This window comes from Hemiscyllium ocellatum, chromosome 2 (assembly GCF_020745735.1).
Source record: "Hemiscyllium ocellatum isolate sHemOce1 chromosome 2, sHemOce1.pat.X.cur, whole genome shotgun sequence".
NCBI lineage: Eukaryota > Metazoa > Chordata > Chondrichthyes > Orectolobiformes > Hemiscylliidae > Hemiscyllium > Hemiscyllium ocellatum.
In genome coordinates, this window is record NC_083402.1 from 92167981 (window position 1) to 92312159 (window position 144179).

At 40.6% G+C, this 144179-nt stretch overlaps 1 protein-coding gene across 2 annotated transcripts; it reads left to right on the top strand.

The window, feature by feature from the left end:
• The first annotated feature begins 38198 nt into the window (after positions 1-38198).
• On the top strand, positions 38199-118047 carry ercc6l2 (excision repair cross-complementation group 6-like 2). Of its 2 annotated transcripts, none has more exons than XM_060838461.1 (20): positions 38199-38234; positions 44989-45068; positions 45194-45621; positions 47889-48008; positions 50429-50622; positions 51835-51996; positions 52998-53205; positions 53798-53938; positions 56242-56358; positions 59944-60063; positions 70514-70585; positions 80158-80303; positions 80438-80533; positions 81710-81809; positions 86487-86639; positions 88582-88662; positions 91690-92902; positions 97732-97886; positions 104528-104712; positions 113379-118047. In XM_060838461.1, the coding sequence occupies exons 2-20, from the start codon at positions 45020-45022 to the stop codon at positions 114322-114324; spliced, it is 4686 nt and encodes a 1561-aa protein (XP_060694444.1). In that variant the 5' UTR covers positions 38199-38234; positions 44989-45019; the 3' UTR covers positions 114325-118047. The 2 variants fall into 2 exon arrangements, with proteins under 2 accessions (XP_060694444.1, XP_060694453.1); XM_060838470.1 differs by having other exon boundaries at positions 104567-104712.
• Positions 118048-144179: the final 26132 nt, after the last annotated feature.

The window sequence follows — 144179 nt, forward strand, 5'->3', positions numbered from 1 at the left end:
TGTTAACTGAGTAAGTGAGGAGTTCTGACATGCAGCCTGAACCAATCTGGGTGCCGCTTTGCAAAACGTTTGGCATCAGCCTTTCAGTGCTACTTGTCTGTGTACTGTACAATGTAAGTCTGTGGTTACTAAGCAGCCTGCAAGTGGATGAGAGAAGTACCATGATGGTCATGAGGGGTTGGCAAATGTTGGATTCCAATGTCTATTGAGAAGTCCATGCAGCTGATGCCTGTGGATATACTTTTTGATATAGAGCAATATGAGACTCCTTGCAGCTAGTAGCGAGCTGAATTCACTAGGTAACCATTCTGACTTCTACATTGAGAATTCTGAATACCTAGGTGCGTTTGGTAAGACAGGAAGTTGAGTATTTTTATGATTTGGAGAAGCTGGTGTTGGACTGGGGTGTACAAAGTTAAAAAATCACTCAACACCAGGTTATAGTCCAACAGGTTTAATTGGGAACACACTAGCTTTCGGAGCGACGCTCCTTTATCAGGTGGTAGTGGAGGGCTCAATCCTAATACAGAATTTATCGCAAAAATTTGCAGTGTGATATAACTGAAATTATACATTGAAAAATTGATTGTCTGTTAAGCTTTTCATCTGTTAGAATACAGTGATAGTTTCACTTCTTTCATGTGTAAATCACAAAACCTTTTTTAAAAAATGTTGCATTCTCGGGTTAGCTGTTAACAATGGTGATAGCTAGACAATATGTTGAAGGTGTTGGCCCCCTGCATTCTCTGTCTATGCTATGATGTTTAGATTGATTCTAATCTAAAAAGTGAGATAATGGAGTTTTACATAAATACATGCAGTTTTTTAGTTCAGAGTTCTACATGAATGCATGAAGTTTTTGAGCAAAGTACAATGTAACCCTGCAAGTTCACCCCACAAAATATATGTGTGCATGTGGGTCTTTGTGTGTGTGTCTGGGTTGGGGGTTGTGAGTGTGAGAAAGTGTACGTGTGTGTGTAGTAGTGCAGAGTGTCTTAAGTCTGTGAGGGGGTGCATATGTGAGTATGGGAATGTGTGTGTGGGTGTCTGTGTGCGCGTCTATGTGTCCGTGTGTATAGGTGTGTGTGTGTGTGTGTGTGTGTGTGTGTATAGGAGTATCTGGGTGTGTGTATAATGCAATGGTGGTCACCTGTAATGTGAAATGAACCCAACATCCCGGTTGAGGCCCTCCCTATGAGGTGAATTACAGTGAAATCCCCATTATTTAGCAAATCGTCACTGCTTAACAAGGAATTTGCCTCACTGCTTGGCAAATGCATAAAATGTAGCAAGACGTATCATGCTACCTTCATCAGCATTTCATACAGTGTAGTGAGCTGACATGCCCATAATATAAGTGGTGTAGATTTGATTTGACAACTCATACTTATTACATGATGAGCAATACTGTGACATCTTCAGACTCAGCTTTATACCACTTGTTTGTTCAGCAGTCAGCAGAGGAGAGCTGAAGATTTAAGAATCTGACAGAGAGAACCCTTGTAATGTTCAACAAGGAAAACCGCTACAGTGAGTGGGAAAAGCATTTCAGACCTTCTAAGAGACATGCTGAAACAACAGAGTGAGTGAAGGAGAATTAGTCACTCCAGAGCAAATATAGGATACATCAAGAGGCTGTGGTGAATGGGAGCAGGCCCAATTCACAGTTCAATAGTGAGCAGATGTCTGAAAAAAGCTCAAAATCACAGATGGCTTACGGGAAACTTTAAAACAACCTGACTAGGTTGACTAGTTTCAGTACTTTTTGTTAAAATGTTAATTTCATTTCAGGTGATTTTGTTTATTCAGCATTGATTTCATACAACTTGGCTAAATTGTATGGTCTGTGGCCATTTCATGCTCGTGTGTTGTTCCTTTTAAAAACCAGTCCATGAACATCCCAAATATTAAAATCAGATGATGGAATTTAAAAATCATTAGTACATATATATTTAATCGTCATCATGACCTTCATTAAAATACAGGTGTAAATATTAAACAGATAAAAGATTCTTATGGAAAATAAAATAAGGTTAGCCTGCTATTGTTACCAGCCTGTTATTTGCTTGAATGTTCTCTTTCAAAAGTGAAGGAATTAAAAAATTTAAATTGAAAATTCAGAAGCTGCAATGGCATCGGCATAAATTCACCAAAGATCCTTAGACAGCACCTTCCAAACACATGACCACTTCCATCTAGAAGGACAAGACAGTTGATATGTGGGAACACCACCTTCTGCAAGTCGCTTACCATCTTGACATGGAAATATATAACCACTCCTTCACTGTTGCGGGGTCAATGTCCTGGAATTCAATCCCTAGTGTATTGTGAATCAACACACAGCACATGGAGTCCAGCAGTTTAAGAAAGCAGCTCACCACCACCTTCTCAAGGGCAACTAAAGACAATCAATAAATGCTGGCCAGCTAGTGAAGTCCACATCTCATGAATGAATAAAAAACAATGCTAACAGATCAGCCATGCTCTTATTTAACGACAGAGCAAGTTCAAGAGGCTAAATAGCTTATCTTTGTTCCTAATTTGTATGTCCTTGCATATTATGGAAGCATGATGTGCACAACTTTGTGATAGCAGGCATCAGAAGTCTTCATCTGTTATAAGATAAGCTTTGTAATCCATTTTAAATACAACTCTCCAGGAAGAGTTCTGACACACACCCTCATTTGGAGAGCTTTCTGCCAAACGGATTGTAAGGAGAAAGGCTGAGAGAAATCAACCATTGTTCTGTTGAAAGAATACAGGCATTCCACAAGTAGTGTAATGACGGAACTCACGAGGTACAAGAAATCTTCTCTTTCAATCTCTCCCAAAGCTTTCACTATCTGCTCAGCCCAACTATTTCAGCAACCTCCATGTATTTGGCTATCAATGCCAATGCAGTTGCTGAATTTTGAATTTATGTTTTAAAAATTACTTAACTATTGAAAAAGAAGTTTCAAGGAACAATAATGTTGGCAACAATAACAGGCAAATCTTATTTTATTTTTCATAAGAATCTTCTATCTGTATCTATGTTTAATCTTTGTATCTATATTTTAGCAAAAGTTACGATGATAATACTAATGAGTTTTAAAATTTCATCACACTGCTGCTGCTTAGGATCAATGGTGGAAGTAGTGGATGTTTGTGGATATCATGACAGTCAAGTGGGCTGCTTTGTCTGGATGGTGTCAAACTTCTTGAGTGTTGTCAGAGCTGCACTCACCCAGGCAAGTGGGTAATATTCCAATACATTCCTGATTTGTGCCTTGAAGATGATGGACAGGCTTTGGGGATTCACGGCATTTTTCAGTATTTCGACCCTCTGACCTGTTCTTGTGCCACTGTGTTTATGTGGTGAGTCCAGTTGAGTTTCTGGTCAATGGCCACCCCAAGCTTGTTGACAGTGGGGGATTCAGTAACACCATTGAATGTCGAGGAGTGGTATTTAGATCATCTCTTGCTGGAGGTGGTCACTGCCTGGCATTTGTGTGGCACAAATGTTACTTGCCACTTGTCAGCCCAAGCCAGAATATTGTCCAGATTTTGTTGCATTTGAACATGGAATGCTTCAGTACCTGAGGTGCCACAAATGGTGCTGAACATTTGCAATCATTGGCAAATATCCCCACTTCTGACCTTATAATGGAGGGAAGGTCATTGATGAAGCAGTTGAATTTCACATTCCTATCTATCACTGATAACTTTTGGTTCTCTTATCTTAGAAGAATCTATCTTCCTTCATATTAAAAATATTCAATGACTCTGCCTCCATTGCCTCATAAGACAAAAAATTCCAAAGTTGCACTATCTTTGGAGATACTAAATTTCACATCTTTCTCCTAAAAAAGTGGTCCTTAATTTTAAAATAATATCACTAGTTCTGGATTCACTCAGCTCTTCAAGACCATTTAGGATCTTGTATCTTTAATCAAGTCATCCCTCACTCCTGTAAATTCCAGTGAAAAAAAAAGTCCAGTCTGTCCAATCTGTCCTCATAAGATGACCTGCTCATTTCAGGTATCTTCTTATCTAATTTCACTGCATTTACATATTTTTTTCAACAAGGAGATCAAAAGTTCACATGGTGTTTGAGTTGTGGTCTTACTAATGCCCTAAATAACTGAAGTAAAATAGCCATAGGTGAGCTGCCCGAAGACTGGAGGTTGGGTAAAGAAAAAGCCAGGGAACTATGGACTGGTGAGCCTAAGTTGGTGGTGGGTAAGTTGTTGGAGGGAATTTTAAGGGACAGCATTTATATGTATTTCAAAAGGCAAGGACTGATTAGGGATAGTTAACATGGCTTTGTGCATGAGAAATTGTGTTTCACTAACTTGATTGAGCTTTTGGAAAAAGTGACAAAGAAGATTTACGCAGGCAGAGCAGGAGATGTTATCTATATGTACTTCAGCAAAGCGTTTGACAAAGTTCCACATGGTAGACAGGTTAGTAAGGTTAGTTCACATGGGATTGGGGTGGGGGGAGCTAGTCAATTGTCTTCAAGGTGGGAGGCAGAGGGTGGTGATAGAGGGTTGCTTTTCAAACTGGAGGTCTGTGCCCAGCAGTGTGCCACAAGGATTAGGGTGAGAAGGGAAAGATATAAAAGAGACCTAAGGTACAACTTTTTCACACAGAGGGTGGCACGTGTATGGAATGAGCAGCCAGAGGAAGTGGTGGAGGTTAGTACAATTGCAACATTTAAAAGACATCTGGATGGGTATATGAATAGGAAGGGTTTGGAGGAATATGGGCCAGGTATTGGCAGGTGGGACTAAATTGGTTGGGATATGTGATCGGCATGGACGAGTTGGACTGAAGGGTCTGTTTCCATGCTGTACATCTCTATGACTCTATGATTGGTGCTGAATCCACTGCTTTTCATCATTTATATAAATTATTTGCATGTAAATAAAAGGAGGTCTGGTTAGTAAGTTTGCAGATGATACCAAAATAGGTGGTGTAGTAAACAATAAAGAAGATTACCTCAGAGTACAATGGGACTTAGATCAGATGGGCCAGTGGGCCGAAGAGTAGCAGACGGATTTTAATTTAGAAAATGTGAGATGCTGCATTTTGCTCAGGGAAACCAGGGTAGGATTTATACAGTTAATGGTAAGGCCCTGGAGAGTGTTGCCAAACAAAGAGACCTAAGGGAGCAGGTGCACAGTTTCTTGAAAGTAGAGTTGAAGGTAGTCAGGGTGATGAAGTAGGCTTTTGGCACGCTTGCCTTCATTGGTCAGAACATTGAGTATAGGAGTTGGGACATCATGTTGCGGCTCTACGGGACATTAGTGAGGCCTCCTTTAGACTACGGTGTACAATTTTGTTTGAGCTTGTATAAAAAGGATGTTCACAGAATCATAGAATCCCTACTGTGTGGAAGCAGCCATTCAGCCCATCAAGTTATACACCGATACCAACCCACCCTCTACCATACCCCTGTAACCCTGCATTTCCCATGGCTACTTCACCAAGCCTGCACATTCCTGGATGCTATGGGCAATTTAGCAAGGCCATTCCACTAAATCTGTACATCCTTGGAGTCTGGGAGGAAACTGGAGCACTTGAAGGAAACTCACACAGACATAGGGAAAACATGCAAACTCCATGCATGCCGAAGGTGGAATCGAACCTGGGTGGCTGGCATTGTGAGGCACCAGGGCTACCCACTGAACCACCGTGCTGCCCAAACATTGTTAAACTTGAGAGACTGCCGAAAAGATTTACAAGCATATTGCCAAGACAGGAGGGATTGAGTTATAGAAAGAGGCTGAAAAGGCTGAGGCTATTTTTCCCTGGAGTATCGGAGGCAGAGGGGTGACCTTATAGAAGTTTATAAAATCATGAAGGGCATGGATAATGTTAATACCCAAGATCTTTTCTTAAGAGTCCAAAACTAGACGGCATAGGTTTAAGGTGAGGGGGGAAAGATTTAAAAGGAACCTGAGGGGCAACTTCTTCACGCAGAGGGTAAACAAATTGCCAGAGGAATTGGTGGAGGCGGGCCAACGAGACTAGGTCAGATTGGGATATCTGGTTGGCATGAATGAGTCGGACCAATAAGTCTGTTTCCGTGTTGTAAAATCAACCCATACTTTTATGTTCAATTCCTTGAGTAACGAAGGATTGTATTCTTTGGCCTTCTTAATTACTAAATTAGGTGACAGACCCATATACTGTCGTTTTGTCAAGGTAATTAACTATGAACTATTTTTCCCATTAATGTGGGTGATTCTCATCATTTAAGATTTAGTGAAACAAGAAAAAAATGATTGAATTCCCAGAAAAGCCATTGTCAGTACTTGTTTACCCTTGTAGAAATTTCGAATATTGCATGCAATTCTGGTCTCCCTCCCAGAGGAAGGATGTTATTACATTTGAAAGGGTTCAGAAAAGATTTACAAGGATGTTGCCAGGGTTGGAGGGTTTGAGCTGCAGGGAGAGGCTGAGAAGTCTGGGGCTGTTTTCCCTGAAGTGTCAAAGGCTGAGGGGTAACCTTATAGGGGTTTATAAAATCATGAGGGTGATGGATAGAATAAATAGTCAATGTCTTTTCTTTGAGATGGCAGAGTCCAGATCTATAGGACATAGGTTTAGGGTGAGAAGAAAAGATTTAAAAGGGACCTAAGGGGCAACATTTTCACACAGAGGGTGGTACGTGAATGGAATGAGCTCCCAGAGGTGGAGGCTGGTACAACTGCAGCATTTAAAGGGCATCTGGAGAGTATATGAATGGGAAGGATTTAGATGGATATGAACCTAGTGCTGGGAAATAGGACTAGATTAATTTACATTATCTGGTCGGCATGGATGCGTTGGTCTGAAGGGTCTGTAGATCTCTATGACTCTATGATGTAAAATACACAGGGCATTTCAAAAGTCTTCACATGTCTGGGTATGTTTGCTTTGAATCCTCTTAGATCCTTCTGGGAGCTTGACAACATTTCAGTTTTGAAAGGTAACATTGCATGTAATACTTCTTATGTTAATTTAAAGAGGTATTAACATTTTACACAATCAATAATTTCATAAATAGAATCATAGAGTCATAGAGATGTACAGCATGGAAACAGACCCGTCGGTCCAACCTGTCCATGCCGACCAGATATCCCAACCCAATCTAGTCCCTCCTACCAGCACCCAGCCCATATCCCTCCAAACCCCTCCTATTCATATACCCATCCAAATGTCTCTTAAATGTTGCAATTGTACCAGCCTCCACTACAAAATGTTCAGATCATGACAAAATAGAGGAGTCATAGTTGAATGTATGGGCACAGTACAGGCCTTTCACCCCTCAATGTTGCGCCGAATAATCTGAAGCCTATTTAATCTATACTATTCCATTATGATACATATATTTATGTAATAACCATTTAAATGCCCTTAAAGTTGGTGAGTCCACTACTGTTGCAGGCAGGGCATTCCACACCCTTACTACTCTCTACGTAAAGAACCTACCTCTGATATCTGTCTTATATCTATCAACTCTCAATTTAAAGCTATGTCACCTCGTGATATCCATCACCATCTAAGGAACAAGGCTGTCTCTGTCCACCATATCTAATCTTCTGATTATATAATATATTTAACTCCATTTACCCACCTTGGCTTCACTTCCCTTAAAGTCCCAGTTAGCAAAATTATAACAAGCTCAGATTTAAGATCACTAATTGAAGTAATATTGATGCCCTTTTGTGGGAAAGCATGATGTGGAGAAGTGTTTCTAACTTCCCTCCTGACTGACTTGCCTTGGGTTTAATACTATGTCTCCTGAACACAGACATGCCCAGCAATGAAAAATGTTCATTTCTACATAGTCTATCGGGTCTTTTTAAAATCCCAAAACTAAATCAAGCTACTTCCTGTTATTGCAAAAGTTAATGTGTGGGGAAGATGTATAGCTGCGTGGAAAGGGGAGAAAAAGTCAAGGAAGGCAGGCAAGGTAGAAGAGGTTATGCTAGCATTCGGTGGTGCCAAAACATGAGCTAACGAGAGTGCTTAACTGGGCATCCTGGTGAAGTCATTTATGTTTAATGCAGCCACATGTTCTGTACAGTGGCAGCAACATTTGTCATGTAGGCAACACACTGTCAAAGTTATTTGCAGCACGGTGTGCTAGCCTTGATTGCCAGTGACATTCCCATCCCATGAACAAAAAAAAATTGCAAGTTCTTTTTTCCTGCCCAGAGAGAACTCAGCCAGCTGAGACACTACCATGGTGGATGTGCTGCTACATTCTCAGACAATATTTATCTCTCCACCCTGGAGGCTTCCAGCCTCTATTCCTGATGAAGGGCTTTTGCCCGAAACTTTGATTTTCCTGCTCCTCAGATGCTGCCTGACCTGCTGTGCTTTTCCAGCACCACTCTGATCTAAACTTGGGAATCCTGTTAATTGCTAGTTTGGATGGAATAGGTAGTAGCTAATCATGACTTTTGTTTCATCTCCACACCTGCATCAGAAATGGATATAACTTATAGACAGCTTTTATGAAATGTTTAGAGAGTCCTTACCGGGTTCCTGTTCCTCTTAGGTTATCTCTCCTTCTCCTCTTCATAACATTACAATTGGACTAAGCTTTTCTGTCTCACAGCATGTGATTCCTTGTATGTGCTGAGCAAAAAAACATGCTGGGAGCTTGTTCTATATATTTGCTGACACCAGACACAGGAAAATTGACTTATTTGTCAGGGTTAGCTTGCTGGGAGAAAGCACTGATTTGATACACCCCGAGTAGCAAAACTGCTTGGAACAAAATCAAGATGAACAAATATTAACTTTCATCTGTGGAATTCTCTTTTGCATATCCTTATCACCTGGAAATTCTTCTGCTCTGGATGTCTCAATCCAGCTAACTATCACTTACTGAGTCAGAATTATTGGATTGTCCACTGAAACATAAGAAAGCTGTTGCCTCTGTAGCCAGATAGATTGTTTTGCTACCCCGTTACTTACAAAAATAAAGCACAAAGTCTTGCCATGCAGATTAGCATGCATGCTTAGATATGAAGCATAAAGATAAGTTTTTTTATGATGAAGAACATATGTGTGCATTATAAAGCCATCAGTTAGAAGTTTGTGTCCTGACCTGAGATATTATCAGATACACTAATATATTTCTGGCAAAACCTGCTCTTTTAACTTCTGTTGGTCTCTGCACATTAAATAAAAGTAATCTGATTACTTAAGTGAAAGACGGTGGATTTTCAACAGGTGCAGTTGATCAACAAATAGAGTCAAGCTGTGTAAAGGAAATACGAGGACTTTATACATTCTGTCTTGAACAAATTAATCCTTCGTATTTTGTAAGATCTGTCAGTGGGAATAAAAAAGAATTCTTAACATCTGTTATTGATTAGTACAATACTACTTGCAATAGGAATTGTAAACTTGGAAATAAATGAAACTTTCATTGAAAATCACAGTATTGTCAATAAATTCTGATGTAATTTTGTTGCATTAGTGTGTGGAGTCTTCGGGCTGACTCTTTTTTGACTAAGCCCAAAGTGTGTCAAGGTTTTGGAGGAATTTCTGTCATGAGGCCCATTGAGTTTTCTCACCACATCTTACCAAAGTCACCTCATTAACTACATATCTTGACCATATGGCATCAGTCACATCTGACTTTGGCCCATCTAACTGCCATTGTTCCTAGAACAACATGCTACTCGGCAGATGCCAAAAGACAGGCATCCCTTGCATCCACCTCATCTTTAAAAGGCCACAATGCACTGGTATTATGAAGCTAACTTGCTCAGTCAAGGAGGTTTCCCAAAGATGTCAGAGAAGGGTAAGACAGTATTCTCCAAAGTGGAGTTGGAAGTCCTGGTTGAGAGGGTGGTGCAAAAAATAGGAGTAGTCTTTACAAAGGAGTGGTGGAGGATGCCACACCAGCAGATTCTGGCAGCCTGTTTTGAGGTCACCACCCAGGTCAATACTATCTCTAGTACTGTTTCTTATTGAAGGAACAGCCTGTAATGAACTACCTTCTCTCCTGTGCAGTGTTTAAGTGCTACATTCTGCTGTATGTAACATCGCATCTTCTCTATCTCTGTTTATATACCCATCTCCTACTAAGGTTTGTGCTCTTCCACTCTCACTGTAGCCTGCAACATTTCCCTCACTTGGTCTCACTCCCCAACCACTAACTCAGCAAGCCCAACGCACTGCCTATTCATTACAGGAGGAAACAGTCCAATAACCAGGCAGAGTGCCATAGGGGTGAAGGTGTCTGACATTAGGCTCCTCACTCCTTATGAGAAGAAAATCCTGGCTCGTGTAGAGAAAGAACAAGATCACTCCTGTGGAAACATCCACATCCAGTAAACTGAGTAAGTATCATTCTTTATTCCACTGCGCATTCACATCAGCTTTCAGCGTCATTTATTGCACATCGATTCTAACCATTGGATGCGATATCTTCTCTCATGTCTTGTGGGTACCACCAACATGTCTACCATCTCTGCGGAGAATGCTTGGCTCCACCAAAAACCTCTGGGGCACTGAGGACAAGAGAACCAAGACCTCAAAGGAAGCATCCACAGGATTGCCACCTGTGTCCTTCAGCAACCCAGATACTGACATCTTGGTAGGAATTTAGACTTAGAAAGTGTGGGATCACACTCTGGTGAGTACCTCATGTGACAGCAACATGGCTGGCCAAGAAGAAAATGCAGAGGAAGTGAGGACTGCAAATGCTGGAGATCAGATTCAAGACTGTGGTGCTGGAAAAGCACAGCAGGTCAGGCAGCATCTGAGGAGCAGGAGAATCAACGTTTCTGGCATAAGCCCTTCATCAGGAATGAGGGGCATTCCCTCATTCCTGATGAAGGGCTTATACCCAAAATGTCAATTCTCCTGCTCCTCGGATGCTGCCTGGTCTGCTGTGCTTTTCCAGCACCACACTCTCAACCAAGAAGAAAATGCCACAAGTTGCTGAAACTTAGAGCACTGCCAGAGACCAGGCACTTGCTTAGCCTGAGCCAGAAGAGGACCTTGCGGTGTCAGCAATCAGGGACTTCACCTACATGCACAGGGAGCAATAGGAGCACCAAATACGTATTTGTATGAAATGGCCCTTAACATAGCAACTCATGTGATCATTTGGCTGTCACTATGACAATTTGCTCCTCTCCTTCCAAACCTTGGAAGTTTACACTGAGGATGGTCAACTTACCTCTGGCTCGAAGATCCTTAGCATGTCTGGGTCATCCAGCCACAAATACCAAGCTGTCATAGCCAATTGACTCTAGAGCCTAGCGAGATCTCTCCACTCCAACTATGGAACCAGGGAGTACACTGAGACACAGTGGGAGGGAGAGGAACAAGAACATTTACTGAGGATACTTTGATGGCACAGGTGACAACCCACTTAGCACTTTTTTGATAAACAGCGTTGCTTTCATTTCATTGCCTGACTCTCTGCAAATCCTTGAATGTAACTGTTGAAGCATGAGGCATAACTTTATGGCTACACCGCATGTACCATGGAATAATGACTTCTATAACAGTCATAGAGTCATAAAGCAAGGAAACAGACTCTTCATATTGATCATTTTTCTTTTTCTTCTCTCTCAAGTTCAAGTTTTTATATTTCCAATTCTCTTTCTTGCTTTTTCTTTTCTTTTCAACTTTTGCCAACTGAAATAAATACACATTTTGAGTTTGTTCTTCTAGTTTCAAATGTTGTGTTATTCTCTCAATTATGCAACTTTACTAACCTCCTACTCCAAAACTAACCGACAAGTCAACACATGATGTGGAGGTGCCAGTGTTGGACTGGGGTTGATAAAGTTAAAAATCACACAACACCAGGTTATAGTCCAACAGGTTTATTTTGAGGTACAAGCTTTCAGGACACTAGTCCTTCATCAGGCAGCTAATAGGGCAAGATCATAGGACACATGTCCTATAATCCTGCCCCACTAGCTACCTGACAGATGAGCAGTGCTCTGAAAGCTTGTGCTTCCAAATGGACCTTGGACTATAATCTGGTGTTGTGTGATTTTAAACAAGCCAATAAAATTAGCCTAAGCTTGGTTATGTTTTGCAAATAACACTGGGATTAAGCTTTCAACTCTTTGGAAATTCTTAGTAATTACTTAAGCCATAATAATGCATATTTCCTCCTACCCCTTTCCAATTATTAGCACCCAAATTCCAAGGAAGCAATGTCCTCATTCATCATCTCAAACAAGCCCATACTTTGTAATATGACCATGGCTGAAATAGTGCCCAACACTCTAGTCGAAATTGTGATGCTGGAAAAGCAGAGCAGGTCAGGCAGCATCCGAGGAACAGGAGAATCGATGTTTCCATCATATGCCCTTCCTCATTCCTGACCTACTATGATTTTCCAGCTGCACACTCTTGATTCTGATCTCCAGCATCTGCAGTCCTCATTTTCTCCCATCACTCTAGTCTCATTACTCCATGAGTTACAACATAAAATAAAAATATTTCTTTGGCTGTCAAAGTCTCCAATTAAAGACTTTATCCAAATCAGGTTTTAAACAAATAAGTTTACTGACCAGATTATGTTTATCATCAAAACAAAAACACATTTTAAAAAGTTGAATATTTAGCTGACACACACTTGTATATGACTGACTGTGTTACTGCTTACGTTGCTAAGTAGCCCCAAAGCACATGCTCTTCCGAAAAACAATTGCTGTGCAAAGATTACAGTTAAAAATCACACAATAGGTTATAATCCAACAGGTTTATTTGGAAGCACTAGCTTTCGGAGTGCTGCTCCTTCATCAGGCGTTTGTGGAGGTTAACATCATGCTTACAGAATATATAGCCAAAGGAGTCATGGAGATGTGATACAGTAAAGATTAGCTTACTGGGAAAAAAACATTTGACCAAGGGCTATTCTCAAAGGCAAAAGGGTAAAGTACAGAATTTTCTAGAGTCTATTGCTCTGTAAAATGTGATCAAGTCACTAATCATGTACAGTTTTCCCTTAAATCTTGCAAATACAACTTGCTCAGGAAATGCAATTTTGAGTGATCTTCCATTCATCCTCTCGAAAGAAAAAATAACCTTCACTTAAACTTATGTAAAAAGGTTTTATTTTCAGAATGGTGGTGTTCATTTGGGCAGATTGTTCTTAGCAGGCTTCCCTCCAATTCAGCCAAATTAATAAAGAACCTCACAAAGCCAGTCACTAGTGAAAGACCGCCAAGCAGAGTCTATAGCAAAGCAAGCAGTTGTCACCAGCTATAAGATTTCTAGGAAGCCTTTTTTAAAACAAAGTCTCCAATTTCTACTGTGAACTTTCAATAACCTATTAAAGGTACGTATAAAAAAATTCTGAAATAAATTTATAATCCTTCAAACATTAAATCCTCCAAACAATATTAAACATAAAGTGTTTTGTAACAGTATATGGGTTTTTTTTAGTAAATTGAAGCTACAAATAGATATTTATATCTGGAGTTGACTGGACTAGCAGAACAGAAACCTAAACAGTACTATAAGAGAAAAAATGCTTACAAATGCAGCTCTTCAAAGGACTTCAGAGTATAGAGGAGAATTTGGATTTCTCTGGAGTACTTCAACTTGATGCATCGATTGAACCAGATTACTGTGGATTAGCTTATTCAACAGACATTGGGCAGCCTTATCCACTTTATCATCATCGTTTCTGCTTGAACTTATCACTTCCTAGTCAGATCTTACTCAATTCAGTTGCAGATGCTTCAAATGTTTTGAATGGGGTATCCTGTTTGGGATTTCCACTTGTCAGAGATCTCCACTCTTACAGTGCAGGGAGAGCAAGACCACATGTGGAAAACCCATAGCATGGAGAGACTGCAGGCTATTGAAGGACTGTAATGCTTATCTTTTAACTTTATTTCTTTATCTTCCTAATTCATTCGATGAAGAACTGTAATGTAGAATTTTTAGATTTTCTCTTCATTTCCCTATTTCAGTACTTCAGGCTGAGAGACTTCGCTGAGGAGCATTCTGGGAGAAATTGACTCAGTCACCATGACTGATCAGTGGAGTGGATGGAGTGGAAAGTTAGGATAGTGGTGTCCTCCTCCTGCCAGAGTGGAAGATCAAGGAGTAGTCTCATGTCCCAGATGACTATGTCTGCAGTAAGTGTGGCCAACTGCAGATCCTCATGGACTGTGTTGTTCAGTTGGAGGAGCAGTTGAACACACTGAGAAGCATACAGAAGGCAGAGAGTGTGATAGACACTAGCTAGAGGGGTGAAAAGTGTGGTGTTTAAAAAATATAGCAGGTCAGGCAGCATCCAAGTTACAGGGAGAAGATCACACCATGGGTTCTGTTAAGTAGATGTGTGACTGCCAGGGCGAGCAGGGAGGTAGCGGAATCTCCTCTGGAATTCCCCTAACAGGTATACTGTTTTGGATACTGTTATGGGGGACAGCCTTTCAGGGGAGTATAACAGCAGTAACCTTACCTGTGGCACCACAACTGGCTGTAGAGCCAGGTTGGGAAAGTTGGTAGGAGACTCGCTAGGGGCACAGACTGGTGTTTTTGTGGCCTCATATGAGACTCTAGGATGGTGTACTGCATCCCTGGTGTCAGGTTTGAGGACATCTCTGAGCAGCTGCATGAAATTCTCAAAAGGGAGGGTGAGCAGTCAGAAGTCATTGTGCACATTGATACCAATGACATGGGTAGCAGAATGAGTACAGGGAGTTAGGAAATAAGCTGGAAACCTGGAACTCGAGGGTAATGATCTCTGGGTTACTACCAATGCTAATGAGGCAAGGAATAGAAAGAGAGGAGAGATGAATGCTTGGCTAAGGAACTGGTGCAGGGGGCAGAATTCAGGTTCTTGGATCATTGGGACCTCTTCTGGGGCAGGGGTAACCTGTACAATAGAGACGGGTTGCACCTAAGCTGGAGGGGAATCAATATTCTCACAAGAGGGTTCACTAGTGCTACTCTGGAGGGTTTAAACAGCATGGCAGGGGGCTGGGAAACAGATCAGCAGATCAGCAAGAGGATGGATTAAGGGGAAGGTACATCTTAGGACCCAGTAAATCAGAAAGAAAGGACAGGCAGACGGTACTAATGGGCTCAAGTGTGTTTATTTCAATACAAGGAGCTTTAAATGTCAGGCAGAAAAAGTTACAGCCTGGTCAGTACATGGAAATACAATGTTGTGGCCATTACAGAGACTTAGTTGAAGAGGGGCAAGACTGGCTGCTCAGCGTTCCAGGGTTTCATTGTTATGGATTAAATAGACAGGAAGATAAAAGAGGTAGAGGAGTTACATTAATAATCAGGGAAAATGTCACATCTACACTTGGAAAGGATATACTGGCAATAGGGATAGAGCTCAAAAATAAGATGATGCAATCACAATGATAGGATTATACAATTGGCCCTGCAAACAGCCACTGAACCACTGAAAAACAAGTATGCAGAAAGATGCAATAAAAACAGAGTATTCATAGTAAGTGACTTAACTTCTCTATAACTCCATTACAGCAAGAGGCTTTGATGGGGCAGAATTTGTTAAGTGCATCAAAGGAGGTTTCTTAAAACAATACGTGGATAGTCCAACTAGAGGGGTGGCATAGTGGCTGTGGTTAGCACTGCTGCCTTACAGCACCAGGGACCCATGTTCAATTCCAGCCTTAGGCAACTGTCTGTGTGGAGTTTGCACATTCTCCCTGCATCTGCGTGGGTTTCTTCTCACAGTCCAAAGATGTGCAGGTCAGGTGAATTGGCCAAGCTAAATTGCCCATAGCATTAAGTGCAATAGCCAGAGGGAAATTGGTCTGGGTGGGTTACTCTTCGGAGGGTCAGTGTGGTCTTGTTGGGCCAAAGGACTTGTTTCCACATTGTAGGGAATGTAACCTAGAGGAGGGATCAACTGGACCTTGTACTGGCTAATGAGCCTGGCCAGGTGATTGACCGTCCAGTGGAAGAGCATTTTGAAAACAGTGATCACAATTCCTTAAGTTTTAAGATAGCTAGGAATAGGAAAACTCAGGACCTTGTGGCATGGTACTAAACTGGGGGAGGGCAAATTACATCAGTGTTAGGTAGTAACTAGAGAGTGCTAATTGAGAGGAGCTGTTATCAGACAAACCCACGTTTGACACGTGGGAATTGTTTAAAGACATGCTGATGAGAGTTCAGTACTGGTCTGTTCTAGTAAGGAGTAAGGACAAGGATTGCAAGGTAAGGGACCTTTGGATAACAAGGATGGTTATAAATTTAGTCAAAAGGAAAAAAGAAGCATATGTAAGGTTTAATAAGCTAAAATCAGAGAGGGTCTATGAGAAATATAAAGAAAGCAGGAAAGAATTCAAGCAGGGAATAAGGAGAGCAAGAAGTGGCAATGATATGACCTTGGCAAGTACAATTAAAGACATTCTATAAACATATTTTTAAAAAGACAATTAACAAGAAGATAGGACTACTCAAGGATAAAGGGGGACCTTGTTCTTGGAGACAGAGGATGTGAGTACTTTGTGTCATTATTCACCCAGGAGAAGGACATGGAGGATAGTGAGATTAGTGTGGAGTATACTAATATGCTGGGGCATTTTGAGATCAAGACAGAGGTGTTGGGTTTCTTGAAGGGCATTAAGGTTCATGAACTTGATTTAGTTTTTTGAAGAAGTAACAAAGAGGATTGATGAGAGCAGAGGAGTTGACATGATCTATATGGACTTCAGTAAGGCGTTCAACAAGGTTCCTCTTGGGAGATTGGTTAGCAAGGTTAGATCTCATGGAATACAGGGAGAACTAGCCATTTGGATACAGAACTAGCTCAAAGGTAGAAGGCAGAGGGTGGTGGTGGAGGGTTACTTTTCAGACTGGGGGCCTGTGACCAGTGGTGTACTACAAGGATCGCTACTGGGTCCACTGCTTTTCATCATTTATATAAACGATTTGGATGTGAACGTAGGAGTTGTAGTTAGTAAATTTGCAGATGACACCAAAATTGGAGGTATAGTGGACAGTGAAGAAGGTTACCTCAGAGTACAATGGGATCTTGATCAGATGGACCAATGGGCTGAGGAGTAGATAAATGTGTAGTCCTGCATTTTGCAAAAGCTAATCAGAACAGGACTGATACGCTTAATGGTAAGATCCTATGGAGTGTTGCTGACCAAAGAGACCTTGGAATTCAGGTTTATAGTTCCTTGAAAGTAGAGTCACAGGTAGATAGGATAGTGAAGAAGTCATTTGGCATTTTTTCCTTTATTGGTCAGAGCATTGAGTATCGGAGTTGGGATGTCATGTTGCAGCCTGTACAGTACATTATTTAGGCTGTTTTTGGAATATTATGTGCAATTCCTATTCGAAGAATGTTGTTAAACTTGAAATGGTTCAGAAAAGATTTACAAGGGTGTTGCCAAATTTGAGCTATAGGGAGAGGCTGAGTACACTGGGGTTGTTATCCCTGGAGCATCGGAGGCTGAGAGGTGACCTTTACAGATGTTTATAAAATCATGAAGGGCATGGGTAGGATAAAGTGACAAGGTCTTTTCCCTGGGGTGGGGCAGTCCAGAACTAGAGGGCATACATTCAGGGTGAGAGGAAAGAAATAAAAGGGACCTAAGGGGCAGTTTTTTCATGCAGAGAGTGGTGCGTGTAGGGAATGAGCTGCCAGAGGAAGTGGTGGAGGCTGATATAATTACACCATTTAAAAGGCATCTGGCTAAGTAATATGAATAGGAAGGATTTGGAGGGGTATGGGCCAAGTGCTGGCAAATGGGACTAGATTAGGTTATTATATCTGAGCAGCATGGACAGGTTGAACTGAAGGGTCTGTTTACATGCTATACATCTCTATGACTCAATGACTCTAAGGTGGATAGGTCCCCAGGGCCTGATGGTTTCTACCCCAGATTATTGAGACAGGTAATACAGGAGATTGCTGGGGCCTTGACCAACATCTTTGCAACGTCATTAGGTACTGGAGATATCTTGGAGGACTAGCGAGTAGCTAATGTTGTTCCTCTGTTCAAGAGGAGAAATAGGGACAATCAGGAAACTATAGACTGGTGACTCTCACATCAGTGAGCTACTAGGAAGCTACTGGAAAAGATTCTTAGGGATAGAATTTTACACACATTTAGGAAACATGGCCTAATTTGAGACAGTCATTGAGTCATAGAGATGTACAGCATGGAAACAGACCCTTCAGTTCAACCCGTCCATGCCAACCAGATATCCCGAACCAATCTAGTCCCTCCTGCCATTACCTGGCCCATATCCCTCTAAACCCTTCCTATTCATATACCCATCCAAATGCCTCTTAAATGTTGCATTTGTACCAGCCTCCACCACTTCCTCTGGCAGCTCATTCCATATATGTACTACCCTCTGTGTGAAAAAGTTGGCCTGTAGGTCTCTTTTATATCTTTCCCCTCTCACCTTAAACCTATGCCTCATGTGTCTTTAAAGAATTGGTTTATCTAAAACTGGATTGTCCAAAATCTGGAGAAACTCAAGTAAGACAATATTTTAAGTGATACAAAAGTAAGATGCTGATGCAGGTGGTTACAAATATATTACAAGCAGTGCTAGAGCTAAGAGCAATCTGAATTTATGTGCTGCAAGAATCACAGATCACTTTTATTAACTTATGAATTTTCTGTTAGAAATTATTACTGATCCATCAAACAAAGGTGGTAATTCACTAAACTACTCACATTTGATCTTTGATTCCAGGAGAAGGTCCCCACTAGCCAGTGAAGTGTCTGTGCAGCACAAGATGTGGTACAGCTTAGTAAAAACATAATAGGGTGATCTCATTGGTGCTCCAATCATTTATCACCTTGGAAAGATGTTGGTCCATGTGCCAGGAATGAAGAAGTTGCAATTTAGTCATCTCTCTACCCAACTTTGTTAGAAATTATTGTGACCTTGTGCAGATCAGGTCATATCTTACTAACTTGATTGAATTTTTCAAGGATGTGACAAAGGTGATTGATGAGGGTAGAGCAGTGGGTGTTGTCTACATGGATTTTAGTAAGGTTTTTGACAAGCTCCCTCATGGTAGCTTCTAGGCTCACCCAGAAGATGAAAATGATGGGATCCAGGTGAATTGGCTGCATGGATTCAGACTTGGCTTGCCCATAGAAGGCAGAAGTAATGGTGGAACGTTATTTTTCTGGCTGGAGGTCCATAACTGGTGGTGTTCCTCAGGTATCCATACTGGGGCCTCTACTGAATGTGATATATATAAATGACTTGGATAAAAATGTAGATGGGTGGGTTACTAAGTTTGCAGATGCTACAAAGATCAGTGGAGTTTGTGGATAGTATAGAAGGTTGTCAAAGGATACAGCGGGATATACATCAGTTGCAGATACGGGCAGATAAATGAAAGTTGGAGATTAATCCGGGGTAAGGCAAAGTATACAATTAATGTCAGGACCCTGAATAGCATTGACATACAGAGGGATTTTGGTATTCAAGTCCATAATTCCCTGAAAGTGGACATGCAAGTAGATAGGTTGGTTAAGAAGGTGTATGGCATGCTTGTCTTTATTGGTTGGGGAATTGAGTGCAAGAGTCAGAATGTAATGTTGCAGCTTTATAAGACATGGTTATGCCACATGTAGAGTACTGTGATCAATTCTGGTCACCACATTACAGGATGTGGAGGCATCAGAGTGGGTGCAGAAGAGGTTTATCAGGATGCTACTTGATAGAAGTTTATAAAACTATGAGATGCATAGATAGGGTTGACAGTCAGAGTCTTTTTTCCCACAGTTGAAATGCTAATACTAGGGGGCATGCATTTAGGGTGACAAGGGGAAAGTTTAAAGGACATGTGAAGAGCAAGCTTTTTATACAGAATGATAGGAGTATAGAAAACACTGCCAGGTGTAGTGGTGGAGGCAAATATGGTAGGGGCATTTAAGAAACTTTTAAATAAGCAAGTGAATATGCAAGAAATGGAGGGATATGGGCCAAGAGCAGGCAGAAAGGGTTAGTTTAATTTGGTGGCCTGTTCCTATGCTGTATAATTCTACGCTCCAAGATTTGTATTTAAGATAGCACCTTGTGTGGCGACATCGAACACATTTCATTGTATTCCTGTACTTTGTACTTGAGTTCATGTGACAATAAACCTAATTCTATTCTGTTGCAGCAATGAGATTTTCCTAACTTTCACAGCATTAAAGGAGGATTTCCAGCCTTTTGCAGATATAATGGAGTCTCCAAAGAAATGTTGGTGTTAGAACAGAATCACTCACTTCTTAATATTACCCAATGCTTATCTGCTTTAAATGAATGAGTTCATGATTTTCACAGTTCTCTGCTCTCATGTTATGGTGAATTTCTCTCTTGACCCTGCTAGCTTTGTTTCTCTTAGTTGTGCCTCCTGATATCTGTGCGCACTAGCAGAGACACACAATCTGAACAGCCATTCATTTTTAAAACTCTCATACGTTCATTCTGAGCTGTTTAACATTTCCTCTTTGTATCAGCGATTTTAGTTTTGACTCATTTAATTTCTGATGTCTGTTTACACACTGGCTGAATTCAGACTATTCAGATCACTGCTTCGTGATACGGCCTGCACCTCTGCCTTGGACCTGCAGATGTCTTGTTTTCCAGTATATCTCTTGAGATCTGAAATGTTTTCTGTTATTCTATGAAGTATTCTTCAGTTTTGAGTATTGAAATATGGCCTTTTAGGATTCACTGGCCTCAGAAATAAGCAGTATTTGTTTTCCTTGAAATTCTGGGTTACCAGCATGTTCGCCTTATTGGGTACTACTGAATTAAATCTTCAGATTCCATGCTGATCAACACACTGCGTGTCACTAATTGTATCTTCTAAATTGGTGAGTTCATTATGGGGCTTACATACTCTTGTGTACATGAGAGGAGCCACTTTCTGGTCTAACAAGATGTTATAAGAATGGCTTCCACATTACTACAAATCCTGTTTTTACAACATCACACATGCTCAAGTACCTTGCTGATGTGGCTGTGACACATAAAAGCCATGCAGTGACCTGTAATAGGCTATTCAACTATTTGTCAAAATTGCCCTTAATGAATATTTATGCAAGCCACTCTAAGGAGTACTGAATAACAGGCAGCAGTTTGAAACTTTGCAATTAACACTATATAGTACTATAATATTGTAAATTGAAGCTAATTATAGTGCCTCTATTATCAACCTGATGATTAGAGTCAATATTAGAATGGTGCTGGAAATGCACAGCAGGTCAGGCAGCATCCAAGAAGCAGGAAAATCGATGTTTCGGGCAGGAGCTGTTCATCAGGAATGAGACTGGAATCTTCTGGGGTCGAGAGCTAAATTGGAGGGGCTGGGGAGAAGATAGCTGGGAGTGCAACAGGTGGATGGAAGAAGGTCGGAGAGGAGGTTGGAGCGGATAGGTGGGAAGGAAGATTGACAGGTGGGACAGGTCATGAGGATGGTGCTGAGCTGGAGGTTTGGAACTGGGCTAAGAAGAGGGGAGGGGAAATGAAGAAACTGGTGAAGTCCACATTGATGCCCTGGGGCTGAAGGGTTCCTAGATGGAAGATGAGGCGTTCTTCCTCCAGGTGTCAGGTGGTGAGGGAGTGGCGGTGGAGGACCCCCAGGACCTGCATATCCTTGGTAGAGTGGGAGGGAGAGTTGAAACGTTCCGTCACAGGGTGGTGGGGTTGATTGGTGTGGGTGTCATGGAGATGTTCCCTGAAGCGCTCTGTGAGAAGGCGTCCAGTCTCCCCAAAGGAGACCGCATCGTGAGCTACGGATTCAATAAATGACATTTATGGAAGGATAGATATGGAAAGCTCCTTTGGGCCCTTGAATGGAGGTGAGGAGGGAGGTGTGGGCGCAGGTTTTGCAATACCTGCGGTGGGAGGAGAAGGTGTGGGAGGGGAGGGTGGGTTGTTGATGGGCATGGACCTGACCAGGTAGTCACGGAGGGAACAGTCTTTGCGGAAAGCAGATGGGGTGGGGAGGGAAATATATCCCTGGTGGTGCGGTCCGTTTGTAGGTGGCAGAAATATCAGCGGATGATATGGTTTATATGGAGGTTGGTGGGGTGGAAAGTGATGACCGGGGGTTCCATCCTTCTTGCGGTTGGAGGGGTAGGGTTTGAGGGCGGAGGTTGAAACGTAGATGGAGGACATCTTCAACCATGTGGATGGGGAAATTACGGTATTTAAAGAAGGAAACCATCTTTTGTGTTCTGTGGTGGAACTGGTCCTTCTGGGAGCAGATACAGCAGAGGCGAAGGAATTGGGAATACGGGATAGTATATTTGCAGGAGGTAGGGTGGGACGAGGTGTAATCCAGGTAGCTGTGGGAGTCAGTCGGTTTGTAAAAACTGTCAGTGTTGAGTTGGTCATCATTGACGGAGATGGAGGTCCAGGAAGGGGAGAGAGGTGTCAGAAATGGTCCATGTGAATTTAAGGTCGGGGTGGAATGTGTTGGTGAAATTGATGAATTGCTCAATCTCCTCATGGGAGCATGAGGTGGCACCAATGCAGTCATCAATGTAGCAGAGGAAAAGGTGGGGAATGGTGCCGGTGTAACTATGGAAGACATGGCTGTGGCCCATGCGGGTACCTATGGCTACCCCTTTCATCTGGAGAAAGTGGGAGGATTCGAAAGAGAAATTGTTGAGGGTGAGGGCCAGTTCAGCCAAACAAATGAGAGTGTTAGTGGAAGGGTACTGGTGGAGACATCGGGAGAGAACGAAACAGAGGGCATGGAGGCATGGTGGATGGAGGTGTAGAGGGACTGGATGTCCTTGGTGAAGATGAGGCATTGGGGGCCAGGGAAACAGAAGTCTTGGAAGAGGTGGAGGGTGTGGGTGGTGTCCCGAATGTATGTGGGAGTTCTCGGACTAGGGACTGGCTGTGATTAGCCAATCCATCATAGAATATGGATTGAGCCTATGACTCGCCTATCTGATGATTCAGCTATTTACAAGACAAACCTAACCATGCTCAGTGGTGTTCATGAGTACTGTGTTAAACAGCAACATGAGTGAGTATTAATAAAACTATTTACACCACCTTCGAGGTGACAGAATCTAAAGCTCTGCATTTGTATTGCACAGAACTAACCTTATAGGGGTCCTCCATCTGTTGATGAGATTCTAATGACAAGTTAAGGTCAGTTGTAGCACTTCCATTCTGAAGAAGGCTCACTGGACCCAAAACAATAACTCTGTTTTCTCTCCACAGATGCTACCAGATCTGCTAAGTTTCTTTACTTTTTGTTGTTGTATCAAGTCCACAGTTGTTCTGACTAGCACAACATAAACCAGGGGTCAAACTGTGAACTGTCTAGTCTTTGTGCTTTGTGTTCCACCATGTACGTATTTACCTGCTAGAAGTCCATTATGAAGCTTTTACAACAAGCATCAAATTATAGAAAGTGCTTGAGAAATTCAACAGTATTGATAGCATCTGTAAAGAGAGAAATAATTACTATTTTGAACTCAATGTGACTTTTTCAAATCAATTCAGAAAAAGAGTCATTGGACTCAAAACATTGACTCCGTTTCTCTCTAAGATGGCAATAATGGGTGATTTCTTCTCAGCCTTTATCCAAATATGGATAAACGAACTGAACTCAAGGGATGAGGTGAATCTGACTGCCATCAAAGTGGCATTTGATCAGGTACAGCAACAGGGAGTCCTGGCAAAACTAAAATTAATGAGAACAGGGGGACATCTCCCCACTTGTTAAAGCTGTAACACAAAGGAAAATAGTTTTTTTTTGGTGGTCAAACATCTAAACCCCAGGACATCACCATGAGAATTCTTCACTGCTCTGCCATAGACCCGGACACTTTCATTTGCTTTATCAATTATTCTTTTCCGATCAAGAGGTAAGTATCCTATATCTCCTAAGTATTTAATTTGATTCATGTGTTTCAAAAGGTATATCAGGAAAGTCCATGACAAGGTATAGAAAAGCTTGAGATAAAGTTAGTGATTGTGTATTTTCTCTGCTGCCTTTCATTAGATCAGAAATTCACTTGTCTGAAAGAACTTATAGTGATACAACTGCAGTGATGCGTGGGAAACTTAGATTGCCTCTACCTCTCCATCTTTCACATCTGGATAGGTAACAGTATTAATTCTCTGAGAGAACAGTAATGTTATTTATCCATATCTCACTTCTCTTCCAATAAAAAAAGTTTCTTCCCTTGCAGTATTGACATGTTCTTCAAGATTCTATTCCCAGTCATGAAAGTACAAGACGAGATCACAGCAAATAGACTGGTTGAGAATATAAAAGGCATGGTTAGGACATTTGATGATGACACCAAAATTAGTGGCATAGTAGATAGTGAAGAAGGTTATCTAAGATTTTAATCAAATGGGTCAATGAGCTGAAAAATGGCAGATGGAGTTCAATCTAGAGAAAAGCAAGGTAATGTATTTTGGTATAACAAACAAAGGGTTATACAATTAATGGTAGGGCCTTGGGTAGTGTTGTACTATAGAGTGACCTAGGTATATAATTATTTGAAGTTGGTGACACTGAAGATGTGGTAGGGGGGTGGGGGTGGGGTGGTTCTATCTGTTCTGTGATTGTTCAATAAGCACTCACAATCAATCTGGTTTTTTAAGACTTTGTTCTTTATTTCTTCATATGGCCGGGTACAGAGAATCCGGCAACACAGTGGTTGTGTACATCTGTATTCCTCGGAGGAGCTGCACACATGGCTTAAAACAAAGACATTTTTATACTTTTCTTAAAGAAAGGCTATGCCCGCATGGCATATTCAGACAATTACCAATCAATACATGATTCTGCTTTATTTGACAGTTACTTGGGCCAATAATATTTCCTGGGAACCAACTTTGTTTTCAAACACTCAGGCCATCCTTATCTCACTAACCGAGTCTCTGCACCTGCATCTGAAGGTCAGTTAGGATGACCAATAATGTCTTATCTAGTCTAGTTATTTCAATGCTGAAAAGGGAGCATTGTCTGCTAACCTCTATTGAAGCAGACCGTGGTTAGTTAATTATACAGTTATAGCAGAATTAAAAGCCATTTTATGCAGCTTTTAGCAGAATTGTTAATTTGCAGCCTAGAAGCCATTTTGTCTTTTTTTTTGCATCAAGAAGCCATTTTATTGCCACCTAAGTTATTAAGAACATCTGTTAAGTGGTTGTTCTTGACAACAACTAGTTACCTCAGCCTGTATTTAGGTTTCAGATCCTCAACATATATGGACAAGATGGTTAAAAAGGCATTTGGCATGCTTGCCTTCATTGTTCAATCCTTTTGATAAGTCATGTTGAGGTTGTACAGGACATTGATGAAGTCACTTCTGGAGCACTGTGCCCAGTTCTGGTCGCCCAGTTATAGAAAGGATATTATTAAGAAGATTATTAGGATGTTGATGGGTTTGAGTTATAAAAAAAAGCTGGATAGCCTGGGACTTATTTCACTGGAGTGAAGGAATTGACAGATGACCTGATAGAAGTTTGTAAAATAAAGAGTGGTATAGATATAGTTAATGCTGGTTGTCTTTTCCCTAGGATGGTGGATTTCAAGACTAGGGGGCACATTTTTAAGGTGAGAGGACAGACATTTAAAAAAGACATGTGGGGCAAATGTTTTACACAAAAGGTGGTTCGCGTGTGAAATGAACATCCTGAGCAAGTGGTGTATGTGGGTACAATTACAATGTTTAAAAGATATTTGGATAGGGACATGAATAGGAAAGGTCTGGAGGGATATGGGGCAGGAGCAGGCAGGTGGGATTATGCTTGGCATGGAGTGATTGGACTGGAGGGTCTGTTTCCATGCTGTATGACTCTATGACACTGTAAGTAAACCATTGCTGCATTGTGACATTATTGGTAGAATGCTGGACAGTTTTGATTTCACTGACATGGGGCTTTGGAACCTGTGATAAAGATTGATTAGGATTTCATGATTAAAGTTTTCACAGTACATTGCTCAGATGAGAGGCATGTTTCCTCTGGTCAAATGGTTCCTTACAGTTTAAGTAGTCAACACACTGTAGAATGTTCTGAATTAAATGAAACTTTTGCTGTGCAATGTTTTTGAACAATTTTCTAAACTCTGTGTACACTGCTATTTGGACTAGATTAGAGTGGTGCTGGAAAAGCACAGCAGGTGAGGCTGCGCCCGTGGAGTAGGAAAATCGACATTTCGGGCAAAAACCTTTGCCCGAAACATTGATTTTCCTGCTCCTCAGATGCTGCCTGACTTGCTGTGCTTTTCCAGCACCACTCTAATCTTGACTCTAATCTCCAGCATCTGCAGGACCCACTTCCGCCTGCTATTTGGACTGTTCATTCCAGAGTTAAATTATCTTTCTATTGAAGAAGTTCAGTGCCTGATCCTTCTAAGAGACCAAATTTATTGTTGCTTCCATTGCAACATGGTTTAGTAAGTTGACACAATCTATAGGCTCTTCTTAGAGTTAATAAAAGCAATTGAAGCATGATTTCACCAGTGTCTTATTTGTTCTTGAAGTAAAATATTGATCAAAAACCGTTAAAAAGTTGTCAGACATAATTTGTTTCTCATGATCTGTTGTTGTCTGTGTGACTCATGATCTGATGTTCTTTCTATATAGCAGAAAAGCATACTGACTTTTGTATTTAATCTCAACGTTATTTGAAATCTTGGGAATTGTGTTTTTCACATCTGCCAATTCATTGAGCTGTCAAATTGACTTGTAAGTTCAAATGTTTTGCAGTGGATAGATTGGTATTGGTAAATTTTGTTGCGTGGTTTGGTTGTTGATAGGAAATTCAAGTAGATGAGTATTTTCTTGATTTGGAAGATCATTGTTTGGATTTTGATCTCCATGCACTGCCCTCATTTTATTGACTTGTGGCATTCTTTTTGGTTAAAGCTTGTAGTACTAAAACTGAAAGCTGTTAAAATTTCTGCTGTTCTAGATGCAATGTAGAGTATGGTTGTCCTTAACCAATACGGTATCTTCACCGCAATGAATGAAACAAATTCCTTTTTGAAGATGGCTGAAGGATTTCCAAAAGACTTTCTCAAAATATCTTCTCAGAATACAATTCAATGATATTTTGATTGTATCTAACTGGTATCATGATGTCATTTGCACCGATTCTCTTTTCTGCGTCTGAGATTGTATACCTAATTTGAGGTGTACAAAGTTATGTGGGACATAGATAGGGTAGGAAAGGAGAAACTTTTCCTCTTAGCAGAAGGGTCAAAATCAGGAGTCACAGTTTCAAGGTAAGGCGTCGGATGTTGGAGCAGATTTGAGGAAATATTTTTTCACCCAGACAGCAGTGGGTATTTGGAACTCACTGTCTAAAAGGGTGATAGAGGCAGGAACCCTCAAGATATTACAAACTATTTAGATGAGCACTTGAAATGCCATATGACTATGGGCCAAATAGTGAAAAGTGGGTTAGGATAGATGCTTGATGTCCAGTGCAGATATGATAAATCAAAGAGTCATTTTCAACTCTGTATAAACTCTGTGGCTCAATTTTAATGACCCTTGGGAATGCCACTGTATTCCTCCATTTTGAGAAAAACAAAAATGATGATTATTTCCTTTTTTTGAATTAACAATGGTACTTATTTCATGTGCCTCAGTTTTATTAACTAGCTGTTTATGTAGCACATCATCAAAAATATTACTTAAATCATGAAGAGAACTCAAAGTTAACATTTTGGGGCTGGTGAACCTTCCTCAATTCTGAGGAAGGATCACTGGTCCTGAATCGTTAACTCTGATTTTTCTTTATAGATGCTGCCAGACCTGCTGAGCTTTTCCAGCAACTTCTGTTTTTGTTTCTGCTTTACAGCTCCACAGTTCTTTCAGTTTTTACATGATTTAAATCCATGTGGGTAATATGCATTGCATTCCCTTCAATAACCTCCTTTCTACATCATCAAAACATTCGATTAGATATGTCTAAACTGATCTGTTTTTTACAATTCAGTCTTGATTAGCACAAACTTCTTCAAGCGTCTGTTGCAATTTCATTGATAATTTCTAAAACTTTACCCACCATTGATGTCAAACAGACCAACCTGCAGTCACTAGGTACCTTTTCTTAAACCCTTGAATAAAACTGTCACATTTGCCAGTGTCCAATTGTTTTGATATATTAGGGAAGATTGAAGCTTATGGCCAGTCCTTCCATTCTCACTTCGTTTAGCAACCTGGAATAAATCCAACTTGACCTGGTGACTTATCTACTTTTCGCACAGTCAGCTTTTCCAGTACACCCTGCAATAATTTTCATCCCATCCATAAGCTTTATGTCCACTTCTATGATGTTGGGTTGAAATTTCCTAAGTTGTGCTACTGCTGGCATCAATAGTTATCTGCTGAGACTGTGTGATTCAATGGCAGGACCCTGGGTAGGATAATGACAGCGCTGGCCAATTAAGAGGCCGATACTACACTGCTACCCAATTATGGACAGTGGTCATCTCTCAGGGCTATTGGCCTTATTAGAGGGCAGGTACACCTTTAGTCTCAGGGTCAATCAGGCAGGGTACAGGAATCTAAGGGGAAACCCTCAGCTGGAAGCTTGCAGCTAAACAGGAAGTCGTTGCTGTAATATCCCCTCGATGGCCATGGAGTGACCCTGAAGGAAAGCTTCTCTTTCTCTGCCAGAAGCCCACTGGAAGACAGCCAGTTTAACTGGCAAGAATCTGTCTTAAGGCTGGTAAAATAGCTTTAGGATGGGGTGTGGTCATTAATGACCTACAGATTGAGTTGGCTATTCTCCTCCAGTTGATAGTCGGCCTTGCCACTGTCATTCTGATGGTTGGGAATATCCCACGTTCAAGGTTTGTGTAAAGATTTGTAGCTCGGTTGCAGTTGTTGCACGTATGTTCACTGAGGTGGGAATTTGGTTTCTAGGTGACAGCCTCAGTGCTGTGGAGCCTCTTGTGAAGCGCAGCTGTACTGTGCTGGTTGAAAACCAAATTCCCAGCTCGGCAAAAATATCCACAGCATATTCCATGGTGGCAGAAGACAACGCCATGTAATAAGGTTTCCCATCTCCCAACCCATCTCCAGAGAATTTTGATATGACTCTGTACAAAAAGGTGTGCAGAGAAAAATTACAGAGATGCCAACCATAGAGTGGTTACAAATAGGGATGTCAACTACTCAAAAATAGACTGGAAAGGTAATGGCATAAAGGGCAGATAGCACAAATGTTCCAAGACCAGGGTCAGGAAAATTTCTTACACCAGTATGTGTCCAGTCCAACTCTTTGATCTGATTCTTGGGAATGAGGGGCAGCAAGTAAAGTTGTGAATATTCAGGATATAGTGATTGTTGTATAATAAAGTTTTGGATAGTGATTGAAAAGGACAAAGCAACCAGAACAAGAATAATTAACTGCAGAAAAGGTGACTTTAAAAAGGTAATGACGGAGCTGACCCACTGAGCTTGGAACAAAAGGTTGATGGGAAAAAACAAAGGGCTACCTTCAATGAGATAGTTCATGTACAGTCAGTGTAAAGGTAAAGCTGCCATAATCCCAGAGGACATAGAGCTGGTCTCTCACTAGGAAGAGATGACTGGTGGTGGTTTAACCTGAGGGTCACCATGCCTCAGGTAAGGGGCAAGGTTGAGAAACAGAGTCCTTCATGGTGACCTCAGTCAGTACAGGAATTGAAACTGTGCTGTTGGTGTCACTCTGCATTACAAATCAGCCATCCAGCCAACTGAGCTAACCTGGAAGCTTAACAATTTGGGCTATTCTATTCTAAATCATAACAAACTGACAACCTTTAAGCAAAATCTGGGTGCAACAACACTCTACATCCTGTTAACCAGCCAATCTTCTATCCATGACCATCTGTTGCCTCCATCACCATGACTATTTTTTCCCACAATAATCTTGACGTGGCAGCTTATCAAATGCCTTCTGGAATACCTTCATTAACATCTAGTGGTGAGTTTCTGAGAAATGCATAGATCTATCTTGATTATTTTCGTTTTACTAATGTGCAGTAAGGTGTTCAATTACAGTCTGTTATCCATATTTAGTATATTAATCCCAAACACTGGAAATAAGTCGCACATGTATCGTAGATTATATCACTGTTCTAACAATATAAAACCTTCCTGTTTGTTCAAAAGTTAGGGAATCTCGCAGTTTTATTTTCTTTGTAATTCTCCTGAATCTCACTCTTCATCTTCATTGAAAGAAATAATACTGGTCCCTAGCCAGATCGTAACAAATTTGGTGGCCTTCTGAGTCGATAATAGTATCTTTTTGAGCCATAACAATGGCATGATGACATTAAATTTCATCATTATATGCAATGGAATAGAAAATAATATCATGATGTTAAATGAAAAAGCTTTTTTGGTATTAAGTCTGTTAATTGTGTTGAATTTGAAGTATTTTTCTAATAGATTTTATACTTTAAACCTTCAATGTACTAATTTTGTGTGATTCAGGTAATAGTGTTGTTGTTGAGGCACAGGTTGCGTGTTCAAGTCCCACTGCAGAAACTGAATACAGAAATAAAGCCTGACATACCAGTGCAAACCTGAAGGACTGCCAGACTGCTGCACTATTGGACTGCTAACCTTCAGATTAAATAGTAAACTGAAACTCTGTCTGATCTGTCAGGTAGATGCGAAAAATTTCATGATATTCTTACAAAGAAAACTAGGGAAGTTATCCCTAGCATTGCAGTTATCATTTATAGAGTCATAGAAATGTACAGCATGGAAACAGACCCTTCGGTCCAACCCATCCATGTTGACCAGATATCCCAACCCAATCTAGACCCACCTGTCAGTACCTGGCCCATATCCCTCCAAACCCTTCCTATTCATATACTCATCCAAATGCATCTTAAATGTTGCAATTGTACCAGCCTCCACCATTTCCTCTGGCAACTTATTCCATACCCATACCACCCTCTGTGTGAAAAAGTTGCCCCTTAGGTCTCTTTTATATCTTTCCCCTCTCACCCAAAACCTATGCCCTCTAGTTCTGGACTCCCCAACCCCAGAGAAAAGACTATTTACCCTACCATGCCCCTCATAATTTGTACACCTCTTTAAGGCCAACCCTCAGCCTCCGACGCTCCAGGGAAACAGCCCCAAGTCTGTTCAGCCTCTGCCTATAGCTCAAACCCTCCAACATCCCTGTAAATCTTTTCTGAACCCTTTCATGTTTCACAACATCTTTCCGATATGAAGGAAACCAGAATTTGATTAGATTAGACTTACAGTGTGGAAACAGGCCCTTCGGCCCAACAAGTCCACACCGACCCGCCGAAGCGAAACCCACCCATACCCCTACATTTACCCCTTACCTAACACTACGGGCAATTTAGCATGGCCAATTCACCTGACCCGCACATCTTTGGACTGTGGGAGGAAACCGGAGCACCCAGAGGAAACCCACGCAGACACGGGGAGAACGTGCAAACTCCACACAGTCACCTGAGTCGGGAATTGAACCCGGGTCTCAGGTGCTGTGAGGCAGCAGTGCTAACCACTGTGCCACCGTGCCGTCCACACCACCATGCCGCCCACCCACCGTGCCGCCCACAAATTGCACGCAATATTCCAACATTGGCCTAACCAATGTCCTTTCAGCTGCAACATGATGTCCATCAATAAAAGTTCTGCTTGGTAATTACCACATTACTGTCCGTGGAAGCTTACTATGTGAAAACTGACGTCCTACATGTCCTATATAACAGTATACTATCTTCACTACTCCATTTGCTGTGAAATGCTTTGGGACATCAGGTAGGAATCAATGGATCTCTTTTATGGTCTTGTTGCCACCCTTCAGTGGAAGTGATACAGTCCTTGACATCACACTGTTTTTGCTATAAAGTGGAATGTTTAACATGAAAAGTTTAAACATGAAATATAACTGCTAAACTGCTGACCCCATCTGGAATGCCTTCCACTTTATAACAACACGCATTTATAAAAGCAGCACCTTCATGGGAAGTCTTTCAATGGTGACCTCAATCACTTCTGGAAGTGAATCCACACTATTGGCATCACTCTACATCTTAAATCAGACATCCAGCCAACTGACACAACTGACCCTTTGTAATGTAATGGAAATGTCACGGATTAATAATCCAGGAACTCAGGTTAATGTTCTGAGGTCATGGGTTTGAATTCCACCAAAGATGGTAAAGTTTGAATTCAATGAAATCTGTAATTTTAAACTCTAGCTTAATGGTGACTATGTAACTACTAGGAGAAAGTGAGGACTGCAGATGCTGGAGATCAGAGCTGAAAATGTGTTGCTGGAAAAGCGCAGCAGGTCAGCCAGCATCCAAGGAGCAAGAGAATCGACATTTCGGGCATGAGCCCTTCTTCATTCCTGATCTGCTGCGCTTTTCCAGGAACACATTTTCAACTAAGTAACTACTGCCAGTTATTGTAAGAATCCATCTGGCTCACTAGTTATTTAGGGAATAAAATCTACATTCCTTATCTCATCTGGCCCATATGGAACTCTAGACCCGCATCAGTTTGGTTGACTCATAACTGTCCTTCAGACAATTAGGGATGGACAATAATGTTGGCCTTCTCATAGTCAGTGATGTTCATGCCCCATGTATAAATGAATAAACTGCAATAAAATATCCTAATTTGTTTTTTATGAGCATTGTGGAACAAAATTTGATACCAAGTCAAAAGAGATATTAAGCCAAATGACCAAAAGCTTGGCTACAAATATGCTTTAAGACATGTTTTAAAGGAAGAAAGGAAGCAAAGCAGGAGAAATATATGAAAGGAATTCCAAAGCTCAGGGACAAGGCAGATTAAGCTAGAGTTACCAATGGATGAGAGATTAAAATCAGGGATGCTTAATAGGCCAGGATTTGAGGAAGGAAAGAGATTAATGTAGAATTGATGGCTGAAGAAGATGGAAGATGGAATGAGGTTGCAGAGAGATTTTAAAAGAAGGATGAAAATCGTTGTTTTGCAGCACAGAATCTGTAGCAAGAGACATGCAGTTGAAGCTGTTCATCTTGCACATCTTGTACACCAAGACAGATCCATGCCAAATTTCAAACGGAGCACCATTTACACTGCAGGAGAAAATGGTGTTGATCGATTAGCAAGCATGGCTTTTGCCATGGAGAAAAGACCTACAAATGTTGTTGAATTTTTAATTTTTAAAAATGTGAGATCTATGACTTGTTCATTTTCTGCAGACACCGGTCCTCGTGATGCTGGTAAACTAGACTATCAGCCCTTTGACTGGTCGATAGCTCTCACAGGTAGGGCTTGAAGTCTTGTCCAGTACCAACTAACAACCCCATAGCTGTTAATTCACTGCATAGTAACCCAGCCAAGTAGAAACAAACTCACCAGAAACCTTTCAGCTGTGTGGTCAAGGCCACTGCTTCTACATGAATTTCAAGCCTTGATGTGGATACATGAACAGCAGAATTTTGGACAATCTCTACCTTAACAGAAAACTAGCCAATGGTGTGTTGAAATTGTCAGGACCAAGAAATCACAAAGGCATGAAAGATGGTTTCAGAAGCAAATCAGTTAAAGCAAAGCCAAATGATATTACAGAGGTGGAATTAAGAGTTCTTGATATGGGGTGGATATGTGATGGGAAGCTTGTTTTGGGAACAAATATGTCACCAAGGCTGTGAACAGTCTGGTGTTCATTTTTAAATGTTCATCTTTGTATCTAAAGTCTCAACCTATCACTGTAATTACTTTACTCCTCAATAGTCTTCTAAGATACTTGCATTCATTTAGTTATGGTCTCATCAACATCCCTAATTTTAATCATTCTACCACTGTTGTGCTCTTGAATTTCCTCCTAGATCTGCTCTTGTTCTCTCACTTGTTTTCATAGAAACAAAGAAACATAGAAAATAGGAGCAGAAATAGGCCATTCAGCCCTTCAAGCCTGTTCTGACATTATAGCTGATCATTCTAGTCAGTACTCTGCTCCCACATTTCCCCCTTTAGCTGGAAGTTCTATATCCAAACCCTTCTTGAAATCAAACAATGTTTTGTCCTCGATTTCTATAGTAGCCAATTCCACAGGCTCACCACTCTCTGGGTCAAAACATTTCTCCTCATTTCAGCCTTAAACTTAGACTGTGACCACTTATTCTATACTCCTCCACTATACGGGCATTCCTCCTGCATCCTGTTAGACTATTATTGGTTTCAATGAGAGATCCCCCATTTATGAACTCTGGTGAATATAATCCCAACCAAGTCTACCTTTGCTCAACTTAACCAATTAAATAAGTCGTGCCATCCCAGGAATCAGTCCAGTTAAACCTTCATGGCACAAACCAATTGTCTCCTTATCACCACCTGCACCGAATGCTCACCTTCAATGACTGTTGTAGAAGGATACCCAGATCTTGTTGCACATTCGCATCTCTCAATTTATAATCAGATAATTATCTGCCTTACTGCTTTTGCTACCAAAGTGAATAACGTCACATTTATCAACATTATATTTCATTTGCCATGCATTTGGTCACTTATCTAGCTTGTCCAAATCATACTGAAGTGTCCCTGAATCCTCTTCACAGCTCACTCTCACACCCAGGTTATATCATCTACAAATGTGGAGACATTCAATTTAGTTCCCTCAGCTAAATCGTTAAAATATATTGTAAATAGCTGGGGTCCTAGCACTGCTCCCTGTAGTACGCCATTAGTCACTATCCGCCATTCTTAAAAAATCCTGTTTGTTCTTATACTCTTTCTTTGTTTCCTGTCTTATAACCAGTTTTTTTTAATTGATTTCAATACACTACTCCAATCCATGTGCTTTTATTTTACATAATAAACTCTTAAGAGGGGATTTGTCAAAAGTTTTCTTAAAGTCCAAATAAACCACATCTACTAGCTTTCCTTCATCAACTCTTCTAGTTATATCCTCAAAGAATTTCAGTACATTTGTCTAGCATGATTACCCTTTTGTAAATCCATGTTGACTGACGTATCCTGCCTGTTTTCCAAATGCTCAGCTGTTAAATGTTTTATAATGGACTTCAGAAATTTCCATATTGCCTACGCCAGACTGGTATATAATTACTGGTTTTACTCTGCCTCCCTTTTTAAATATAGTGGTTACATTAGATACCCTCCAATCTATTCAAACTGCTCCAGAGTCCACATAGTACCTTGGAGGATGACCACAAATGCATCCACTATTTCTAGGACCACTTCCTTTCGTACCTTGGGATGTAGATTATCAGACCCTAGGGATTTATCTGCCTTCAATCCCAATTGCTCCCAACACCATTCTCCTACTATATTGTTTGCCTCCAGTTCATCCCTCTCACTAAATCCTGTGTCGCCCAACATTTCTGATATGTTATTTTCTCACAGCCATTTCTTTGTTCCCCCCATTATAAATTTGGCAGTTTCTGACTATAACGGGCCTACAATTCTCTTCACATACTTAATGAAGTTTTTGCACTCAGTTTCTATGTTCCGTGCAAGCTTACTTTTATACCCTATTTACTCTTAATCAATTTCTTTGTCTTCCTTTGCTAAATTCTAAACTGTCCCCACTCTTCAGTTTGTTCCTGGACAATTTGTACGACTATTCTCTGGATCTAATACTAGCTCTAATTTCCCTTGGAAGCCATGGTTTGGCCACCTTTCCTATTTTACTTTTGTGCCAGACAAGAATGAAAAATTGTTGCATTTTACCCATGTGCTCTTTGGGACATTTGGCAATCTACTATCATCCCTTTGAGTAATGCTTCTCAAATTATCTGAGCGAACTCATGCCTAACACTATCATAGTTTCTGCCATTTATATTCAGGACCTTAGTCTCAAAATCAACTACATCACTCTCCATCTTGATGGGGAATTCTACCATAAAATATTCACTTATCCCAAGGGCATATAGCTGAAATACCAATAATTCCTTTCTCACTACACTTTACACAGTAGGGGATGGCATGTTTGCTAGTTGGTTTCTCAAAGTATTGATGTAGAAAGCCATCCTGTATACACTTCAGGAATTGCTCCCCCATGATATTATTACTGATCTGCTTTGCCCTTTTAAAATTCTACCAGCTGTCATTGTGGGATTAGAACCCATGTCACTAGAGTCTGAACTTGGACATGATTTGCATGTGAACATAGGAAGTATGGTTAGTAAGTCTGCAGACAACACCAAAACTAGTAGTGTATTGGACAGCAAAGAATGTTTTCTCAGAGTACAATGGAACCTTGATCAGGTGGGCAGAGAGGAGTGGCACTTCGGATGTTGCCTGAACTGCGGTGCTCTTCCAGCACCACTAATCTGGTTTCCAGCATCTGCAGTCATTGTTTTTACCCCAAAGAGGAGTGGCAGGTGGAGTCCAATTTTTATAAACATGAGGTGCTGCATTTTGGTAGGGCAAATCATGGCAGGACTTATATACTTAATGTTAAGGTCCCGGAGAATGTTGTCAAACAAAGAGACTTTGGAGTACAGGTTCATAGTTTGTTGAAAGTGGAGTCACTATAAGATAGTGAAGAAGGTGTTCTTTTTGATTGCCTTGGTGAAGTACATGAAGAGGAAAGGTTTAGGGAAATATGGGCCAAACGGGACTAGATTGATTCAGGATATCTGGTCAGCGTGGAGGAGTTAGACTGAAGAGTCTGTTTTGTGCCACACATCTTCATGATTCTTTGGATTACTAGTCCAGTGACATCAAAACTTCACCATCACCTTTCCTAAGATCTTACATAGTGAACAACACTTTTTGTCATCTGAGTTATTATTTCAATTTCTGTTTTGGTGTTGTATTTTGACTTATAATGCCCCTGAGATTGTTTTTTTTGTCTGCTTTATTAAATTAATACTCAATATAAGCTGCTGTTGATTTAGCATGAGACAATTCGCAAGGAAAGACAGTCATTTGTAGCTAAGGTGGAAAGTCTTTGGCAGGTTTGAAGGTTTCTGTAACAAATAAAGAACAATAGAACCTCCAACCTTTAAATTCTGAAGTCAGATCAGACTCAAAACATTAATTCTGATTTCTTACCACAGATGCTGCCAGACTTTGGGTGCCACAGTGGTTAGCACTACTGCCTCACAGCGCCAGAGACCCGGGTTTAATTCCCACCTCAGGCGACTGACTGTATGGAGTTTGCACATTCTCCCCGTCTGCGTGAGTTTCCTCCGGGTGCTTGGATTTCCTCCTACAGTCCAAAATGTGTGGGTTAGGTGAATTGGCCTTGTTAAATTGCCCGTAGTGTCAGGGAAATGGGTCTGGGTGGGTTGCGCTTCGGTGGGTTGGTGTGGACTTGTTGGGCCGAAGGGCCTGTTTCCACACTGTAAGTAATCTAATCACTTGCTGGGTTTTCCTAGAATTTTGTATTTGCTTCTGATTTTCTGCATCCACAGCATTTTGCTTTTGTTGTGAAAATTTCAGTCTTCCCCATATCTAACTGGAAGGAATTTCTCAAACATTAATAGAGGCAAAAGTGAATATAAGATCATAGGGGTAGGAGAAACGTTTCAAAACCAGTCAGACTTGCCACAAAATTCTTTGATGGCAGGTTAGGCAAGAAGGACCAGTTCTCCTGCTCCTAACTGATAACGTTAGTACCCAGTACTGGTTATTGCGTAGTGGGCAGTGTAAAGCGGTACGGTTGAGTTGGGTTTCTAAAGTGTACATAAAGAAGGGGGGGGAGCTGTTGTGGTGCAGTGGTATCATTGAAAATGTGTTGCTGGTTAAAGCTCAGCAGGTTAGGCAGCATCCAAGGAATAGGAAATTCAACGTTTCGGGCATAAGCCCTTCATCAGGAATTTGATATACTGTCAGCTCTCTAAAGTCTGCACTTCCTGATGAAGGGCTTATGCCCGAAACGTCGAATTTCCTATTCCTTGGATGCTGCCTGACCTGCTGTGCTTTAACCAGCAACACATTTTCAACTGTGATCTCCAGCATCTGCAGACCTCATTTTTTACCCTGCAGTGGTATCGTCCCTACCTTTGGACCAGAAGGCCTATTCTCAAGTCCCACCTACTTCAAGGCATGTTGTAAATGACATCACTGCCACAGGCTGATTAAAAGAAAAACTCAGAAAAGCTTGTTGAGAGAATAACTCATCTTTCAGACTGCTTCTACCTCCCGTTTCGGAAACGTCACCAGACAGTTAACCGCACCTCCTCAGAAACAACCAGCGAGTGCCGTTACTGGGACATGTAGCGCCTGTCACATGATCATGTCTTGTCGAAACTACTTCCGGGTGGAAGGTGCCTGAGAGGCGGTTGGAGCTGTTAATAGGTGCGTGTGCCTGTGGGTATTGGGGAGATGGGGATGGGGTTAATGTGGCTGTGATACCGGTCACCGCTGGTGAGGGAAGTGCCCTCCGTTCCATTCTGGGGGTGTTGTCAGTGATCGGATAGAAAATCGATAGGGTAAAGCCTTAACACTGTCTTATTCATTGGTCCTTACGTCCTGTTAGCTTACCCCCAGGGGTAGTCAGTAATCTAAACCACTGTGTGCAAGATTGCGTTCAATAAATTAGTAAAGGAGGGGGGAAAGAGTTGTTGGAGTGCCTTCAGTGATCTTGGCCCGTTCTGTAACTCTAGCTTTGATAGTAAAATGAAGAGGAGTTGAAGTAATGATTTAACTTCCCAGATACGGTGTTTGCAGGATTCGGGATGCAGTGTAAAAGGACGACAAAATAACTAAGGAGGTGTGGAGATGCACTGGGGAAAGAATAAGGGCAAAGATTGGAAGTTAAGGAGGGAAAGGAATAATGAGAGGCTCATTAGAACGTGTGAAAGATTTGCTTTTCATAACCACAGAATGTTTTAAAAAGTGCTTTAAAGCTGATGAAAGAAGTAAAGCTGTGCATAACAAATACCCATAAACAGTACAGATTTGAATTTGATTTATTGCTGTCATGTACTGAGATATAGGGTAGCAGAACAGAGTGCAGAATATATGGCTGCAGAGAAGGTGCAGAGAGAGAGAGAGAGAGAGAGAGATCAAAATCAACATTTGAGGGGTGTAGTCAAAAGTCTGAACTGGGTAAGAAGCTGTTCTTGAATCTATTCATACGTATATTCCAACTTTTATATATTCAGCCTGATGGAAGAGAGTATAACTTGGGTGGAGTGGGGTCTTTGATTATGTTGGTTGCTTTCCCAATGTGGTGGGAAGTAGAGACGGAGTCAGTGGATGGAAGGCTGATTTGTGTGATGGACTGGAAGGTGTACACAACACTGTAGTTTCTTGTGTTAATAGGAAGAGCAGTTGCCATACAATGCTATGGTACATCTATAAAAGTTGGTATGAGTCTTTATGCACTTTCTGTTTCCTGAAGAAGGGCTGATTCCCGAAACGTCGATTCTCCTGCTCCTTTGATGCTGCCTCACCTGCTGCAATTTTCCAGCAACACATTTTTAAGCTCTGATCTCCAGCATCTGCAGTCCTCACTTTTTCCAAGAGTCTTTATGTACTTGCTGAATTTCCTTAGCCTCCTGAGGAAGTAGAAGTGTTTTTGTGCTTTCTTGACCGTCTCGTTGATGTGGGTGAATGAAGACAGATTGCTGATTATCACTCCCAGAAACTTGATGCTCTCTACCATCCCCACTTAGCACAAGGAGTGTGGTCTTCATTCCACTTCCTGATGTCAGTGACCAGTTTCACTGTTTTGCTGACCTTGATGCAGAGATTGTTGTCTTTACACTGTGACACTAAGCACTCAGACTGTCCCTTGTATTCTGTCACATTGTTGTTCGAGATCTGACCTACAAAGTTGGGATGGCAGTTGGCCATATAGGTGTGAATATATAAGGAATATAGCAGGGGGCTGAGTGTGCAGCCTTGCAGGGCACTGGTGTTGAGGATTATAGTGGAGGGGGTGTTACGTATTCATACTGACTGTGGTCCATGGTTTGGGAAGGCGAGGAACAGGTTAGAGAGGCGGGACCGAGATCTAGATTTGTTAATGTTAACTTGTGTCTGATTAACTTGATTTAATTAATTAACAAAAAGAGTTGATCACTGTAGTGTAATAGATGTTAACATATTTGAACTTCTGTGGCAGTTTGTCAAATACTTGTTGTAGGTGGCTGATTAAGAATATGGAAGTCTATACATTTAAGGAGAGTATGGCCATGTGGATACAAAATTGATCAGAGACAGAAAGCAAGGTGGTAATGAATGGATTATTGTGATCTAGTTTACAGTGATGTTCCCAAATTGTCAGTTTTGAGTCCGTTTATTCTTAGATCTAATTTGAATTGCCTATACTTGGTTGTGAGTAGCACTCAGTGAATTTGCAGATTATGCGACAGTTGGTAAAGTAGTAGATCATGATGAGGATAGGGAATAGAATGACATGGACAGAATGGTGTTATGGCCAGAAGGAATTCATTGTACAGAAATTTGAAATGTACTTTGGGAGCACAGTCTTGTTATCCATACAATATGCATAAATGCCTAATAGTGACAGAGTAAAATAATACCTTAGTCAAAAAGGTATATGGCTTTCCTGAGTGTCAGCAACTAGAAGTCACAGATCCTAAATTATTGGGATAAGAATCTAAAGGAGAAATGAATGGGAATATTTTCACTTGGGTTGTTCTCAAGATTTAGAATGTGCCACCTAAGAAAGATGGGAGCAATTTTATTAATCATTTTGAAAAGGAGTTGAACTTGAGAAACTTAGAGGCAGAAAGTGTGGAGATGCAGTACTAAACATGACTGCTGTTTCTGAAGTGTTAGCACAGCTACAATTAGCAGAATGATCTTCAATATTCATCTAAATATACATGGAAAAAATAGAAAGACAGCCGACAACCAGCATCATGTTTTATAAACAAACACTCAATATTAAGACCAAAACAATTCAGAGCATCAGACTTTAAGATCCTTTTAGAATAATAAAATCATAGAAACCTAAAGCGCTTGAAGATCATTCTGCTAATCGTAGCTGTGCTAACACTTCAGAAACAGCAGTCATGTTTAGTACTGCATCTCCACACTTTCTGCCTCAAAGTTTCTCAAGTTCAACTCCTTTTCAAAATGATTAATAAAATTGCTCCCATCTTTCTTAGGTGGCACATTCTAAATCTTGAGAACAACCCAAGTGAAAATATTCCCAATCATTTCTTCTTTTAGATTCTTATCCCAATAATTTAGGATCTGTGACTTCTAGTTGCTGACACTCAGGAAAGCCATATACCTTTTTGACTAAGGTACTTTTTTACTCTGTCACTATTAGGCATTTATGCATATTGTATGGATAACAAGACTGTGCTCCCAAAGTACATTTCAAATATCTGGCAATGAACTCCTTCAGGCCATAACACCATTCTATCCATATCATTCTATTCCCTATCCTCATCATGATCTACTACTTTGCCAACTGTCGCATAATCTGCAAATTCACTGAGTGCTCCTCACAACCAAGTATAGGCAATTCAAATTAGATCTAAGAATAAACGGACTCAAAACTGACAATATGGGAACACCACTGTAAACTAGATAGATTATAGCTTTGTATGCAAAGTACTGGAAAATGGGATTAGAGTGGGTTTAATCTAGCTCAGCAGGGGGATGGGAATCTGAGGCGTAGTTCAGTGGACAGGCGGATGAGAGTTGGGAGGGCATGGACAGGATTTCACGGTCACAGGAATGTGCTGGCAAACAGCAAGCTGGTTTGAAGTGTGTCTATTTCTAGTATCTGAAATAAGGTAGGTGAGCTTGCAGCATGGATAGGTATCTGGGACTTCGATGTTGTGGCCATTTTAGAGACATGGATAGAGCAGGGTCAACAATGGATGTTGCAGGTTCCAGGGTTTAGATCTTTCATTAAGAACAGGGAAAGTGGTAAAAGAAGGGGTGGTGTGGCCTTGTTAGTCAAGGATAATGGTGGCTGAAAGAACCTTTTGACAAGGACCCTTCTACTAAAATAGTATGGACTGAGGTTAGAGACAGGAGAGGAGAGGTCACACTGCTGGGAGTTTTTTATAGGCCTCTGCAGAGTTCCAGGGATGTGGAGGAGAGGATCGGCAAAACAATTCCAGATAGAAGTGTAAGAAACAGGGTGGTCATTATGGGGGATTTTAACTTCCCCAACATTGACTGGAAATGCTATAACTCTAGTACATTGGATCAGTTTTTTGTCCATCCAATGTGTGCAGGAGGGTTTCCTGACACAGTATGCCGAAGGGCCAACAAGAGGGGAGGCCACACTGGATGTGGTACTTGATAATGAACCAGGCCAGGTGTTTGATTTAGTGGTAGGTGAGCATTTTGGAAAGAGTGACCATAATTCAATTATGTTTAGTTTAGCGATGGGATGGGATACGTACATGCAAGGCAAGAGTTAGCGATGGGGCAAGGGCAATTATAATGCAATTAGGCAAGACTTAGGGTGCATAGAACAGGGTAGCAAAATACAAGGGATGGGGATAGTCGGAATGTGGAGCTGGTTTAAGGAACAGATGTTGCGTGTCCTTAATGGGTATGTCCCTGTCAGGCAAGGAGGAAGCGATAAGGTAAGGGAACCGTGGTTTACTATAAAAATTGCATCTGTTATTAAGTGGAAGCAGGAGGCTTATGTGACGATGAGGTGAGATGGTTCAGATGAGTTGATGGAGAGTTACTGATTAGCTAGGAAGGATTTAAAGAGAGAGTTAAGAAGAGCAAGGAGAGGACATGAGCAGTCTTTAGCAGGTAGAATTAAGGAGAATCCTAAAGCTTTCGATAGGTATGTGAGGAATAAAAGGATGATTAGGGTAGGAATAGGGCCAGTCAAGGACAGAAGTGGGAAGTTGAATGGGGACCCTGTGGAGATCGCTGAGGTGCTTAACGAATATTTCTAATCTGTTTTCACTTGGAAAAAGGAGAATATTGTAGAGGAGAAGAATGAGATAAGAGATATTAGACTAGAAAGGATTGAGGTTAGTAAGGAACAGGTCTTATCAATTCTAGAAAGAGTGAAGGTAGATACTTCCCCTGCACTAGATGGAATTTATCCGAGGGTTCTCTGGGATGCTGGGGAGGAGGTGTTGGAGCCTTTGGCTTTGATCTTTGAGTAGTCATTGTCTATAGGTTTCGTACCAGAGGATGGAGGATTGCAAATGTTGTACCCTTGGTCAAGAAGGGCAGTAGAGGTGACCCAGGTAATTATAGAACAGTGAGCCATATGTTTATTGTAAGAAACGTTTTGGAAAGAATAATAAGAGATAGGATTTATAATCATCTAGCAAGCAACAATTTGATTGCAGATAGTCAACATGGTTTCACCAAGGGCAGGTCATGTCTCACAAACCTCATTAAATTTTTTGAGAAGGTGACTAAGCATGTGGATGAGGGTAGGGCAGTTGATGTGATGTACATGGATTTCAGTAAAACCTTTGATAAGATTCCACATGGTAGCTGATGGAGAAAATGCAGAGGCATGGCACTGGGAATGATTTAGCAGTTTGGATTAGAAACTGGCTTTCTGCAAGAAGGCAGCGAATGGTGGTTGATGGAAAATATTCAGTCTTGAGTCCAGTTACTAGTGGTGTGCCACAAGCATCTGTTTAGGAACCACTGCTGTTTGTCATTTTTATAAATGATTTGGACGCAGGCATAGGTGGGTGGGTCAGTAAGTTTGCAGATGACACTAAAGTGTGGAAGAATGTTGCAGGGGGATTTGGATAAACTGCAGAATACGGCTGGGAGGTGGCAGATGGAGTTCAATGCAGATATGTGTGGTGATTCACTTTATTAAGAATAACAGGAAAGCAGAGTACTGGGTCAATGGAAAGATTCTTGGTAGTGTGGATGTGCAGAGGGATCTTGGAGTCCATGTACATAGATCCCTGAAATTTGCCACCCAAGTTGCTAGTGCTGTTAAAAAGGCATTACATTGTGTTTGTTTGGTTTTACTGGTAGAGGGATTAAGTTCCGGAGTCATAGTGTCCTGCTGCAACTATACAAAACGCTAATGTGGCTGCACTTGAAATTTGCATACAGTTCTGATTGCCCCATTATAGGAAGGATGTGGAAGCACTGGAAAAGATGCAGAGCAGATTTACGAGGATGTTGCCTGGTCTGGAGGGAAGGCCTTATGAAGAAGGGCTGAGAGACTTGTGTCTGTTCTCATCGGAGAGAAGAAGGCGAAGAGGGGATTTGATAGAGACATAAAAGATGGTCAGAGGATTAGATAGGATAGAGAATGAAAGTCTTTTTCCTAGGAAGATGACGTCAGATTGTACGATGGGGCATAGCTACAAATTGAGGGGTGATAGATTTAAGACAGATGTCAGAGGCAGGCTCTTTACTCAGAGAGTGGTAAGGACGTGGAATGCCCTGCCTGCCAATGTAGTTAACTCGGCCACATTAGGGAGATTTAAATAATCCTTGCATACGCATGTGGATGATGATGGGATAGTGTAGGGGATGGGCTTAGACTAGTTCACAGATCAGCGCAACATCAAGGGCCGAAGGGCCAGTTCTGTGCTGTTATGTTCTATGAAAAAGTAGATGCTCGATGTTCAGCCTTGACATGATTGGCTGAAAGGCCTCTTTTCATGCTGTAAAAACTTTTGACTCAATGTTCTGATTCAACTTTGAACAAATAAGATTTGTTTTTAGATTTTGAATGCATCAGGAGGTATAGGGAGGAAGTGGGAATATAGTATTGAGATAAAGGATTAGCTGTGACATTTTGAATGGCATAAGAAGCACACAGGCCCTTTTACTCCTAGTTTATACGCAAAGAGACCTGAGGAACCAGTGTTCTGTGTGCTACTGTACTATTATACGTAAATGACTTTCTCATTCCAAACCTCCTAATTGTGCAGATGATACCTGATAAAGAAGGGCTGCACACCAAAACAAAATGGAATTCTTAAAATTATAAAGCTTCCATACAGTGGGGAGTTAGACAGGCCATGAATTTGAGGGAACTGGTGTCATGGGTTAGTGAGATCATTGGCAGAGTGTGTGGTAACAGCAGAGAGGAAAAAAAAGGACATAAGTCAAATTTTATGAATTTCAAGGTTTTGGCTATTTTTATTTTTCTCAGATTTGAAACACATTGAAACATCCCTTCACAAATGGAGCTAAGTGCCTCAACTTCTGAATCAAATATTGGTACAGGAGCAGGTATGCATGACAACCCTTAAATAGTTGAAAAATAATTTTGTTTGCAATTTGCTTTTGATTGCGCTGGCTACAATTTCTGACATTTTGCTCTCATTTGCTTATGTTGTGGATTACTTTGTTTTCAGAAAACTGGTTCGTTGGTGATCGGGTTTTTGCCCCTTTTTCTGGAGATGATAAGCTACATGAGGCCACGATAAAATCAATTTCCATAGATGAAGATGGCAAAACTATGGCAGTTGTAAGATTTTCCAACTTTAATGAAGATACTGATACTGTGGCATTGAACACACTAAAAAGGAAAAGCAACCTTGAATGTTGGAAAGGTTTTATATTTGATGATGATGACCTGGAGAAGCCCTTCTTTCGTGACAAAAAGGCACCAGGCCCCAAGATCTCTTTGAAATTGTCTGAAGACAATACATGTGTGCCATATACTATAAACAGATACTTGCGAGACTATCAAAGAGATGGAGTAAAGTTCATTTTTAAGCATTATTTATGTGGCAGAGGATGTATCCTTGGAGATGACATGGGGCTTGGAAAAACTGTTCAGGTAATCTTATGAATATGACTTGCCAGCTTAGTGCTTAGTCTTCAGCTCATCACGGTATAGCTCAAAGTCAAATTGTTCTATTATCTTGTTTACATTGTTAAAGCTTTTCTGGAACAAAAGCAAACTGTGACAGCATTACCTTTTTCTGAGAATTTCAGTTTTGTAAACTTAGAAGACGACTCCTTGATTATCTCTGCATGAAAAATTTATTTCATGGTGGGGAAAAATTGGACAGAACAAGGAAAAGTGAGCAGACTCTGATAACAAAGGAGTAAAATCAGTGTTGAGACATTATTAAATCAAAAAAAAACTGAAGAAATATTATGGAGTATGTAACTTTTGAAATTATGAAACAGGTAATAGGGAAGACAAATAAAATATTGGTCTTATTTTGACTACTAGTTTTGGTCCCCTTATCTAAACAAAGATGTACTGGCATTGGAGGCAATCCAGGGTTTGAAGGGACTGTTTTATATTGAAAGGTTGAGTAGGTTGGCCTGTACTTACCAGAGTTGAGAAAAATGAAGGTTAACCTTATTGAAACAATAATGATTTTTAGAGGTAGATGCGGAGAGGCTGTTTCCTCTTTTAGGAGTGGAAAACTAGAGGGAACATCTCCGTATAAGAAGTCACTCTCAAAGGGTGATGAATCTGTGGAATTCTTTACTGCAAAGGGCTGTCAAAGCTGTGTCATTAAGAATATTCAAAGAGAGAGACAGATTTTTATTCCATAAGTGAATCAATGGTTATGGTGAAAAAGTGGGAAAGTCTTAACTGAGGATAGTCAGATGAGCCATGACATTATTGAATGGCTGAGCAGACACAATGGGACAAACAAATTACTTCTTCTCCTATGTCTTTTGGTCTTGTGTAACATTAAATTGATTACTGATAGTTTGCTTAGGCTAGTTACATGGAGCATAAGGGTGCAGCACAAGTGCAGCAAAGAAAGTAAGTTCTGGGCCTCCAGGATGCATTTTACTATTTGATATTTTCAACAGCACAATGCTGGAGCAAACATTTGACACTTCCTTGAGGATTCTACAATTGAAATAGTTTGACTTCCCTGAAATATTGTGGAGGATATATTTAATCAGTCATTAAGCTGCATAGCATGAAAACAGACCCTTCTGTCCAACTCGTCCACGCAGAACAGATAGCCTAAATAAATCTAGTCCCATTTGCCAGCATTTGGCTCATACCCCTTTAAACCCTTCCTATTCATATATCCATCCAGTTGCATTTTAAATGTTATACTTGTGCCAGCCTCCTCCACTCCTGACAGCTCATTCTGCATAAGAAACTCTTTCCCCCTCCGACATGAAAAAGTGGCCCCTTTGTCTCTTTTAAACCTTTCCCCTCTCACATTAAATCGATGTCCTCTAGTCCTCTCCTGGCCTGGGGGAAAATCGTTGTCTATTCACACTATCCATATCCCTCATGATTTTGTAAACCTCTATAACATCATCCCTCAGCCACCAATGCTCCAGAAAAAATAGCCCAGTCTATTCAGCCTCTCCCTATAGCTCAACCCATCCAATCCTCATTCAGAAGGGTGAGGCAGATGAGAGCTGTTGAGTGGAAATGATGCCTGCAATCATGAGAGTTCTCATATGAGCCTTATTGCAATGTGTGCCCAGGTTTGTTTGGACTGATAATGTAGTCTCCTGTGTCAGTCAGCTGGAAAAAGGACTGGCCTCTTCACCATCTGCCTTGTCCACAATGCAAGGTGCGGGTTTTCTTTTCTTTTTGTTCTGAATCTAAGGTAAACAAACAGGAGGCTGGAAGAGCACAGCAAGCCTGGCAACATCAGGAAGTGGAGAAGTCAACATTTTGGGTGTAACCCTTCATCAGGGCTGAATGTAGACACTTAAAACAAATGTGTGAGAGGTTGTTCCTGGCTTGCAGCATCTGAAGTGGTGTGTAGAATGGCTTTACATATGGTGTTAACGATATGAAAGCTAGATGGTTCCAGCAACAGAAAGCACTTAGACTATAAGACCATTATACAGAGTGATACAGAAATTATGCAGAAGCTGTCAACTTTCAAGTAAGTGCAAAGAAAGTGAGTTCAGAGCCATAAGATGAATTCTATGCCGATGTATGAGGTACTCGTGCCTTGTGTATAAAGTGTCTTGGCCATTATTTGAGCTGGATTTAATTGAGAAACACAAAAATGAAACTTTGCAGAGATGAGCTTAGTGAATACCGGAGGAACTGTGAGGAAGCTATGAAACAATATAATCTGTTAATGTTACTTTTCACAGGTTATTTCCTTTCTAGCAGCTGTACTTCATAAAACAGGAACCAGCGAGGATATTGAGAATAACATGCCTAAGTTTGTCCTGAAGACCATGAGAAAGGAATCGAAAAGACATGATGACAAAGTAATCCTTTTTGGCCTGTATCTTTTTACAAATTTTTCTTTACCAGAAATGTGATGTTTTGTTTTAATGCTGGAAAATTGTTCATTGAGCCTTAAAATAACTTACCATTAATAATATTTATTCACTATTAGCATTACCTAGCAGGTCTTGTGATGCAGTGGTGACAGCTCTATCTCGCCGCCAGAAGCTCCAGGTTCATAGCAAGATCAGTTTTTTAAAAAATAATTAATGATTGGCTTTCAAATATTGTACATTCTTTTAAGGGAGAGATACCTGACAGGAATGGTAAGGAAGCCATGGTTAATAAGAGAAAATAAAAATAGTATTAGATTAAAGAAAAAGGCTTTATAAAGTTGTCAGAAGAGTTGTAAACCTTAGAATTCTGCAAAGGAGCACCATGAAATTGATAAAGGAATATAATTTGAATGGAAAATGGAAAAAAAATAGGATTGCAAAAGCTTCTTAACTTGTCTTTACCTTTATTAAAATTAAAAAGATAAATGTAGCTCCATTGTGGGCAGAGATATGAGAATTTATGATAAGAAATGGAAAAATGGCAGAGAAGCCAAATAAGAAATTTTTGTGTCATTACACTAGAAGGCACAAGACTGCCTGAGATAGAGAAGGTGCAAGAGTCTCATGACAGTGTAGCATGGAAAGAAATTAGTTTGAAAAGTAGTATTCAAGAAATTAACAGGACTGAAAATTGACAGATCCCATGGATTCAATGATCTTCATCCTATAGAGAGGGAGCTTCAGGGTGCATTAGTGATCAGCTTTCAAAATCCTGTGTTAATTTTGCAGCAATGCCAGCAGTTGAAAGGATGTCAATGTAACCCCACTGTTTAAGAAATAAAAAAGGGAGAAACCAGACATCAAACAGGTTAGCCTGACATAATACTAGAATCTGTTATGCAGGAGCTGACTACTGAATCTTTACATAAGAAATTCTCAAGAAAAAGTCAAGGGGAAGTCAAGGATTTGTCAAGGGGAAGTGTCTTTTACAAACCTGTTAAGAGTTTGAGGTTGTTACCAGTAGAATCAGTTAAGGGGAATTGGCACATGTGGCATATTTTGGATTTTCATAAAGCTTTTGATAGTCCGACACAGGAGTTTAGTAAACAAAGCTAAATTATAAGAAATTAGGTGTAATATGAGCATGGATTGAGAATAGGTTAACTGGCAGAAACAGCATAGGAATAATTGGCTCATTGTCGTGACTAGTAGGGTACCATAATGATCTGTGCTTGGACCCTATCTGTTCAAAGTCCATTTCCTGGGAAGTGGAATTGTGCTTTCCTCCAGATTACCAGGTTTCTCAACATCGCTTTGTACTTGTGGGATCAGACCTACCTGACCCTACAATCTGTTCTAGTGCACTGCATTTGACTAAACCAAGCCTGTCACGCTAACTAAGTTCAAGATTGAGAATACATTTATTAAGACTAAATGTTGTGCAGAGAAATTCAGTCTCTAGATTTACTATCTGAAACTTCCCTGTCTCATCCCCTCGACGCTGTTCACCTAACCGTTAATTACATCAGCCATTATCTTCTCGCACCCCTGGCAGTACAGCCAAAATTTGCCTAATCTCTCAACATACCTTATATCTTTTCTTATGCAAGTCATCGTTTCTTTGTTATCCTAGCCAGTCATCACTGGACTTTCTCCAAAACCAGTATATCCTTCCAAAGATTGATTCAAAAGATGTCCTATCTGAATACTAAATTCCAACTTCCATCTAGTTAAAAATTTGATTGCTATTCTTTTATATGTCACGATAACTGGCGGTGTCAGCAATCTATTAGTTCTGATGAAGAGTCACTGAACTCGACGTTAATGCTGCTTTCTTCCCACATTTGCTGCCAGATGTGCTGAGTTTCACCAGCAATTTCTGTTTTGCTTTCAGATCTTCGGCATCCACAATTCGTCGTTATATATCTACCTGTAATTTTAATTATTTTCTCTTCACAATTTACCAAAACTAGTAATGTAACATAATCTGAAAACCTGTGTTCCCCTCATTTTGCCAAGTCCAGCTCATTTTAATGTAGAATGAAAAGAAGAGGATCCAGCACTGATCTCTGAAGATGTCAGTTGTCGCTGTCAAGCTACAAAGGTCACTTTTATCCAAAGTTGTTCTGTTTACTAACCAGGGTGCTACCCATGCTGTAACGTTGTCTCTGAATTTGTATGCATTATCTTATACTTTGTAAGTAGTCAGTATATATGTTATATACTTTGAATATCCTCTGTCCATCAAATTGGTGAGTCTGTTGAAATAAGCTCTTATCGTCAGATTAGTTAGATAAAACTTACTTTCCATGGTATACGATGACTCTCCTTAATCAGCCTATTGTTTACTAAGTGTCAACTTGTCAACATTGGACCTAAAAACAGTCTTCTTGCTTCTTTTGAAGATTTTTCTCATCGTTGCTCCTCTGTCTGTGCTGTACAACTGGAAGGATGAATTGGAAACCTGGGGTTATTTTAGAGTTTATATTTTGCATGGTAACCAAAAAGACCATACTCTCAGTTGTATTCGACGCAAGAAGTGCGAGATTGCTCTCACAACCTATGAAACAGTCCGCCTGTGTTTGGATGATATCAATTGGTAATTAGATTACATTATAATGTATTAAGGTCGAATTGCATTTAAAGATGTTACTTATAGCATTTAGTTGTTAGTTTTGGACATATTAAATGTAGAGTGGTTTGAAAGATCCCATCTACTTCCAGAACTTGATGCAGAGGCTGATCCACACAAGATCCAATTTATGCATGTACAGAACACCTTTTCCTTAGTAGTCCAGTGGGATTAAAACTTTAAGAACTGCAAGTTATTGTTTTGTTAAGAAAATACTTTAACTCCAATGTAAAAGCTGTGTTGTAGAATGCAGTGCCATCTGAGTGATATGAGGATGCATTGTGATTCCAAGTCCCTACCTGATGAATTGCCTGTACTTGTACTTGCCAGCTCTTTGTGATCCATTCTATCGTGAAATATTAAATTTAGATCAGCATTGTAAAATGTGAGATTAAAAATAGAAAATGCTAGACGTGTTCAGCCGGTCAGCCAATACCTGTGGAGAGGAAATTGATTAATATTCAAGTCAGAGACCTTTGAGAAAAAAATAGGAATTTGATAGTTTGTAAGCAAATTAAATAAGGGGTAGGAGAATGACCAATGGCCAGTAGTCCATGGTTTAAACAATTTGCTGACAAATTTGAGTTACTGCAAGTGTCCTGGAGTATTATCACTTACTTACTAAAAGACTGAAAAATCCCTTTCCAGTTAAGGTAATCTAGCTTTAAATCTTGGTGTCATTGCACACTTTTTTGAGGAACTAATTATCCTGAGTAGATGCTATCCTCAAATTAAGATATAGCTGATGATTCATGGCAAACTATATATAAACATTTGGTAATTTATTGAAATTGAACAATAACAGAGGAAGTGATTTTAAAATCTCTTGGCCACAGATATAGTGAAAAAAGAAGTGGAGAAAGACAGAAACTGCGTCCCACCGAGCAATTTGTTGTTATTAAGCAAACACAATGTGCATATGTAAGTGTTTTTATTTGGGAAAAGTTGGCCCCTTAGCTTGTTTTAGTGCCCTGAAAGACAGCAAAATATTGAACATTTCATTAGATCTGACTTCAGTAGCAGTTGTATTTACTGCAGCAACAATGCACAACTATATTGTTATTGTTCTGAAATTTCTTACTGACAGGTCAGTAGATTATCAATAGTGCTGTCAAAGAGACCAAGTAAACCTTAAGAATTACAGTATAATGTGTACTCAATTTTTCATTTCTTAAACAGCATTGAGTGGTCTGCTGTGTTTGTGGATGAAGCTCATAAGATAAAGAATCCTAAAGCTCAGATTACACAGGCTTTAAAGGCATTGAAGTGCAAGATTAGAATTGGTCTAACTGGAACCATTTTACAGAACAACATGTATGAACTTTGGTGTGTCATGGACTGGTAAGCTGTAATTATACTTATTTTAGAAGTAGCTAATTATTTCAGATGATGAAATATCTAAGCATAAGTAGATGCAAGGAATATGTCAGTTTGTCATTAACAATGTGGTTGACTAGTCTGCTTGCATTACTTTTCATCCTCGTGTCAGTAGGTCAGACCAAAAGACAACTGTTAGGAGGATAAATGACTCCAGAGTTTGACCTTGGTCGTTGCCTGGTGCAGAGAAACATGTGAGAAAGTTTGTGTTGGCATTTTCAGCGTTAAAACTGTGGGCCACCTGTTCCCATTTTGTTTGCCAGTAGTTGGAAGTAATTTCCCATGGCCTACAGACTGCCCGAATAACCCTGAGTTAACAAGCAATAGTGGAACTTCATACAGGAGACAGAATTCCAAGAGATTTTGTCACTTGAATTTGTGGCTGCACTTTTGAACTGATATCGAATATTATGTTGCACCTGCAGCAGCTCCAGATTAACTGGCTACTGATCTCATTACGATGCTGGTCAGCATCTGTCTCTCAGGCAAATAGTCATCCTGTTATATGCTGGTACTCTCTTAAATATGGTATAAAGGAATAATCGAGTAGTGTGAGAAAAAGGTATGGAGTTGGATGATCAGCCATGATCAGATTGAATGACAGAGCAAGCTTGATGAGCTGATTGGCCTACTCCTCCTCCTGCTGTGTTCTATGGGTTTCTTCTTGCCCATCAAAGATAAAAACATCTGTCCTCCTCCACCATGACTTCGGGTGCAGAGTTAGAAAATCTTGAAACATGTACACCCACAGCTTTTGCTGTTGGTTAAAATATTAGAATCTTGCTGAGGTGTACAGCACGGAAACAGGCCCTTTGGTCCAACTTGTCAATGCCTATCAGATATCCTAAATTAATCTATTCCCGTTTGCCAGCATTTGGCCCATATTCCTCTAAATCCTTCCTATTCCTGTACCCATCCAGATTGACAGAAATGTTGAAATGATCTTCAATTCTTTGTACTTATAGGGCAATACCAGGTTGCCTTGGCAGCAGAGATCATTTTAAGGAAGAGTTCTGCAATCCAATTGAATTTGGTCAGAGACACACAGCAACCAAAAGAGAACTGGCTGTTGGGCGAAAGGCTATGAGGCAGTTGGCAAAACGGTTGTCATTTTGGTTTCTGAGGCGTACTAAGGCTCTCATCAGCGATCAGCTACCAAAGAAAAACGATCGGGTAATAAAATGCTGTCTGGCAGTTTTCTGTATTCCTGGCTGAAAATACAAGACCAACAAACTTTTCATACTCGGAATTGTAGCAAATTAAGTCATATCAGTTCCACAAACGTTCATTGTTAACTAGACTTGGCTCAAGATCCCAAACTCTACTTTGTGTTGATTCCCTGCTGACCATTCATAGTGTGCTTCTGGCTCTGGTATAGAAATATTCCAACAAAATAACAGTTGTGCCATGTGAATTCAGCTGTCATATTGCTAAAAGAAGCTGGACAGGCGGCTACTTTAGCCAGAGCTCTCCCTTCACTCAGTGACATATTTCAACTGAGTGAAGGTTTAGTAGAAGCCTAATCAAGTACACCCCTTTCCTCATACAGGAACTTTAATTGAAATTTGCTATCACTGTAATTGATCTTGGCTTTCCATATCCCATGTTTCAGTTGATTCTGAGAGGCAATAACATTGGCGGTCCTCTTATAATTTACTGACTTCATTGTTTGTTTACTAAAGCTGGCTATTGGTGGCCTGACTGGTCATCAGTAAATGGAAAGAAAGCTTTGAATTCCCTACTTTAAAATATTGTTTTTTTTCAGGTGATATACTGTTCTTTGACTGAGTTTCAGAAGGCAATATATAAGGCAGTGCTGGAGACTGAGGATTTAAAACTGGTACTGCGTGGCTGGGATGCTTGTGATTGCAACAGTGGCCGAAAAAGAAAAAGCTGCTGTTACAAGGTAAGTTGCATCACAACACATGTAGAGGTTCTTCTTGGGGAAAAATGCAAAGGCTAGAACATTGTGTTCAGTAAACATGAGTTACATCTTATTAAGATGGCAGCAGAGAAAAATTCTCCAGCTGGAGCTCCTCTGCTCGCCAACTCCTTTTTCCTTTTTTTTCCCCTCCTACCTGGAGGGAATGGAGAACAGAGTCAGAGACCTGCCCAGCACTAGAGATGACTTGCAACAGAGAGTGTGTGGCTTGAGTTCCAATAGCGAGTCGCAGCTGGAGCAGAATGAACGCAGGCCGAGTCCCAGAAACACATTGTGGCTGGAGCCTGGAGTGGCAGCCAAATGAGCACGAGATGAGTCCTGGAAGTGATTTGTGGCTGGAGCGGCAGACGAATGAGCGGGGGCTGAGCTGGGACACAAGTCTTGGACAGATGCCAGCGCGTGGAGGCAGCATGTCCTTGTGTTCTGAAGCTCATGGGCATGAACCTGGTGGAAAAGGGCTATAACTTGAGTACTTTAAAGATGCTCTTTGTTCTCATTCTGGACTTTTTAAACTCTATTACCTATATTTTTAAACTCTGCTAGTCTTTTTTTAAAACTATTTCAATTCTGCAACAACTTAAAAGTATCTGTACCTAGGTACCCTGTACCTAAGATGGCACCAAGAGGCGACATTATAAACTTTTCATTGCACTCATTTGAGCGCATGTGACAATAAAGGCTATTCTATTCAGTAAAATGAGTAGGAAACGTTTTTAAAATTAAATTTACATTTTTCATTTTATTTCTGTGTTTAATCTGTATGTTCACGTGGCATTTATTTTGAAAAGGGAAACTTATGGCAGATTTTAATCTGTTCGAAATCTAGCCACAGTGTTAAAACCAGACCTTTTTTGTCTGAAACTCGCTTGCTCTGTAAACACAATGTTGAGACAAGTGCTCTCACTTATTGTATACTTCACTTGAGAGGTGATGAGTGCTACAATTGTAACAATGAATAAAAGTAATTAGGAACAGTAGCACATATTCTGTTCAGAGTTCAGTGTACTGTGTTGAATTGTTCATTTGTTTCTTTAGGACATTAAAAGTAGTGAATGTATCAGAAGGTGATCGCTTCGTGGCAATTGCTTAAAATTCTGACCTTGCTACTTTTTGTTTAAGTAGATAAATACCGCTGGTTTTGACATGTATGTTTTTGGCTGAGCTTTTCTGCTTATCAAGGCAAGGAGTGTCAATGCTACTGAATGGAACACTTTTTTTTAAACTTTTGACAGCCAGTGAGAGAATTAACTCTGGTTTGTGCACATACTTATTTCAAAGTAAAACTTCATCCTGTTAAACTCCGATGCAGTTTAACCCTATACTAGTGCCTTATGAACTTTCAATTCTTACCCATTTTGTGATCTCTGCAATTTTAGTACATAGTTGTGAGCTGCTTGGTGTTGTGACCAGGACCTGACAGAGATATGATTGAGATTGTCCAGACCCATTTTATGTAGGAGCCTTAAAACTGACAGAGAAAATATTTCAGTCTGGCTGGATTCAGACTCCATATAGGTGAAAGTGCAGTATATTAACTCCATGAATTCTGCATGAAAAGTATCAGTAAAGATCAGTTTTAATTGCTATCATTCTGAGTTTGAGGCATTCACTTCAAGCCCAACCCAGAAACTGAGCATGTTGTCTAGTCAGACACTCCTATACTGATGGAATGCTCTTTGAAAGTGGCATCTTTTTGATGAGGTAATGAGTGTTTGCCTGTCTTTGCAAAGGTGGACAATTAATAATCTCATGACTTTATTCAAGTTCTGGTGACCTAGCCAAAGTTCTTCCTTCAAATAATGCCATCAAAAGAGATTTGTTGACTCTTGAGTTATGGGACTGTTCACTGCCAAAATCCTCTGCTCCGTTATATTACATCACTGCATTTCCAAGTAGTTTCCTTTTGTGCAAAATGTCCAGAAATATGATCGACATGATTAAGTCTTTTTCTTAATTGTGGGAGCGTGTCAGTTTTGAAAGATGTTGCATTATGTTAATTGGAAGAGCAGAGATGGGCAAATGTAAAATGAAAGTGCAGAAAGGAATACAATTTTCATCTCTTTTAGAGAACAACAGCCACGTATGTTGTTTTTAAAAATAAATTCAAAATATGCATTTGCAGGAGTGGAAGTCTCCAAGATAAAGTTTAAGTTTGAAAATGTGATTACAATATTGAGGTCCCAAATTATGTTAAATCTAGAACTGGAATCATTCAGTCTACTTACATTTAGAATTATTGAATTTTTAAAAATGCTTTTACTTTTCAGCAAAATCAGGACGGGACCACTGTACGGCAAATTTATTTTAGTTATTTGGCCATCCTCCGTAAAGTATCCAATCATGTCGCACTCCTGCAGCCTGATGAAAGCACAAGCAAGATGCAGGTAATTCTTTGATCTTATTGTATTGAGAAATTAATGTTATTTTTAATTCACTCACTAGCACACTTGCTTCTTCAGTCAAAACGTTGTTGGCTAAAGCCCCACATCAGAAATTTGAACACGATTGATGTTGACATTTCTGTGCAATGCTGATGGAGCTGCAGTCTTTCAGTGAGGTGTTAAACCAAAGTTGCATCTGTCATCTTGAATAAGTGTAAAATGTCCATAGCAGCATAATCAAAGGAATGTTAGGGTATCTTGAACAATATTTATTCTACAATCAAGGCTTTATTTATTATTCTTTCTTGGATTTTCCTGTGCATATATAGGTTGATTTTTCTTTTTTTCCACCTACGTTACAAGGGTGACTACACTTTCAATGTACTTAATTGATTGGAATCCTCCTTGGGTCATATATCATGAAAGGTGCTATGTAAATGCAAATTCTTGTAAGGCTTCCCTGATAGCACGCTAATAGCTCTCTCTGTTGGACCCTTATCCACAATGGCATTCACATACTGTTAAAGTATTATTTGCAAGAAGGTTTGCATAACCATTCAGTTATTTAAGCCAGTGATGGTATTCTTCTGTTATAAGGGATTTCACTTAATCTCGTGCTGTCTCTCCATGAACTAAAGGCTGGTTTATGGTTCGCTTTGAATCCAGAAAGCTAGTGATCTAAAACATCAATTCAAATATTCTCTGTCTCCTGTTTAGAAAATATATAAATTGAATTAAAGGCAAGATATCAATTTATAAAGATATGGCAGTCACTTGCCATGAGGTATCGGTCTGAAAAGATTGTTCTTAAAGCATACACAAGGGAGGACATTCAAAAGATCAGAAAACAGCAGTTTGACTGAACTTTCAAATAGCAAGCCATCGGGTACAGATCCAAATGCAGAAAAGTTTCATAAAGAAAAACAAATGAACTGATTAGGAATAGTTTCTGGATCACTGGTGCTGGAAGAGCACAGCAGTTCAGACAGCTTCCAACGATCAGCGAAATCGACGTTTCGGGCAAAAGCCCTTCATCAGGAATAAAGGCAGTGAGCCTGAAGCATGGAGAGGGTGGGGGTGGGGAGAGAGTAGCATAGAGTACAATGGGTGAGTTGGGGAGGAGATGACGGTGATAGGTCAGGGAGGAGAGGTGTAAGGAGACTAGCGGTGTTCTTAACCTTGCAGAAATTTTGAATGACTGACTGTAGTATGTCTCAAATACCCAATTAATTATTTTCATTGCTCCATGTACAAAGGTAGAATCGTGGTAGAATTGTGCTCCAGTCGGGGCTCATTTGAGTTCTGAATTATTCTAGCTACATCACTTTCCCTTTCTCCCTCATTTTCCTCCTTTTTAAGGTCCCCTTAAAACTGACCACCATGATCAGCATTTTAGACCTAATATCTCCTTATGCACTCCTTTATCATATTCCTTTTTATAGATCTAAAACTGGTTTGGAACATGATTGAATTGTATGAGAATAAAAGTAAGTACTTTTTCCATGCCATGACAACTACTGTACTCTTGAGCTGTGTAAGCTATGTTTAAAAACTCATTATTTTGAATTGTTGTACTGCCCTTAGGTAAATATGATAAAATGGCAATAAGGGGTTTTCATTTTACCTGACACAATTGAAGGAAATTGTAGTTGATGTAGTATTTCATATAGCTCAAATCATGGCCTTCACAGACTGACAACAAAATGCCTATAGTTCTTAGTAAGATGGGGCTAGAATGCAAACAGTAATACTCTGCTACTCGGATGAAAGTTATCTGATTTGAGATTTCCTGTTTTTACATGAAATAGTAAGGGAAAACTTGACCTACCCGAGATCAGGCTTTTTAAATAATTATAATTACATACGAGAGTAGACACATTGTTTAAATTTATTGGATGTTAGGTAATTAAGTTTCTGAAGGCAGTTGCACCCTGAAAGAAACTTTTTTCTCTATCAGCAAGAAGATTAGAACAACGAAAAGGTACAAATTAGATAACCTTGTATGAGTACTGAGAGACAAATATCGTAAGGGGGTCAGAAACAGTTTTGAGACAGGGTCATTATGACCTTGAGAAAATAACTGCCATTTTGCAAGTTTGATGAGAGGGAAACTAAAATTGTTAGCTTTGTCACAGAAAATCATAGTGTTAGTTGGGAAGTGTTGCTGAACAAAGAGATCTTTGTTCCTTGAAAGTGGAGTCCCAGGTAGACAGGATAATGATGGAGGAGTTTGGTATGCTTGCCTTTATTGGTGAGTGCATTGAGTGTAGAAGTTGAGAAGTCTTGTTGTGGCTGTATAGGGCATTGGTTAGGCCGTCTTTGGAATACTGCATGCAATTCTGGTCTGTCTGCTATAGGAAGGATGTTATTGTGAAACTTGAAAGGGTTCAGAAAAGATTTACAAGCATGTTGCCAGGGTCGGACGGTTTGAGCTATGGGGAGAAACTGAATAGATTGGGGCTATTTTCCCTGGAGTGTTAGGGGCTGAAGGGTGACCTTATAGAAGTTTATAAAATCATGAGGGGCATGGATAGGGTAAATAGAAAAGGTATTTGCCCTTGGGTGGGGGAGTCCAAAATTAGCGGGCACAGGTTTAAGATGAGAGGGGCAAGATTTAAAAGGGACCTAAGGGGCAACATTTTCATGCAGAAGTTGGTGCGTGTTTGGAATGAGCTGCCAGAGAAAGTGGTGGAAGCTGGTACAGTTACAACACTTAAAAGGAACGTTAAGAGGGATATGGGCTGAATGCTGGCAAATGGCTCTAGGTTTATTGAGGATATCTGGATGAATTGGACTGAAGGGTCTATTCCCATGCTGTACAGCTCTATGACTCTGTTTGAAAAGTCATTAATAATAAGCACATACATGATGCGGCTGGAAAATATCTAGAAAGGATACAACAATCGGTGTTGAAATGTAGACGACAATCATAAGAGCCCCAGGGCAGGTGATAAGTGGTCTAGCAAATGTCATGCAATGATGAGAGGACATAAAGTGGGCTGTGAAGTTGTCCATCATTGATGGTACAGTTGCAACATTGGGTGTAAAGATTAGAGGGGATATGGCAAACACTATTGTCCATATTGCATATAATAATTGTAATGCGGTATGTATAAATATTCTGCAATTTAAGGGGAAATGTAGAGTGTCACTGACCTCCAATCTGAGCTGTAATTAAGAGGGCAACTGGACCCCAGCTGAAAGCCAGATCTGGAGCGGTTTCTTGCCCCTTCTGACAAATATGGTAAAGGTGTTCCAAAAAAAGAAGAATCGATTGGTGCTACTGATTGTGTGGCACTGAGACTCCTCTTTTAAAATCCCTTTCTACCATGAATATTTTTTGTTAAAAATTTACATTCATGTCTGGGAATTTCATTTGCATGTTCTCTGAAGTCCGGAATGAGTTTACATATTCTATCTTGGGAGACTTTTCTGTGATTTATAACCATCTCCGGAAGCTTAAAATAGGAGTCAGCTTTATGGAACATTTTCCTTCTCATATTCTATACTTGAATTAATGCTGTGTGATGTTTAATAGTATTTTAATCTCAGTTTAATTAAAGTTTTTGATAATTGTCTTTGATTGAGGCCTCCACTGTCAGAAGAATCTGTGAGCGTGTATTTTGCAAGTTTCCAGAGTTTTTACAACAGAGTAAAGAGGAAGCTTTTATCACCATTTCTGATCCTAAATACAGTGGGAAAATGAAGGTAAGACTTGGGGTAAATATTCCTTGAGTAGATCCAATGATGTAATATTTGTTGAGCTAAAGTATAAACATTCCTAATAATCTTCAGTTGTAACACCAAATTAGACTTGTGACACCTTTTAAATATGGAGTGCTTATAAAGACAATGATCATTACTTTAAATCCCTCTTCCTCCAAAGACATAGCTCTTTAGTTGGCTTTTGAAGGACAGTGATGGCAAAGTAGAGAGTCTTAAGGCAGATATAGAATTGAAAACCTTGGAAGCTGTGGAACAAAATGTGGATTGAGGAGAGGGAAATAGAAGTTGAAGAGAAGGCAAAGTGTAAAGAAACATTAGAGCTGAATCAGGCTACAGGAAAGTTGGACTAAGGAATAATCAAAAATATCTTGAAACTGTGACATGAAAATAGGGAACCAGCGAAGATTGATCAAAGAGATAGTAAGAGAATGGGGTTTAACGTGAGTGTGATTGGACATATTTCAGGTAAATTAGTCTCTCCTTTACAATGTCAATGAGACTGGCCCAAGTGCCAATGATTCCCATGACTTAGTTCTCTCCTTTACAGTTGCAATCTATGTGCTACTTCTGCATCTAGTGCAAACAAATACTGTCTAACAGATTCAATTCCCATTCCGGCAACTGTCTGCGTAGAGTTTGCACATTCTCCCCATGTCTGCGTGGGTTTCCTCTGGGTGCTCTGGTTTACTCCCACAGTCCAAAAATGTGCAGGTTAGGTGAATTGGCTATGCTAAATTGCCTGTAGTGGTAGGGGAATGGGTCTGGGTGGTTTGCTGTTTGGAGAGTCGGTGTGGGCTTGTTGAGCCAAAGGGCCTGTTTCCACACTGTAAGAAATCTAATCTAATCTAAATTACTTTGTTATAGTTAAGCCTTTTTCCCCAATGCTCATTCTTATTTCCAATATACTCAGTAATTGTATTTTACATGATTCCTCTGTTCCCAGAAGCATAAGAGGAAATAGAGAGAGACAGTGTGCAAATTATTAGGTGAGAGGAAAGTAAATAACATAAAAAAGATACTCCTGTTATCCAAAAACCCGGGAGGAGCTGTCTTGAAGGAGCTAGAATAAAGATTCTTTCTCTGTCTTCAGTTACAGATGCATTGTTGCTTTACCCTGGGTCGTCTTTTATGTAGCATTCTGGCATTGCACTTTGGATAACTTGACTGCATGCATCATAGGGTTAATTCTTCCGTGCATTTCACTCTGCATGTAAGAAGTGGGGAATAACTTCTTTTGCACAAAATTGCCAATGGGCTTGAGTCAGACCATTAATGCTGAAAATGTGTTGCTGGAAAAGCGCAGCAGGTCAGGCAGCATCCAAAAACGGCGCAGTAGAGTTTGGCGCACAAAAGCGGCGTGGTAGTAGTTTGGTGCACAAAAACAAAAGATCTCTTCATAGTCAACTGCCACCACAACATTAACTGCCTCAACCTCTCCACCCCTCTCACCCACTCCAACCTCTCACCCTCGGAACGTGCAGCCCTCCACTCCCTCCATTCCAACCCCAACCTCACTATCAAACCGGCAGACAAGGGAGGCGCGGTAGTAGTTTGGCAAACAAAAACCAGAAACGTCGATTCTCCTGCTCCTTGGATGCTGCCTGACCTGCTGCACTTTTCCAGCAACACATTTTCAGCTCTGATCTCCAGCATCTGCAGTCCTCACTTTCTCCTCAGACCGTTAATGGCTTATTGCATTTTTGCAAGGCCCAAAGGCACACTCCGGTCTCTGAGTTACATGGATATTCCCAGTAGCCATAGTGCAAGCACACGAAGGTAAATAAGAGAGTGGGGTTTGTTGGGTGGGGTGCATGCAAGAGGTAACAAGGTGGGAGGAGCAAATTGCAAGACTCAAATAGGGAGCTTGACTGTTTTTCCTACCTCTGTGTCATTATCCTTTGGCAATTGCACCTGAGGCTACTGTATGTCTTAAAACAATTGAGTAGAGAAGGCTTGACCTTTGCTTTATACATTGCAATTTCCTAAACTGGTCCTAAACTCGTCCTTAAACCCCCTCATGGCCAACACACCTAACCTACACATCCCTGAACACTATGGATAATTTAGCATGACCAATCCACCTAACTTGCACATCTTTGGATTGTGGGAGGAAACCGGAGCACCCAGTAGAAGCCCATGCAGACACGGGGAGAACATGCAAACTGCATACAGTCCCCTGAGGGTGGGATTGAACCAGGGTCCCTGGCACTGTGAGGCGGCAGTGCTAACTACTGAGTCATTGTGCACACAGTCCCCATGGCAAGACCTGTAGGTTGCAAGGCCTTGCAGAATGATTTCACAATCACTGTTGACCTGCTGCTAAGCTTCCCCTTGAGCTTCTATTGTAGTCCAGCCTGGACTACTTGTACTGAGGCAGCCAACCCAATACAGTTTTAGAGTCTCATTTGGATTTTGTTTGAGTTGTATTGCTCAGGATCACGTCAAATGTTGCATTTTCTAATTGAGCCACTAGTGGAGACCCTAAGTTGACTATCACTAGGCAAAATGGCTTCTGCAACCTTTTACCTGCCAGTCTCCAAATGAACACCTATGGATGACTGAAGGATAGGCTGAAGATATATCACTAAACAAATATTTTCAAGTGCTTTAAATCAAATGCATAATCTGTGTTTCTATTATAGTAGACTGTAATTTATTTGGGTGTTAAGTTAGTGACTGCGTGTATTTTATTGCTTGTTCTGCTTGTTTAAATGCACACAGCTTGTCACTATGTTTTAAAACAGTAAATTTGAATGTGCAGCTAAGTTGATGTTTGTCCGCTGATTTTGAAAAGCTTTCTAGGTATTGAAATGCACATCAGTAGTTGTAATATTTTATTACTGAATGAATGAAAGCAGTGGACACGGTGCAAAAAATTCCTCATTTCCCTTTGGTGCATTTCATCTTCTGTATAGTCCATTCAGTCTGTCACTGCCAGACATAGACATGCTTCCCTTGAAAATAACAGTCTGGCCATTGTACACAAGGCATTAGCTATTTGCTTCCCCAAACCACGGAACAACTTGCGAATCAGATTATCAGCAGGTCCACATCTGTACACACGCTGGGTTAGGCCTGGCCTACTGTAAACAGAGCAACACAGGAGCACCCCTGGGCATCTGACTGATTATTTAGAGAAGAGAGTTCCAACAAGATATTGAGTAAAGTCTATGGTTTAGAAATATTCAGATAGACGATCTCTATGCAGACCAATTCCAACAGGCATTTATTGATTTTTTTTTAATTTCAATGAATGATTTTATTGAATTCCCTAAGTCCAGATAGAAATATGATGTGTGAGCTCACAGTTAAGTTTTTATTAATACATTAGGTTGTCCATCTTTCAAGAATGTGCTTCTATGCATTTGTTAAATGCATAAAGTTTGAGTAAACCAAGATGGTTGTTCCCTGCTTTTGTTTTTTTTAATTAATTCAATTTTCCTACATGGTTAAAAGGAGATGGATAAATATGTAGATTCAATCCTGAAAATGAATTGAGTGTACACAAAATGATCAACTATTGTATAAGAATTGCAAATTTTAATCAAATATCAATATATTGCAAGTATTTAGAGTTAAAAGACTCATTATAAAAATAGATGGACTACTGCTCTGCATAAACCTAGGTGGTAAATTGGGAAAAATATATTTCAAACTACAAAATGCTGCGGGGGAGAAGTGGGCAGGATAGCAGGATTTGGCCTTTACTTCTCAAATACATTAATGTCTTGCACATTTACTTTCAAAGTTGATAAATAAATACAAACTCCAAGGTAAGCCCTACAGGTTCGTACAGTCCTGAATGCCATCATTCTCCTCTCAAAAGCTGGGTTTTAAGAAAAATAACAAGGATCAGGATATCTTGTTCAGCATGGTTCTTTAATGCTATCTCCTGCTACACTAAATTTGAGGTATAAATCTGTTTTTCTATCTAGTGAGGTTTTTATAAAACAAAATTGTTGCACCACTTCACAAATCCTAAGAAGTTGCAGCAGTACGAGCCTATTCTATTGTTCAACAATATTATGTTCATCATCTTATGCTTTTAATTTCACTTCCCTGCCAAACCCTCCTGTCTATAACCCATAATTCCCTTCTATTTAAAAAAAATGTTTAAGTCAGTCTTGAGTACATTAATGGCTCAGCCTCTGCTGCTCAAAGAAGAGAATTCCAAAGATTAACAAGCTTATCAGAAAGGAAATTGTATCTATGTTTCTGTTTTAAATCAGAGACCTGTTATTCTTAAACTGTGTACTGTCCAGATCTAGATCATCTTTTGAAGGAGTGTACTCTCTCACCATCTTCACTATCTAGCTCCTTCAGAATCTTGTAAGTTTCATTAAGATCATCTCTCATTCTTCTAAATTTCAATGAGCTATGCCCAACCAACTCAGCCTTTCATATCTGGGCGGCACGGTGGCACAGTGGTTAGCGCTGCTGCCTCACAGCGTCAGAGACCTGGGTTCAATTCCCGACTCAGGCGACTGACTGTGTGGAGTTTGCGCATTCTCCCCGTGTCTGCGTGGGTTTCCTCCGGGTGCTCCGGTTTCCTCCCACAATCCAAAAATGTGCAGGTCAGGTGAATTGGCCATGCTAAATTGCCCGTAGTGTTAGGTAAAGGGGGTAAATGTAGGGGAATGGGTGGGTTGCGCTTCGGCGGGTCGGTGTGGACTTGTTGGGCCGAAGGGCCTGTTTCCACACTGTAAGTAATCTAATCTAATCTTTATTCAAAGAATCAGCTCCTGAGCCTTGACCCTCTTCCAATATGTCTCTTAAATAGGGCACCAAAACTCATCTCTATATGTAGTGTCACCAATGTCTTGTTTAGTTGTAGCAGGACTTACTGTCCTTTACACTCTATCCTCTTCATTAAATGCCAATATTCTGTTTACCTCTCTTTACCTTGATGACTAACTTCTCGTCATTTAGGATTGACAGATGTGAAAACATATTGCTAAGTTTGGTAGTTAGGATGTTGTATCTCAGGTGGGAATACATTGGAATAATCAAACTTAAAGATAACAAAGGCATGAACGAGAGTTTCAGCAATAGTTGAGCTGAGATAGTGAGAAGTTGGGTGATATTAAAAGTGAAAATTGATGACTTTAGTGACGTGATAAGTTCGAGATTGGAAGCTAATCTTGTGGTAAAATGTAACACTATGGGTTGATTTTTCCCTTTTGTAAAGTGTGGGGCTGAGTGTATATAGGTGGTAACTAATATGCCACTCCACAGGTGAGAGAACCCACCCAATCACCTACGAATCTCTGGCACTGGACTAGTATCCAGACTCCTAGATTAATGTCTTTGTGACATGTGTTTGAATGCCATCATGACAGGTGGTGAAATTTGAATTCAGTAAAAAGTCTGGGGCAGAAAGATGGTCTAATGGAAATAATTTAACCACTGTTGATTGTTATCAAAACTCTTCTGGTTGGTTGATGTTCTTTTATGTAAGGAAATTGGCCATCCTTACTTAGTGTGGCCTATGTGTGGTTGATTCTTAACTGTCCTCTGAGTAGTTAGGGATGATGTGGAGGTGCCAGTGTTGGACTGGGTTGCACAAAGTTAAAAGTCACACAACATCAGATAATAGTCAAACTAGCTTTCAGAGCACTGCTCCTTCATCAGGTAGCAGTGAAACAGAATCATAAAACACAGAATTTATAGTAAAAGGTTACAGTGTTGTGCAACTGAAATGATATATTAAGCAAACCAAGATTACTGTTAAGTCTTTAATCTTTTAGAATGGGTTGCAGGTTTCAGTTCATTAATATGTAAATCCCAGAACTACTTTTAAGTCACGTTCTTGAGATAACTTAAGGTTTTATAAAATAAAAAGTGACATCTCTGCTCAGACAATACATTAAAGGTGTGAGGTTAGAGTCTGTCTGTATCCCAATCTTGAGTCAGACTGGTTCTATTTCCAAAGTAGGAATTTATAAAATATTACACGCATTGACAGTCTGCAGATTGTGTGTTTTTTTTGAGCAAACCACAATGTATCTGCAAATATAATAATGCAAATTCACCCCATAGACTTATGTTTGAGTGTGCACATGCTTGGTAAAGTGTGTGTGTGTGTAAGAGTGTATAGTGTGGTGGAGTCATGTGTAGTGTGACATGAACCCAGGGTCCCGGTTGAGGCCATCCTCATGGGTACCGAGTTTGGCTATCAACCTTTCTTTGGCCACACTGTGTTATTGTGTATCCCAAAGTCCACCTTGTAGGATGGTCACGCAATGTCCTAAGGCCGAATATCTCTGACTGGGAGGGAACACACCTGTCTGGTGATTGTTGTGCGTTGTCCATTCATCATTATCATAGTGCCTGCTTGGTCTTGCCGATGCCTTAGGGCATCCTTGCCCGCAGCATATATGAGATAGAGAATGTTGGCTGAGTCGCATGAGTACCTGCCGTGTACATGGTGGGTGGTGTCTCCACATGTAAGGTGGTATCCATGTCAACACTCTGACACGTCCTGCAGTGGTTGCCATGACAGGGTTGTATGGTGTTGTGGTCCATGTCCTGAAAGCTGGGCAGTTTTCTGCAAGCAATGGTTTGTTTAAGACTTAGTGGTTGTTTAAAGGTGAAAAGTGGAGGCATAGGGAAGGTCTTGGAGAGATGCTCATTTTCATCAGTACTGAACTTCCTACATCTCTTCCACTTCAAATCTAAAATTGATTTGAGCTATGAGATTCCAATTTTGAATCTGCCTCAGTTTTTTTTTCTGTGAAGCTCCTGTTTCCCATTTTGTAGATAATTGCAATGATTTTGCAATGCAAACCTGGCTTGGCAATCTGTCATATTAAAGTAGGCAAGGATTAACTTGACAAAAGGAAAGTAAACACTGAAGAACTATCTGCTTAATTTCCTAGGACGTTTGGACAAAAAACGTTCTAATCTCATGTAACAGTAGAACCATTTTGTAAAAGCAACAATATATTCTAAATCAGAACTAAAAGCTATATCACCTTAAGCCAAGGACTGACCAGGGACAGGTTGTGGAGCTGGAATTCATAGACACAGATACACACATACACATTCTGTTTAAAAAGCTTTTGGAAATGCCTTATTGGGGCTGGTCTCACAGGGTTCGGGGGAGGCCAGGGCGCATAGAACAGTGGGTGTGGCAGAAGGAGAAATGTGAAGGGCCAAAGGTCTTGCAAAAGTGGGGGGAGGGAAATGCAGTATATACTCGGGGAGCCTGTTAAAAGGCCAGTACCCTTTGCCTGCCACCATCCCATATAGTGAAAGCTATTGAGTTAAATACTTTGTTAAATCCCAGCATAAATTGGATGAAGGGCGGAGGAGTGGAAAATGGAGGAGATGCGGTGGAGGGCATCGTCGATCACGTCTGGGGGGAAATTGCGGTCTTTGAAGAAGGAGGTCGATCATGTCTGGGGGGAGTTTCCCACCAGACTCCTTCTTCAAAGACTGCAATTTCCCCCCCAGACGTGATCGACGATGCCCTCCACCACATCTTCTCCATTTTCCACTCCTCCGCCCTTGAGCCCTGCCCCTCCAACCGCCACCAGGACAGAACCCCACTGGTTCTCACCTACCACCGCACCAACCTCCATATACAGCGTATCATCCGCCGTCATTTCCGCCACCTCCAAACGGACCCCACCACCAGGGATATATTTCCCTCCCATCCCCTATCAGTGTTCTGAAAAGACCACTCCCTCCGTGACTCCCTCGTCAGGTCCACACCCCCCACCAACCCAACCTCCACTCCCGGCACCTTCCCCTGCAACCGCAAGAAATGCAAAACTTGCGCCCACACCTCCTCCCTTACTTCTCTCCAAGGCCCCAAGGGATCCTTCCATATCCGCCATAAATTCACCTGCACCTCCACACACTTCATTTATTGCATCCGCTGCACCCGATGTGGCCTCCTGTATATTGGGGAGACAGGCCGCCTACTTGCGGAACGTTTCAGAGAACACCTCTGGGACACCCGGACCAACCAACCCAACCACCCCGTGGCTCAACACTTCAACTCCCCCTCCCACTACACCAAGGACATCAGATCCTTGGACTCCTCCATCGCCAGACCATAGCAACATGACGGCCGGAGGAAGAACGCCTCATCTTCCACCTAGGAACCCTTCAACCACAAGGATGAACTCAGATTTCTCCAGTTTCCTCTTTTCCCCTCCCCCCCCACCTTGTCTCAGTCAAATCCCTCGAACTCAGCACCGCCTTCCTAACCTGTAATCTTCTTCCTGACCTCTCCGCCCCCACCCCACTCCGGCCTATCACCCTCACCTTGACCTCCTTCCACCTATTGCATCTCCAACGCCTCCTCCCTACCTTTTATCTTAGCCTGCTGGACACACTCTCCTCATTCCTGAAGAAGGGCTTCTGCCCAAAACGTCGATTCTCCTGTTCCTTGGATGCTGCCTGACCTGCTGCGCATTTCCAGCAACACACCTGAAAAAGTGCCCTTTATCTTCACTTGCTGTTTCCTGCCCATTAGCCAGTTCTCTATCCACGCCAGTGTATTTCCTCCAACGTCATGGGCTTTTATCTTAAGTCTTAATCTTTGGTGATGTACCTGGTTGAACACCTTTTTTAGCAGCTCAAGTTCAACACCCCTACTAGTTCCTCTCTATCCAGTCTGGTTGAGACTTCCTTGCTAAAACCCTAATAAATTCGTCAGACATGATTTCCCCTTGTATGAATCCATGCTGACTCTGCCTGATTAGAGTATGATTTTCCAAGTGGAGAGATGAGGAGTTTTGAAATCTTTGTGAATGATGATTTAAAAATGGTTACGGATGAGAGTTATTTCTCTGTATGTTGCCCCTTTAAATGGAAAAGAGTGATATTTGAGAAGATGGCTACGCCCTAAACTGGAGTTGATCTAAAGAGTTACAGAAATTATCCTAATGAGATTAGTGTGATGACTGAAGGTATATTTTGATGCGTACTACTCACTCATCAAGAAGACTAGAGCTGTGACAGAAGTACAAATGATGGCGGTTTTTTTGCAGCCCAGCTTGTTCCAGCAAGCATGCAACAGATAGGGATACCAGCATGGTGTCTTCTCTGCAGTTTGACATAAATGGCCGAGCAAGTCACTCAGGTCAGAGGATGATCTTATCAACGTGCAAGGTTATAAGAACTGGTCAGAGGCTAGGAATTCTACAGTGAGTAACTCCTTCCTGACTCCCCAAAACCTGTCCACGATTGATAAGGCGCAAATCAGGAGTGTCATGGACATCTATGCACTTGAGTGGATGTCTGCAGCTCCAACAACACTGAATAAGCTTGATACTGTCTAGGATCAAACAGCCTTCCTGATTTGCATCCCATTCAGCATCTTTAACATTCACGTATTTCACCACTAACATGCAGTGGCAACTGTAAATACCATCTACAAAGTGCACTGCTGTAAGTTACCCAGCCTCCTCTGACAGAAATCTTTCAAAACTGCAGATTCTACCACCTAGAGGATCAAGAGCAGCAGACTTGTGAGAACACCACCATGCGGAAGTTCCCCTCAAAGCAACAGATCATCCTGACTTTGGTAAATGCCTATTCAGTAATGGCGAAGTCCCATGAACAAGTCAACCACATTGTGCTGGGTTTGTGGTCACATGGAAGGCGTAGAGAGTAAAGACAGGAAATTCTTTCTGAACATTATTGAACTGAATGGGCATTTAGAAGAATCTAGTAATTTCACAATCACCTGTAGAATCTTAGAATCCCTACACAGTGTGGAAGGTGGTTATTTGGCCTATTAAGTCCATATAGATCCTCCGAAGAGCATCCCGCTGAGATACAGTACCTCTACTGTATCCCATAACTCCATGTGTACCCTGGCTAATCCACCTAGTCTGCACATCCATGAACACTACGGACAATTTCAGCATGGCCAATCCATCTAACTTGCATATCTTTGGACTGTGGGAGGAAACTGGAGCTGAGCCTGGGAGAATATGCAAATTCCATACTAACTGAGGCTGGAATCGAAACTGGGTACCTGGCTCTATGAGGCAACATTGCTAACCACCAAAACTTTGTTTTCTTTCAGGCTTACCATTTTATTGAATTTAAATTTGACTAGCTGCTGTGGTGTGATTTGAACATTTGGCTCCAGAGCATTGGTCCCAGACTCTGGGTTACTGGCCTAATATGTAACATCTATGCTGTTGTCCCATTTGACTTGGAGCTATACTACATTTCCTTCACTTTAGCTAGGCAAAAACCTGGAACTCCTTTGAATGTGGGTGTAATCTACATCTCATAGATTGCAGCAGTTAAGAAGGAAGCTTAACACCATTTTCTCTAGGGAAGTTAGGGATGTGTCTTTGCCAGTAATGGCCACATCCATGAAAGAATTTTTTTCTAAGTGCCTGTTGTGACTTGTACATCCAGTAACCAGATGTTGAAATATCAATATCTCCATCTCTGCTTTCAGGTTCTTCAGCAGCTTTTGAACCACTGTAGAAAGAGCCAGGAAAAGGTTCTGCTGTTCTCCCTCTCAACCAAGGTGGGTAACCATATTCAAATATGATGTGTAAGTCAGATAATCTTTCACAACTGTGTAGAATAAAATTTGAGACACTAATTGGAATTCATGTAGAAGTGTTCCATTTTTTTAAAAAAGCAGAATACTTGTTACTGAAAATCTGAAATAAAAACAGAAAATGATAGAAATACTCAGGGCAAGTAAAATATGTAGAGCAAGAACAAGAGTTCATGTTTCAGTTTGATGATATTTCATGAAACCATTCTGATGAAAGGTCAATCCTTTCAAATATTAATCCCTGAGGGATCCAAAATTTGTCCATAACGCCATCTTCAACAGTCTCTTCCTTCACTGCTGATGCATCGTGGCAGCAGGCATGCTATCCACGAGATACACGACAGTCCCTTATTAAGGTATTTTCAATAGCAGCTTCCGAACCTGCAATCTCTGCTGCTCAGATGGCAGGGGAAGCAGAAACTCCATCACCTGCAAGTTCTCCCTCAAGTCTCTCACCATCCTAACTTGGAAATAAATTATTGTTTTTAACTACCACTACTTCCGGAATTGCTCTCCTAACCTACAGGGGACTGCAAAGGTTCAAGAAAGCAGCTCACCACCTCAAAGATGAACAATAAATGCTGGCATAGCCAGCAACATCTACATCCTATGAATAAATGTTTAAAAACATGCGTACACAATTCTGGTGCAAAACCAGATGCCATTTTCATAAAGTGGTTAAAGCGCATGTGCATGGGAAAATCACTGGACATGGTGGAGGAAGATCATGATTACAATATTGTTTCATTGTCAGGTATGTGGTTTTGGAGTTCTGCTCTCTAATCAATACTTTATTCCAAAACGATGAATATTGGTTAAGCAGCTTGAAGGATATTTAAAAGGATTATCTGCTACTAATAGATTTACAGTATATACTTGAGCAATAGTCAAACTTGTTTGACCACTTCTTAATGTTAAATTTGTGGGATTGACTATTACATGGATACTACTTTTGAGGGGCTGAAGTTCATGCCCGTCAAAATTCATATCATACAATTAGCAGAAGCCCAGGTGATCTCTAACCGCATAAAGGAAATATAACGAATTACAGTCATTCTGAAAACCGGGAGTGGAACACAACAGCCAGCGGACTGTAAGACCAGGAATGACACGTAGCAACTGGCAAACTGGAAAGCTGGAGTGGGATGCGACGGCTGGCACACTGACTCATAAATATTGATCTGTTACCTGTGAAGAACTAGGGTCAACTTTTGCACAAGATATATGGAAAACGTCAGGTTATTTAGCCAAAAACGGGGGGGTCGACTTTTACATGAGATCAACTCAAGTATATATGGTGGTTACTGATTTTTTTTTCTTCTTCTGGCGTTTTATTGCAATTCTACATGCTTTTAACGCTTTCCACACTTGTTTCAAGTTTTAAATGTCAATTGGGTAAACATGACAGTATGGCCTAGTTATTTTGTTTCAAAGATTTCAAAGCTTCACTCCCAGATAAAGGAAACTAGAATACACTTTCCTTGAAATTGACAAATGACTGTAAATATGAGCAGAGGACAAACTGCAAGAAGAGGAAGCAGAAGGAATTTGATGAGGCAACTATATCTGTTCATGATGAGCTCTTCTACCAGGAAGGAAAAATATGTGAGGCATCTGTGCTTCACTAAGGAGGATCATCACTGAATCTGCCCTTTGCTGCAGTCATAATCCTAAGCAGTACAAGAACAGCATTGCCAATCATTGTAAAGGTGAAAATGGATGTGAACTTTTATACATCTTCTTCCTTCAGGCTGATACTGGAGAGATTTTTAACATCTTGCAGAAGGGCAGGCACGCAGGGTCTCTAATAAATAATGCACTTTCCACAGACTTCAATGTTCCGTGGCATTTTGCAGCGAATATTGTGCTTTCAATATGTTGCAATTGCAGAGCAGATGCAGCAAACTCTCAAAACAATACCTCACACCCTTGATCTGTCCAGCCTTCCCGGGGACTCAGTGGTTAGCACTGCTGCTTCACAGCATCAGGGACCCAGGTTCGATTCCAGCCTCTGACAGCTGTCTGTGTGGAGTTTGCACATTCTCCCCATGTCTGCGTAGGTTTCCTCTGGGTATGCCGGTTTCCTCCCACAGTCCAGAGATGTGCAGGTAAGGTGAAATGACTGTGCTAAATTGCCCATAGTGTTCAGGGATGTGTAGGTTAGGTGCATTAGTCAGGAGTAAGTATAGGATTGGGGGAATGGATCTGGATGGGTTATCTGGGGAGGGTTGGTGTGGACTATTTGGGCCAAAGGACTTGTTTCCACATTGTAGGGATTCTTTAATTCTTTAACATGCTTCCACAGGTCCACATTGTGCTGAAATACTTCCACTCCGAAAACAGTGACCCTTGCTTGTTGATCCATCTGATATGTTGACAGCATAGTAACTTTATTTAATTGAGTCTCAGACATCAAAATGGTTTGGTGTTCTTACTGATAACACGGTGTGAACATTAAAATTGCTGCCTCCAAAACTGAGGCTTAGGTTTCTTTAAAAGCAAGTTTTGGAATCCAGTTTGCATCAATTAACATATATTTCTTATGAAAATATGAGTGATGTCCTACATAATTGATTGTGAATAATGCATTAAGTTTGGTTGTCAGCATTAAAGTGCTTTTACCCACATTTCTCTTGTGCACTGTGTCCCAGCCCAGTCATATTTTATCAGGACTGCTATGTTATTTTTGTTTTCAATTTTCTGTTGCTGTCGGAGCTCCGCATATAGATAACCACTAGTAATGCATGCATCATGTATCTAGTCTTAGATCTAACCTGTTCTTTCTGTTGCACTAGCTGTTAGCTGCATCGGGGTTATCAACCATTACTGGACCCTGGCCTACTGCCATCAGTCTCACAACTCAAAAGGTCCTTCAAATGTGAACATTCAATGGTCATTAAAGCATCATTCTCCTGCCTTTGGTTGCACTTTGGAAAGTAGGTGTCTTCATTCACTTGTTCTGCTCGTGAAAAATATTGCTTTGTGTGCTGTGTAGGCAAATCGTACCATACATGATTACATCAGGGTAATAGAACAGAATGGCAGAATATAGTGTTACAGCCGCAGAGAAAGACCAACTTTAATATATGAGAGATTCGTTCAAAAGTTTGAAAACAGTGGAGAAAAAGCTGTTCATGAATCTCTTGTTGACTATTTTCAAACTCTTGTATCTTCTGCCCGATGGCGATAAACTTGAGCATGAGGAAAAGGTTATTTACCTTGCAAAACAATCCTGAGTCTTGGACCACTTTCCTTGAGCCAAAATGCTACGGAGCACTGAGGCTAGTTTCATTCGTGACCCTAATACTTAAAGCAAGACCACTGCATCTGGCAACTATGTACACGTACAGTGAATTTACAATGCCTTTTTCCAATTTTTCGCCCCATGAAATACATAAAAATGTGTGCTAACAAGGTGAGTTATTTAAAGGTATTACCATTCAGGTAGGGTGTATTGCCAAGATGCTGGATTTAAATTATTTATTCATAGGATATAGGCATCACTGGATGGGCCAGCATTTACTGCCCATGCCTACTTGCCCTTGAGAAAGTATTGGTGAGCAGTTGTCTTGATCCACTGCAGTCTAGTTGCTGCCATTACACACACACTGCCATTAGGGAGGGAGTCTGAGGTTTTGACCCAGCAACATGAAAGAAACGTCAATATATTTCTTAAGTCAGGATGGCAAGTGACTTGGGGTGGTGGTGGAATGGAGGGAAGGAGGAATCTTGCAGATGATGGAGTTTCCATGTATCAGCTACACTAGTCCTTCACGATGGTAGTGATTATCACTTTGGAAATGCTGCCTATGGACCCTTGGTGATATATACTGGTAAGTACCAAATTTGGTTAATCAAAATTGCCTTTGCTTTCCTTTCCAGTATTGTGAGATGATGGTTTTGCTTCTAAAGTTAAATGCCTAAGGAGCAGATCATTTTAAAATTGGGGGATGGTTGGTGAGAACTCATGTTCAGAAGGGAGACTGTTGATGGGGAGAAATGAAAATGATCCACATTAACTGATTGTTGCTCTTATTCATGCGAAGTTACTTTAAGCATGTGGTCATCCAATCACTTCAGATACTTTTAAAAAACAGTCTTAGTTACACTTCTCAAATGAAATACTGTGTTTTTTTTAAAGAGATGTCTTATGTGTTTATCAGCAATGTATGTCAGCAGACAGACCTTCATAGTCAAGCAGCAACTTGTCTGCAGATTATAGCTCCAATTTATGTAAGAGTTTATATGCATCTAATGCATACAGTCTATAAACATAGTATCAGGCCAGTTGGTCTATGGTAGTGCTTGTCATCTCCATAAGTCCTCCTTTGTCCCCCACTTTTTAATTACTCGTATCAGTCTTGCCTCATTCCTTTATTCCATTCCACCTCAAACGTGCATCATCAAGTTTTGAAGTTATCCATATGCTTACTATTCATTTTGTAAAGAAATTTTGCCTAAGACCTTTATTTGAACAACTTGCATTTATGGTCCATTGTTCTAGACTGACCCACAAGTGGAAGCAATTTCTTACAATAAAACCTGTTCCCTGTCATTAAATTTCAGCCTTTGTATCTTCAGTTACACTTGACAACTGGTCCTTGCAAAGTGATACTGGTTTCAAAGGAAACACGGTCTCCATTGACCATTTCCCAAATCAGTCTTTATGTGCTAACGTGTATTAAGCTAAATGTCTGCTTTGTCAAAATAATTTGCTCGTTTATGGCAAGCTTTAGGTACATTATATATTTAACATAAGAATTTCAGAATTTTACAGCAGGCTTTTTGCTTATTCCTTTAATTTTGTGCTTGCAATTTATTTTAAGATTTTACATACTCTTTGACTCAATTTCTTTAGTCAAGTGTTTGGTATAGCAATGCAATCTGTACCACTATGCTTTTTCGTTTGCCGTAGCCATGTGATCTGTACCACAAGGCACTAACTGGGGGCTGTCATCATGTAGTCAAATTTCAGTGAAGTCACAGTACTAGTCTGACTTTTGTCTTGGGTGCTTGAAACATGGTATTAAAGGTGAAGCGGAGATCAGCTGTTGAAGAGCTATGAAGAAAGCACAATCACTGACAGAGTTAGAAGTATTAAGAGCTGTGAAAGCTGCTCCAAGAAAGAAACCAGGGGAAAAAAACACAATGAAATACCAGCCCAGACAGTGGTTGCAATTTTTCATCTCTGCTCCAGTCAAAAAGAAGGATAATATGAAACAAAATTAGCAGTTTTTCTATGTGCAATGGCAAAATTAAGAAACTGCAGCAGAGCTGCTTAAGCCGGAATGTTGGGAAAATAATGTATTCCTCCTTTTAAATCTTTTGAATAACAGAAAGAATACAGATGACAGAAATGTTTAAAAACACAACAGCATGCTTAGGTATTCAAAGTTGCGTAGTTTAGTTTGGGATTCAGGTCAGCATGGACTGTTGAACTGAAGGGTCTGTTTCTATGCTGCATGACTCTGCCAGGGAGATGAAATACAGAGTGGAAGTACAATATGGGTAATTGCACAGGTAAGTGTAACAGAAGTGCCAAGACAGTCTGGCAGGCAGGGCAGATGTAGTCAATTAAAGGCACAAGAGAGGATGGCACAATCAGATGGCATTTATTTTAACAGAGCTTTTAAAGGAGTTTTGCGAGAAAGGCAAATGAGTTGAAGTTATTGATTTACACTTGGAAATGATATCATTGAGGGACAGGCGGGACTGGAGGATTGGCAGCTCAATGTTGTAAGGTATAGAATCTTCAGGCAAGATGGAGGAGGGGTTTGAGTGTTGGAAGAGGAGGTAGGGTCGCAATATTGGTCACAGAATCAATTATTAAAATAAGGAGGGATGACATTTTAAAACATTCCTCTGATTAGGCAATATAGGTAGAACATAAAAACAAAGGAGCATCACATTGCTGAGTGTATTATCCAACTCCAAATACCAGTGAAAAGTAAAGGGTGGATATTTAGGCAAAATTCTTGGAAATATAGAATATCAATGTAATAATAAGGGATTTCAACTTCCTTCATATTAACTGAGATAGACAGTGTGAAAGGAGGTGGAATTCTTAAACATTTTTTAAGCCAGCACACTGTTCCTCTCTTGAAGAATTTTCAATGGTGAATCTAATTTTAAGGACTAAAGCGAGCAAATGGTAAAGTGTCAGTGGAGGAATATTTTGTTGATGGGGACCATACTTCAATAATGATTTGGAGATGCCGGTGTTGGACTGGGGTGTACAAAGTTACAAATCACACAACACCAGGTTATAATCCAACACCTTTTTAATTGAAAGCACTCGCTTTCAGAGCACCGCTCCTTCATCAGGTGGTTGTGGAGTGCACAATTGTAACGCACAGAATTTATAGAAAATTTATATCAATTTTGCTAAAAATTCTGTGTTACAATTGTGCACTCCACAACCGCCTGATGATGGAACGGTACTCCGAAAGCTAGTGTTTCCAATTAAACCTGTTGGACTATAACCTGGTGTTGTGTGATTTGTAACTTTATACTTCAGTAAGATTTGGTAGTTATTGAAAGGGACACAGATAATCTGAAAGTAAAGGTTCTGAATTCAGATAAGACCAAAGATAAGGCAGGATCTGGCCAAAGTTGGCTGGAAACAGCAACTTATAGGAAACTCAAAATCAGAAAATAGTGAGTCATGCAAAAAAGTGCAGGGCCGTCGTATTCCTGTAAAGATGAAAGGGTAGGTAGAACAAACCAGTCCAAAGAACCTCTGGTGTCAAAGGATGTACAGGATTGGATAAATATACAGCAGATACTGAGACTCAAATAATGGATATCCTGGAGGAATATAGAAAATGCAGAGGATTTATTAAAACACTTCATTTAAAAAAATTTAGTGAAGAAAGGGCATGAGAAAACATAAGTGAGTAAAATAAAGGAAAATCTAATAACAATATTTGAGACAAGTGGATAAACAGGAAAAGAGTAAGGGCCCATTGGGATCTAAAGTGACAAGCTGCCTGTGGAGCTGGAAGACATAACCGAGGTTTTAACTGCGTACTGTTGAAGGATGACGTAGATAAAGGGATTATGAAGGAATATGCAACAAATTAGCATTAAGAGCTAAAAGATCGTAGTGTTTTTAGTGGGCTTAAAAGGGGATAAATCCTCAGGCCCCAATGAAATATATCCTAAACTGCTGTGGGAGGCAGGGGAAGAAATTGCTGGGATTTTAACATTAAATTTTAAATTTTCTCTGGCCACAGGAAGGGTGTTAAAGGACTGGGGGGCAGCAAATGTGGTATCCTTCTTCAAGACTACAGGCCAGGAGGCCTGATATGAGTAGTAGGGAAAGTATTAGAAAACAAATTGAGGAGCAGAATTAGTTTTGAGTTGGAAAAGTAAGGATAAATGGAGAATAGTCAGCTTGGCTTTGTCAGGGGACAGGTCATGCTGAACAAATTTGTTTCTTGAGGTGACTAGATGTTAAGAAGAGGGCGGTGCAATTGGTGTTGTCTACATGGATTTCAGTGCAACATTTAAAAAATTATTAAGTGGGAGAGTAGATACTAAGATGTCAAGAGCCCATGCAATCCAGAACCAATCCGGATCAAATTGGATCCAAAATTGGTCTAGTGTAGGAAACGGATAGCATTAATTGATTATTTTTTGTGACTGGAAGCATCCGTCCCCTGTTGTGCCAAATGGTTTGGTGCTGGGTCCCTTGCTGATTGTTATGTGCATTCATGATTTAGTTTTGAATATAGGAAGCATGATCTGTAAGTTCACAGATGACATGAATATTGTGTTGTAGTAATAGCAAGGAGGAAAGCCTTAGACTACAGGAAGATGTAGATGTGCTAACAGTGAGCAGAACAGTGGCAAATAAAGGTTAATCCTGAAAAGTTTGAGGTGATGGGTTTTTGAAGTAGTTGGAAGGTAAAGAAATGCCCAATGAATGGTAGGGCCCTAAGGGTACAGTGAAACAGGTGGCCTTGGTGCACATACCAATAGATCCTTGAAGGCAGTTGGGTGGGTAGATAGCGGCATGGTGGCTCGGTACTTAGCATGCTGCCTCACAGCGCCAGGGATCTGGGTTTGATTCCAGCCTCTGGCGATTGTCTGTGTGGAGTTTGCACATTCTCCCCATGTCTGCGAGAGTTTCCTTCGGGTGCTCCGGTTTCCTCCCACAGTCTAAAGATGTGCAGATTAGGTGAATTGGCCATGCTAAATTGCCCATAGTGTTCTGGAATGTGTAGGTTAGGTGCATTAGTCAGGGGAAATGTAAAATAATAGGGTAGGAGAATGGGTCTGGGTAAGATACTCTTCGGAGGGTTGTTTCCACACTGTAGGGATTCTTTGAGCATCCGTAAGATAGTTAAGAAGCCATATGGGATACTTAGAGAAGTTATTAAATATAAGAAGGAGATTATGACGGAGCTATATGAAACGTTCGCTAGGCCACAGGTGGAGTACAGTATGCGTTCCATTTGCCACACTATACGAAGGATGCAGCTGTACAAGAGAGAGTTCAGAAGAGGTTCGCTGGGCTGTTACTTGGACTGGAGCAATTCAGGTGTGAAGAGAGGCTAGAATGGTGTCTCCCATAGAGCATAGATGGCTCAGGGGTCCCCAGATTAAGGTGTACAAAATTAACAATGACAAAGCTAAGATTTGGGAAATCTTCCCCCTTAATAGAGGGGTCATTAACTATGGGACATAGATTTAGGGTAAGGGACAGGAAGATAAAAGGGGATTGAGGAAATTTTTTTCATCCAGAAGGTGGAACCCTCACAGCATTTAAGTATTTAGAGGAACAATTGAAGTGCCATAGCATACAAGATTACAAGCCATGTTCTGGAAAATGGGATTAAAGTAGATAAGTGCTTGGTGACTGATGGGAACATGTTGGAGTGCTGTGAAACTCTGACTCTCTAACTACCTTCAATCAAATGGAGATGTTGATGTGGCAGTAAAGTTGCCAATAGAAGCATAAAGAAATTGAGAAAATCCTGCACAGATACATGAGAAAGGAAGGACGCTCACTTCAGTTAGAGTTTTTACTGAATGAAGGCAAAGCTGATTTTTCTCTAATATCCACTCTAAATTTTACTTGGCTGAAGTGACACTATATGAGCCAACTGATACCACTCTCCCTTGTTTCCTTTTCCATTATTCCTGGGTGCAATGGAAATGGCTCACAAATCTGAGAAGAACAGGATTCACAAAAAAATCAATCTCTGCCACTAGCCGAATAAATGAATGAAGCCACTTACTTTCCAGAGTGCAACCAAAGTAGGAGAATAATACTTTAATGATAAATGAATGTTAACATTTGAAGGACTTTTTGGAAGGACAATGTTTATGTACCTTGGGAATCAACACAACTCAAATCTCAACTATGTTGTGGAATTGGAAATACAAAATGGTTGTAATGTAGAATTTAATTCTGTCTTTGGTTTGAAGTAAAACAGAGTGGAGAGACACTCCAGTCTAAGTAGGAAGACAATGTATGGACTTCAGTGAATTTGCTTCATCTTTGTGTAAAAATGTTTGTACTCCATCAGCTTTTGGATGTGCTGGAGAAATACTGTATGGCAACTGGACTAGATTACCAACGACTTGATGGAAAAACCAAAACCGAGGAGAGGGTCAAAATAGTGAAGGAATTCAACAGCACACGAAACATCAACATTTGCTTGGTGTCCACAATGTAAGATGTATAGAAGTTGCAATTAGTGGAATGTTCTTAGTTACTTTTCTTTAAATTGCTGTACTAGAATATACAAAATTTCACTACATTACATCTTGTAGTTTGGCTATATATGTGTTTTTGTTTCATCACAGTGCTGGTGGGTTAGGACTAAATTTTGTTGGAGCTAATATTGTTGTGATATTTGACCCAACATGGAATCCAGCTAATGATCTGCAAGCTATTGACAGGTATGCAATTTACTTATTTTTTCCTAAGGCCACTCTTCTCCTAAGTTACATAAAACCTCTAGTGACCACGTAGTTGTGGCACAAGCTGACTTATTCCAGTCAGTAGCAACAATTAACCATGGTACCTTGATGATTTTTGTATGTATATTTCATGAAGTAATCACCTTCAGTTCACAAACAAAATTGTCTTAGATCAGTATTTTTTCAAATTCTTCTGTCAGGCACCACCTACCTCCCTACTTGGTAAATATTGGCATGTTCACATGAATCCAGTTTTCAAACTTAAAAGTCAGTATGAGCTATTCAAAGAAAATGTATTTCATTGATATACATAACGTGTATATATACTAATGTCGGTAATTCAATAAACGCTCAGAAATTCAGAAATTTCACCATCTCTGGGGTCCCCTTTTGGACCTCTGGTTGTAAGGGGATAGCAAATTGAAACAAAGTTCATAGGGAAAGGTTTTAATCTGCCAGGCCCTACAAAATTTTAACTATATAGCTGCATAATTATATCAGAAAACATGGCACCCAGTCTGTACCCACTTCTTCCTTAAATAATTTATTTGTTTAGGAGTTCAAATCATCTGCTTCAGGTAGCAGTCTCATTTCTCTATATGAAAACTGGGAGTTGATAAACCATCAACTAAGCATAGCATGCATCGCAGTTGTTTCCTCAGTGAACTGTGGTCTACAGGACAAAGAGGCCTCTGCTACCCTGTCTTGAACTCCTCTAATTCGTGAGATCCTGTTGAAAATCCTCCATTATTTACCAGAGCACCAGCAGGCTGGCTCCAAGCTGCCTGGTGTTTGCCACCAACAGTCAGACTGTTTCTTTTTTCTGCCTGATTTAAGCGCACAAGATAGGTGAATAATGCTCTGTGCTTTTTATATTTTGCTTCAGTTTTCTAGCATACTTTCCAAATTGTCATTTTCACAGGTTTATTTTGAGTTCGGCCTGATCACTTGGATTCGTGTAAATAATATTTGTGGCTCTACTCACTTGTTCTGCTTCTGGCAGAGACTAATTTTATTTGTGATTTTTATTTTTTCATATAAAGATAGGTGAAGCTCCTGTTACCTCTCAATCCTATATATGTATACCCATGACTAGTTACCAGTGGTGATATTAAATTTCTATCTTCAACAAATCATTTTTTTTTACCTCTGTAGAGCATACCGTATTGGTCAGTGCAGAGATGTTAAAGTGTTCAGACTGATTTCATTGGGAACAGTTGAGGAAATCATGTATTTGCGCCAGCTTTATAAACAGGTAAGCAGTTAATATGTGCTCAGTATTTCTGGACTTGTCACCGGCTACTAATTTTTGGGAATTCTCTAAACAGACTTTATAGATTATAGATTAGGCAATTACACTTATCCCTCATATGTTCCAAGCCCAGCAAAACAATCTCTGGTAACCCTGTAAAGTAATTTTTTTTGGTTTGATTTATTGTGATGAGTAAACTAATTTCAATGTTTAAGCATTTTTCAAGATACCATCTTTTCAAGATACCGGGTACTATGCTATTTCTCCCTCAGCAACTGTTGTGATAAATTGCTTTTCGTTTTCTAAAACTGACAACAAAACCACTTTTGAATTTAACTGAGGTTTACATTGTAATGCTTTTGCTTTTATTATTTAATGAAAAAAAATGCTATTGCAACACAACTGCTGATGACAATTTTGTGTTCGGTGTTCTAGCAAACAAGGTTGCACTGTTGCTTTTGAGGACTGCAGAATCTACATGGAGGTGTACTATTTCCAGAAGCAAAACTCATTCAATCCTGACAGGGTTGAAAGAGGCCATTCAGCCCATAGAGTCCACACTGACCCTCTGGAGAGCATCCCACCTCAGCACCTACCCTATAGGTAGCTCACTTAACCTGCAGCTCTCTGGATACCAAGGGATAATTTAGAATGGTGTAAAAAGTGAGGTCTGCAGATGCTGGAGATCACAGCTGAAAATGTGTTGCTGGTTAAAGCACAGCAGGTCAGGCAGCATCCAAGGAACATGAAATTCGACGTTTCGGGCCAGAGCCCTTCATCAGGATGAAGAGCTCTGGCCCGAAACGTTGAATTTCCTGTTCCTTGGATAATTTAGAATGGCCAATCCACATATTCCGCACATTTTTGTACTGTGGGAGGAAACCGGAATATCTTGAGGTAACCCACACAGACACTGGGAGAACGTGGAAACTCCCTGCAGACAGTCACCCCAGGCCAGAAACGAACCTGGATCCCTGGTGCTGTGAGGCAGCAGTGCTAACCACTAGATCCAATGTCATCTCTTTTTAAAAAGTATCCTGCTAATCAGTTCTTCTAACCAAAGTGAAAAACATCACATTTCCCCACAAGTTGAAAAAATTAGGAGAGATATTTTGGTTGACTCTTTTTCCCTATCAATAATCTCTTCCAGCTCCTGAATCTTCCAAGATATCTGTGCTGTTTTAATTACGGCTTATTGAGCACCCCTGATTTTAATTACTATACTACTGGCGTTTATGCCTTAAACTACCAAGGCCCTGAACTCCAGAATTGCCTCCCTAAAAACTTCCGTGCCTTTTTATGCCTTCCCTTCCTCTTTTTTTTTAATTTGCTTGTGGGACAATGGCGTAACAAGACTCACGATACCATATGAGAGAGTTCCTGGGTTTTGACCCAGTGACACTGAAGCAATGACAATATATTGTCAAATCAAGATGGTGAGTGGCTTGGAGGGGAATTTGCAGGTTGTGCTGTCCCCATGTATTTGTTGCATTTGTCCTTCTAGATGGAAGTGATTATGAGTTCGGAAGGTTCTGTCTAAGGACCTTTTGGCAAATCTTTGCAGAGCATCTTGTAGATAGCACACACTGCTACCTACTGAGCGTTGATAGTGGAAGGACTGTATGCTTGTCGATGTTGATGCTGATGAAGTAGACTGCTTTGCCCTGGATGGTGTCAAGCTTCTTGTGTTGTTGGAACTGCCCCCATCCAGGCAAGTGGGGACTATTCCATCACACACCTGACTTATGCCTTGTAGACGTTAGACAGGCTTTGGGGAGTCAGAAGGTGAATTACTTGCTGAGTATTCCTAGTGTCTGACCTGCTCTTCTAGCTACTGTTTGTATGGTGAGTTCATTTGAGTTTCTGGTCAAAGGTACATCCTCGGAATGTTGATAAGGGAGGATTCAATGACGGTAATGCTGTTGACTGTTTAAGGTTCAGTGGTTAGATTGTCTTTTATTGAAGATAGTTATTGTCTGGCATTTTTATATGGTGCAAATGTTACTTGCCACTTTTCTGCCCAAGCCTGAATGTTTTCTAAGTTTTATTTCATTTTGACATGATCTGCTTCAGTGTCTGAGGAATTTTGAATGATGCTGAAAGTTGTGAAATTGTCAGTGAATAGCCCAACTCTGGTCATATGATGGAATGGTCATTGGTGAAGCAGTTGAAGGTGGTTGGGCCTATGGCACTACCCTAAGGAACTCTGATGTCGTGGAGCTGAGATGACAGACCTCCAACACCCACAACCATCTTTCCCTGTACTAGCTGTGATTCTGATAAGTGGAGAGTTTTCCCCCGATTCCCATTGACTCCAGTTTTGTGAGGGTTCCTTGATGCCACCCTGTCAAATATATCCTTGGTTTTAAGACACTTACTAAAACTGTGACCAAGCTGTTGGTCATCTGCCCTGATAGTCCCTTGTGTGGTTCAGTGTTTTATAATTTCCCTCTGAAGAATGAAACAAAACACTGTATAAATACAACTTGTTGCAGGGTTAAAGTGGTCAAGGCTATGGTTTATTGCCTAGTACTTTCTCAAGGAGAGGATGGGTATGTGTGACTGAGTGATCATGGAATAATAACTCCTGTTGATCAAAGAACCTGCTGATGACATTCGGTTTCAAGGTTCACCTATCATTTGGATGTTGTAAAACTTGAAAGGATTCAGAAAAGATTTACATGGATATTGCCAGCTTTGGAGGGCTTGAGCTATAGGGAGAGGCTGAATAGGTTGGGGCTATTTTTCCTGGAGTGTCAGAGGCTGAGGGGTGACCTTATAGAGGTTTATAAAATCATGAGGGGCAATGATAGGGTAAACAGCCAAGGTCATTTCCCTGGGGTGGGGTGTGCCCAAACTAAAGGGCTTATGATTTCCCAAACTATAGGTTTAAGATGAGAGAGGAAAGATTTAAAAGGAACCTATAGGGACAACGTTTTCATGTAGAGATGGTGTGTATGGAATGAGTTGCAGCCACAAGAAGTGGTGGAAACTGATACAATAACAACACTTTAAAAGATATCTGGATGGGTTTATGAATAGGAAGGAATTAGTGATATGGGCCAAGTGCTGGCAAAGGGGACTCGTTTAATTTTGGATATCCAGTCGGCATGGACAAGTTGGACTGAAGGATCTGTTTCCATGCTGTGCATCTCCGACTCTCTTTAGCTCAGTTAGCTTGATGGTTTGTTTGTAATGCAGTGTTTTTCCAATAGCACAGGTTCATTCTTGCAACTGGCTGAGATCCCAGGGATCTCAGAAGTTCCCAATTTCTAAAACTTGCCTGAGGCATAGTGACCTTCAGGTTAAATTTACCACCAGTTGTCTCTTTCTAATGAGAGAGCAGCCCCCATGGTCCTCTGGAACAACTGCAGCTTTACCTTTCTTACCTTTTACGTTTGCTTTCCTAACCGTTTGCTGTAGTTCCATTTTTCTTTCATATTTGTATGCATACACCTAGGTCTGTCCACAAGTTAACATTGACAAGTCTTACATCTTTTAAAAGATGTTCTGCTTTTCTATTTGTAACCAAAGTGAAAAACCTCACTCTTACCCACTCTAGTCTCTATCTAACATGTTGTTAGAAGTCACACAAAACCAAGTTATAGTCCAAAGTGTTCATTTGAAATCACAAGCTTTCAGAGCACTGCTCCTTTGTCACACGTTGTCTTCACCTGATGAAGGAGCAGCACTCTAAAAGCTTGTGATTCCAAATAAACCTGTTGGACTATAATCTGGTGTCGTGTGGCTTTTGACTTTATCCACCCAGTCCAACACCACGGCATCACCACATTATGGCCACCATATTGACCTGTCTATCTTTTTGCAGCCTCTTTGTTTCATTCTCACAGCATGCATTCTCACTTAGCTTTGTCTCATCAGCAAATCTGATGTAATACTCTGGCATTTTGTCTATATACTTTGCATATAGCTGAGAGTCTAACAGTGATCCTTATGGCATTCCCAACAGTCATTGTCTACCAAAATGAAAATGCGCTACCTATCTCTACACTCTGCTTTCTGTGAATTAACCAATCCTCTGTCAGTGTATATTGCCCACAAATCCACATTCCATTAACTCCATGGAATATTGTCCAATGCTGTTTTGAAGTTCAAGTATTCTGCATGTGCAGATCTACCCAACTAGCTGCATCCTCAAATAATCTTTAATAAATTTGTTAAACAAGATTTCCTTTTGTAAGATATTGTTGAGTTGTTTTGATTGTACAGTGCTTTTCTAATTGCAATGTTAAGACTCCTTCATAATAGATCAATACTTCCCAAATGACTAATGTCAGGCTAATTAGCTTGTAGTTCCCTATTTTCTGTCTCCTTTCTCAAATTATTCATCTGTGGGTCAAACGCAGGCAAATGGGACTAGTTTTAGTCGAAGAAATCTTATCAGCAAGGATGAATTAGACTGAAGGGTCTGTTTCCATGCTGTGTAACTCTATGACTCGACTCCAAATGTGAAAATACGTATTTTATATTTTCATGTTTATAGGGAAGCAAAAATTTAGTGTGTGATTAATACACAGAATTAAAGCATTCTAAATCAACTGGATTTCTAACTATTCACTATATCCAGGCAGGTCAACATCTAACAATGACTGCATGTATTTTCTGAAAGCCATGACACACATTACTGAATCTGACGTTCTGCTCTCTCCATTGTCTTAGCAACTACACTGTGCTGTTGTTGGAAGTGAAAATGCAAAGCGCTACTTCAATGCAGTGCAAGGATCAAAGGAGCATCATGGGGAGTTGTTTGGAGTCCAGAATCTATTTGGCCTTCGCACAGAGGGATCTTGTTTGACCCGAGATATCATTCAGGTAAAGAACTCTGCAATGAACTTGCAGAGCATGGATTGAAGCAATTTTGGATGGAATGTGCCACATTTTATATTTAACTTTTCTAGTTCCACGTTCTCTCTCTAAATCTCACACTTCTCACAACAGCCTTTCCCCTTTCTTCAATCTCATACCCTCCCACATTTTCATTTTATATTACAGTGTAAATTACTGTGAATCTGCTGCTCACATGTTTCAGGCCCAGACAGCCAGTAATGTCGTTTTACAGAAGTCCAGGATGCATATTTATGGAGCTTAAAGGTGCTTCCTGCATAACATTTCAAGCTTTATAGGAGATGGGTATTTGCAGAAATATATTTTGTGTAACATTTCATTTGAAAGTGTTGGGGATGATGAAAACTTTCACCCATTGGATTGTACTGTAGACCACTAAATGTGGCACTGGCACTGTCATCAGAAGTCTGTTTATTACTGCTCTTGCATGATGAAACTCTCCCAGCTTTGAGCCTCCAGCAGATTCCTGGGAAGATTGGACTGACTGTAGTCGAACTGCATCAAACAAACATGGAAAATATTTGAGAAAATCAGTAGATGTGGCAGCATCTGTGGGAAGAGAAGCACTGTTAATGTTTCAAATCCACTGACCCTTCAAAACTGAAAGGTGTTGGAAAATGGGGTCCTTTTCATACTTAAGACAGATCAGAGGAGGAGCAAGAAGGTAGATGATATAAAGGCCCAGGGTGAAAGGCAAAGGGGTTATTAATAGTGGAGAATGAAGAAAAGAGATGTAAAAGGATGTAAATTAAGATGTGAAAGGGAGAGAATTGGCCCTTTCTACTAAATATATTGACAAAGTAAATAAGATGCGACAGAGCTACAGGGCAGTAGAGTAAAATGTGAGAAAAGTGGATAGCAGGTGTAATGAATTATTAAATTCATTAAATATCTAAATAGAAAGCAAGATTTTGTGCTTCATTGGAGCATTGCGGCATGGCCCAGGACAGAAACGTTAGTGTGACAGCAAGGTAGTGATTGAAATAGCAAGTAATTGGGAGGTCAGGGCCTCCACAAAATGTTTATTCAGACTGGCAAGACTAAACACAACGTAAGGAAGATTGCATAGTGAGCAGCAAATGCAATAGACTAGATTGAAAGAAGTACAAATAAAACCTAGCTTCACCTTGAAGGTGTGTTTGTGTTCTTGGATCGTGAGGTGGGTGGAATAATGGGAAGGTGCAATGGGACAGTGAGGAAGTATTAAGAGTGATGTAGGCATGGACCAGGATGTCTCAGAGGGAACAGTCTCTGTGGAATACTGACAGTGGAGAAAGAGATATTTTTGGTGATGGCGTTGGTGGAAATAGTGGAGGATGATCCTTTGAATGCAGAGACTAATGGGGTTGGAAATTAAGGTCAAGAACAACTCTTGTTCTGAGAAGGGGTGAGGGCAGAAATGCAGGAGATAGGTCAGACATGGCTGAAAACCCTGTCAACCATAGAGTGTGGGGACAATACTTAACCCTCTAAAATAACCAGTATAATTCATTACCTGGTCACCTATCACACTGCTATTTGTGGGATCCCACTTATGTAAATTAGTATTTGATTGGTACTTTCAGACTTTCTGAAGCTTGAATAGTATAATGTTAATACTCCATCTTTATTTTATTTTAATGTTGCTGAATACTTAATAACAATAAAGAACATTTAATTCTTTAAAGATTAAATGGCAGAAGCACGTGATGTAAATGTCAGCGAATAACTTCCTGAAATCTACTCCGTTTCCCTTGGTTCAGTCGGAAGTTAAATGTTTCGGGAGGTCAATGTAAAATAAATCAAATGGTTTAGATTGATTGTGACTCTAGATTCTTTTTTATCATAATGTGCAAAAATTGTCAAAGAGTACTTGTTAACAATTGAATATATTTCTATTTTTAACATAACTTTTAATGTTGTATTACAGAGAACAGGTCAAGTGGAAGCAGGAGTGATGACAGCTGCTACACAGTTGAGAGAAGAACCTCCAGCAACAAGACTGGAAACAGTGAGTTTTTCTTCATCTCACATAAGCATGAAATGCTAAACCCTGAAATTCATGGAGAGTACAGGGAGCGTTAAGAACTCCTCGTCACTGATGCACTGCTTTCCCCCTCTGCTTTCTCCATTACATCCTCCCTTAGATTTCAACTGTTCAACTGAGAATTTCATAACAACAAAATATTTTAAGATTAAAATCAGAATTACTGCTGTATGTGGTGTACTGTGTGAAAATAGTGTGCCCAGGCTAATTTAAATATCTCGGCTCTTTTTCGCTGATCAGTTAACATTAGTCATTGGCTCAGCTTTGGATGAGTAGATTGCTCCATCCTTAATCTGCATATGAACAGCTAAGGTATAAGAAACTTTTGAATTTCCTCTTCTGTTCCTAGAGAATAAATGTTATCTTATCAATTATAGATATTTAATTTAAAAATAAGACACTTTCAAATCAAATGGTTTGGAGATGTTCTTACACATCTCTGGAGTAGGTGGGACTTGAACTAGAAGGCCACAACACTGCATCACGAAAGCCCTCTGTTACTGGTTCAGAAAATAGCTTTAAATATAATTCAGCTGCAAAGAAGTAGCATTAGAGAACGTAATCTTGGAAAAAGAAAGCCTTGTATAATGCAGCCCCCTTTGGTTATTTAGGGTCACAGTCAGGACCTGTTCAAGCTACTTTTATCCCTCTCTGCTCAAATCTCACCAAATACTACTGACCTGAGAATTTAGCAATTCCTTTTCTTAATTCTTTAACCCATGTCCTAGTTCATTCCAGAATAATTGTCCATGCTGATCTTTAAAGCCAAACATCACACAACACCTCCACATCAGAACTTTAAAGAGAACCGGCAGTTTGAGCAGGTATTAGAGTCTGAGACATTCAAAAATCAGCACGAGTGGTAAGTTACCTTAGCACATTTCAACACCTTACAATAATGTGGATCTTGGTGCCTCAATGTAAACAAGGCCTTTATCTATCACAAATATGACAGTTCTATTCACAATGTGGCCCGTCTATATTGGGGAGACAAAGTGCAGACTAGGCGACCACTTTACAGAACACTTATGTTTTACTGTAAAATTGAGCCTGAGTTTCTGGATGCCTGCCATTTCAACACACCACAGTGTTTCCTGGCCAACATCTCTGTCTTTGGCTTGCTGTTGTGCTCCAGTGAAGCTCAGTGCAAGCTGGAAGAACAAGATCTCATTATCTGCTTGGGAACCCTGCAACCTTCTATATTCTGTAACGAGTTCAGTAATTTTAAAGGCTGAGCACTTTCCCCCATTTCCCTCCCCTAACCCGACACACAGATCTTGTTATCACATGGGTTGTTACCCTTAAGAACTCATTATTAGCCACTAGCAGTCCCCATTTGCGGCTATTCAGTATCCCAGGCTGATCCTTACCCATTCCTTTGTCTGCCCGACTGTATTTTTCTCGTGCTGTCTGCTCCTTCTGCACCTATCATTTACAGCTTTCCCCCTACCCAATCTTCAGCATATGCAGAGGAACCTCAATTGTCCGGCGTTTGATAATCCAAGTATCGGATTATCTGACAAGATTACAAGTTCCCGATGCTTGACTAAACTGTTTTACAGCATTCTATTATCCGAATGAAATATTCCCCATCTGTGTCCTTCGGATAGTAGAGGTTTCTCTGTATACCAATCCTTTCCTAGCTATAATCTAGTTCTGAAGGAGGGTCTCCACAAATGCTGCCAAACCTGCTGAATTTTTTTCAACAATGTTTGACTTTCTTTCGGATTTTCAACATCTATAGTTTTTATTTTGAAATTTTGACAAATGTACTTGTTTAAAAATCAGCGGTATCGCTGCTGGAGGTGGATTGTATTCTTCAGTGTGAATACTCCCCTCTCAACAGCGATTCAAGCCACCATGGCAAGGGTGAATTGTGAATCACCTGGTAAAAGCTGAACTTATTCTGTAGGTGGATCCATGCAAGTATATGTGCAAGTCCATGGCTGCATGTCCTGTCCCAGACTTGCTCAGAAATAGAGATCCTCTGATTGCATTTTCAGTGACATATACTGTACAGGTGAAACTTCAGGAAGACTGAAAGGGGATATAAGTTATTTGGAGCAAAGTCACAATCTTGACTTTGGATTCTGGAATGCACTACCTGAAAGAGTGGTGGAAGCAGGTTTCATTTGAGACATTGCAGAAGGCATTCAATTATTATTTCATTAAAAACAATAGTAATGATTATGAGAAAAAGGCAGTAGAATGGTACTGAGTCATAATGCTCATTCAGAGAGACAATGTCGATATGGTGGGACAAGTGTGCTCTTCCTGCACTGTAACAATTCTGTGAATCTATAATTCTGTGAAGTTTAAAAAAAAAACTAGACTGAAGGCAAAGCTCCTCAGCACCTTCCAAACCAATGACCACTCCCATCAAAAGGACAAGGACAGCAGATATATGGGAACACCACTGCCTTCAAGTTCCCCTGCAAGCCACTCACTATCCGGATTTAGAAATATATTGCTGTTACTTCACTGTCACTGGGTTAAAATCCTGGAATTCCCTCCCTAATGGCATTGTTGGTCAACCCACAGTAGATGGTCTGCAGTGGTTTAGAAGGTAGCTCACTGCCACCTTCTCGAGGAGGAAGTGAGGACTGCAAATGCTGGAGATCAGAGTTTTATTGGCTTTTGCCTGAAACATCGATTCTCCTGCTCCTTGGATGCTGCCTGGCCTGCTGTGCTTTTCCAGAACGACACTCATGACCATCTTCTCAAGGGCAACTAGGGCTGGGCAATAAATGGTAGCCAGCCAATGATGCCCACATCCCACAAACAAGTTTTAAAAAAAGCTTGCTTCCTGGTTTCACCTGTGCAATTTTATGACTACCCCACCATCTGCCCTAACTAGGGAATTCATTTTTTCGTTATCATGTGGATCATTAACTCTGTTTCACTTTGTCAAATGCTGCATGATCTCTTTGAGCATTTTGCTAATTTTCTGTTTGGCATAGATGTCCATGTAATGTTTTCTTCAATATTTAGAACGTGGACACCGAGAAGAAAGTGGAAGAAGAGAATAAGGGCTTGTTGGAGCAATCTGCTATTGGACAAAAGCCATCTAAAAGAAACTCAGAACAATTTTTTGACTTTAGTAGTGAAAGCGAGTCAGAACCTTCGAGTATGACAAAAATCAAGAGTAGTAGAGGTAGTGCTGTACCTACCAGTAATAATGCTGACAGCCACGGACAGCTCACATTGGCCCAGTATGGCTTTTCTAAATTCCTTGATAGGCAAGCATGCACAAGACAGGATTGCAGTGAGGGTGACTCCGGCTCGGATGATGATATATTAGAGAATCGATGCTCTGAAGAAAGCTCAAGCGGCGATTTAAGTTCCCCTGTATCCAAGGCAAATGATAGGACCATCAACCTGGTCTCAGAGGCTCGATCAAATGCTCAGTCTATAAAAAGGAATGGGCGTGTTCAGCAAGTTAGGGAAAGACTTTGTCAATACTGGAGCACTTCTAGTGAATCAGAGGGAGAGGCTGAATTAAGAAAAAAATACAAGTATCATGGAACTTCAGTAAATGCTGCTCTTCCCATGGGAGCCAACAACTGTGCAGAAGAAAATGATGCCATCCCTCCTTCACAAGTGTTGGGACAAAAGAAAGTACCTACTAAGAAGAAATCTAAATCTAAATTCCTGTTAAAAGATTCTGAAGAGTCAAATGACAAAAACTTCACAAATATTTCCTGTAAAGAAAAGGCATTGTTGTCCTGTAAACAATCAGGATTTCCTGGTGTTAAGCCATGCATAATTGGTCATTGTCCCACTGTAACAAAGGGGAAACCCTTGAGCTATTCTGCCAAATTGAAAGAACCAGGCAACATCAGTGATGAGTCAGATGACGTTGAAATATCTGCAAGCCCACCAGGGAGAACATCCAATCAACTGGAACACCAGGGAGAAAGAGATAAAAAAAGCCCTTGCAACAAATCTCCAATCCTTTTTAAAAAAGAGACTGAAGACGACGACATTGAGCAATTTTCATCCTCTGGAGATGATGTTCCCATCAAACAAATGCGTTACAATGTAAGCCGAGAGGTGGGCAAGAATAATATTAAGCCATTGGGCAGCGTTCAACTTGGACACAAGCATAAGCCCATCAGAATTGATAAAGGTGAAGGTATACCAGAGAACAAGAAACAGAGCCAGAGTCATGAGGAGCAGCTTGCAACAATGGACAGATTGCTAGGTAACTGCAAATTTGCTTTTAGCAGTGGAATGCAAATTCAGGATGTTTGTTGTCTGTTAAAGCTTTGAAAGTGTATAAGTTAAAAATGTTATATTCCCACTTCGCAAAACAACTGTTGGGGCGAAACTGATAACCTCTTCGCACTGGTACTAAACCTTCAGTGTAAATCAAGATTAAAAGTCAAACAGACTCCAAAGTGAAATAGTACAAGTCTCTCATCCTGAGACTACATCAACTGTATTTATACTTTGGAGCAATATATGCGTAGTATTGTTTAAATGTAAAAGAAATTGAAGAAAACCATTTAAATGAGAGAGAACCTGCACCCAGTCAACACTGAGCACAGGCTGCTAAAATCATATAGACTACTTTTTATTCCTGATGAAGGGCTTTTGCCTGAAACATCGATTTCCCTGCACTTTGGATGCTGCCTGAATTGCTGTGCTCTTCTAGCACCACTAATCCAGAATCTGGTTTCCAGCATCTGCAGTCATTGTTTTTACCTTACTGTTTAGGAATGTCAGACTGCTACTTATTAAAGGGTCCTGAGGACCACCAGAGAGCTGAGCCCAATTCACAATTCAACAGCAGCCCCTGTTGCCACATGTTGAAGAACATTTATAGAGTCATAGAGATGTACAGCATGGAAACAGACTCTTCAGTCCAACCCGTCCATGCCAACCAGATATCCCAACCCAATCTAGTCCCACCTGCCAGCACCCGTCCCATATCCCTCCAGACCCTTCCTATTCATATATCCATCCAAATGCCTCTTAAGTGTTGCAATTGTACCAGCTTCCACTCCATCCTCTGGCAGCTCATTCCATACACGTACCACCATCTGCAAGAAAAGGTTGCCCCTTAGGTTTGTTTTATATCTTTCCCCTCTCACCCTAAACCTGAGCCCTCTAGTTTTAGACTCCCCGACCCCAGGGAAAAGACTTTGTCTATTTATCCTATTCATGCCCCTTATAATTTTGTAAACCTCTATAAGGTCACCCTTCAGCCTCCGCGCTCCAGGGAAAACAGCCCCAACCTGTTCAGCCTCTCCTCCAACCCTGGCGACATCCTTAAATCTTTTCTGAACCCTTTCAAGTTTCACAACATCTTTCCGATAGAAAGGAGACCAGAATTGCGCGCAATATTCCAACAGTGGCCTAACCCATGTCCTGTACAGCCGCAACATGACTTCCCAACTCCTGTACTCAATACTCTGACCAATAAAGGAATGCATACCAAACGCCTTCTTCACTATCCTACCTACCTGCGACTCCACTTTCAAGGAGCTGTGAACCTGCACTCCAAGGTCTCTTTGTTCAGCAACACTCCCTAGGACCTTACCATTAAGTGTATAAGTCCTGCTAAGATTTGCTTTCCCAAAATGCAGCACCTTGCATTTATCTGAATTAAACTTCATCTGCCACTTCTCAGCCCATTGGCCCATCTGGTCCAGATCCTGTTGTAATCTGAGGTAACCCTCTTCGCTGTCCACTACACCTCCAACTTTGGTGTCATCTGTAAACTTACTAACTGTACCTCTTATACTCGCATCCAAATCATTCGTGTAAATGACAAAAAGTAGAGGGCCCAGCACTGATCCTTGTGGCACTCCACTGGTCACAGGCCTCCAGTCTGAAAAACAACCCTCCACCACCATCCTCTGTCTTCTACCTTCGAACCAGTTCTGTATCCAAATGGCTAGTTCTCCCTGTATTCCATGAGATCTAACCTTGCTAATCTGTCTCCCACGGGGAACCTTGTCAAACGCCTTACTGAAGTCCATATAGATCACATCTTCTGCTCTGCCCTCATCAATCTTCTTTATTACTTCTTCAAAAAAACTCAATCAAAGCCATGTTGAATATCCCGAATCAGTCGTTGCATTTCCAAATACATGTTCATCCTATCCCTCAGGATTCCCTCCAACAACTTTCCCCCCCACCGAGGTTAGGCTCTTTTATAAAGTTTTCTAGAACAGTGGGAATGCCCCCACTGTTTATCCCTATTGACCTGGTGATTAATATGAAAACTAGTCTTTGCACCACCTGCAAAGTTGCCAACTCTGACTGGACATAATTCTAGAGATCTCATCATATGACCTCCTGTCTCCAACCAATCTATTCAAACATTTTGGTCAAATTTTTTATAATTAATAAAAATCTTCAAAGTAATTTATTTTTCACACTTTTTTTATATTTTGTCTCCAGGATTGCTCATGGTAGTGTCCAGGAGATTAATCTTAACTTCTGAAGTCTCCAAGAATTAATGTAGACAAGGACCAGTTCAAGGCTAATCTCAGTTATCTAATTTCAGGCACTTCAGTGCATTACCATCACCACGTCTGGGCCCAAAATCTGTCCCTATAATTGCAAAGTCACTGTAAAGCAAACTTAATACCATTACTGCAATGTAAATGTGCCAGAATTAAGGTCTGCAGTGTTGAATTTGTATGATGATAAAGAAGCAGTTTACTGTGCCAAAGTTTAAAACAAATTGCTTCCTTAATTTGGGTGCATGCTGATGCTAGGAATCAGTCAAGTCAGATCTGAAATAAACTATGTTAAAAGTGAAAAAGATTTAAAACAACATTTCTATCAAATGGTGGTGAACAAGCTGTACTCTTGCATAATAAATAACATTTTGATTACAATTAGATTGAATAATCAAGTGAAAGATTCCTCACTGGTTGGAGTTATTCCCAAATGAAGATGGCTGTGGTTATTGGAGGTCAATCGCCTCTGCTCCTGGACACCTCTGTAGAGGTCGTCAGGGTAATGTCTTACACCAACTATCTTCAGCTGCTTTCTCAATTATTTCCGCCCCCCCCCCCCAATAATAATGTCAGAAGTGGGGATCTTCCCTGATGATTGCACAACGTTCAGCACATTTATAATTCCTCAGATACTGAAGCAATCCACGCCCAAATACAGCAAGATCTGGACAACAATCTGGCTTGAGATGCTGAGTGGCGAGTAACTTTCACAGCATGTAAGTGCCAGGCAATGACCACCTCATACTAGAGAATTTATGTTCAATGGCATTACTGTCACTGAATCCACTACTGTCAACATCCTGCCAATAACCTGTTATCAGAAACTGAATTAGACCATCCATTTAAATACTGTGGTTACCAGAGTAGGATCGAGCTTACGAATTTTAACAACATTTAAGGTTGGCATTATCCACGATGAAGCTGCCTACTTGATTGCAAACCCATCCACTGTCTTTGGCATTCACTCCCGATACCTCTAACACAGTAGCAGCAGTACGTACCAACTCCAAGATCCATTACAGTAACATAGCCTAAGTACTTCAGGCTTACAGTAACATAAGCCTGAAGAAGGGCTTATGCCTGAAACGTCGATTCTCCTGTTCCTTTGATGCTGCCTGACCTGCTGCGCTTTTCCAGCAACACATTTTTAAGCTCTGATCTCCTGCATCTGCAGTCCTCACTTTCTCCTAGGAACTATATTGGTGAACATTTATTGCTGCTGGGTCAAATTCCTGGAGCTCCTTTACTAACCGCACCCAAAGAGTCATAGAGATGTACAGCATGGAAACAGACCCTTCGGTCCAACCCATGCCGACCAAATATCCCAACCCAATCTAGTCCCACCTGCCAGCACCTGGCCCATATCCCTCCAAACCCTTCCTATTCATATACCCATCCAAATGCCTCTTAACTGTTGCAATTATACCAGCCTCCACCATCCTCTGGCAGCTTATTCTATACACGTACCACCTTCTGACACAAATTCAAAAACAGCAAAGGCAGTAACTGTGCAGGTTCTCTCTCTTTCTCCTGCACTGACCTCACCATGTGCTTCCTTTGTCTGCTCTTCTCCCTTTTAAAACTGCTGTTGTTTTGACTTTTTTTTTCCAAAAGTTCCAAAACAATGCAACAGCATATAAAACAGTAATTGCTGCAGGTGGAATTCGAGGAAACCACTGCCAAAACCTAAGATACCTCAAAAAAAAAGGAGCAGCTCTTACAGCCAGAAATTTTTCCCATCCTCCATCTTGGATTACCCAGAATCCTTGGGGAGTGCAACTCCTCAAGAATGAGCAATAAATGCCCACAAACCCAATGAGCACATTTTTTAAAAAATTGAACGATTTTTCAATAAATTAAAGGGTGTTAGGTATCTAATTTAATCATGGAAAGTAGGATTCTTCAAGTCCAGGATACATCTTGGATAATAAACAAGAACTTGCTGCCTGGGATTCTAACCCTTTAAGACTATTCTCATTTAACTGAGGAACACCACAGTGCATTTTTGTTAATAATTGTTTTACCTGTGATAAGTGGATTTGAATTTAACCCAACTCGATGAAAAAGGTACACCAGAAAAGTTCAAAGTTGATATGAAACTGTTGTGAATGATATGTGACTTGATCTGCTGTGACATACTTCCTTAAAATTGTCTTAAGTAGGAAAGTTGATGACCTAGTAGTGTTGTCAATAGACCATTAATCTAGGTAATGTTCAGCGGATCTAGATTCAAATCCTGCCATGGCAGATGGTGGAATTGAAATTCAGTAAAAATCTAGAATTAAGAGCCTAATAACAATCATGAAACCATTGTCTATTGTTGGCAAAAATCCAAGTGGTTCACTAATGTCCTTTAGGGAAACTTATCTGCCATCCTTCATCAGTCTGGTCTACATATGACTCTAGACCCACTACAGTGTAGTTGACCCTTAACTGTTCTCTGGGCAATTAAGGAAGGGTAATAAATGCAAGCCTACCTAGCAACACTATGTCCTGTGAATAGATTAAGAATGTGACAGGATTGTTGCTAATTAATACCTGATGTTTCAATTATTAGGTGATGTACAGGAAGTGGCTTTCATTCATTCAAACCAACATGTGATTGGATCCAGCAAGGCTGAAAATCAAATGAGTTATACTGCAATTCGGGATGTATTTGAACTAAAACAATATTCCCAGATTCCTGCCAATGTAGCCATCCACACTAGTCAGGTAAAGTAGCAATCGAACAGCATCGATTCATGCATATAAATAACACCATTTAAACATTTTATCCATAAGTTTGTAGAATCTGGTTCTTAGAATGACTCCAACTACAATAGGGAGATAATGCTATTTCTGAGATGATTTGTTGACTTGGATTTTGTAGTCAGTAGGGAAGAAAGAGCAGTCATCACTGACTTTGAAAATTTCACTGAAATGTCTACTAACATCTGGTAAGAAGTTTACCTCATACACCATGTTGCAATTTGCAGCATTCTTTAACAGGGATTCCCAGCAGGGTGTAAAAGTGATTTTACCAAGCTGTCCACTCTATCTAAATCATTTAGAAACTTCTTAGTCATTCAACCAGGAAATGAAAAGTGCTGAAATTAATCACCTTATCAAAATTATATACACAGCAAAATAAGGCTTATGCATGTATATGAACTGAAGTAGAAGTTGAAGTGTCAAGGAAAAAAAAACTACTTAAAATTTTTGAAAAATCCTTATTTAAATATCTAATGTACTTTTGTGTTTAACAACACAAAATGATCTTTTTCAAGGCCAAATCTGTTGGAAGGGGTCAGTCATTGCTTGGTGGATGTTGAAGCTCAGTTATATATCATAGGATAAAATATAACTTCATATTGGATTTTGAACATCAGTGTGGGGACAGAAAAGTGAATGTTCTCACAACATCAATTGATTTCATTGATGACTCTGTGGAGGAGTGCACTTTGCACGAGGTTAATTTAGGCTCAGTTTCTTCAATCTCTCCTCAAAGGTCAATCTCACCATTCCCATAAGTCAGTTGACAAAACCTTCATTGCAGTCCCTTTATGGCAATATTACCCTTCCTGAGAAAAACTGTACACCATACTAGGAGGGTGGTCTCCAATTGCAGAAAGACACCTTTACAGAGATACTGAAACCCTTTTGCCAACACAGTACTTGCCTTCCTAATTAATAAAGTTAAACATCACGTGACACCAGGTTATAGTCCAACAGGTTTATTTGAAAATACCAATTTTTGGAGCCCTGCTCCTTCATCAGGTATTAAATGGGGCAGGATACATAGGACATGGAATTTATAAGAAAAAGATCAAAGTGTCATACAACTGATGCGATGTATCATAGAAACCTAGATGGCTGTTAAGTCTGTAATCACTTAGAATGGCGATGCAGGTTTGATCGCTTAATGTGTAATTTACTGCCCCAAGATAACTTAACATTTTATCAGGATATTTTTTAAAAAGTGATCTCTCAGCTCAGCCAATGCATTAAAGGTGTGAAATTAGAGTCTCTCTTGTCCCAACCTGGAATCAGACTGCTGTTATTTCCAAAGCAGGAATTTATAAAATGTCACAATGACTGACTGCCTATACATTGTGTGCTTTTTGAACAAAATAGAATGTATCTGCAAATACAAATGTGTAAATGTAAATTCACCCCATTGACTTATATATGCTTACGTGTGAGGGAGAGGGATAGTGTGTGTGCTTGCACCTTTTCTATGTGAAAAAATTGCCTCTTAGGTCATTTTTATATTTTTCCCCTCACCCCAACTCTATGCAGTTTAGTTCTGGACTCCCCCACCCCAGGGAAATGCCCTTCATGATTTTATAAATATCTGTAAGGTCACCCCTCAGCCTCCAATGCTCCCGGGAAACCAGTCCCAGCCTGTTCAGCCTCTCCGTATAGCTCAAACCCTCCAAATCTGGCAACATCCTTGTAAATCTTTTGTGAACCCTTTCAGGTTTCACAACATCCTTCCGATAGGAAGACCAGAATTATGTGCAGTATTCCAAAAGTGGCCTAACCAATATCCTCTACAGCTGCAACATGACCTCCCAAATCCTATAACTCAATGCTCTGACCAATAAAGGAAAGCATACTAAACACCTTCTTCACTATCCTATCTACTTGCAACTCTACTTTAAAGGAACTATGAACCTGCACTCCAAGGTCTCTTTGTTCAGCAACACTCCTTAGAACCTTACCGTTAAGTGTACAAGTCCTGCTAAGATTTGCTATCCCAAAATGCAGCACCTCACATTTATCTAAATTCAACTCCACCTGCCATTCCTTAGCCCATTGGCCCATCTGATCAAGATCCCATTGTACTCTGAGGTAACCCTCTTCGCTGTCCACTACACCTGCAATTTTGGTGTCATCTGCAAACTTACTAACTATATCTCTTATACTCGCATCCAAATCATTTATATAAATGAAGAAACGTAATGGACCCCCAGTACCGATCCTTGTGGCACACCACTGGTCACAGGCCTCCAGTCTGAAAAGCAACCCTCCCCCCCCACCACCACCCTCTATCTTCTACCATTGAGCCAGTTCTGTGACCTCATGTGACCCCACCAGACTCTCGCTCAGTCTCATATACCCTGTATACACACTGTTTCTCTCTTTCCCATACAATCATGTGCAGACACTCTCGCAGGGAAATACTCCATCAAGCTCATTCTCCCTCTCATGCACTCACTCAATGTGACATTTGTTATTTCCAAAGCAGGATTTTAAAACACTCCAGGTTGCCCCACACCTTTAATACATTCTGTGAGTTGAGATGTCACCTTTCTTTATATACTGATAAAACCTTATCTTGGGGCAGTAAATTTTAGTATTTACATATTAATCAATGGAAAACCTGCATCACCATCCTAAGTGATTGTAAACTTAACCGTCATCTAGGTTTGTCTAATACAGTGCATCAGTTATATGTCAATATGATTCTTTTCTTATAAGTTGTGTGTCTGAGTCTTGCCCTACTTGCTACCTGATGAAGGAGCAGTGATTTGAAAGCTTTTATTTTCATATAAACCTATTAAAGTACAACCTGGTGTCGTCTAATTTTTAAACCCCACTCCAACTCTAGTACCTCCACATTATTCCTAATTAAAGCTGCACCTTTTTTGGTTTCAGTGGTTCATCAACAAGGACACTAGATCTGTTTGGATATCAACACTTCCCAAATTCTAACCATTTAAAAAATGCATTGCATTTCTGTTTCTGTATCTAACAAGCCCACATTTCATATTGCATTACACAACCCCAGGATATTCCAAGGTACCTATAAAGATCCAATAAATCTATACAATCTCTTGTGCACAGTACAGCTCAAGTCCCCATACATAACAACATGGTAATAACATCAAAATCTGTTTTAGAAATGTTGCAAGAAGGATATTATATGACTGGACACTGGGGCAATCAATTAGAGTCATAGAGATATACAGAATGGAAACAGATCCTTTGGTCCAACTTGTCCTTGCAGACCTGATATCCAAAATAAATCTAATTCCATTCCATAGTATTTCTTTTCATAGAATCCCTACACTATGGAAAAAGGCCCTTCGGCCCAACAAGTTCACACTGACCCTCCAAAGAGTATGATTATGATGTTATTACCATGTTGTTATGTATGGGAACTTAAGCTGTGCTGTGCACAAGAGATTGTATAAATTTATTGGATCTATTGTAAGTACCTAGATCCATTCCCCTACCCTATTACTCTACATTTACCGCTGACTAATGCACCTAACCCTGAACACTGTGGGCAATTTAGCATGCCAGTTCACCTAACCTGCACATCTTTGATTGCGGGAAGAAACTGGAACACCCGGAGGAAACCCATGCAGACACTGAGAATGTGCAAACTCAACACAGACAGTTGTCCGAGGTTGGAATTGAACCCAGGTCCCTGGTGCTGTGAAGCAGCAGTGCTAACCACTGAGCCACCATGCCCATAACCCTCAACCCTCCCTATTCATATACCCATGCAAATGCCTTTTAAATGTTATAATTGTACCAGCCTGCACCACTTCCACTGGCAACTCATTCCATACATTGCACCCCACTCTGTGTGAAAAAGTTGCCCCTTAGGTACATTTTAAATCTTTCACCTCTCACCTTAAATCTATGCCCTCTAGTTTTAGACTCCCCCACAGTGGGGTAAAGACTTTGTCTATTTACCCTATTTATGATCCTCATGATTTTATAAACGTTTAAGATCACCCCTCAGCTTCTGATACTTAAGGAGAAAATAGTCGCAGACTATTCGGCCTCCCCCTATAGCTCAAACCCTCCAACCCTGGCAACATCCTTGTAAATCTTTTCTGAACCCTTTCAAGTTTCACAATGTCCTTCCCATAGCAGAGCAATCAGAATTGCATGCAGAATTCCAAAAGTGGCCGAGCCAATGTCCTGTCCAGCTGCAACATGACCTCCCAACTCCTTTAGTTAATGCATTGACTAATAAAGGAAAGTATGTCAAACATCACCTTTACTATCCTATCTACCTGCAACTTCACTTTCAAGGAGCTTATGAACCTGCATGCCAAGGTTTTTGTTCAGTAAGACTCCCCAGGATCTTACCATTAAATATATAAGCCTTGCCCTGATTTTCCTATCCAAAATACAGCACTTCACATTTATCTAAATTATTCTCCATCTGCCACTCCTCAGCTCATCTGATCACAATCCAGTTGTACTCTGAGGTAGCCTTCTTTACAGTCTATTACACCACCTATTCTGGTGTCATCTGCAAACTTACTAACCATACCTCCATGTTCACATCCAAATCATGTATGTAAATAATGAAAAGCAGTGGACCCAGCACCGATCCTTGTGACACACCACTAGTCACAGGCCTCTAGTTTGAAAAGCAACCATCCACCATCCCCCTCTGTCTTCTGCCTTTGAGCCAGTTCTGGATGCAAATGGCTTATTATCCCTGTATTCCATGTGATCTAACTTTGCTAACCAGCCTCCCATGAGGAACCTTGTCGAATGCCTTACTGAAGTCTTGTTTGTTACTTCTTCAAAAAACTTAGTTAAGTTAGTGAAACGAACAAAGCCAAGTTGACTACCCCCAATCAGTCCTTGACTTTCCAAATACATGTAATTTCTGTCCTTCAGGATTCCCTCCAACACCTTGACCACCACCAATGTCAGGCTCACTGGTCTGTAGTTCCCTGACTTTTCCTCATCATCCTTTTTAAATAGTGACACTACGTTACCCAACCTCCAGTCTTCAGGCACTTCACCTGTAGCTATTGATGATGCAAATATCTTGGCAAGAGCCCTTCAATGGTACACCTGATCAGGTCTTCACCATCCAGCACCACCATTTCTGTAATATGGACATGTTTCATGATATCACTATTTATTTTCCCACATTCTATATCTTCCATGTCCTTCTCCATAGTAAACACTGATACAAAATACTTATTTATATCTTTCCCATTTCCTGCAGTTCCACACATCGGTGGCCTTGCTGATCTTTAAGGAGCCCTATCCTCTCCCTAGTTATCTTTTTGTCCTTTAATGTATTTGTAGAATCCCGTTGGATTCTCCTTAACCCTATTTCCGAAAGCTATTTCATATCCCCTTTTTGCCTTCCTGATTTCTGCCTTAAGTAGACTACTCCTTTCTTTATACTCTTCTAAAGATTCACGCGATCTCTGCTGTCTATACCTGACGTGCGCTTCCTTCTTTTTCTTGCCCAAAACCTTAATTTCTTTAGTCATCCAGCAATCCTTATACCTAGTAGCCTTGCCCTTCACCCTAACAAGAACATCCTGTCTCTAGAATCTCGTTATCTCATTTTCTAGGACTTCCCATTTTGCACCTGTCCCTTTACTTGCAAACATCTGCCTCCAATCAACTTTTGAAAGTTCTTGCCTAATATCATCAAAATTGACCTTCCTCCAATTTAGAACTTTAATTTTTAGATCCGGTCTATCCTCTTCCATCACTGTTTTTAATTTATTAGAATTATGGTCAGTGGCACCAGTGCTTCCTCACTGACTCCTCAGTCACTTGCCCTACCTTATTTTCCAGGAATATGTGAAGTTTTGCACCTTCTGTACATCCACATGCTGAATCAGAATTTTTCTCTGCACACTTAACAAATTATGTCCTTAAATGTTTTTACTTCCACCCAAGAGGGAGCCTACATTTAACATTTCACCTGGCAATCCATTTGCTATTTTTTTGATATGAAGGGCAAAGATCATGTACGGCCACCTTAACAAGTAAAAACTTTGCAAAATTGTAAGTTTTTGTATCGATAACCAGACTTAAGATGTCATTTGGCAATGCCAGTGTTCCAATATAGTAAGAATAAAACTATATTAGTCAAGGCATCAGCTAGTATCTTCTATGATTAATCATTCATTGAGCAACTGAGTAAATAGCAGAAAATTCTAAACATGACTATAATTTTGTACAACTGCAACTACATAATGCTAAGCTTAGTGGCCTGTGTGCAGTGATCCTAAAGGTGGAGGGGTGCTGGAAATTAAAGTGTTGATTTAAAGGTAGATTGGAAGGACCTAAAGAGAAGTGTCAGTGATAAATGGTAAGTTTCTGAGGGTGGTTTCAAAGTGGAGGAGAGCATCTGGAAGTAAAACATACAAGAGGATGTATTTGTATCCAGTGTGCAGATCATTAGCGGAAACTAAATGGGTTAAATTTTATTTCAAGTATTTAATTAAGGAATTCTGTGCTATATTAGGTGAATAGGAAGGGAGTTTAGAAGTCAGTCACTATTTTAGTTGGAGTTGACAGCACATTGAATGTGTATATTATAAGACCCCATCTTTGAAAGGATTTAAATTCTGTTTTTATTTTAGATACTTCAAAAAACTGACAGCTTGCTTGGTCTTCCTCAGAAATCCTTGCAGCAACACCAGATAAATGAAAGCCAAACGTTACCTCCTCTCTCACTTGTGTATCCTGTCACACAGACAATGAGGAAGGTCCACCGAGCAGGTAGAACTACTTTCCTGATTGGACAAACACCCAAAGGAATCTGTCGGTGAGTACACAGGTCAGACGTCAAAGGGCCCCACTTCATAGTTGAAAATGTGTTGCTGGAAAAGCGCAGCAGGTCAGGCAGCATCCAAGGAGCAGGAGAATTGACGTTTCGGGCATGAGTCCTTCTTCAGGAAGGGCTCATGCCCGAAACGTCAATTCTCCTGCTCCTTGGATGCTGCCTGACCTGCTGTGCTTTTCCAGCAACACATTTTCAGCTCTGATCTCCAGCATCTGCAGTCCACTTTCTTCCACTTCATTGTTGTAAAGCTGGTTATACTCATTCCCTCTCTTGTTGGTTATATAATGTTTTTAATTGAAGGTGACACTTCAGGGGCTTTTTCTTTGTGCGAGTACCTGAAAGTAAATCAGATACACTGGTAGTGTGATTATATCAGCTTAGACTATTTTCATTAAGTGTATTGATATAATGTATCTACTAAACAATTGGACAACTGTAAAAAGATGGGATACATAAATACTGGAAATGCTTAACCAAAATTCATGAGGGGCATGAATAGGTTAAGTAGACAAGATCTTCTCCCTGGGATGGGGGAGTCCAGAACTGGAGGGCATAGGTTTAGGTGAGAGAGGAAAAATTTATAAGGGACCCAAGGGTAACTTTTTCACGCAGAGGGCGATGTGTGTATGGAATGAGCAGGCTGGTACAATTACAACATTTTAAAAGGCATCTATATTTGTGTATGAATAGGAAGGAGGGTTATGGCCCAAGTGCTAGCAAATGAGATTAGATTAGGCAAGGATATCTGGTCAGCATGGACAAGTTGGACGAAGGGTCTGTTTCTGTGCTATACATCTCTATGACTCTACTATTCCACTTACCATTTTGAAGGCTGAAGCCTTTTTATATGGTAGGAGACACAACAGAGGACAAGGCCTGACAAAGATAGTTATGCCAATATGCAAGGGAAGCAGATGGAATAGCAAGTTTGTTTATTTTGACGAGTAAACAAGAACATTTGCTGAAGCGATTATGCCTGCCTGTTGTTTCTGATTACATTGTCATTCTGCATTCTCTTTGAATGTAATTCTTTTCAGCAGCTTTGTGTTATTTGGACCTCTCCCTGGATTGCTGATTTTCATAACCTTGTTATGACAGCCATTATTATAATATGATAGTTGATCAATAATATAAGAGAAAATGTTAATTAATTATATAGTAAATGTCAATTGAGCCTTTATTTGTAACCATTGATAAGTTGAAAGGCCACGTGTGCTGTTCAGTTTTATTTCTATTCAGTGATGCTGTGCTGAAGAATGCATGCAGCCACCACAGGTTCTGAAGGCAGATATGCAAATATAGCAGTCTCTACATGAAGAGTTAAGAGCGTGGTGCTAGAAAATCACAGGTCAGACAGGCAGCAACCGAGGAGCAGGAGAATTGACACTTTTGCCCAAAACGTCGATTCTCCTGGTCGTGGGATGCTGCCTGACCTACTGTGCTTTTCCAGCACCACACTCTCGACTCTAATCTCTAGCATTTGCAGTCCTCACTTTCGCCTAGTTTCTTCATGAAACCCAGTGATGCATCTGTACAAGCATTCGCCAGCAAATAATATTTTTCTCACACACTGTCACAGAAGGAGCGTGTAAATAGGATTACTAACAATGTGAAAATAATGCTGAAATATTAAACTGGTAGAAATTGACAAGAAAACGTTCTTCTTATTTCTGTGTGGCTACTAGCAATTTAAGAGGTGATAGAAGAATTTTTAAACTGCACATTACTGATGACAGTACAGAGCACTGCATCTTACTTCTGAGTGGCAGCTGAGTCAACTGAAAAGAGGGCTTGGGGAATGGAGGGAGAGAGAAAGGGAAAGAAGGAAGTATCAGTAGAAATCCAACATTTTGTTTTTGTTGTGTATATATTGGTAAAGTGACTTCTTGCATCCTACTTAGACAAACATATTCTTGCTTATAAACGCATTGTTTCACTTTACTATGAATTTTAGGCGAACAAAAGAATGCATAACATTTACAGTACATAGACAAGCCATTCAGTCCATCTCATCAGTGTTGGTGTTTGAGACAGTCTCCTCACACCTTGCAGCATCTAACCCTATTGGCATCTAACCCTATTGGCATAATCATTGCTTTCTTTCTGCCTTATGTCGTGACCTAAAACATTCAGTCTTGCCTCAGTCCTAAATTATGGTACACCTGGTCATATCCTTAACTTGCACTTTATGTAAGTGGCTTGTGGAACATTTTTAATAAATATTAATCTTATCTTTTACATCCAAAGAATTTGAGTAGGATTACAAATCACAAGTTTGAACCTGGAATGTTCTCTGATTTGTTCCTGATTAAAGTACAGTCGGTTCTGCTATTATGTATGTTTCTTCAGCACAAATTGATTTTAACACGATTGTAGAATTTAGACTATTATTTGTGGCGCACAAACTTACTTTACCTGTAATGGCTATAACAAGATTCCAACTCCATTAGTTTAAATGGCGTGGCTATTGCTTGATTTTCTTAGTTTCGTACAATCAAGTTACATAAGAATCAACTGTGTAGATCTCTTGCTGAGTTTTTGCTGTACTTTTTTTTACTTACAATATGGATGCACAACTTGTATAATGAATGCTTACAGGCTGCTTTGAAATGTAAAATAACTAAAAGAGACATTATCATTTTGTAATATTAATCATTCTAAATAATGAAATATTAATAGGGGACACAGAATTTACTCTATATTTAGAAAGCAAAGTAGAACTTAATACTAATTAAATGGAGAAAGACTGCAGAAAGCAACAGTATGGAAGGATTTGGAAGTCTTCGGGCATAAATCACAAAAAGCTAATATCTGAGTTTGGCGTGTAAGAGGGAAGGCAAATAGAATCCTGGCTTTTATTTCAACAGGAATGAGTCATAGTGTCCTACAGCATGGAGGCAGGCGCTTGGCCCAAATTGGTCCATGCTGACCAAAATGTCCATCTGCACTAACCCCATTTCCCTAAACTTGGCCCATATCCTTCTAATCCTTTCCTATCCATATAGTTGTCCTTTTAAGTGTTGTTAGTGTATCTGCCCCAACCATTTCTATTGACAGCTCATTCGTATGTGCACCACTCTGTGTTTTTAAAAAAAAATGTCCCTCATGTTCCCTTTTATTCTTTTCCCTCTCACCTTAAATTAATGCCCTCTAGTCTGGATTGCCCCAACCCTGGGAAAAGGACTGAGTCCATTCACCCTATCCATGCCTCTCATGATCTTATACACTTCTATAAGAACCCCCCTCAGTCTCCTCCACTCTCAAGAAAAAGTCCTAACTTGTCCAACCTCTCCCTATAACTTCTGGCAACATCCTTGTAAATTCCTTCTGCACACTCTCCAGTTTAATAACATGCTTCCTGTAGCAAGCTGACTAAAACTGAACAGAATGCTCCACGTATGGCCTCACCAATGTCCTGTACAACTACAACAAAACTTCCCAACTTCTAGACTTAATGCCCTGACTGATGAAGACCCGTGTGCCAAATGATTTCTTCTTTGCTCTGTGCTATGTGTGACTCCACTTACAGAGAACTGTGAACCTGAACTCCAAGGTCTCTCTGTTCCACTACACTTCAGAAGGCATTCACCCTGAACTTCCTGCCTTGATTTGACTTTCCAAAATGCAAGACCTCACACTTATCTACAGAGGAATCTCGATTATCTGGCAAGATTGCAAGGTACCGATGCTTGGCCAAACTCTTATTCGGTATTCGATTATCTGGAATTTGATTAACCGAACAAAAGGCTCCCCGCCCGTGTCCTTTGGATAACCGAGGTTCCTCTGTATATTAAACTCCATTTGCCATTTCTCAGCCCACTTTCCCAGCTGATCAAGGTCATGCTGCAATATCTGGTAAAGTTCTTCACTGCATATGTTACTACCTATTTTAGCGTTCTTTGCAAACTTACTAATCATGCCTTGTACATTCTCATCCAAATCATTGATATAGAAAACAAACAGCAAAGGGCCCAGCATTAAGTGACTCCTGAGGCACTCCACTAGTCACAGGCCTGCAGTCCAACAAGCATCCTTCCACAATTACCCACTATCATTCCACTATTCCTCCCATCAAGCCCTCCAATTTGCCAGCTCTCCTTGGATTCTATATGGTCTAACCATCCAGAGCAGCCTACCATGCCTTACTGAAATCCATACAGACTATGTCTACTGCTCTGCCCTCGTCAACCTTCCTGATCACTTCATCAAAGAACTGTAACAAATTTGTGAGACATGATCTCCCACGTACAAAGCCACACTGACTACTCCTAATCAAACCCTGTCTTATCTTATCTCAGAATCTTCTCAAGTAACTTACCCACCATAGATGTTAGGCTTACTGGTCTATAGTTCCCAGGCTTTTCTTTGCAGCCCTTCTTGAATAAGGGTACAACATTCGCTACCTTCCACTCTTCCAGGACCTCACCCCTTGCTAGCAATAATGCAAAAATATCAGCCTCTTGCAGTGTTCTTGGATATATCTGGTCAGGACCAGGAGATTTATCCAAGTTCATACATTCAATACATTCAACACCTCCACTACTGTGATATGGACTGTCCCCAAAATATGACCACTAACTTCCCCAAGTTCCCAAGTCTCATGTCTTCCTCCATGGAGAAAGGAGAAATAGTCATTGAGGACATTGCCCATCTCCAGTGGTTCTCCACATACATGTCCACTTTGGTCCTTAAAGAGTCCTATTCTCTCTCTAGTTGTTCCTTTTTCTTTAATATACTTAAAGAACCTCTTTGGATTCACCCTAATCTTCTCAGCTAAGACTCTTTCATTCCCCCCTTCCACCCTCCTGATTTCCTACTTCAGTAAGCTCCTGTATCCATTGTATACCTCTATGGATTTTCTCCCCCTTTTCTGGTCAAAGCCTCAATATTTCTTGTCACCAATGATTCCTTATTCCTGTCAACCTTGCCCTACATCCACACAGGAACATATAGACCTTGAATTCTAGCTTTCTCACTTAATGGCATCCCACTTGACAGCGGTCCCTTTACCTGCAAACAAACAACTCCAATGGAGTATAAAGATAGGAAAGTCTTGCTAAAACTAAAGAAGACTGAAATAACTCCATGAAGGCTGGAATTCCATCACTAAGTCACTCTTTATTTACATATGCATAGTACATGACATTAACGCAGCTGGCACAGAGCCAGTTCCAAGAGCCCCTGACATCCCTGTTTACATCTGTCAGCCAGGACCCCTGATTGGGGCTGTTAACCTGGTCCAATCAGGTATCTCATTCTGAGATCCATCTGGCTTACCTCATTCCAATCACTACATCCCTCCACCTCTGATTTTGGGGACATTGGCCCTTTTTTCTGTAGCTTTTCCTGGGGTGTTTTCACACCTGCTCCAGTACCTCTGGCTCGATGTGAGCTGTTTATACAGACCATAGCCCACCTTCTGCTTCCAGAGCATCTTGGCCAAAATTTATCATCTTCAGGCGATAACAGCATTGGGGCTACAACATTTGCTGTGTCCATCTCATCCTCAGAGGTTTCTTTGGTGCTTTTTTATTAGATTACTTACAGTGTGGAAACAGGCCCTTCGGCCCAACAAGTCCACACCGACCCACCGAAGCGCAACCCACCCATACCCCAACATATACCCCTTACCTAACACTACGGGCAATTTAGCATGGCCAATTCACCTGACCCGCACATCTTTGGACTGTGAGAGGAAACCGGAGCACCCGGAGGAAACCCACACAGACACGGAGAGAATGTGCAAACTCCACACAGTCAGTCGCCTGAGGCGGGAATTGAACCCAGGTCCCTGGTGCTGTGAGGCAGCAGTGCTAACCACTGTGCCACCGTGCTGCTTTGTGGAGGGGAAGAACCCATGGGTTCTGACAACATTGGCAGATTTCTGAGGGACTGATTATGTCTTGCTCCTGTCCCCTTTACAAGATTACAGCTTTCATGTGGTCCATGTGCTTGTTCAGAACTGCCTCACCCACCTGAACTTTGTACGTCATGGGACCTGGCCTCACATCGACCATGTGTCTTACCCGTGTGGGATCATTCCCATGGTTTTGACACCAAACTTTGTCCCTTGGTGTAAACTGTCTTTCTTCAATGTGAAGTTGTGGGCAGCACAGCCTTATCCCCTTTGAGTAGCCCTAGCATGGGTTTGTGGTCTGTTACTTTTAGGAGAAAGTGAGGACTGCAGATGCTGGAGATCAGAGCTGAAAATGTGTCACTGGAAAAGCGCAGCAGGTCAGGCAGCATCCAAGGAGCAAGAGAATCGACGTATCGGGCATGAGCCCTTCTTCAGAAATGAGGAAAGTGTGCCAAGCAGGCTAAGATAAAAGGTAGGGAGGAGGGACTTGGAGGAGGGGCGTTGGAAATGTGATAGGTGGAAGGAGGTTAAGGTGAGGGTGATACATTGGCACCACCCCCCACCTTTTCCTCCGCTACATCGATGACTGTATCGGCACTGCCTCGTGCTCCCACGAGGAGATTGAACAGTTCATTCACTTTACTAACACCTTCCACCCCGACCTCAAGTTTACCTGGACCGTCTCAGACTCCTCCCTCCCCTTCCTAGACCTCTCCATTTCTATCTCGGGCGACCGAATCAACACGGACATTTACTATAAACTGACCGACTCCCACAGCTACCTAGACTACACCTCCGGCCCCCTGTAAAAACGCCATCCCATATTCCCAATTCCTTTATCTCCGCCGCAACTGCTCCCAGGAGGCCCAGTTCCAATACCGTACAACCCCGATGGCCTCCTTCTTCAAAGACCGCAATTTCCCCCCAGACGTGGTCGACGATGCTCTCCATCACATCTCCACTTCCCGCTCCTCTGCCCTTGAGCCCCACCCCTCCAATCACCACCAGGACAGAACCCCACTGGTTCTCACCTACCACCCCACAACCTCCATATACATCGTATCATCCGTCGTCATTTCCACCACCTCCAAACGGCACCACCACCAGGGATATATTTCCCTCCCCTCCCCTATCAGCGTTCCGAAAAGACCACTCCCTCGTCAGGTCCCCACCACCCAACCTCCACTTCCGGCACCTTCCCCTGCAACCGCAAGAAATGCAAAACTTGCGCCCGCACCTCCCACCTTACTTCCTTCCAAGCCCCCGAGGGATCCTTCCATATCTGCCACAAATTCACCTGCACCTCCACACACATCATTTACTGCATCCGCTGCACCCGATGTGGCCTCCTCTATATCGGGGAGACAGGCCGCCTACTTGCGGAACATTTCAGAAAACACCTCTGGGACACCCGGACCAACCAACCCAACCTCTCCGTGGCTCAACACTTCAACTCCCCCTCCCTATCCACCAAGGACATGCAGGCCTTGGACTCTTCCATCGCCAGACCATAGCAACACGACGGCTGGAAGAAGAACGCCTCATCTTCCGCCTAGGCACCCTTCAACCACGAGGGATGAACTCCGATTTCTCCAGTTTCCTCATTTCCCCTCCCCCCACCTTGTCTCAGTCCAACTCTCAAACTCAACACCACCTTCCTAACCTGCAATCTTTTTCCTGACCTCTCTGTCCCCACCCACATCCCCACTCCGGCCTATCGCCCTCACCTTATCACCCTCACCTTTAACCTCCTTCCACCTATCTCATTTCCTACGCACCTTCCCCAAGTCCCTCCTCCCTACCTTTTATCTTAGCCTGCTTGGCACACTTATCTCATTCCTGAAGAAGAGCTCATGCCTGAAACGTCGATTCTCCTGCTACTTGGATGCTGCCTGACCTGCACTTTTCCAGCAACACATTTTCAGGTCCGTTACTTTTACCAATTTATGTCCGTAAAAGCATTGGTGGAACCTTCTCATACCAAAGATAACTGTCAAACCTTCCTTCTTTATCTGGGTATATCTTTGTTTGGCATCAGCCAAAGTCCAGGAAGCATATACCATTGGGCCACTGGTGAGCCAACATTACTCTGATACTGTACAAGGAGGCATCACACATCAGCACATCTTCCTTGGGATCATTGTATGTCAAGCACCTTAAGATGACGATAGCTGCTAGATAGATGTCACTGCTCTCAAAGAACTCCAATTTCTCAATCTTTCACCCCATCCCATGTCTCCAACAGCAAACAAATGTTGATAAGCAATTTATTTCATAGAACTATTCTGTTTTGAATCTGTTTCTAATTCCCACAGCAAATGCACCTATGAGGTTAGGCAGGTGTTGATATAGTATTCCGCTTGTCTCATCACTATTTCGTTAGTACTTTCTAATGTAAAAAGGATCAAAATGTTAAATTTCAGGAATCCAACACAAACCCTCACTTATCAGTTTGCCAGACAAACATTCAGCAATCCTCAATCTGTACTGAATTGGAAATTATTTTTGGAACAATGTCCACAAATAGTAGGAATTGTGTTGATCGAGACACATAATATTTTACACCATTGTTGACACAAGCTGCATGCTACTTCAGAATCTTACTGTTGTGATATCTAGTTCTGGAGTGGAAATGGGGTAAGGGAACAAAATGTGTACCCAATGATTTAGATAGTGTTGTCGCTTCAGAGATTTAAAATAACTAGTATCTTTTCATTTTACCAGTATTAACTGTTGACTTGATAGTGTTTTTTTCAAAATAAAGAAGAAATCTATTGTCTTTCTGTTACAGAAAACAACTCTATGATATGGCTGAGTATTTCAACATGGCCTCTGTGGAAGAATTGGCAAAACATGTTTTAAATAGCACCTCGCAGCACCGGCTGACAATGCTTAGGAAGTTTTACACATCCCAGTATCCAGAATTGAAAGACATCTTGCCAGTTGGGCCTCCAGAATCTGCACGTGAAGATGATGTCACATCGAGGAGTTCACAAGATTGTGTTACCACACACTGTGCTGACAATAGGGATAAAAGTCAAATCAATTCTTCTTTGATCCAAGCAGTATCAGGTGGCAAAAAACATTTTAAGAAAAAGCATCTAAAAAAGATTGCATGTTTTAAAACACAAAATTATGTTATTTCAGAAAATCGTGACTATAAATCAAGAATAACTCATGTAAAAAATAGAGTATTGGCAGACGCATCGTTTTCTAGTGATTCTGCTGAAGATGTTGACAGTAGCGTTGGTATGGATTTTTCAAGTTCTTCAACTACTCCATTCTCAAAGAGTACACCACACAGGGATGAAACCAGTTCCAGAAGAGCTGTGAAACAGCAGCAACACGATGAAGAGATAGAACCACTGGCAGAAGGGTTAAAGTGCAAGTCAAATCAGAACCAAAAATCAGCTCTGTCAAAAGCTGACTCAATCACAGAGCTGCTTGGTGACACTTCAGTACTGGCTGCATTGTTTGAGAGGAAAAAACCCATTACTGAACAGCCAATAAAGGCTACAGGATATGTGCGAAAAGGAAAAAGCAAATCAAAGGATTTCTGGGATTTCCTCAATCTCAACAACAATGAGTATGCTAGTACACTAACTGATTTATCTGTGATTGAGAAGTTGTGTGAAAGTGCACCTTTGAAGTCGAAGAACAGTGAAAAAGAACCAGATGACATCTTTTGGAAAAAAAATGAAAAGTTTTTATGGAAAAGTGATCCAAAAAGTGACTAGTGTGTCTCAACATCTGGAACATTTTTGCCGAGTTAACTGTGAAAATCAAACTCTCGAGTGCTGGATGGGAGGAGTAACAGAAGCCTGTATAAAAATAAATAATTAATTGAACGAAGTTTATTAATTATAAAACTTTTAAAGTCTGTAGTAAGTAGAAGAATTTATTTGATTGTTTTATAAAACAAAAGTACCTGAATTTCAGAGGGTGGCAGTATTGGGTTATGGAAAGGAGACTCTGTAATATAATTACATAGTTACCATTTGGGATATTTTTGTAGCTGATGTTTAAGTTGGATTGTCATCATGATGCAGATGTCCGCCATGGATAGAGCAGCAAAACTCTACAAAACTGAGAAGTTTAGTCTTGGATATGTACAGAAACATAGAAAATAAGAGCAAACATTGGCCATTCAGTACCTCAAGTCTACTTTTACTATTCAGTAAGATAATGGCTGATGATCTGTTTTGCAAATTCTCATTCCCAGCTGCCACCAACAACGTTTGATTTTCTTATCTAACAAAAAGCTTTCCATGTCTTAAAAGTATTCACTGACCCCAACTTCCACCTCTTTCTGAAGCAGAGGTCCAAGGTTGCCAAATCCTCTGAGAGAATAAAGCTTCTTTTCATTGTGCTTCTGAAATGACAACCCCTTTATTTTTAAAACACTGTCCTTGAGTTCTGGACTTCACCGAGAGGAGAAAACATACTTTTCACATCCACCTTGTCAAGATCATTCAGGATCTTGGACACTTCAATCTTGTACCCTTTCCTATTCTAAGCTACAATGGAAGCAAGCCCAGTCCCAGTCAGAGAACTGTTATGGTGCATAAGGAGGCCATTGTCATGCTGGTGTCTACATAATCGTTATGACTTTGCACTAATTTCTTGCCATTTATCATGGCATTACAAATTGTTTCTCTTCAAATAATCATCCAATGCTCTCTTGAATGTCAAGGTTAAACCTGCCTCCATACTTCCTGGCAGTGCATTCCGTGTGAGTCATCTATGGTGTGAAAATGTTTTCTCTCAAATCACACGTGCAACTTTGGCAAAACGTTTTAAAACTGTGCCCTCTTGTTCTTGATCCTTTTACAAGTGCAAACAGTTTTTTTTTCTACCGCGTCCGTCCAGACCCTCATTATTTGGATCATTCCAGGTATCAATCTTGCATCGAGGCATTCAGCATAGAAACAGGCCTTTTGGCCTAATCCCATTTGCCTGAATGTGGTCCATAGTCTACTATGCCCTGGCATTTTAATTGCTTATCCAGATGCTTCTTAAATGTTACACGAATACCTACTACTACCCTGTCAAGCAGTATATTCTATATTTCTATCTTCCCTTGGTGAAAACCCATTTCCTCTGATCTCTTCTAAATCACTTACTCTTCATCTTAAACTGTGCTGTCAGATTTTACACATGTCTATGCCTCTCATAATGTTTGTGTACCTCATTCTAATCCCTTCTCAGCCTCCTCTGCTCCAAAGAAACAAAGCCAGCCCATCCAGTATCTCCTTAGACTGAGACATTTCATCTCTGGCAACATCCTGGTGAATTTCCTCTGAGCCTTCTCTACTGAAATGACATCCTTCTGATAGATGGAATGTTGTGTGCAGTCCTGACCACCACACTCTGGCCTAACCAATACTTTATAAAGCTATTACAAGCTGATCCTTGCTGCTGTACTCTACACCCATCCAATAAGGGAAAGCATCCATATGCTTCTTTACCATCTTCTCTACATTTGCTGACATCTTCAGGGATCTATGCAGGTGGTATGGTGGCAGAGTGATTAACACTACTGACTCACATTGCCACAGACCTGAGTTGGATTCCAGCCTTGGGTGACTGTTTGTTTGAATGGAGTTTCATGTTCTCCTGTGTATTTGTAGGTTTCTGCTGGGTGCTCTGGTTTCGTCCCACAGTTTGAAGATATGCAGATCAGGTGGATTGGTCATGCTGATTCTTCCCAGTTACCTTGAGATTTTGTGGATGTGCAACTATAACCCTTTTAATGATCAATTCTAGCACCCTCTATATAATTGACATTAAACTAACTATTCTATAATTTTCCTATTCTTCTCTCCTGAATAAATGGGTTTTATTTGCTACTTTCCAGTCTGATGGTAAAGATCCTTACTTGAATCTAGGGAATTTTGGAAAATTAACATTAATGATCAGCAATCTTATTAGTCATTACTTTTAAGACCTTATGATGAAGTCCATCAGATTCCTTGTCAGCCTGCAGCTGTCATCAGCTTGCTCAGTACCTACTGCTTGTAATTTCACTCAGATCCGCTCTCCGCTCCTTGTCCTGATTTACAGCATTTTATGGAATGGTTATTGCATCCTCTTATAGAGAAAGCAGAACAAAATACTTGTTAATGTCAACTGCTTTTTTTTCTACTATTAACTCCCCATTCTCACTCCATGGGTATAGAGTAAAAGGTGACAGGTGAGACGACATTAAGTTGGCATTTGAGCATTAAGTTGGGATTGGGACTTCTAAGTGCCTCGAGGATCAGTAGATTCATGTCTTGGCATGGGGTTTGGGGACCTTGAGCATGAATACAGGGGCATATGGTGATATGGAGCTTTTGATGGGTTGTGCAATTGGGATTTTTTTCTTATTCACAGGATGTGGGTACTGTTATCTAGGCCAGCATTTATTGCCCATCCCTAATTGGCCAGAGGGCAGTTGAATCAGCGAAATTGCTCTGAATAAGGAGTCATATGTAAGGTAGACCAGATAAGGATGTCAAATTTCTGTCCCTAAGGGGTATTGGTGAACCACATGGGTTTTTTTGCAACAGTTGACAATGCTTACATAGTCATCGGTTGAATTGTTAAAAAATTTCAGATTTTTATTGAATTCCCATTTCACCAGCTGCATTAGTGGGATTGGAATCTGTGTTCCCAAATCATTAACTTGAGGTTCTGGAAAATAGTCCAGTGACATTACCATTACAGCGCTGTCTCCCCCCATAAAGCGCAAGGTATGAAGGGAAAAGGAGTGCTGTGCACAGGTGCATTGTGTGGCATGGAGAATGTAAGAGGTTCTGAATATGGAAACAGACCACAAGCAGCATGCAAGATGTGGAGGTTACCATGGATGGGACATGGTACAAAATGTATGAGGAGTGAGGTGGTTTTTTAAGTTATTTTTATTTATTAAATATGTAACTTCTAGGACTACTTAGCAAGGTATTGACTGTACTCAACCATCATATCATTTGCTCAGTAATTCTGTGTGTTTAAATAATTGTACTAACACCCTACTTAGCATTATCACTTAGGCTGATGGTGTAGTGTACTTGCCTGTATTAGTTATCTATGACTCTAATAGGCAAGGCCCTGTTCTTTGCAGACAGAAAGAATATGTATAATTATTGCACCTGTTTCAATGCAACAAAGTAGATGACGGCCCTTGTTTTGCTTCATTTATCAACATAATGCCTCAACCAGAGTCAGCATTTCTCGATTAAAATGTAAACAAAGTTTGGCAATTAATTAAATCATCATAAACTGGTCCATTCTCCATGGCAACGTCTCAATCATTCAGAGTCCACTTGCTAATTACTAAGTTCTTATACAGTCTAAATGTTGTTTTCCTTTTACTTTGGTATTTCTTATGAATTGTCCTGAAGGGTACAAAATGAAAAGTTTCAACAAACGATCTTCTTCAGCGATACTCAAATTCTGTACAATCAAATAACTAGTTTTATTATTGCCACAGTTTTTATTGTTGGAAAATAATGCAACATCAACATCTTCTAATCTCTATTTAAATCAAGCTTCAAATAATAATAAACCGTTGTTTTTATTTTGTTGGCTGCTTACTGCTTTGTCTTTGCATTTGGGTCATTTTTTTGCATCATGGCTTTCTCTACAGAACGTACCAGTTGTGCCTTGCTTTAGGCCTCTTGAAACACAAGGAATTTGTAGTGAACCAGAAACTTGACATTTTTTTCTCTTGATTCTGATCGTAACCAAAGCTCATCCAATATATACACAAATATAAGTAGGAGACAGCACTGAGGTTCATCCAGTTAAGAATAAAGCTATCACACCTCATCTATTTGACCTGCAGCATTTTTAACAAGACTAGTGCAAGCTGTTTAATACTTTTATTTATTGTACATTCCCACATTGATGTCCCACTTGTAGAAACTCCAGAGAAAAGGCAAATACTTTCCCTCCAACTGAACAGGGTATTTATGAGTACGGCATTTTCATTATGTAGCAGCTGAATGAAGAATGCACTGGAAAAACCTTGGAAGAAGTCATTTACCTGCTCTTTTGTTTGGGAATGATGTGTGACAAGTTATCTAAAGGAGAATAAATTCTGTGTTAGCTTGCGGAGATTGTTCCAAAAACCATTCTATACACGCCAAATAAAAAGAGTTCCTGTCATTTTCGATTACATTGGAAGAGCTGTTTTAATGAATTTTCTTGGCCTCGTCTATCTTATTAGAGGTCACACCCATATGTAAGCACTCATTGTGAAAACTGATCCAACAAATCCCCATGCGATTTTTTGACATTACTAGGCTCAAACGTTGTAAGGCAGAGTTAATTTAATTTTTCTTCCTAAGCATCAGGTTTTATCTGTGGAGCCCCAAAACTCTCCAGCGTTTAACAGAAGTCATCTTTAAACACTTAGCTTTTCCTATTGAACTCTCCAATGGAATATATAAAATGTGAAAAACCAAATACAATTAATGACTGTCCATGTGCTTTCACTGTGCTCTTACCATAATTTTTTGCTTACAATTTCCTGGTAATTTTTTAATTGGATGAAGAAAATAAGGCCAAATTCATCTTGTTTCCAATCTAGAGCCCGCCAGGACCACTCATATAACTAAGAATCAGATTTGCAGCACAATGTTTCTTCTGACAATCAAAAACTGGACAATTCTTATCAAAAAAAGTCAGTCAGCTGTGTACATTAATACCCTACGTATGGAATAATATTGCCCAATCTTCAACAAAAACTAGACCCCCCACGACGATGAGCAATTTTCTTTGTGCTGACCTGTGCAGCTTATTTTTTACAAACATTCATTCTTTTCTGTATTGAGCTCTATAAGAAGACAATATCATGCTTGAACATGTTAACAAAACAAAGCAAAATGGATGGCTTCAGTGTTTTTAGGGCTTAGCTTGTTTATCAAACAACCATGCAGAAACCTGCCAGTTGATGAGCGAATAATCCATGCCTTCTTGAACTGTAGAACAACATTTTTCTTCGTTCACTTGTTTATGTTTCTCTAAAACATATTAGGGAAAGTTCTGCAATCAGCTTTTTTTAGCTACAGATAATATATCTTTGTTTCCACCACCCCCACCTTGAGGTAGATGCAAAAAAAGGACATGATTATAAAGGGCATTTAGGAATAAGCATACTGTAGCTGAATTTGTTGAAAAATAACTGAACATTTATGCACTGATAATAATGAACTAATCTAACTTGAGGGTTGGAATGAACCCTGAATTGGCACATGTTGCTCGATGAGTTGCACCACTCTGATGTTAGTTTCATTAATTTGGCTTCCCATGCTTAATCTCCCTGTGATTTTCATGAAGTTGCTGCATTTGCACATTAATTATGCAGGAAACCTAACATTTTCATTGTTGTACTTCCTTCATTTCCATTCGCTTTGGCTTTGCATTACTAACCCTTTTGCCATTTAATCTCTCATGCCTTCCACCCTATCTCCAGCTTCCCTCTTCCATTTGTATAAAATGTGTCACACTTTTACCAAACCTGGTAATTATCAACTTCAACTATTGAGATGAATTTTTCTGGGAAAGCTGAAATTCCTCAGCTGGTGCTGAAAACGGGACTGACTGCAATCCAACAGGTGGTGGGATGGTGATGAATAATTGAAGATGACAGGCTGCCCACTAGAACTGCTAAATCCCATCGGACCACAACCATGATCATTGAGAAGGACCAGAACAGCAGATGTATGGAAGCACCACTATCTAAAATTCTCCTGCAAGCCACACGCTAACCTGATTTGGAATTAAGGCTAGGAATTATGTAATGAGAACGAATAATTGGCAATCTAGCTGTGTGAGACCCTTGGGGAAGAGTGACCATAATATGTTAGAACTTTTCATTTAGATGAAGAATAAAATAGTTGATTCTGAGACTAGGATCCTTAATCTAAATACAGGAATCATCAATTGTATTAGGCAAAAGATGGCTATGACAACTCAGAAATGTTATTTAAAATGATGATGGGGATAAGCAATGGCAAATATATAAATATACAAAGGAACTGCAAGGGTTGTTCAATTCCATCAGGCACAAAAATAAACTACAAAGGTTCCATTGTTAATAAGGGGAATTAGAGATAATATTAGATCCAAAGAAGGGACATACACAATTAGCCAAGTAAAACATCAGACCTGAGGATTAGAAGCAAAGAGGACAAAGAGATTGATTAAGAGGGGGAGAAAGGAATATGAAATTGCAGAGAAGATGCAAACTGATTGCAAAAGCTTCTATAGGTATTTGCAGATTAAAAAGAAGACAAACATGGGTCAGAAACAGGGTAAGTTAATGGAGAACAAAGACATGACGGACAATTTAAATGGTTAATTTGGTTCTGTCATCACAAAAGAGGACACAATGTGCCAAAAACATTGGGGAACACGGTCAAGTAAGAGGAAGAAACTGAAGAAAATCAATTTTTCATATGAAAATGGTGCGGAGAAATTGATGGGACTAAAGGCCAATAAATCCCGAAAGCATACAATAATCTATATCCCAGAGTTCTTGAGGAAGTGCTCCAGGAGGTACTGGATGCATTGATGGTCAACTTTCACGAACGTGCAGACTCCAAAATAGTTCTAATGGATTGGAGGGTAGCGAATGCAAATCCCACTATTGAAAGAGGAGAGAGCAAGAGGGAATTATAGACTGGTTAGCCTGACATTGGACGTGGGGAACTTTCTAGAGTCCAGCATGTAATAGCATAGCACTTAGAGGCATACAGATTTACAGCACACATACAGACCTTTCGGTCCAACTCATCCATGCCAACCAGATATTGTAACCTAATTTAGTCTTATTTGCCATCACTTGGCCTATATCCCTCTCAATCCTTCCTATTCATATACACATCGAGATGCCTTCTAACTGTTGTAATTATAACAGCCTCTACCACTTCCTTTGGCAGCTCATTCCACTCTACGTGAAAAAATTGCCACTTAGGTCCCTTTTAAATTTTTCCCCTCTCACCCAAACTCTAGTTCTGGACTCCCCCCAACCCAGGGAAAAGACCTTGCCTATTTACCCTATCCAATCCCCTCATGATCTTATAAACCTCTATAAGGTCACCCCTTAGCCTTGAACGCTCCAGGGAAAAGAGCCCCAGCCTATTCAGCCTCTTCCTCAACCGCAAATCCTCCAACCCTGACAATATCCTTGTAAATCTTTTCTGAACCCTTTCAAATTTCACAACATCTTCCGATGGAAGGGAGACTAGAATTGCACGCAATATTCCAAAAGTGACCTAACCAATGCCCTGTACAGCTGCAGCATGAGCTCCCAACTCCTGTACTCAATGCTCTGACCAATAAAGGAAAGCATACCAAACGTCTCCACTTTCAAGGAGCTATGAACCTGCACTCCAAGGTGTCTTTGTTCAGCAACACTCCCTAGGACCTTCCCATTAAGTATATAAGTATCCTGCCCTGATTTACTTTTACAAAATGCAGCACTTCACATTTATCAAAATTAAACTCCATCTACCACTTCTCAGCCCATTCTCCCATCTGATCAAGATCCCATTGTACTCTGAGGTAACCTTTTTCGCTGTTGAATATTGGAGTCATCTGCAAACTTACTAACTATATCTCCTATGTTCATATCAAAATCATCCATTTAGATGACAAAAGGCAGTGGACCCAGCACCAATCCTTGTGGCACACCACTGGTCACAGGCATCCAGTCTGAAAAGCAACCATCTATAACCACCCTTTATCTTCTACCTCTGAGCCAGTTTTGTATCCAGATAGCTATTTCCCCCTGTATTCCATGAGATCTAACTTTATTAACCAGTCTACCATAAGGAACCTTGTCAAACGCCTTACTGAAGTCCAAATACATCACATGTACTACTCTGCCCTCATCAATCCTCTTTGTTACTTCTTCAAAAAACTCAATCAAGTTCATGAGACATGATTTCTCACGCATAAAGCCATGCTGACTATCCCTAATCAGTCCATGCCTTTCCAAATACATGTAAATCCTGTCCCTCGGGATTCCCTCCAAAAACTTGCCCACCACTGATGTCAGGCTCACCGGTCTATAGTTCCCTGACTTTTTGTTAAATATTGGCACCACGTTAGCCAACCTCTAGTCTTCTGGCACCTCATCTGTGACTATTGACGATACAAATATCTCAGCAAGGGGCCCAGCAATCACTTCCCTAGCATCCCACAGAGTTCCAGGGTACACCTAATCAGGTCCTGGGGATTTATCCACTTTTCTACATTTAAAGGCATCCAGTACCTCCTCTGTAATATGGATATTTTTCAAGATGTCACCATCTATTTCCCCACATTCTATAACTTCATGTCCTCCATAGTAAATACTCATTTAGTACCTCCCCACATTGGCTCAGTGATTAGCACTGCTGCCTCACAACATCAGGATCCAAGGTTCAATTCCAGCCTCAGGTAACTGTGTGGAATTTGCCCATTCTCTCCGTGTCTGCATGGGTTTCCTCCAGGTGCTCCGGTTTCTTTCCACAGTCCAAAGATGTGCAAGTTAGGTGAATTGGCCATGCTAAATTGCCCACAATGTTAGGTACATTAGTCAGAGATTAATGGGTCTGGATGGTATCCTCTTCAGAAGGTTGGTGTGGACTTGTTGGGCTGAAGGGCCTGTTTCTGTGCTGTAGGGAATCTAATCTCATCATCTTCTGCAGTTCCACACATAGACTACCTTGCTGATCTTTGAGGGGCCCTATTCTCTCCCTAGTCACCCTTTTGTCCTTAATGTATTTGTAAAAACCCTTTGGAGTCTCCTTAACCCTATTTGCCAAAGATACCTCATGTCCGCTTTTTGCCCCCCTGATTTCCCTCTTAAGTATGCTCCTACTGCCTTTATCCTCTTCTAGGGATTCACTTGATCTCTCCTCTCTATACCTAACAAATGTTTCCTTCTTATTTTTGACCAAAATTTCAATTTCTCTCACCATCCAGCATTCCACACACCTACCAGACTTGCCCTTCACCCTAACAGGAACATCTGCTGCACAAGGTCAAGAGCTGAGCCTCCTCTATTGCTATGTTCAGGATCCCTCTACTGCCTCACTTGTTGTCACACCCTCCTCCACAGGCCAAATTTGAAATAGTTAAGCTACAGGGTGTGACTGCCAGGAACGTAGCATCAAGATAACTCTCCCCATCCTGGATGTGCTGCTGTGTCTGAAGTTCGGATTCCAGCTCATTAACTTTGAGGTAAAGTTGCTCGAGTTGCAGGTGCTTATTGCAGATGTGGTCACTGTGGCTTGCAATGGAATCCACCAGCTCCCACATCATGTGGAACAATACTTGTCCTGCCATTTCTAATTTAGTTAATTAGGTTTTATTTACTGTGAAAAAATATTCTCAGAAAGCCCCTAAATTATTATACTCCTTTTTTTAATCAACTATTATTTAAGGCTTCTATATGACTCACTTTCAGCTCCTGTTTCCCCAGTCAAGCTAGTCTGGACACATTCTGTACTCCTTCCCAGGCTGCTTCACTGTGATGCCAACTAGAATGAACTGCCTAAGGAAGTGGTAGATGCAGGTATAGTTACAATATGTAAAAGACATTTGGATAGGTACATGAATAGGAAAGGTTTAGAGGAATGTGGGCCAAATGCAGGCAATTAGAACTAGTTTAGTCCAGGAAACCTGATCAGAATGGACAGATTGGACCAAAAGATCTACTGCAGTGCATCTCACAGATGGCACTCGCTGCAGCTTTTGTTCATCCATGGTGAACTATCACCATGATTTGGGCTTTTCCTCCAATGGGTTATTTATACTTGATCTGGTAACACTTATTCTAGCTCCTGTGACATAAAACTACATATGTGTGAAATGGCATTGAAATATTCAACAGAATCTTATTAAAGATCTTGAAATATACATATAAAACAATCAGAGACATTCCAGTGTCATATTAATATTAAGATATTCAGTTACAAACAGTAGCTTTAAATGTCATGCTTCAAGTGGCCCCAGTTAAGATGGAGTCGGAAACCTTTACACAGTCAGATCACACGCCATGATGCAGTAATGAAATAATGAATGTGCCTCTTAAAGGTGTACTGTGCGCTAACTGTGAGATATCTCTATGACTCTACATACCATAACAGGTGATGAAGGGTTCCTTAAAATGTACAATGGGATTGGTGACTGTAAGGAGGGTCACTCTTACAATTCTTTATCCTGCAATTAATTATTATGTAGTTCTCAGGGCTCTTTTAGTCCAACAGCAGTTTTGTCCCACTAATTAAAATCAGCTTTCTCTCTGATCTACTAATAAGCAATACTGCTTGTAACTGCTGCTAACTACTACGAGTCCTCTAATGTAATTTGACAGAATTGTCAGAGTTAGCAAAAGGGTTACAGTGAGATTCATGAACAAAAAGACTGAAAAGGAACACAATCAAATTTAACCCACATAACAAATTCCATTTTTAAGAATACTTTTTTTTAAGAAAGTCTAGCTTTTAAAACCAAAATACCCATGACCTGCTTCAATGAACAAAACTTGACAGGGTCTTATTTATACTTAAGATGATGTTCCAGCAACCTGGGTGGCCTAAATCAGTAAGCATAATAACCAGCAAAGCTTCACAGTAATTAGAAGAAGTACAAATAATATGATGTTAGCATTTGTATTTTGTTCTCTTTTAAAGGATGAAGTCACAGTCAAGCTTTTTTTGCTTACATCAGTGAAAGAGAATCCAACTTCTTTTTCATCTTGCTTGCTTTGTAATTCATTGAGAGCCAGTTTAATTGTTGAATTCTAGGTAGTGTAGACTATTCAATAATAAGCAAGGTCTTTACCAAAACTATGACTTCTGGCTCAGCTGCCACCTATTGTAGAACTGATCCACACAGACCAGGCAAGTTTCTTTGAGCCAGCCGATGGACTGCAGGACCTCAGTTTTCCCTTGACTGATACTGAGTCCCTTTTGCTGGTGAGAAACTTGAATTTGAAATTGCACATATGCACACTAAGACAGGCCAGGATCAGATTTAGCTCTGGTGCTTTATGATCAAGTAACTGATGAAAGTAACTACCTAAGCACATAACTGAAGGTCACTGGAACAAGACAAACTGGGAGGATACCAAATCCATTTCCCAGAAATTGATAGAATTTAGTAGAGTCAAAGCGGAAGGCATTGTTTTAAGGATTCTTATTCTAATCATATCTGCAAAAAGTGGTTCTACATTTACAGATTTAACAATTTCAGATGGGTGATCAAATTGTGTGTGACATTGTTGATATTAGCTTTCCTCCAGATTTGCTGAATCCAAAGTGAGGTCCATAAATGCTGCCATTTAATTCTGACCACGCAACCAAAGGCCACATGCCAAACAAAGCATGCCAGATTATGATAAGAAACATGCAGTTTTCCCATTTCCCTTTGACCAGTTCAATATTTCAGTGGCCTAATTTTGCAAGATGCTTGACCTCCTTGTTAGTATACAGCTGGAAACTTGATCACATTCCACCTTCCTTCAATGTGTGCAGCTCTCTCTCAGGTAGAAAATGTTGTTGTCTCTGCTAATGTTTCTGAAAATCAAAGAAACAAATTGTTGTGCTTAAAAAGGTTTAGCCTGTCATTCATAACCAGTTTGGTTTTAAGAAAGTGACATGAATCAAGCAATGAAAAGGCTCTGTGTGTGGCCCAGTGACTTAATTCTCTTTTTGGAATACACCCACCTGAGCACTGTCCAAACTAGATCTATGCTTGGATTAAGGGGAACAGAAGCTGTTATGCAAACAGAGAGGCAGTTGCATAATGTTTAATGGATTTTAAATGTCCTGTAGTCACCCTTTATGTTCTATTATCTGCTATCTAAACAAGCTAAGTTCGTTCAACCAACCAGACCTACAAGAGCAAGAATGTATTGAAAAGAAAATAACAGTACCAGGAAACAAACTGCAAGCATTAAAATATGCATTGCCATTCAGTTCTGCGAGTCTGGAAATGCTTTACCCATTCATTCATTTCAATGAGTCAACAGACCCACATTCTTGACTCTCTACTGGCCTCTAGAGGAAATATAAAAGAAATGTTAGTCATTGAGATGCAATATAACTACAACCAGGTGTAGATTAGATTGTGTACTCCACAACCATCTGATAAAGGAGCAGCGCTCCGAAAGCTAGTGCTTCCAATTAAGCCTGTTGGACTATAACTTGGTGTTGTGTGATTTTTAACTTTGTACACTCCAGTCCAACACTGGCATCTCCAAATCAAGATAAATAGAAACGGACAAAGAAACAAGTTTTTTTTGATACATATAACATCGTAAACAGCATTAATGTGTAACTTTAGAGTTTTGATCACATATCTCACATTACTATTAGATTCATATTGTTATGCTATAAAGCAGATAGATGGATCAGAATAAAGGTCAGCAATCAATAGGGACAATAGTAACAACTGGAACAGCGGTGATGATGAGAAAGTGACAGTGATTTAATTAAATATAGTGTTGTTGATGAAATTTGTGACCACTTTTAGGTACCTGCATTTAAACACAAATCTCAAAAGTAAATTATGACAGTGCTTTTTGTTGCATAGTTTTGAAGCACAAAAGATGCCTTCAGCTTACTTGGTTGTGATTATGCTTCTCACATCCTCCTTCCACCTTATTTTAGCTTTATGTCTCTCAGAAGCTTTATGACTGCCAATTTTTTATTATTTAATCCTGTAAGAAGTCTTTTAATTGCTTCTATATCTTAGCTTCTGTGTTGGGAAGCAAGCTGATATTTGGTTTCATCTCACTAGCAAGACAGGGTTTATATCTTACTAAGTCATGAATTTTAAGTAAAAATATCATAAGTTTACCTCCAGGCTATTTAAATTGCAGATATGTACTCACATAATTTTTTTGCTTTTGGTCTTCTGAATCTTTGTGATACAGGATTAAGAACACAAGAAATTGGAGCAGCAGTAGGCCATTTGGCCCCTCAAGCCTGTCCCATCATGGTCAAAATTCCATTTACCGTCTTAATTATTTTCTGCATCTCCTTGCTAATTCATTGTGTTTCATGCAGAAAAACCCACAGATCGTTCTGTGCTGCACTTTTTTTAAGAGTGTCTCTCTAATTAAATAGCAGTCTGCCTTTTAATTCTTCCAAATTGCATGGTCACACTTTCCTAATGAAACTGCATCTTCTAAGTTATTGCCCATTCACTCAGCCTATCTATATCTCTTTTCAGATTTCTTATGCCCTCATCGCAGCAGGCCTTCACTCCCAATTTTGTTTCATCAGCAAATTCTTCCCTATCTCCAAGTCATTACTATAGATTACAATTAGGGACTGTGCAATCTTGAAGCTTCAATGGAACAATACAAGCTACTGGGAGCATCAAGTCATACTTGTGGACAAAATGGAGTATTCTGTAAAGCTGGCACTCAGTCTACACTGTCAACAAATACAGAAGACTAGATTGAAAGAAGTATATGTAAATTGCTGCTTTACCAGATAAAAGTTTTTGGGGCCTTGGAGGGTGAAGTGAGAGAAAGCAGAAGCAGTGGTGTAATTGCCCCTGCATTTCAATGCAAAGGGGATGAGTGTTTGAGGTGACTAAGGAGAGAATTAAGATATGACTAAGTTAACTGTCCCTGTGGCATGCTTAAAATGAAGGGGAAAATGTGGTGACATCATTTGGTGGAATTAGCAGAAAATAAGTTATTGAATACATTAAAACCAAATGCCTCAACTGCTCTTTGTGGTAGCAAAGTTCAAATCTGTGCTTAAGAGAAAACTTTGGATGTCAAATGTTTTCAAATTTTCAAAAGTTTATTAGAAATTGGAGAATTGGTAAGTCAGAGGGAATAACTTTGGACTACAGGATTGATTTGGTATTGAGCATTCACTAGAATTTAAAAGGTTAAGATGTGATTTGATTGAAGTCTTCAAGACATTAACAGGAAAAGACAGGGTGGATAAAAGCAATCTATTTGCACTGGATGGGGATTCTAGAACTAGGGCGCATAGTCCAAAAATTAGGGGCCGATGTTAAGACGTTCTTTGATAAACAAAGAGATATTTGGAACTCTCTTCCATGAAGAGCAGTGAATGCTAGATCAGTTGTTAATTTTTAATCTGAGATATATAAATTATTATTGAGTAAATTTATTATGTGATACAGGCCAAAGGCAGGTTTATGGAGTTACATCACAGATCAACCATGATCTCATTGAATGGTGAAACAGGCTTGAGGGGTTGAATGGCCTACTCCTGTGCCTATGTTCCAATTGTGCCTACATAGCATGGCAAATCATTATGATGCAATACAAAATTAAAATAATGAATGAATCCCCCACTATCAACATTTTGATGGGGGGTTATAATTGGCTAGAAGCTGAAATGGACTATCCATGTGCAGCGGCTACAAGAGCAGGCCAGAAGCTAGGAATTTACAGTTAATAATTCACCTCCTGACTCCTCAGAGCTTATTCACCATCTACAAGGCATAATCCCTGCTTGCCAAGATGATGACTGATCCAATAACATGCAATAAGCTTTACACCATCCAGGACAATCCTGCTTGACTGGCACGATATCAAAAAATGACCACCCCCTCCACCACCAATACTTGGTCATAACAGTGTGTACCATCTACAAGATACACTGCAGAAAAACACAAAAGTCCTCACACACCAGCTTCCAAAGTCATCACCATTTCCCTTTGAAGGACCAGGCAGTAAATGGGAACACCAACACATGCAACTTCCCCTCTAAGACACTCACCATACTGAATTTGGAAATATATCACTGTTTCCTTCAGCATCACTGGTTCAAAATCCTGAATCCCCTCCCTAACATGAATTTACGTTCAAGTACAGCAATATCAAGAAGGCAGCACACCAACACTACCTTCTGAAGGGAAACTAAGAACATAAAACAGTACAGCTCAGTACAGGCCCTTTGACTATCGATGTTGTGCTGATCTTTTATCCTACTCTAAGATTAACCTAATCTACACATCCTACATTTTACTATCATCCATGTGCCTATCCAAGAGTCACTTAAATTTCCCTAATGCCTCTGACACTATTACCGCTGCTGGCAGTGCATTCCATGCACCACAACTCTGTATAAAGAATCTTCCTCTGACATCGCCCCTAAACCTTCCTCCAATCACCTTAAAATTATGCCCCCTCATTATAACCATTTCTGCCGTGGGAAAAGTTCTCTGGCTATCCACTCTATCTATGCCTCTCGTCATCTTGTACACCTTGATCAAGTCATCTCTCATCCTGCAACATAATCTCACAGCTCTTAATCTCAATCCCCCTGCTAATGAAAGCCGAAAAACCACATGCCTTCTGAACAACCCTATCAACTTGGGTGGCAACTTTGAGGAATCAATAAACATGGACCCCAAGATCCCTCTGTTTCTTCATACTGCCAAGAATCTTGCCTTTAACCCTATAATCTGCATTCAAATTCATCCTTCCCAAATGAATCATTTCACACTTTTCACACATGACTGACTCTTACTGCTCTCTCAAGGGCAATAAAAGAAGAGCAACAAATGCTGGCCCAGGCAGAGACACCCATTTCTGGGATATATCAACTGAAACAAAACTGGGATATATCAACCGAAAGGTTCCAGTTGTAAATCTGACCAGCGCTGACTCAACAGTTAGAAACTACATCATAATAGAGTTCTAAACTCTTCTTTCAAGGCCCTGAAATAAGAAAGGAACAAATAGCCATTAGCTTTTGCTCAAAGGTACAAGGCCAGACAAGGGTATAATTGAGCTCAGCTCTGTTTCTTTCTTCATCTGAGTACTTTGTCATCTGTCCTGTTAAGTTTCACACATGAATGATGGCAATGTGGATAAAGTTTCAGTGGACTAGTGACACCTGGAGAGTAATACCTCAATAAGGACATGGCACCTTCAACAGAGAATATCGAGTCAGTAAAAGGGTGTCTGTAAGTTAATTATCACTGTGACAGTGAGGAGAAAAGTCTGGAGTACTCTGATTTTGGATCTTAAAATGCATTGCCTCAGAAAGTGGTTGAGAAATGGATCATTATACATTTAGTAGTAAATCAACATACTTCTGATGAAAAGAAAAATGCAAATCTGTGAGAACAAGAAACCAAAACTAATTTTCAATGGCTGTACAAAAAGAACTAGTACAGCCATAATGAGTATAACTGGCTTATTCTCTTCTGTGAGGTGTAGAAAACACTGAAGAAAAACAAATTTTATATTAATATAATTCACATTTTGTTCTTGCAGTAAAGCCTTCCATTACATAATGAGATTTTTAAAAATAGCAGTTGTAGACCATTTAGTCCCTTAATCCAAGTCTACCATTCAGTAAGATGTCTGTCCTTTGAGGTGAAGGTGACCATGTTCATTGTCTGGTGTGTTTGGTAGGGTTCCACTGGGAATTTAGGTAACTGCTATGGCCAGTCTGCACTCAGTATGTTCTGTTGCAAATTGGATAGTATACCATAAGTGAATAAGTGCTTTTTCAATTTACTGTGGGATTTTCTCTCCTTTTTTGTCTCGCTGCCTCTGTTGTATGCTTGCATTTGAAAGTACAGCATCATTTTATATTTAATTAGAAGGGTGATTAACCAGATGCAGTCCACCTGGGTGATTTTCTCCCAGGAATTAAAATTGATACCTGAACTCAGTGAAGTCATCAGTGTCCTTGTAGCGGTTCCATTGATTGGCAACTGCATGAGAAAAGGTTCATTGAGTTTTTTGACCAGGTTGACCTCCAGTCTCGATGACCTCAGCTGAGATAGCATCAACTCCTGGTGCTTTGATACTATGCAGGAGTTTGATTGTATTTGTTCTTTCGAACAGTTTGCAAGGTCATTGAGAGATTAGTTGATGGCAAACTATGGCAGTCAGTCAATTGTTTCTTCATCAATGGATGAAGACCAATTGAGAATGTGATTAAAGTTCTCCGCTCATCAGGTTGGAATTTGGCTTTTTCTGAGGGCAATATTGACCTGTCAGCATCATGGATTGCTGCCGCATTCATAGACTGCAGCCTGCAGATGTACTTCAGAGCATAATAGAATTTCTTCTGGTCTTTGTGGTCTACGCATGACTGATGTTTTAAGAACAAACTTCTTTTTATTATTAGCTGATGCAATTCCTCACTGTTGCAAATGTGCATTGACTTGCACCATCATCTGTAAAATTGATGCAAAATTTGTATTGAAAATCTTTGATATACCTTCTTCTTCATAAGCAAATTCGCATGTTCACTTGTCAGCTATCATGCCCTCTCTTTTAAATATCTTGTGATTGTTAACTGCTTATAAAGTATTTCCTATTTGCATTAATTGCTGTATCTGTAAGTTTTCTAATCTTCATTTTCAGCTGGCTACTCCATTTCCCAAATTCCTCCTTATTTTTAATAGCTTTGCTAGTCCTAACCTCAAACACCTCAAAAGTTATAGGTGAGCTTCTAAACTCCTTTTGTGAAACTTCAATCTGCTGCAGTGCTTCAGCAAATAACACCTGGAGAAAAAAAACCTCATTCTCTGCTTGTGACATTACAGCCTTCAAGACTTAACATCAAGCTTAATAATTTTAGAACATGGACACTTTCCATTTATATTACCCATGCCCTCGTGCCAGGTTCTGCCACGAAATGGGGTGCTTTCAGCATAGCTGACCCATTTTCAACTACAATTAGTCCCCACTATCACCTATCTAAATTCTCTTCTTCCTTGGCTTATTGTTAACAATCCCTTTGTCTGAATACTTTTCTCTCTGTCTCCCTTTGTTTCTCTCCATTTTCTCTTTGTCTTCTCTCTCTCTGGGCTCCTACTTCACCTATTCGCTCACTCCTTTCCCACTCACCCCTTGTCATCAGCATTAACACTACCTTTTCTGGCTGCTATCACTTCTGAAGAGTCATTGAACGCAAAACATTAAATCTGTTTTCTCTACACAGATGCTGCCAGATCTGTTGAGTCTCTCCAGCAGTTTTTGTTTTTGCTTGTCTGAATCATAGTTTTATGTTTTTGATATTAGTGCAAATGTGTTGCCGGTGAATGCTCTAAGGAATATGGTTAGTTTATGAGAGAATGTGCAGAAAGCCATAATCAGGACAAAAACAAGGTTGGAGTAAAACCTGGAAGAGAAGGTATACGTGTATCTATGTATGCATTGAAGATTTCTGCTGCATCTAACTTAACCATGCAGGCACTGTTAGCCTGAAATCCAAACCTGTGTCAAATTGAACTAATCACTTTACAAATCTGCAAAGATTAGTCAAAAATAGGTCAGAATATTTGTCAGATATTAAGAAGCAGCAAAGAATGACCAAAACAAAACTGAAGAGAGAGAAATTAGAGTATGATGGAAAGCTAGCTAGTGTTGCAAAAAAAAAGTAAGAGTTTCTGGAAGTATCTAAGTAGAAGAGTAATTAAAGCAAGTCTTAGTCCATAGAGTATGGAACTGGAGAATTGAGCATGGAAAACAAAAAAAAGTAGAGGCATAGCTATCTTGGTCAGTCTTCTTTATAAAAGACCTACAAACCTTCTCAAAAATACTTGAAAATAAGGAGATGAAAAGGAGGGAGGAACAATTGCCATCACCACGAAAAATGTGCTCAAAAAACTATTAGATCTTAAGGTTGACAAGTCCCTAGAACCAGATAACCTACATCTTAGGGTCTTAAAATGAATGGTTGTAGATATTGTGGAAGTTTTGGTTAAATTCCTTCGATTCAGGAAAGGGCCCCAGTGGATTGGAAAAAATTGAATGCAACATCTTTCTTCAATAAAAGGTGACAGAAAGCAGAAAACTATGGACCAGTTAGCCTATGGTCACAGAAAAATTCCTGGAAACGTTATTAAGGATACTCTAGCAGGATCCCTGGTAAATGAAGGCATGATCATTTGGAGTCAAAATGGGTTTGCAAAGGAGAATTTTTTGCAAAAAGGGTTTTTTTGAGGGAGTAATATGCAGGTTGGATAAAGACTGTGGGTATGGTGTATGTGTTTTTACAAAAGGCCTTTTCTGAGTTGCCTACACAAAAGTCACTGCACAATACATGATCACTCGGTGGAAGAAACTGAAATAACCTAATGGACGCCAGTCACCCTTTGTTTACTAGTGCACAGCTGTGGCCAGCCAGCCAGCTCAGAGTCAATCCTCAACTGAGGAGATTATAATTCTCCTGGTTATATATTTTTTCTTTTTTTTAAAGATTTTTTTTTCTCTAACTGCGGTAGTGCTTATATTTTCCCTAGCACCTATGTTGTGTGTGTGTAGGTGTGAGACACAGTGAAAGACAACAGGAGTACAAATTTTTATTCAATTTCCACCACCAGGAAGAAAGGAAACACCAGAGTGGCGTCACATCAAAGGGCAATACTGTGTGATCAAAAATGTGAAGGGGAGGGCAGGGATTAAACCAAAAGAGTTGGACAGGGAAATAATGCACTTCACTCCCTGTGGTGCCCACCTTTCCCTGAAAAATCTCAAGGGCATTGGTGGACACTGCGTGCTCCTTCTCCAGAGACACCCAGGCTCTAACGTAACTGCTGAAGAGGGGCAGGCAGTCGGCCCTAACGACCCCCACCACAGCCTGGTGCCTGGACCTGTTTATGGCCAGTTGGGTCAGGCCCAGGAGCAGAATATTTTCTGTTTTTTTACTGAAAAAGATGTTTGAAATTCCAATTCTTTTTTTTCCTTTTTTTTTATTACCCCTACACTACCACCTAACTGGAGTAGTGCTTATTTTACCCCCGCACCCATATAATGTGTGTGCAATTGTGAGACAGAGAAAGACACAAGGTGCATGAATCTTTATTCTATCTCCACCACAATGAAGAAAGGAAACACCCAAGTGGCCAGTGACAAGCAGTGCCCTTCACATCAAAGGGCAATGCTGTGTGATCAAACAGTGAAGGGGAGGGTGGGGATTAAATCAAAATAAAGTTGGAGGGGGAAATAATGCACTCCACTCCCTATGGCACCCACCTCTCCCTGAACAGCTCCAGGGTGTTGGTGGACACCATGTGCTCCTACGCCATAGACACCCGGGCCCTAACATAACAGCGGAAGAAGGGCAGGCAGTCAGCCCTAACAACCCCCTCTACCGCCCGCTGCCTGGACTTATTTATAGCCAGTTTGGCCAGGCCCAGGAACAGACCATCTCCTAGTTATAATGGTTGTTTCCCTCCACAAATCTTTATTCAATTTCCACCAAACCACCAGCTTTCACAATCCTACAACCAGTGCTGCTGTATCTGCAAACTGCACTGGTTTGGTCACACTGGATCTGGTGCTTCATAACAAATCAGGCCAAGTGTTTGATTTAGTGGTAGATCAGCACTTTGAATTATGGTCAGTTTCTCCAGTTTCATTTAGTTTAGTGATGGAAAGGGATAGGTACATGCCAGGGCAAGAGTTATAGGTGGGGGAAGGGCAATTATAATGCGATTAGGCAAGACTTAGGATGCATAGAATGGGGTAGCAAAATGCAGGGGATGGGGACAATTGAAAATGTGGAATTAGTTTAAGGAACAGTTATTGCGTGTTCTTGATAGGTACGTCCCTGTAAGGCAGGGAGGACGTGATAAGGTAAGGGAGCTGTGGTTTAATAAAGAAATTGCACCACTTGTTAAGCAGAAGGAGGCAGCTTATTTGATGTTGATACAAGATAGTTCAGATGAGGCGATGGAGAGTTACAGATTAGCTAGGAAGGATTTGAATCGAGTTAAGAAGAGCAAGGAGAGGACATGAGCAGTCTTAAGCAGGTAGAATAATGGAAACCGTAAAGCTTTCTATAGGTATGTGAGGAATAAAAGGATGACGAGGGTAGGAATAGGGCCAGATAAAGATAGAAGTCGTGTGTGAACCCTCTGGAGATCAGAGAGGTGCTAAACAAATATTTCTCATCGGTTTTCACTCAGGAAAAGGAGAACTTTGTAGAGGAGAGGAATGAGATACAGGATATTAGACTAGAAAGAATCAAGGTCAGTAAGGAAGAGGTGTTATCAATTTTAGAAAGTAAACAAGTCCCTTGGGCCAGCTGGGATTTATCAGCGGATTCTCTAGGAAGCTAGGGAGGTAATGTTAGAGCCTTTGGCCTTGATCTTTGAGTTGTCATTGTCTACAGGTTTAGAACCAGAGGACTGAAGGATTGCAAATGTTGTGCCTTTGTTCAAGAAGGAAAGTAGAGATGACTCAGGTAATTACAGACTGGTGAGCCTTACATCTATTGTAGGAAAAGTTTTGGAAAGGATTATAAGAGATAGGATTTATAATCATCTAGCAAGCAATTTGATTGCAGATAGTCAACATGATTTTGTCAAGGGCAGATCATGTCTCACAAACCTCAGTTTTTTGAGGAGGTGACCAAGCATGTAGATGAGGGTAGGACAGTTGACATGGTATACATGGGCTTCAGTAAAGCCTTTAATAAGGTTCCACATGGTAGGCTGTTGGAGAAAATGCAGAGGCATGGGATGGAGGGTGATTTAGCAGTTTGGATTAAAAACTGGCTTTTTGCAAGAAGGCAGCAAGTGGTGGTTGATGGAAAATATTCAGCCTGGAGTCCAGTCCAGTCCAGGATCTGTGTTGGGACCACTGCTGTTTGTCATTTTTATAAGTGACTTGGACGCAGGATAGGTGGATGGGTCAGTAAGTTTGCAGTTGACACTAAAGTCAGTTGAGTAGTGCTCAGTGTGGAAAAATGTTGCAGGTTGCACAAGGACTTGGATAAACTGCAGAATTGGGCTGAGAGGTGGCAAATGGAGTTCAATGCAAACAAACATGAGGTGTTCACTTTGGTAAGAATAAGAGGGAGGTAGAATACTGGGTCAATGGAAAGATTCTTGGTAGTGTGGATGTGCAGACAGATCTTGGGGTCTATGGTCATAGATCCCAGAAAGTTGCCACCCATGTTGATAGTGCTGTTAAAAAGGCAGACAGTGTGTTAGGTTTTATTGGTAGAGGGATGGAGTTCTGGAGCCGTAATGTCATGCTGCAACTATACAAAACGCTAAAGCAGCCGCACTTGGAATATTGTGCGCAGTTCTGGTTGCCCCATTAAAGGAAGGATGTGGAAGCATTGGAAAAGGTGCACAGGAGATTTACCAGGATGTTGCCTGTTCTGGAGGAAAGGCTGAGAGACTTGGGTCTGTTCTCATTAGAAAGAAGAACATTAAGAGGGGATTTGATAGAGACATACAAGATGATCAGAGGATTAGATAGAGTAGACAGTGAAAGTCTTTTTCCTAGGATGATGATGTCAGCTTTTACGAGGGTGCATAGCTACAAACTGAGGGGTGATAGATTTAAGACAGAGGTCAGAGGCAGGTTCTTTACCCGGAGTGGTAAGGGTATAGAATACCCTACCTGCCAGTGTAGTTAACTCAGATGATGACATGTAGGGGGATGGGCTTAGATTAGTTCACAGGTTGGCACAACATTGAGGGCCAAAGTGCCTGTTTTACATGGTTTTGTTCTATATTTGATGATCCCTTCGCTCTCCAGCCCTCCTGATGTCTACGTCTACTTTTGCCAGCAAGTCAAACGCATTGAGTGAGCCTAGCAAAATCTCAGGCTTGCATCTTGGTCAACATGTAAATTGGCTTTGGCCCCTTTGATAGTCCCAAGCCGTTCTTGAAAACGCCCTGGGTATTTCATAGAGACAGCCATTTTCCAATTGAAAAATGTAGAGACAATCAAGGTGAACATTTCTCCACAAAGTATGCCTCAATAGGCTTGGGTCCAAGCCATTCACTACCATCACTGGTAACTGCACCAACTGCTTCTCAAAGGAGTCCAAAACCAAAGTCAAAGTCATCGCAGAATTTCTTCAGTGTGAAAACAGGCCATTTGGCTCAACAAGTCCACACCAACCCTGCAAAGAATATCCCATCCAAACCCATTTCCCTTCACTATTACTCTACATTTCCCATGAGTAATGCACCTAACCTGCACACCCCTGAACATTATGGGCAATTTAGCATGGCCAAGTCACCTAATCTGCACGTCTTTGGTCTGTGGGAGAAAACTAGACCACAGAGAGGAAACCCATACAGACAGAGGGAGAACGTCTGTGTGAAGTTTGCACAGTCGCCGGAGGCTGGAATCAAACCCAGGTCGCTGGTGCTGTGAGGCAGCAGTGCTAACCACTGAGCCACATGCTGCCCTTAAGTCATACCCTTCATCTGCAATGGTTCCCCGGTGTATGTTCTCAGTCTGGTAGAGGTCGTGAGCAGTCAAAGATTGGAATCCCAGTGAATCTTATAAAAGACAGATTCTGCAACCACAGATGCAGCTGCATTGGTATCGACCTCTATGGGAATTGGGTGACTATTTAACCAAACATTTTAATTGGCTCCAATATGGATGTCACTAATCAATTCAATTGTTCCAACCGACATGTAATGAAACCCTTCAGGTTGTACACTCTCCTGGGTTCCAGCCTACAAGTTTTGATACTCAAGTCAGGCCTTGCAGGACTCCTTTGCTGTTTCGAGTCTGTACGCCAGCAGTAACTATAATGGCCCAGATCCTGAAAAACTATCTAGCCACATGGCAGAGACTTGGTTTTAGTCTGGGGCTCTGCTGTTGGTTGGCTTAAGATCCCTCTGCTCAGGACATTGCCTTGTGTGAGGCTCCACAATTGCTTATTCTTGAGTGATGTTTCCCAAGCTCAGTTGGACAGGTGAGGTTCTCTACTTCCATTGGGATGTCCTATAGTTTCCATGGTCCACTTGCAACATTTTCTAATGACAGAGCCAGCTGCAGCATGTGTTTGAAGTTGGGCTTCAGCTAGTAGGCACTTCTGCATGGTTACATCATTAATTCCACACGTCAAATGGTCTCTCAGCATCTCGTTCAGGGGTAATCCAAAAAGTCATATGCCTCTGCCAGTTGTTGTAACCTCACCAAGAATCCAGTTATAGATTCCCCCAGTTCTCTAACAGCTGAATAAAACCAATAGCATCTCCGGGTTAGAGAAGGTTTGGGGTCATAATATTCCTTAACTAACTGTCAATACTTGGAAGGTTTTACTGTCTGGTGCCTCTGGGAAAGTTAAACCCCTTACAACTGAAAATGCTGCAGGTCCAGAGTCAGAAGGATTACTTGTTACTTTTCATCTGCCCCAATGTCATTTGCCCAGAAATAATATCACATTCTTTACACTAACTGGGCCCAGTCTTTGCCAGCAGGGCCAAAGGAGTCTCACTTCCCAAAAAGAGGCATGATGCCAGAAATACTTAGCCCCAACTCCAAGATGACAGTTGCGAGTGAAAGTTCTTCAGGCACATCCTGCTTTCCCCCATCACCACTGAAGTAACTGCATAGAAGGCTGTGTTCCATCACCAAATCACCTTTCATCTGTGCACAGTACACTGGCTGTGGCCAGCCAGCTGGGAGTCAGTTCTCAACTGAGGGGATTCTAATCTCCTGGTAATAATTTTTTCCTGCAACCCAGGAGTATGTCCAACCTGAAGAGTTTCATTACATGTTGATCAGAACAATTAAATTGCTTAATGACACCCAAATTGGAGCCAATTAAAGATTAATGTTTGGTTAAATGGTCACCCAGTTCCCATAAAAGGCCAATACCAATGCAGCTACATCTGTGGTTATATTATGTTTTATTAAACAATCCAAGACAACAGGTAACAAGTAGACAACAATTCACAGGGAAATGGAATGGCGCAACCAGACCCAAAACCCCAACGTTCAAGCAATTTACAGAGAATTGCAGACAATAATTGAACCCCAAATCCCACCATAACTCACCCAATAGAAAACATTAGAAAAAAAAATACAAAAAAGACAAACTCAAACAAACAGTAAAAGAGGCTGGGTCCATTCCCAACACAGTGTCAGCACCCGAAGGTAGTACATACACACCGAGGCACACATTCAGATGCTCAGTCACCACAGAGGCCTAGTCCACCTGCAGAGGCCTAGTCCACCTGCAGAGGCCTGGCCCGCTAATGGATACACAGTACACACAGAAAGGTGCAGCTGACTCACAAAGGCTCCATCCAAACACAGAAAGGTGAAAAAGCATGCAAAAATGAAGTGCAAACACTAAAACCATAGTGCAAGGGCTCAGCCCTGCCACAAAATCATTGTCATTATTTCTAAAAAAAAGAATAATACACAGGCTGCAACCAGCTGGCTGAATTAAAAACAATTCCCAAATGAGAACTAAAATCTAGTAGTATGCACAGATTGTGGCTAGTCAGCTTGGAGCCAGTCCTCAGCTGAGAGGATTTTTTTTTGTCTTGTTTTTTTTCTTTCCTAACACCAAAAAAGTGGAAACATATTCAAAAGAAAGAAAACCAGAATGCTAGAGCTAAGTCCTACCATGAAATCAGTAATCTTTTTCCCAAAGTAAAAGGAAAGAGTAACACACAGGCTGTCATCAGCCAGTGAAACAACAGTTCCCTAATTAAAACTGAATTACACCTGAAACACATTGACTGTGTAGATCCGGCAGTTTAGAAGTCAGTCCTCAGTAAAGGCGGAATACCAAATTACAAATTGGCTATATAATTCAGGTATCAGGAATCAGGTATCAACACCCCCAAAAAAAAAACAGCAGCAGCAATACACACTGGCTACGTAGCCAGCCAACTCAGAAATCAATTCTCAAAGAAAAAACATAGCAGTACACATGGCTATGACTAGCCATCTTGGAATCAGTCCTCAGCCAAGGAGATTTTAATCTCCTTGTTATATTGGTCAGCCAGGGCTGTCGTATATGGTGCAGGTTAACACCCCCAATCAAGAACATCGTAGTTAATGAGATCTAATCACTACAGTAACCATAGATAAAAGATTGGTTAGCTAAAGGAAGCAGGATAAGGATAAATGCATCTTTCTTTGGTTGACAAACGTAACTAGTCAATTCCATAGATATCAGTGCTGGCCTCAACTGTTTACAATCTATGTCAATGGTTTCAATGAAAGGATCAAATGAATAGTTGCTAAATTTGTACATAGAGACATAGAGATGTAAAGCATGGAAACAGACCCTTCGGTCCAACCTGTCCATGCCAACCAGATATCCCAACCCAATCTAGTCCCACCTGCCAGCACCCAGCCCATATCCCTCCAAACCCTTCCTATTCATATACCCATCCAAATGCCTCTTAAATGTTGCAATTGTATCAGCCTCCACCACATCCTCTGGCAATTCATTCCATACATGTACCACCCTCTGTGTGAAAAAGTTATATATCTTTTGTATCTTTCCCCTTGCACCCTAAACCATGCCCTCTAGTTCTGGACTCCCCAACCCCAGGGAAAAGACTTTGTCTATTTATTCTATCCATGCCCCTCATAATTTTGTAAACCTCTATAAGGTTATCCTTCAGCCTCCGACACTCCAGGGAAAACAGCTCCAGCCTGTTCAGCCTCTCCCTGTAGCTCAAATCCTCTAACCCTGGCAACATCCTTGTAATTCTTTTCTGAACCCTTTCAAGTTTCACAACATCTTTCCGATAGGAAGGAGACCAGAATTGCACACAATATTCCAATAGTGGCCTAACCAACGTCCTGTACAGCCACAATATGACCATCCAACTCCTTACTCAATACTCTGACCAATAAAGGAAAGCATACCAAACGCCTTCTTCACTATCCTATCTACCTGCGACTCCACTTTCAAGCAGCTATGAGCCTGCACTCCAAGGTCTCTTTGTTCAGCAACACTCCCTAGGACCTTACCATTAAGTCCTGCAAAATGCAGCACCTCGCATTTATCAGAATTAAACTCCATCTGCCACTTCTCAGCCCATTGGCCCATCTGGTCCAGATCCTGTTGTAATCTGAGGTAACCCTCCTCGCTGTCCACTACACTTCCAATTTTGGTGTCATCTGCAAACTTACTAACTGTACCTTTTATGATCGCATCCAAATCATTTATGTAAATGACAAAAAGTAGAGGACCCAGCACAGATCCTTGTGGTATTCCACTGATCACAGGCCTCAAGTCTGAAAAACAACCCTCCACCACCACCCTCTGTCTTCTACCTTTGAGCCAGTTCTGTATACAAATGGCTGGTTCTCCCTGTATTCCATGAGATCCAACCTTGCTAATCAGTCTCCCATGGGGAACCTTGTCCAACGCCTTACTGAAGTCCATATAGATCATATCTACTGCTCTGCCCTCATCAATCTTCTTTATTACTTCTTCAAAAACTCAATCAAGTTTGTGAGACATGGTTTCCCACGCAAAAAGCCATGTTGACTATCTCTAATCAGTCCTTGCCTTTCCAAATACATGCACATCCTGTCCCTCAGGATTCCCTCCAACAACTTGCCCATCACTGAGGTCAGGCTCACCGGTCTATAGTTCCCTGGCTTATCTTTACCATCCTTCTTAAACAGTGGCGCCACGTTTGCCAACCTCCAGTCTTCCGGCACCTCACCTGTGACTATCGATGATACAAATATCTCAGCAAGAGGCCAGCAATCACTCCTCTAGCTTCCCACAGAATTTTCAGGCTCACCTAATCAGGTCCTGGGGATTTATCCACCTTGCCAAAGTAGGTAGGAAAGTAAGTTTTTAAGAAAAAATGAAGCATTTGGAAAAGGATGCAGACAGGTTAAGAGAGTGGGCAACAATTTGCAGATAGGATATAATGTAATAAAATATGAACTTGTCCACTTTTGTTCAAAACAAATGGAAAAGCAGATGTACATTGCCTTAATAAAACCATATCTGGAGGATTGTGTTCAATTTTGGTCTTGTCATTTGAAAAATATACACTTGCATGAGAACAAGTTTAAATAATGCTCACTTGATTGATTTCAGAGATGAAAGTCTTATCATGTGAAAAAAGCCTGAATAAATTGGATCTCTACCATTGGAATTTGGAAGCCTGAGAGATGATTGTATACAATCCTGAGGCAACTGGAGAGTGTGCATACTGGGAGGATGTTTCCTCTTGCAGCAGAGACCAGAATGAGAGAATACAGCTTAAGAATAAGAGGTTTCCTCTTTTAAGATGGAGATGAGAATAGTTATTTCATTTTTCTCAGGGGATTTTTAGTCTGTAGCTTTCTCTTACCTAGAAAGCTGTGGAGGCTGGGTCATTGAATTTATTCAAAGAAGGGTTAGACAGATATTTTATAGATGAATGATGTTAATGGTTATGGGATGGAGTGTAGTGAGAGATAGACAGGAAAGCACACCCCAACTAAATCAGGATCAAAGGGCTGAATGGTCTACTCCTGCTCTGAAGTCCTTTGTTTCTAACAGTCTCCAGGAATTAATTATGAATCTTCTGGAAACTTCTACAGGTGGCCCATAAAAAAACATAACATATTTCTTTTTTTTATTTGCATTGAATTATTTAATTCACCTTAAAATATTGGAGATGGGAGAATAGCTGTTTTACTATGCATAGGAGGTTGGAAGCTCCAGGGTGTCATTGCCAGTGTTGGCAGGCATAAATGGACTGTCTGACCTGCTTAGCACCGAGCCCCAGCTGCTCCTTTTCCAAATTCCTGTCTAAATAGGGCTGATCCATTTTTTCATAAAATTAAAATGATTTCTCAACACCTCAAATGAAGAAAAACTGCTTTATAATTGCTTTAAAACTGCTCTTGTATAATTGGGTATTACAACAGCTAGATTGAAATATCATAACAAGCAATATGACAGTTGATTAATGTAGTGGAGCTTCCCAGGTCAATTCTTTCAAGGGAGGAAAGAGTTGATTACTGATACTAATAAATCTCCAAGATGAAAATGAGACTGACTGGTCTTAGAACATTTCTTACAAAAACCAGTTGAAGGCTGAAAGAAGAACAACAGCAAGTAATGTTAGCTCTATTTGTGTGAAGCTGGTCCATCTGTAATTGCAAGATTTATATTTTATTTGTAATTATTATTTAAACTTCATTAGTTTCCTAGTTACTCTATAAATTAAGAGGAAGTTAACTGGAATCAATATAGACTTATAATAATTTTGGGTTTTGGCTCCAGTAAACTTTTATTTCAATGATTACTAAACCTTATGGAAACTTCTAGGATCAATGAGATCACTGTATAACAAATTATATTTTCGACTTCGTGAAGTGATTTTGATGAATATTACACTGTAGGTTTTCAACCTCAAGACTTGCCTTTTGATGCGTTAACATTACGACTGGGCTGTAACCAGAGTTTTACAACCTATTTATTCTCTTATTCAGTTTGAAGCATGTATGTGCTCATTTTTCTCTTGCTTAGAACTAATCCCAGAAAGCTGAACACAGACGAGATTGACTGGAATGAGTTGAGTGTAGGGTTCCTATATATTCTCAATGTAGTATCTTTGCTGAGCTGAATCTTGTGAAAAGGTACTGCTCAAATAAGCCACACATAAGCAGATGCTGGCATGCTTGAAGTAGTAACTAAAAACTGAATACTGCAAGAAAGATGTACAAGTTAAAGCAGCCATAGTTTTATTGAAATCAGGTTACATTGCTTACTTATAAAAAAAAGCCCAACCAAATGCTGAAAATATGAAGCAAAAATGGACAATAGTAGAAATGCACCGTGGGCAGAAGTGGAGATGGCCGGAGATTTAATCACATATGTATTGGGACCCAGGAACCTTC

Coding starts and splice junctions, on each gene's coding strand:
- ercc6l2 (XM_060838461.1), top strand. CDS start 45,020: ATGGAGCTAAGTGCCTCAACTTCTGAATCAAATATTGGTACAGGAGCA. Junction 80,304..80,437: donor ATTTGCTTGGTGTCCACAAT/GTAAGATGTATA, acceptor GTTTCATCACAG/TGCTGGTGGGTTAGGACTAA. Junction 104,713..113,378: donor ACACCCAAAGGAATCTGTCG/GTGAGTACACAG, acceptor TTTCTGTTACAG/AAAACAACTCTATGATATGG.